Source organism: Lissotriton vulgaris, chromosome 2_1, assembly GCF_964263255.1.
Source record: "Lissotriton vulgaris chromosome 2_1, aLisVul1.2, whole genome shotgun sequence".
Classification (NCBI taxonomy): Eukaryota; Metazoa; Chordata; class Amphibia; order Caudata; family Salamandridae; genus Lissotriton; species Lissotriton vulgaris.
The window spans coordinates 1,826,591,121-1,826,735,299 of record NC_141687.1 but is presented as its reverse complement, the minus strand read 5'-3'; the positions used below and the strand labels follow the sequence as shown (position 1 = coordinate 1,826,735,299).

The following is a 144,179-nucleotide window of genomic DNA, read 5'->3' as shown; positions in this document are numbered from 1 at the left end:
GCATCCGCCACCTGGTGTGATGCACCAGAAGGATGCAGGAGGCCATCAGCCCCAGAAGCCGCAGCGTCACCCTGACCGAGACCTGGGATAAAGGCTGAAAGAGAGCCTGAATATCCCGGACCCGCTGTTCGGGAGGTAAACCCGAAACTGCGCCGAGTCGAGGACCGCTCCGATGAAGAGGAGCTTCTGAGAGGGGCACAGGTGTGACTTAGGCACGTTGATGGAAAACCCCAGCTGGTGCAGGAGGTCCGCCGTTGTCTGGAGGTGGCTGACGACTGTCTGGGGCGAGCCTGCCTTCAACAAGCAGTCGTCGAGGCAGGGAAAGGCTGAAACTTCCAACCTGCGCAGATGAGCTGCGACCACCGCCATATCTTTCATGAACACCCGTGGGGCGCTAGTAAGGCCGAAGTGGAGCACAGCAAACTGAAAGTGCTCATGCCTACCGTGAACCGCAGGTAGCGCCGGTGGGCCGGCAGGACGGGGATGTGGAAATAAGCGTCCTGCAAGTCCAACGCTACCATCCAGTCTCCAGGGTCCACGGCAGCTAGGACCTGAGCCAATATTAGCATTTTGAACTTCTCCTTCTGGAGGAAGCCGTTGACGTTCCGAAGGTCCAAGGTAGGGCGCAGGCCCCCTTTGCCCTTCTTGGGTACCAGAAAGTAGTGGGAATAACAACCACACCCTATTTCTGGCCCAGGAACGCGCTCGATGTCCCCCTTGGCCAAGAGGGCCGTAACTTCCTCTTGCAGAAGTTGCAAATGATCCGACCCGCGGTGGTACTGCGGAGGGGTAGTCTCGAAGGGGAGGGAGTAGCCCATTCGGAAGATTTGCAGCACCCACATGTCCGACATGACAGTGTGCCAGTGGAAGTGGTGATGGCGAACCCTGCCCCCCTCTGGCATCACATGGGCCTTAAAGCACGGACTAGGAGGGTTTTGAGGAGGATGCTGCAGGGGAAGGTGTGGACTGGCCACGCCGTTGTCCCCGACCGCCGCCACGGCGGTTTCCACGGCCGCCACCGCGCTGTGTATTAGTTTGCGGCGCGTGGCCAGCAGCATGTGTGGGAGCGCCCCTTCCTTGGCCACAAAAGGAGCGAAAGGCACCCATTTGCTGGCGTGGGGCTGAGAGGGCCAAGGACTTGGCCGTAGCCCTAGAGTCCTTAAAACGCTCAAGCGCATTGTCTGCCTTGTCGCCAAAGAGGCAACGGCCATCAAACGGCATGTCCATACGGGTAGCCTGGACATCAGCTGAAAAGTTGGCGGTCATCAAGCAGGTGTGGAGTCGAACTGCCACCGTTGTTGCCATCGCTCTGCAAAGTGAGTCCGTGGTATCCAGCCCACACCGGATGGAATAGCGTGCTGCATCTCAACACTCCACCAGGGCTTGGGCGAGTTTAGTCCGGGCCTCCTCCGGACATTGTGGCAGCACGTCCGCAACCGTGTCCCACAGAGTGTGGGTGTAGCGGCCCAAGAGGCATGCGGTATTGACTGACAATAATCCCAAACTCAGGGACAAGAATACTTCTTACCGAATTGTTCGTACCTCTTGGATTCCCGATCAGGGGGAGCCGCCGGGAATGCGGTCTGGGAAGTAGAGGCCTGGATAACCAGGCTCTCGGGGTGGGGTGTGTGGACAAGAAGCAAGGGTCGCCCGGAGCTGGGCAGTAGCGTCTGGCCACGTTCCTATCCACAGGCTGACCTGTAGCGGGCCTGGACCAAGTGCCCAAAGAAGTCACACAAGGACTCATTAAACGACAGCAGAGGCTAAGCCAAACTTGTCTGCGGTTTATGGACCTCAGTGAGGAGGTTAGTCCTCATGGCCGCGACGAGGAGCTCCAGGCTCAAGGCCTTGGCCACCCGCGTCAACACTACACTGTAGGCAGCCCCCTCCTCCGTAGCCACGGTTGAAGGGGGGACAAAATCAGTGTCTAGCGAAGTGTCCAGTCCACTGGCATCCCCAAGCTCACATGTCCAGTCCTGCTGAGACTGGCACTCTTGAGGGGCACGGCGAGGCTCAGGGTTTCTCCCTGTCAATCACCACTAACACAGGAAAGGCTGTACCTCCGGAATCTTCTCCGCAAGCCTAATTCTGCTATAGTTACCGCTCTGAGAACTGGACATTGGACATCAGCAGTGGAATTGGCTAGGTAAGCCCGGCTGTGAAAGTTCTTTTCCAATAATTGAATACCGGCTCCCATTTAAGGAAACCAATTGTTCCTTTCCTTTCCCCTTTCCTTACCTCCCCTATGTCCCTGACTCCTCTGTGCTGGTCCCACAGGAGCAGACTGCGGGGCACCTTAGGGACACACTTAGGGTAAGGGCTTTTGACCAATCTTCCATTGTTTTGACTCGGCTGAGTCTTGTAAATATTTTAGTGTGTGTGTTCTGTATATAGGGAAATGCACCTAGGTTCTAGAGGAGAATTATGCCGACACATCTCCCTATATGTTCTCCCTCTCTCTAGGTTGCACCACTTGAGGCAGGACCAGTTGGCCTGCCCATCACAGACCAATAAAATAAAGGTTGTGTAAGTGTTTATTCACTGTGTAGCACTTGACACCAAGGTCCTGAGGAATTGCTAGATTAGCATGAAACATGTCGACCTAAACAGAGGGTTGCAGATATCTTCGCCACTAACATTCGTAGCGTCTATCTCCCCTCCCACTATTTTAACCAAGGGAATTAGCCACGCTATTAAAATTCCTTGTGGACTAACTTACCTTTTTTAATCACCACCACTTTTCCACGACTACACAACTTTTCTGCCCTCTCACACGCATGTACCATATGGCTGGAACAAAAGATCTCAGCTAAAGAGCCCCTTCGCGGGTGCCCGTCATACATTGCAGGGCCAGTCTGACGAGGAGCAGGACCCATATGATGAAGCATGACACCTAGCTTGCTGGGTGTGTGAGGGTTCTAGTTCCCAAGAGGGAAATTTCCCTTTCTTCTTTTTCTCTTGGACTTCTCTATCTACACACCACACACACACACACTCCTTCTTCCTAGTCCTACTGGGGAACTTTGTGCTTCTTTTTGCTACTAGTGTCTTGGACGTGTACACTGGACCCCGTTAAAAATTGTCCTCCCGAAGTTCCTTTCTTTGTTAAAATATTGTGCACGGGATCCATCCCGCGGAACCTTAGAGGCTACCTACAGTATTACTTTACTGAGAGGACCACAGAGGCCCCTCTGCTGACAACCAGCCAACCTGGGCCCTTTAACCCAATATATCCATAAGTAAACTACTCCTCTCTCAATACATCAACTCAATATGGAGGATGTTCCAGGGTTGAGTTTTGATGAGGAAGCTATAGCCGAGGCATTGAGAGCAGCTCCTTCACTCTCTGGGGTAGGAACCGCGACAGCCTCAGGCAGTACTAATGAATATTGGACATCGCTCACTACCCTTAAAAAAGAATGGCTCCGGATTACCATCCACGGGGCCATGATGACTGAATCTCTAAGAGCTAAAATAGCCCCCCAGGGTTTAATTGTTAATATTGTACCAAGACTCTTCCTCAAAGATGCCCAATTCAAGGTAGATTGGTGCCAGGTCTCCTGGAAGTGCACCAAAGATCTGCTTTTCCTCATCACACAAACAGCTAAGAGGCTGGCAGATGCCCTTATAAAATTACTGCCATGGAAGTGGCTATTAGGGGAACGATGAACAAAACCCCATTTGCGACTAAATTAGCTGAAATTAACCAAGAACTCACAGATAATCAGGATTTCCTCCTTAAACAGAAGATGACCAAGCTACAAAAGGATATAGCTAAGTTTGAAAAGGAAAAAGTCTATCCCTACTTAAAGGATGGGTATACCAATAGTAGAAACAGCTACTCCTCTGACGAAAGTACGGACAATGGCAGCCGGAGGGGCTCCTCCGGCAGTGACTCTAGCGGTAGCTATCCAACTAAAAATAATCGTAACCAGCGGCGTGGTAATTGGAATCAAGGATACAACAATGGACCCTTATTCCATGGCCCGCCACAAATGATGCAACCCTGGCAATACCCCTTTTTCCAGCAGGGACCGCCCCAATTTTACCCTTTGAATCCCCCTTTTCACGACAGAGGCTGGGGCAGAGGAAGAGGGCGCAAGCGAGGGCCACAAAAGGGTGTACAGTGGCAAGATCAATCAGCCACAACACCGGTGGAAACCAGGAGCACGACCCGGGGGAAGGAGAGTTTTATTGTGAATCTCTCTGATAGGATACTTACCTCTACTGAGACTAACATTCTTGAAAAAGGTCTTGGCTATCTCCCTACCCCTACACCTGACAGCTTTAATGAAATGGTTGAGCTGAAACAATTATTCAGGAAGGTTCGCCTTCGTTCCTTCTTTCAAGACAGACCAGACACTGAAAAAACAGACACTGGCTTACGGAACCCCTCCACTTTCACCCCTACCGATAACATGGTTCCACCTGCAGTATTGGCTTTTGATGGAGCTGTCCTGAAGAGCCTTGAAAATAGACCCGAGACACGTTGTTTTAACAACCTAAGCACAATGGAAAGACAGGCTGTCCAATCCTTAGGAAATGACACCTCGATTGTCATCAAACAGACAGACAAAGGGGGCGCCACGGTCATTCAGAATAGCAAGGATTACAATGTGGAGTGTAAACGTCAACTGGCCAATCACTCACATTACCTTCCCCTTACTGTAGATCCAACGAAAAGACTCCCGACATCCATTACTAGCCTTATTATGGAGGGCGAGACTAATGAATGGATCACAAAGAATGAGGCTGCCTTCCTTCTAACAACTGAACCTGTAACACCTTACTTCTATACCCTCCCAAAAATTCATAAGGGTACGTCACCTGTCCCGGGGAGACCTATAGTTTCTGGAATTGGCTCTCTACTTGAACCACCCTCCAAATTTTGCGATGCTTTCTTGCAACCACTAGTCAAGAAAATTCCATCATTTCTCCAAGACACCAGAGATGTACTCCGTTTGATAGACAATATTGAAGGGAGGGAGGGTGTTGACCTTCTGCTAACATTAGATGTGGAAGCACTATACACTAATATTCCACAACAAGCCACACTTGAAGCTGTAGAAGCCACCCTCCTGCAAGAAGAGTGGTCCTCCCCTACTCCGATCTCCTTCATCATGGCATGCGCCAGCATAGCCCTCACCGAGAACTTTTTTCAATATGGGACTCCCTTATACCACCAAATCAAAGGGACTTCCATGGGTTCAACTTTTGCTCCTAGCCTAGCCTGTATCTACATGGCTACATTTGAGGAGAGAATAATCAGAGCACCACAGAACCCCTTCCTGGGCAATATAACACTCTGGCGTCGTTTCATTGACGACATCCTAATTTTCTGGAGGGGAGATCGTATGTCGTGTGAGGCCTTCTGTACTTGGATCAATGGACAAAATCCCTATCTCAAGTTTACAGGGACTATCTCTGAGACCTCCATCCCTTTCCTAGATCTAAGGATCAATCTAGAGGCTGATGGTCTTAACACCACGCTCTATCGCAAGAACACAGATAGAAACAGTTTACTTCTTTGCAATAGTTACCATCCGAAAGCCTTGAGGGACAATCTCCCGTTTGGACAATTTCTTAGAGTTAGGAATTGTACCACTAACACTGACTTTAGACAGGAAGCCTCGGCCCTACAGCACAAATTGAGAGACAGGGGTTATCCTACTAGATTGATAAAAAACTCCTACAAAAGGGCGGCAAACAACCCCAGAGAAACACTACTGGAGACTAGAGTGAAAGACCCCGAGGATGTGATCACCTGCGTGACCTCATTCACAAAGAACTCTGTCTTCATAAAGAAGACTATTAATAGACACTGGAACATTATTAACTCCGGGGGTTTGAGCTTTCCCCGCTCTAGATTTGCATTTAAACGCACGCCCAATTTAAAGGATGCACTGGTTCATACAAGACCTAAAAAACTGAATACAAATAATCAGAGCACCCTATGGGACCTCCCTCCAGTAGTTGTCCATTTCCCTTGCGGTGGATGAACAGTATGCCCCCAAACCAGTGTCACCAAAGAGATCCAGTTATCTAACACCTTTGCCTGGCGATTGCAAAAGCATACTAATTGCAACAGCGCCAAGTGTATTTACCTCCTCACCTGTCCCTGTGACCAACAGTACATTGGGATGACAATGAGACAAATAAAACTGCGCATTCAAGAACACAAAAGCAACATAAGATGCCTTAAAACGCATACTAGACTGTACCAACACTACACACAAATGGGACACACAGCTGACAGTATCCGCTGGCTGGTTCTAGAATGCCACCCAGGAATCACCAAAGAAGGCTTGTTCAGGATTGAACAAAGGTGGGTCCATCGCCTCAAACTGGATACACTGGGTCTTAACGACGCCGTACCTGGGTCATCTTTTTACAATTAGTCCATTCTAGTGACCTGCACTTACTATGTTTACTCTTACCCAGACCCCTGGCTCATCCTCTGGCCCGGCCTCGCCCCGGCCCTACCCATTCCCGATTCCGCCCATGTAACGTGACCAGATCAAGCTCGACTCCACCATAACGAGCCATCAACATACGGTTTACCTTGAGTCTTACTACGTTCGGGTATATGAAATTAATATGAGACCCCAGTCTATATATATCCCCGAACTCAGTTATATGACACCGGAATTACCGATCTCACGTTTAATTGGGATCTCACGATATTTTGGGATCAATCGGCTTTAAGGTTAATGCCATACCTCCAACCCACCCAATATGGCCGACAGACATGCCCACTTGTTCCCCTCAATCCTTACAGACCGTAGCAAGCTCTCCTCGCTAAACTATGCGCATGCGCGGGTTCTGAGTGCGTGACCACGCCCACCATGGCACTCGCCGGTGTTTGCAGACGCAGGGTACAAGTACGCTACACCCACGGCGACCTTGTTACCAGTCGCTCCAGATCCCGCACGGATTACACGTGGGGGTAGGTTTGCAGGCAGAGACCGCACGCCGTTTGGGTAAGTTTCTTTGGAATGGTGTCGGCTCACCAACGGGTTGAGCATCATGGAAATACTCGTGGCTTTCCGTGCAATTGCATGCTGTGGTCTTATGTGTTATCTGAGACAGGCTAACCTGGGGCACATGGGCTTATACAGGAGACGGGGACCTTACTTTGCCATTCCTTTTGGTGGATGTTACTTTGACAGGGGAACACGAGTGTTTCCTCCCCTCGCACTCTCACGTCTTCACTCCCTGTTGACTTTGCAGACTCGAGGGGCACGGCGAGGCTCAGGGTTTCTCCCTGTCAATCACCACTAACACAGGAAAGGCTGTACCTCCGGAATCTTCTCCGCAAGCCTAATTCTGCTACAGTTACCGCTCTGAGAACTGGACATTGGACATCAGCAGTGGAATTGGCTAGGTTAGCCCGGCTGTGAATGTTCTTTTCCAATAATTCAATACCGGCTCCCATTTAAGGAAACCAATTGTTCCTTTCCCCTTCCCTTACCTCCTCTAGGTCCCTGACTCCTCTGTGCAGGTCCTACTGGAGCAGACTGCGGGGCACCTTAGGGACACACTTAGGGTAAGCACTTTTGACCAATCTTCCATTGTTTTGACTCGGCTGAGTCTTGTAAATATTTTAGTGTGTGTGTTCTGTATATAGGGAAATGCACCTAGGTTCTAGAGGAAAATTATGCTGACACATCTCCCTATATGTTCTCCCTCTCTCTAGGTTGCACCACTTGAGGCAGGACCAGTTGGCCTGCCCATCACAGACCAATAAAATAAAGGTTGATAAGTTTTTATTCACTGTGTAGTACTTGACACCAAGGTCCCGAGGAATTGCTAGATTAGCATGAAACATGTCGACCTAAACAGCGGGTTGCAGATATCTTCGCCACTAACATTCGTAGCGTCTATCTCCCCTCCCACTATTTTAACCAAGGGAGTTAGCCATGCTATTAAAATTCCTTGTGGACTAACTTACCTTTTTTAATCACCACCACTTTTCCACGACTACACAACTTTTCTGCGCTCTCACACGCATGCACCATATGGCTGGAACAAAAGATCTTCGCTAAAGAGCCCCTTCGCGGGTGCCCGTCAGACATTGCAGCGCCAGTCTGACGAGGAGCAGGACCCATATGATGAAGCATGACACCTGGCTTGCTGGGTGTGTGAGGGTTCTAGTTCCCAAGAGGGAAATTTCCCTTTCTTCTTTCCCTCTTGGACTTCTCTATCTACACCTTACACACACACACTCCTTCTTTCTAGTCCTACTGGGGAACTTTGTTCTGCTTTTTGCTACTACTGGCACTCCTGAGCCAGAGGGTCCACAGACCCCTCCCAACCCCCCTCGTCACCCATCAGCTGATATTCAGGTTCAAAGGATGGGGCCAGTTCGTGGAAATAAAAATCTCCAAACGACGTCTAGAGCGGCGCCCAGCGGCACCACTCCGGCGCCGGACCCGAATCGAGGGTAGGATTGGGGATGGCATCGCCCGTAGGCGGCTCCGGGGGTGACACCCTAGGGGCTGGCATCGGCAAGGTTGTGAGGTCGACCGGCGACGACCTGGATCCGGAAGCCGATCCAGTGGGGGCCTGTGGCGCCAGGACCAAAGTCGACAGCAGCGTCGGGCCGAAGCACCCGGCAGTGTTCGAGCCGAAGCACCTGACCCGCTATGCCCCCCCAGCCGGGACCGCTGGGCCTGAAGGCGCCACGGAACCCGGCGGAAGAGGGAGGGACCTCATGGCCATGAGGTACCGCTTGACCTCCTCAGGTGTCGCATCGTGCCCAGAGACGGGAAGGTGTGGTGCAGGATGTGGCGCCCGCGACTCAGTCGGAGCCGCGTGGGTGGTATCACCCAAACCCCCGGCCGTGTCGCACGAGCGTCTGGGTGGGTCGGAAGAGCGATGACGCCTTTCCGACCTCTCATGCCTCTTACCTGAGGACCGTGATCCCGAAGACCGATGCCGACTCTCGGAGCTACAAGGGCACCAACCCCGCGACCGGTCCCTCAACCTCCTGTGGGACCGGGACCTCGAACGGCGCGGGCCGACTGCCGGAGCTCAAGTCGATTGTGGGACCACTCCCGCCTAGCCTTAGACGTCAGGGCCCGGCAGTCGGAGCAGGTTCGGTCGTCGTGGTCAAGGCCTAGACACTGGAGACACCGGCGATGGGGGTCTGTAACCGACATCAGTCGGCTGCACTTGGGACAGGGTTTGAACCCGGGCATCCCTACCGGCACCGTAGGAGTCGAACGACTCGAGAAAAACACATCAAAAGACCAAAAATTTTTTGTCAAAAAGTGTCTTAGGGGTAGAGCTTCTCCGGACTGCGCTAGCTGGCGCGGAAAAAAGAAGAACTGACGTCAGCGCGCGAGGGCGGCGTCTAAGTACTCCGGCGACGTCATTCCGGCGCTAACAACGCCGACGACGGATGCGGACGACGCCTACCTACGCGCAGGGGTATTGCTATGCAAGAGTTTCCGGATCCAGTCTGACGCCTGGGCATATTCTAAGGTAAGAATCTATCACTAACGTGTCTCTTTCAGATATGTTTATACTTTCTTCTTGAAAACCTGAAATAACTGAGTATGTGGATAGGGAGGACATTCCAGAAGTTGGAGCCTTGAAAGGTAGATGCCTTACCACCTTTAGGTGAAAGTTATTGGATTTGAGGGACTTCGAGCATGTCGAGATTTTTTTTTACTTATTAGCACTTTCATTTAGCAAGAACATGACGCATTGGATGACTGGGCATCTTACATAACAGTTTCTAAGAAACAAAAAACATATTTAACAATATATTGCCGTTAAGTAAGGTGTAATGCAAAACAGTTACAAATAATTAATGGCATACCAAAGAATCAAAAGTTCGTCAAATGAAGCCTCTATTTTGAAAACTACAGCAAAGAAAAAACCTTTCACAGTTGGAAGTGGTGCTGAATAGCAGACGTTCAGCTCTTTTTGAAAAGCAGTATAGGACGAAATTGTCACTGTCCAGGGGCACGGAGTACCACAACCTTGGTGCACATCCTAAGAAAGACTATCTACAGTATACTCTAACTCCTCATACTTCAATGAGAAGGTTGCCACTCGTGTTAGGTGCCAGATATGGGCAGTGTCTGGGAGAGGGGGTCCTAAGAGCAAGGCTTTTTGCATGATGAGTGCTAGTTTGAAGATGTTCCTCGCTTCCATTGAGATACACTCAGAGATAAATGGGCGAGCTGTGATCCAACATTCAAATGCTTGTGGCCAGCGTGTCCACTGCATGGAAGGCTGCTTTGAATAGAATTAGATGCAGTTTGGTATTTACAAGAAGTAGCATGTTTCCATAGTTCAGTCTGGACAGCACAAGAGATTGGACCACTTGCTTGAAATCGGAGTTGGGGATAAAAGGTTAGCTTACATTGAGGAGACCCAGTAGAAATCATGCCACTGTGACGATTGCGAAGATCTTATTTAAGTAAAGGTGAGACCTAGCAAACGTATAACTATTTTTGACAGTTCCGCGGGTCAACTAGGTAATACTCAAAAAATAAGAGAGGAGCTTATTTACCTTAAAAGTGTGGTGGGAACGGGTTTGGTGAACCGAGACGAATGTTTAGGTTTGGCACTTTAATCCCAACCACTACAATTATGCTAATGACACTCAAAACTTTGTAAAGTATGAATATTTACCTGAAATTGACAAATGAACCCTGGGAAAACATGTGCAAGCAACTCACCACTGGATGCTTTTTCAACCATTTCAAGACCAACATCTCAAAAATAGAGATTTGGGCATGAAGCTAGTGTAGGAATTACCATTCTTTGACCATTTTGCAACAGGGACTAGGACCTCACCACCGAACATACTCATTTGAAGTGAGGCATTTGTGGATAACCATGAACTCCAAATTATCCCTTAGGCCCAAAGTAATTCTGGTGACCAAATAAAGCTTCCACATTAAATGTCTTTGACAAATGTTTCCATACCTTGAGTTCTGACTTAAGTACAAGCTACCATTGCATTAGTGCTGTTCCACCTTCGTTATGCCAATGGAATCACTTGTAGAACACCCCACTAATACTATAAAAACCTAACAGAATGAAAAATATGGCCTCTTAGCAGCCACTTAACCAACCAAAGAGGACCAAAATCACACAATTGCCTTTATTCCAGGCTCCTAGAAGTATAATATTTAAAGCAATGTGTAGGGACTTTTCCAGGATTTCCTGATCAAAAATGGGTTTTAGGACTCAGATTGTTATAATGAGAGCTACTGATGTCCTGGGGCCTTACCTTGCTATTTAGCCCACACCATAGCATCAAGTATACTCCTTTAGCACTTGACGTTCAGGATAGCAGTCCAAGGTTTAGTAGAGGAGCTGGTGTGAGGATACAAACGTAATGAGACATCTAGTAGCATTCAGTAACTAATTGTCCAGCCAGTGACTCCACTTAAAAAAAATGTCTTTCAACACACTACTACACATAAATATCAGAGTGCAACAATATAGTGCACAGCCATCAAGGAAGTAATTATTGTGCATTGTATGCAAGGGCATCATTCAGTGTTGGTTTATGTCTGTGCCTAATTAAAGTATTGAGTAGATACAAACAGGGGACAAGAGGACACTGTCCGGTCATAGAAAAGTTGTTGGTAAGGATCTCATGACACCCGAGTGGTTCCCCCCCACTTACCCACCCCACTGTTTCTTGGGCTAGGTTTCTAGTAGGCCATCACATTTCTCAAAGTTATCCCCACAATGCCTCATCCTTGTATTGTACCTTCCATTGCAGTCATCAGTGGGCATCGCCCCTTCTAATGCTTGAGGTGGACACTGCATTGCTCCGAGTGGTTGTGTAGCCTAACAAGGTACACCTAGAAGAGTTGCACTGACTTGGCCCATTCTAGCAGACTCTTTTGCAGTCTATGGCTTGTGTGCAGGTACGACCTCTGGTTAGTGGAGTTGTAGCTATATGAATCTACCCAAATGCCACAGGGTGGCCCAATCCTAACTGGGCATGGTCTTAATCAAGCTAGGCAGGAAGAATGGGTGCCACAGAGACCAGTTTCCTCATTGGCCGGTCAATAGATGGCAAGTTTCCATATGCGATGAGCTACTCCTTTCTAGTTTTTTGTCTTTGAATTCTTGGACTTGTAGTCCGGTTTTATGAAGGCATAAAGACTACAGTGCCAGAATTCAATGGACAAAAACAGCTCTGGAGTATCTATGTTATGTTAATATTTATTTATTAAACGCTCATACGCCCGGAGGCTTCATGGCGCTGTCCAAGGGCACATAACATAGTAAAACTCAACAGTAAGCCTGATTGAAAAGCCATGTTTTAAGAGAGTGTCTAAAAGTGAGAAGATCGGAGCTCATTTTTAAAGAAAACGGTAGCGAATTCCAAAAGGTGGCTGCAAGATGGTCAAAGCAGCAGCCGCCAAGGCGTTTTTTATGCATGGACCTGCGAAGCATGGCAGGGCTGCAAGTCACGCCTTCTGTGGCAGGGTTTGTTACAGTAGTGCATAGATCAGCTACCTGGTATGGTTCCAAAGGCTCTCTCCTGAAGGTTCAGATGCTGGTTAGGAATGTTAAACAGTCACCCCAGTTTCAGATACAGATTTACCCTGCACGGGCAGGTCAGATCTTTAAACATGGGAAAGGCATGTAGAGCAGTCTTCTCAAGCTCACAGGCGAATTATGCCAATCAGGTTGTGCTCTGAAGGGGGTCATATGAGCCATTCATGTTCAATTTGTTCTGGCAATACATATCCAAGTGCACCAGCTTAACAAAGTAGGCAGAGAATCTTGGCAGTAGTTTTGTGTATATGACTAGGCCCTCTTGGAATTTAGAGTCAGGGAAAACCAGGTCCTTATTTGGGCAAATCGTACTCTGCATCATCATGCGTGTGAGGTTCTGAAAGAAGGGGTGGGGTTCATGCATACCTAGGGCATGCCCAGGCTATGTAGGTCTTAGCAAATTAACCATACATACAAATACCAACAATAGGGTTCATCATGGAGAAAGTGTCTGGCTCTTTGGGGATTCCTGGATTTAAGTGAGGCGTGATTAGGAATCACCCCAGTGTAAAGTAGATTTTTAAACTATATTCTAAAACAAATAAATATTTCCAACACCAACGTGCTCCACCCAACCCATCAAGACAAACTCATTCACAGGGGATAAGGAGGTATTTGGGACCCCCACCCCAACCAAAACAAGTTTACTTCTTCTTTGGCATATTAGCTTGGAGGAACACCACCCATAGGATGTGCATCAGAGTAAGAAAACAAAACAAACAGCAAGGATGCTACAAGGAACTGAGTTTCGGTCTTGAACTATAGCTCCAAAACTGGCCATCAAATAGATCCTAACAGACACATACATTGGTTCCTACAGACACACGTATAACTGCCAGCTGAGCCCCACTAGATCATCATGTAACTCTGCATAGACACATTAGTCCCAAAGGACACCCACATTGTTTAAAAAAAAACTCACTTTACCCCCAAAACAGCCTCATGTAGGATCCAATAGACGTTTGCTTAACCTTAAAAATTAAAAATAAACTTGCACTGTCCCAATCTCTCATATCTCACTAGGTATCCTAAAATAGCTCCTGTTAGACTCTTAATTAGCCCATAATAAGTAATCAAGTAGTCACAATAGACCTCCAGATAGCACCCGACAAACTTCAATAGTGCCCTATAGACTATAGTAAAGTTCTGAACGGATCCTCACACACTGCAGAGCCTCACATACCTCCCAAAAGACCCACACATACAACCAAGGGGACCCTCGCAAAACTCAGACCAGATCCTCACAGGGGCTGCAACAGGCCCTAACAGAGCTCCTGAACCTTTCATACCCCTTCAAGAGACCATCACATAACTTCCAACAGGCACTAAAAGAGCTCACAAAAAATCCTCACCCAACTTTTTGAGGCTATGATCTCACTTTGGGGTCAACCTCCGTCCCTTACTTGGTTACTCAAGCATTAACAGGCGATTCCCTTTGTTTTAAAGCTTTAGGGAATTCACTAATTAATTCCCTTAGCATGGTTTCACTGTCACATTCAGAACAATGTTTCACTCCAAACTGGAGTACACCATTCTATATTAAATATCTGTGCATATAATTGACAAATTTCCAGCGATGTCTCTCCATTCTGCTGCTTACCGCTGTTATGGTAATTAGGGTCCCTTTTCCCTCTGCCCTTTTATAAGATACCTTCCAAACTTCAGGGAATCTGGTAGCTGAGAATCAGCAACGATTTACTACCAAGTGATCCGAATTGGGAAATACCTTTACAACCTTTTGTGATCAACTTTTTTTTTATGATACCAACACCTTGCCATCATGAGCTATTGCACAGGTGGGAGCTTATCAACTTTGAACAAAAAAAAATTCTGTTGAGTGGCCGAGAGCTGTATCTGTCATGGCAAGGAGGGACCTTAACAGAAACCTCATTAATGTGAGTCAACACAAACCTGCAATATCTGTCATTAGATGGGCCCAGAGGGAAAGTTCTAAACATGGCACTAGATAACTTGACATCGAATTCTGACTTTGCCACCCTGACAAAATATACTAGTTTAGAACAGTGTATTCGAAATCTGGACTGCTTCCTCAACATAGTGGCTTTACTTTGGTGAGAGCGGTCCCTGCCTTTTACCATTGGAACCACTCAAACCTCAGTTGTGTAGTGAGCAAGATGAAAATGATGGAAGCCAAAGACATGGTTTTTAATAACAGCTGGTCCATTGCGACAAAGTTTCTACTCTTGGCTAACACTTTCTAAACACATTCTCTGCTTGTTCGTAAACAGAAGTATTTAGAATCAAACTGGTAATATGCGATTGGAAAATAGGCTTGGGACCCAACAATCAGTGGACTTTACAAAAGGGGGAGTCAGTCTTCTAGTTCACTCACTGAAATGAAGTTCCTGTGGCCTACATATCTTTGGGGTCTGGGAAGTTCTACTCTCTCCGGGATTCTGATCAGGTTGGAATTTTACCGCGGCACTAAATGGTGGAATCAGGATGCCTTGAGCTCTCCCAGGGCTCACTCCAACACCATTCACCGGTCATTCCCTGCATTAAGTCACCAGTCAGCCACAAAGGATCCACTGAAGTAGCTACTACGCAAACTGGTAATTCAAGCAAAATATAGAATTTCTGAGGTCCACCTAGAATCCAAGGGACAGGCACCCTTCAACACTAAGAGTGAGAGAGAATCGAGTAGTACTTTAAACAAGAACTACCACTCTTTTCTGATGGAAGGGTCTTCTTTAAGATTCAGCAGGACGGTCAATCACTTCTCACTAGCGCCAACTCAAACTCTCTCATCAGGAAATCCATTTATTCTTGCCTGGCCAATTAACTACATTGTCAGAGGTTATCAGCATATCTGAATTTGTCAAAGTCTATAGTGCTAGCCCTGCTAAATGTTTTCATGGACGGAAGGGAAGAAAGAGGCGGTCATTGGCTGGGGAACTGCAAATGGTCAATTCTCAGTCACTCAGTACTTTATGCGCTACAAAAGCGTTGGATGGAAGAGGCGCTGCATCACAGTGGGGATCCTGCTTTGCGTCAATCTCAGGAGCGCCTTCTACTATTAAGATGCAAATACAACCACCTGCCTTTGAACAGCACTCAATGTGCAAATAAAAACCATACTGGTGTCCTATGCTGGAATATGTCCTTGTTGCTTTCTTTAATTAAGCTGGTTTCAGAATACCCACTAATTGCAAGATTAGTGGACATAGGCCCAGGGAGAGCATAACCTGCCAAGGATCAAACCATTTGTTAAAGTAGGAGCCCACAACTAATGGACAATGATACTTCCTCCAAAGACTACACGTTTACAACTATATTGCCATTACAAGTTGATGAATAGTCCATGAAACTGAGCACTGTCTGACCTTCCACAGGTAGTATTCAGCTCAGTTTTTTTAAACCACATATTTAGTAGCAGCTTTTAAATTGAGTATAAATACTCCCAATCTTGCCAAAAGAGAGCATAGTATAGTAATACGTAAAATAAAATATAATGACCTAAAAACATGATTTTGCAATTTTAGGTCGGGATTAACAAAAAAATCATGTCCCCCGATTCCACGGATGTCAAGTGTACTACTTGCGTGGCCGCCCCAGTGACTTGCTCACCTTGTTGGAGGTCCTGATTTTTTTTATAGGTCGAGCCTAGTGCAGCACACATGCGCTGCTCTAGGAAAAAGACTTCTTGAATTCGCTCTGGGCTTTCCACAAGCACGTTTTTTCATTGGTCTATACGGGAGTCTTTCTAAAAAAGACATCACGCACTTGGTCAAAGTCGTCTGCATGTATCCGGCCACAGCCTATTCTCACGGTTATGAGCAGGGGCGTGCTGTGGGCCATCTGTTCGCTATCGTATTTCAAAGCCTTCGCGTCGCGTTCACTTTGTGGCCGCTGCCACGCGGCGGGCACTGTTTTCTGTAAACAGTGCTTGTTTAACACTGCACCCGCTTTTACTTTACTTCCACAACAGGGGCGCATACATTTATCAATGGTGCCCGTGGCTCGCAGCCCCTCATTCCGGCCCCTGGGCGCCACACTTAATGTTTCAGCATGGCGCTTGCTTTTACTTTCACAACACAAGAGCACACAGAGACAAAAAGGACACTTTAAATCTACCATTACAGGGCTTTGTCCCACCTGCAGCCTTCTCCTAAAAATCCCAGTCACTGCACTCCACCCTCAGCCCGGCCACCATCTTCAGCAGTACAGAGTGAGCTTTCGGTCCCAACATGATCAACAAACATCGCATCAGGTGACACTTGCAGTCTTCTAAAAAATAAGGTTCACTGTGCTCCGGCTGCCATCTTCAGCAGTACAGAGCGAGCTTTCTGTCCCAAGGCAATAAACAAATATCACTTCAGGTGACACCCGCAGCCTTCTAAAAATCCCGGAGACTGTGCTCCACCCTCAGCCCAGTCTCCATCTTTGGCAGTAGAGAGCTGAGCATTTTGTCCGAAGCCGCTAAAGAAGCATAGCTTCAGGTGACACCCTCAGCGTTCTAACAATCTCAGTGACTGCGCTCCACCCTCAGCCCGGCCGCCATCTTCGGCAGTAGAAAGTGAGCTTTCTGTCCTGGGCCGATAAAGAAACATCACTTCAGGTGACACCCATGCAAGGTCTGTGGTGCTAAGCCTCGTAGGAACCTGTGGGGCAAGGGGAGGGTGCACAGAGAGAAAGGGGGATTGTGTCCTGTAGATGGGAATGTTTGTGTGTATTGCGTAATGTTAGTGTTTGTTCGTGATGTGCATACAGTTGTGTGTCTGCGCGTGAGTCTTTGCATGTACCATTTATTGCCTTCTCTATGTGAGCGTGTATATTATTGCCCTCAGTCAGTGTGTATTAAAAGGTTATACAAGTGTGCCTCTGTCCGTTTGTGTGTGCACGCATCTATTCCCTACCTAGATTGCTTTTTCGATGTATGCGCAGGCCTTGGTTAACTTTACCTACCAGACCACCATAGCGCTTATGCTTTTGCCAATCTGCTACAATCCTCTGACCTCCCTGTGTTTGCCCATTGGTCCTCGCGTCCTGTAGTTCAAATTTAATGTGCCTGGGGTCAAACCGCGGAACTGCAGACTCACTATGGCTTTAATACTTACATTCACGCAAACCATTGGCTACATTTTGAATTCTTCCAAAGTGCTCTCTTGCCCTGCCCCTTCATCTATGTTTAATTATTTGTGTCCTGCGTACCAGCAGGGTTTGGTCGCAGTCTCGAAGGTTCTTTGTCTTTAACCCACATGCTTTTCTCATTTCGCAACCCACAGAAAAAAACATTGTATGGTCGTGGTGCACGGCATACCTATGTTGGCTTATGATGTTTTTACCTCCTCACGCAATTAATGCCTCTTAATCACCGAAATCCACCTTTACATGGTCGTGTTTCACCCTGTGTTTTTGAAGGATTCCTCTAAATTACCCTATTCACCCTGATTTCCCAGGCGTTTTTTCACCTTCAGGGGGGTCTGATCTTCACAAGGCAGGGTTTTGTTAACATTAATATTGCATTTTCCAAACCAGTTACCGAAATCCCCATTATTTCAAGGCTTCCGTCCATCCTGGTCATTTATTCTTCCCACTCACAAGGACCTGTGCATTTGTTCAATCCTCTCCAACTTCTGCACCCATCAATAGCCGAAACAAACTCCCTTTAAAAGGCCTTCAACTACACAACAGTAAACTTCTACAGGTGGGTACTTATATTTCATTTACAGAACACTTTGCAAATTATAACTTATGAACTCCTCATACACAGCAAAACTACTTACACCTCCCAAAGGCGAGACCTATTGGCTATGCCAATGCCTGTTTAATATAGCACTGAAATACCTGTATTGTTTCCAAGATTCCTCCAACATTTTCATACTATAGCAGTGTTTCGAGGCGTAAGAATATTTAATTCCATCTGGATATCAGACTTGTTCATTCTGTAAACTTGTCTCTCAAAAGTGGCCCTGGTGAGCAGACATGGCTTACTCCAGGACGTGGTAGACACTGGTGTCTCTAGAGGGTGGCCAGATGGGCCTTTGCCCCAGCTTTGTTTATCCTGAGTCCTCTTCCCCTACGCCCCACCATCACAGCGGTTGAATGTGCCAAGAAATGGTGCAACCAAACAGCCACTGCTCCTTACAGCACATATTAATTTGTCCAAATACCTTTTACTGCAAAGCAGCATTGTTTGAAACATTTAAATGTGACTTTCTATATATGTATATACATACACAAAGATATTAAACAGTCAGATTTTAACAATTTTTAAGCAAGTATTTATAATCTAGTCCGATATCTAGCTCATCAAGTTTGATTACTATTATATATAATCTTTGAGGTGCCCATCACCCTTACAATATTCTTTGCTATACTTCTCACTCAAAAGAGGAGAGACACAATCAGCTAGACCCCAAAATGATCTTAAGCTTTCACATTGATCGCATCAAAGTCCATAGGGTAGGTACACAGTTTTTTGTGCGGTTCCCTGGGCCAAAGAAAAGTAAGGCAGTACAGAAAACGACTTTGTCAAGGTGAATAGTCCTCTGCATTAAGATCAGCTATGCACTGGCCAAGAAGCAGCCTCCGGAAAGGCAGAGGGATCATTCCACCATGTCCAAGGCTGCCACTGCTGCATTTGCACACATGGTGCCTGCTCTTGACAGGTCAGGCAGCAACATGGGCATCGGTGCACATGTTCACAAAGTAGTACTGCCTTGTTAGTCAGGTCCAACGAGAAGGGCATTTCACCCAGTCGGTCCTGCAAGATGGTTTGATCAAAACCCACTCCACTGAACCTCCACCATGGGAGGTTCTGCTTTAGTATCCATTCTTACCACATTTCAACCACAGCACGGAGACTGCCCTGATCGCTGTCACAGATGACATCCACACCCTTCTCAACACGGAAGAATCAGAAGACTTGATCCTCCTCGACCTCTAAGTTACGTTCAACACAGTATCCCACCACACATTCATCAAAATACTGCACCAGACCGGAATCCATGAAGACACACTCAGATGGAATATAACATTCCACACAAACATGATATTCCACCTACCTCCCTTCACCTCAGAACCCAGGAGCACCATCTATGGCATGCCTCAAGGTTCATCCCTAAGCCCCACCCTCTTCAACACCTACATGACTCCTTTAGCCGACATCATCAGAACCCACAATCGCAACATCATATCCTAAGACGACAATGCCAAGCTCATCCTATCACTCTCAGCAGACCCCACCACCACTAAGAGCAACTTCATGAAGAAAGTTGCCAACTGGATGAAGGCCAACTGTCTGCAGCTCAACACCCACAAGTCCGAAGTGCAGATCTCTGGCAACCAAGCCAGAACGGCATCTGGTGGCTGCCATACTCTGACCCACTCGCACTCCGACAGACCACGCCCGCAACCTAGGCACCATCCGGGACAGCACACCCACCATGAAACGACAGATCAACGCAGTCTCCTCCACCTGCTTCCACACCCTCTGCAAGCTCGGTTGAGTCTTTAAAAGGCTCCATATCAGCACAAGAAAAACTGCCATGGGAGCCCTAATCACCAATCATCAATGCACTGTACACAGGAGCTACCACCGATCTCAGGAGAAGACTCCAGACAATACGGAAATCAGCAGCCATACTTCTCCTCAACCTGCCCAAATGGACCCACATCACTCCGCACCTCATGAACCTCCACTGGATCCCCATCCAGAAAAGATGCCAATTCAAGATCCTAACACACACCTACAAAGCCCTCCACGACCAAGGACGAACAAACATGAACCACAGCCTGAACTTCCACCGACCATTCAGAGAACTTCGCTCCTCCTGCGTATCCGCTACAGCCACAACAGAGGCCGTTCCTTCTCCTACCTCGCGGTTGTGATCTGGAACGGGCTTCTCCATCCTCCTACAAACATCACCCTCACTGGCAGACTTCAGGAAGAGACTTAAGACTTGGCTCTTTGAAGGAGCCCAGCAACACATCTCCTGGATACCCTCACGGGTGATAAGCTGCGCTTTACAAATACTGATTAAGGTGAGTAATCATCAGTTAGAAGTATCCAGCTGAACAATTTACTTACCTTTGTTAACGATCTTTCTGGTGGATACTCTACATAACCACAGATTCCTCACTGTCCTCCCACCCCCTCGGTCTGTCGAGAGGTCTCTTTTTACTATCAAAAAAGGTTCCAAATTGGAGATCTGCAAACTGGTACTTCCGAATGTTTTGTGCTGTGCCTCCAAAGACATGGAAAGTCAAGGAAGAAATTGGCAGTCCACAGATGTTGCGCTTATATGCCGCCCTGCCCTGTCATTTAAAGGGTGAAACAAAGTCAACTTGGAGCCACCAAGCACCTTCTAGCAGCATGCGGAAGCACTGCTCTTAACGCCTCCGGATCCAGTCGGGCATCTGGAGATATTCTAAAAGTGAGGAATCTGCAGTTAGAGTATCCACATGAAAAAGAAGCAATGGTTAGTTAGTTAGTTATTAGTCCTGGACGGTCTGTTACATAGGAACGGAGAGTGTAGGTACCTGGAGGTGAAACAAAGATATTCTGATTCCTGATGTGAAGTGAACAGGTCCCTTATTCATAAATGCCAACATTTTACAAGGGAAAGTGGGACATTTAAAAAATATCATCAGGAGAATATATTCCCTCCATTAACTTCTATTGAAGCAGAGGCAAATTCAGGTGGGTTACAGGCAAAATAATGGTATTTTTGGCTTTAAAAAAAAAATCGGGAGTCTCCCTTTTGAATTGGGTCTATTGGCGTGGATGCTTATCTGGGTCTTCCAACATAGGAAGTATTGTTTGATCTGATAATCTGACTCCCATTCATCAGCCTCATGATAAGATTTGCTGAGAAGATAAGCTAAGACTCCAACTATCTCTATATTTTGATTAGTGTTAAGTAAATGGTCTGCTGTGGCAACCATCTGCCACCTCTCTGCTTGGATTAACAGACATCCACCACTCTGTCAGGACTTCCATTGTTGTGCACCACATGTTTCTGGCTAATAATGCAAATGCTACTTACCAGTATGCATCTGTTCTTGGCATGTAGGGCTGCTGACATTCATATCTGTGCATAGATCGCCGCCTAGTGTTGGGTCCGGATGATTGCACATTGTTTTCCTGGAAGAGTCTTCGAAGTATCACGAGATAGGTGGCTCCTCCCCTGGACTACAGTGCGCATGGGCATCGACTCCATCCCCAGATTGTTTTTAGCCATTGTGGCCGAGATGGAGTGAACTTTGTGAGTGATGACCATGCTATGAGAATATATGTGAATACTGCAGCTGCTACAGGCGCCGGGGAGGAGGGCGGGCGATATGAATGTCAGCAGCCCTACATGCCAAGAACAGATGCATACTGATAAGTAGCATTTGCAGTTCGAGGCATGTGGGCTGCTGAATTCATATCTGCGCATAGAATACATAGCAGTCCCTCCATTAGCAGCGGCCGCCCGTGCCAGCTGCAGCAGTTTGGAAAAGTGTCTTAAGAACAGCCTGCCCTACAGCTGCCTGCTGCTTAGAGTGCACGTCTACACAGTAATGTTTTGTAAATGTATGTGTGGTAGACCATGTGGCTGCTCTACATATGTCCTCTAAGGGAATGTTTCCAAGGAAGGCCATAGAGGCCCCCAACTTTCTGGTGGAGTGGGCTCTTGGTGGAATTGTAAGAGTTCGTTTTGCTTTTGCATAACAGATTTGAATACATTTCACGATCCACCTAGCAATACCAGCCTTGGAAATAGCGTTACCTTTGTGGTGTGACGCAAAGGCAACGAAAAGCTGCTTAGTTTTTTTAAAATCCTTGGTCCTGTCAATGTAATACATCAGGGCCCTCTTGACGTCAAGGGTGTGGAGCATCCGCTCCGCCAGTGACTCAGGATTTTGAAAAAACACCGGCAACTCAATTGTTTGGTTTATGTGGAATTGAGACACTACCTTGGGTAGAAATTTAGGGTTAGTGCGGAGCACTACCCTGTTAGCATGAACCTGGAAGAATGGTTCCTGGATTGTGAGGGCCTGCAGCTCACTAACTCTCCGTAGCGATGTAATTGCTACTAGGAAAGCCACCTTCCAAGTCAAGAACTGAAGTTCGCAGGAATGTAGTGGCTCAAAGGGAGGACCCATCAGTCTAGTAAGAACCACATTGAGGTTCCACTCTGGAGCTGGAGGGGTCCGCGGTGGAATGACCCTTTTTAGTCCTTCCAGAAAAGCCTTGATAGCAGGCACCTTGAAACGTGAAAGGTGCTGTCTATTTTGGAGGTATGCGGCCATCACAGACAGGTGAATGCGGATGGAAGTATATGCCAAATTACACTGGTACAGATGAAACAGGTAACAGATTATGTTCTGAATGGAAGCATCTAGTGGATTGATGTTGTGGTTTGCACAATAAATGGCAAACCGCTTCCATTTGGCCGCATAACAGGCTCTAGTAGTGGGCTTTCTTGCCTCCCGAATGATGTCCATGCAATTCGGAGGAAGGTTAAGGTAGCCAAACTCTAGGACTTCAGGAACCAGATCGCCAGGTTGAGCTGTTGCGGATCTGGGTGCTGAATGTCGCCATGGCTCTGCGTCAGAAGGCTGGGTGTGAGACGAAGCCTTTGATGCGGTACCACGGACAGTTCCAGAAACGTGGTGTACCATGGTTGGCGAGCCCACGTTGGAGCAACCAGGATGAGGGTCATCGAGTGCTGCCTGAGCTTGCGTGCCACCAGCGGTATCAGGGGTGCTGGGGGAAAAGCGTACGCAAATTTGCCTGACCAGTTCATCCATAACGCATTGCCCTGCGATTGCGGGTGTGGGAACCTGGCGGCGAAGCTTTGGCATTTTGCGTTCTCCCTTGTGGCGAACAGCTCTATTTCTGGATGACCCCATGTCTGAAAGTACGGCTGGAGTACTGATGGATGTATCTCCCACTCGTGCATCTGGTGGCTGTGCCTGCTGAGCAGGTCCGCCATCTGGTTGTCCTTGCCTGGGAGGTGTTCTGCCATGAGGAAGATGTTCCTCTGAATGGCCCACTTCCACATGCTCTGAGCCAAATGAGACAGCTGTGGAGAGTGTGTCCCTCCCTGTTTCTGAATGTAGTACATGGCCGTCATGTTGTCCGTCCGGATCAACACGACCTTGTTGCACAGATGTATTTGAACGCCTTTAAGGCCATGAAGATTGCCATCAGTTCCAACATATTGATGTGCATCTTCTTCTGCTGTAGTGTCCATAGTCCCTGCACTGTGTAGTGGAGTACATGCGCTCCCCAACCTTGGAGTGAAGCGTCCGTCGTCAGGATAATCTGTGGCACAGGCTCCTGGAACGGTCGGCCCTTGCAAAGGTTTTGTGGATTCCACCAATGCAGAGAGTTGTATGCCCGACCGCTCACCAACACTAGGTCTTTTAATTGGCCATGAGCCTGAGTCCACTGACGTGCCAAGCACTCCTGAAGCGGACGCATATGTAGTCTCGCGTGCGGAACAATGGAGATGCAGGAGGCCATCATGCCGATCAACTGCATGAACACTCGTGCTGGAAGTGAGTGTTGAGGTCTGAAGTTCTGAATCAGCGATAGAATGCTGTTGATCCTCACTGAATTTGGCTGTGCTGTAGCCGCCAGAGTGTTTATGGTCGCGCCCAGATACTGCCGTATGTGAGCGGGCTGGAGATGGGACTTTGGGTAATTCAGTGAGAATCCCAGATCGTGCCGAAGGTGAATGGTTTGGGACACGTGGTCGGCGCACTGCTTGTGCGACTTTGCTTGAATGAGCCAGTCGTCCAGATAGGGGTAGACGTGGATGTTCTGACGTCTTAGATGTGCCGCCACTGTCGCCAGGCACTTTGTGAAGACCCTGGGCGCCGTGGTGACCCCAAAGGGCAGAACCTTGAACTGGTAGTGCTGGTTTTGAATGGTGAACCTTAGATACTTTCTGTGTGAAGGATGCAGGGGAATGTGAAAATATGCATTCTTGAGGTCCAGAGTTGCCAGGAAGTCCCCTTGCTGAAGCAGTGGGAGAACCTGTTGCAGAGTAAGCATATGAAAATGCTCTGACAGAATGTACGTGTTGAGAGGTCTGAGGTCTAGGATGGGTCTGAGAGATCCGTCCTTCTTTGGGATTAGAAAGTACAGGGAGTAAACCCCTGTTCCCCTTTCTTGCAGTGGAACAAGCTCTATTGCCCCTTTTTGCAGCATGACTTGAACTTCCTGCTGCAACAAGTGCAAGTGCTCGCCGGACATAGGACGGTTCTTTGGAGGTATGTTTGGTGGAATGGAAGTGAGTTCCAGACAATAACCGTACTGAATAAGGGATTTGACCCACCTGTCCGTGGTGATGGACCTCCACACGGGCAGGAACTGCTGGAGTCTCCCCCCGACCGGTGTTGTGTGGTCGGGGGGCAGTGACAAGGCGTCACTGTTTGCTGGCGGTGGAGGACCTGGAGCTGTTATTTCCACGTCCTCTGCCCTTGACGTTGTTGCCACGGTATCCACCCCTACCCTTGTTGGTATATGAGGATTGGGTGTTAGTTTTATAGAATTGTGTGGATTGTGACGCTTGACCCCTTGAGGTGCCTCCGTTATTGGAGCGGCGAAAGGAACCACCCCGAAACTGCTGGGACTGAAGGGCACCCATAGATTTAGCAGTGTCAGTGTCCTTTTTCATTTTTTCAAGTGTGGCATCCACTTCAGGTCCAAACAGGTGGTCTGGATTTACTGTTTGGTTAAGGATGGTAGTCTGAATGTCTGGTTTAAAGCCTGATATTCTGAGCCATGCATGCCGGCGCAGCAGAACGCTAGTATTTATTGCTCGCGAGGCGGTATCAGCCACATCTAGAGCACACTTGATGGAGGCATTGGTAATAAGTTTTCCCTCCTGAATCAGCATTTCAGCGCCCTCCTTATACTGATCTGGCAAGTGCTGTAGAAGTGTTTCTAGGGTGTCATAGTGTGCCCTATCGTAGCGTGCAAGTAGCGCCTGCGTGTTCGATATGCGCCACATATTGGCTGCCTGCGCAGCAATACGTTTCCCTGATGCCTCAAACACCTTTGATTCCTTGTCAGGGGGAGAAGCATCACCCGTGGTCTGTGAGTTGGCTCGTTTACGTGCGTTGGAGACAACCAAAGAGTCCAGTGGCAACTGTCCCTTGATGTACGTTGGGTCAGTGGGCGCTGCCTTGTATTTCTTGTCAATGCGAGGATTGATGACTCTTGCCCGGGTGGGCTCCTTGAAAACCTCTGGCGCATGCTTTAGCACACCCTTGAGCATTGGCAATGTCTTGACGGTCTTTTCAGCCACTGAGAAAGTGTCAAAAAGAAAATCGACATCCACTGGGTCAGCATGGAGGTCGACATCATGATTGGCTGCAGCTCTTTCAATTAAAGCGTTGAAGGCTGCAGAGTCCTCCGTTGGGGAAGTTTTTGCAGCAAAAAGCTGCGGCTCGTGTCCCGACTGAGGGTCCTCCGGGTCGCCCCCGGCAGACCATGGCTCATTTACATCCTCTGGGTCCGAGTATGCTGGATAATTATACTCGTCCTCCTCGTCTCCGTCACCCTCCCCAGCGTTAGAGTGAGTGGGTGAGAGCTCCAGACCCTGTGGAGATGCCGGCTCCATAGGGGCAGATGCACCCGCAGAGTCCAACTTCTTTTTAAGGGGAATGTGGAAATGCTCCAACGCAGGCTCCGGGGTGATTTTCCTCTTGAGGAGAGAGAGCTTGCCTGTGTTGGCGTCGATGATGACCTCTCGACGCTCCTCGTCTGCCAGTGGTTGGTGCCGTGGCTTTGGCACCACTAATGATGCCTTCGGCGTCGAAACCAGCTTTAAGGGCACCCCGGCCCCATGTTTCGGAGCGAAAGCCTTCGGCGCCGTTCTTGGCGGTAGCGTGAAGTGAATCGGCGTCTGCGCCTTTGCCGGCTTCTGTGGAGGCTTGTGCGGCACAGTGTCCTTCGGCTCGGTCGCCGCGGCCTCCTCCCGAATCCGCTGAAGGGACTCCGTGACCTTTTTGGTGAGGGATGGGGAGGGCCGGATCGGCTCGAGCGAGTCCTCCGAGTCCGGATTAGGGTCGGCGACCAAAGCAGCCGTCTTCGGAGCAGACGCGGCACCTCCCTTTGCTTTCTCGACTGGGATCGGTGCAGTCATAGACTTGGGGTCGTCCTGATGCTTCTTTGGGGCCTTCTTATGGTCATCGACCTTCTTGGCGTCGACGCGACTCTTTAGAGCGTCCACCAGCTTCGGCGCGGACGCCGCCACGTCGGGCATCTTCGCCTTAGGCTTCGACACCGTGGTCTTCGGATCGGCCATGTTGGCGTGGCTCTTGAGCTCGACGGCCATCTTGGATTTCTTCGGCGCCGAGGCCTCTGGCGCCTTTGATCCAACCAGTGCGACTTGCACTTTCGGTTTCGATCCCGATGGTGTTGACCCCGATGGCTTCACTTTCGGTTTCTGGACCAATGTCCGTGGCCGGGCCAGGAGGCGGGGCCGTGGGACGAGTATTGAGGTCTTGGGTAAGGGCCGAAGGCGATCCCTCGACCTGGGCCTTATGATGGGGTTTGACCCCGGAGTCAGTCTGAGGATGCTCCTCCTCCGAGCTATCCTCCACGGTGGCAATGGCCCCGTCGTCGTCCCCTACCTCCTCGACGACTTCCTCGAACTCTTCGTCTCCCGCGTCGTAGTCTTCCTCGCCCTCCGACGCCGGGTTAGAGTCCGAAACATTTAGGATGGTGTCGTCTTCAACATCCTCTTCAAAGATGTTTGCTGGTGGGGGTGCCGAACTCTGGGCCTGCAGTCTTGCGGCCCGGCGTAGCTTGAGAGTCTTCTTCGACCGGAACTTGGAGCAGGCCATACACTTGGCCTCGTCGTGGTCCGGCGACAAGCACTTGTTGCACACTGGGTGCACGTCGATGTGCGGGTACTTTGAGGCACACACTGGGCACCTCTTAAATGGACTTCGTTCCATGTTGAAGTAGTCTGGAGCGTCGTGTAGGCCCGTCCGCGCCGACAGCACGCGGAAGGGCAGCAGTTGATCGGAGCCGATGAATAACCAACCCGACCGATAACAATACCGACGCGAGATCCTAAAGACCTTTTGGTCTCAAGTAAAGAAACTTAAACAACTATCGATTCCGACAGAGGGAACCGAAACACATCCGAACCCAATGGCGGAAAAAAACAATCTGGGGATGGAGTCGATGCCCATGCGCACTGTAGTCCAGGGGAGGAGCCACCTATCTCGTGATACTTCGAAGACTCTTCCAGGACAACAATGTGCAATCATCCGGACCCAACACTAGGCGGCGATCTATGCACAGATATGAATTCAGCAGCCCACATGCCTCGAACTACAGAATACCAAGGTATGACAACGAGTTGGGATACCCGAGGAAGCAGCTCTTCTTTTGTGTAAATCGCTGACTTTCTGATAGCCTCTAAAATGGGATGGAGATGAGATTTGTAAGACATGGTGGACTAGGATATTGGTACTGCAATGGCAAACAAGTTTATGCTTTCCCTCAAACTCCCAGATTAATACCCAGCTTCTTAAAGACTAGTTAAAAAAAAAAGAAAAAAAAAAGAAAAAAAAAAGCAAAGTTAAGCGTACAAAGCTGGCAAAGTATTTTAAAAACCTGAAAAACATGGGACCTGTTCGGTTGTATTAAATGGTGCCGCTGCCGCACAGGGCCACATCCATGACACTCCAGCAGAATGTGCACAATGTAGTCCTCAGTCCTTGATGCTGGATTTCCCAAGGCTGTAATTGTGACAGTACAGAAATCCGTGCTGCTGGTTGCCTTCTGGGCTTACAGCTTCAGCCTATGCGGCGCTTTTGAAAATTAGGGCACCTGGAATACTCTTTGCTTTTATGAATATATGGAGTTTGTCAACAGTGTGTATGAACAACAAAGCGCATCACAGGCCTGAAAACAGCAACCCACATTTCGAGGGGCATGCAAAATTGAAACTCTGCACTACACAAAGGGTACACAGTTTGAGGATTCCAAGCTTCACCATACTAGTAAATACTTGTATCAAAAATAAAACATTTTAGTGCAGCTCTCACACAAACTGACTACGTCAAAGATTATTATTTTAACACTATCGCAAAATGGAAAGTTCACAAAGCTGGATGCAAAGTTACGAGTCAAAAACATTGCAGGTCTCGAGGCACTTCATATACTTTTTATGCATTTCTCTTGCATGTTTCTATTTAAAGGAGTACAGGGGGCAGAATACGGATCACAGCCTTTCCAATGAAGAGACGTGGCATCGCCAGCTGAGCAGTCAAAACGACCCCAACACAGCCTTGCTAATGAGTGAGACGAACCATCACAGTAGAGCTTGTACATACCACAGTCAGCACACTCACTGCAGTCTGCAAGGTTTATACCACAGAAACAATGCACACAAATTTCGTTGAGGGGGGCGGTCGTTTTACTTTGTCAAAACAATGTACAGAAAGGAAGATTGCAAAAGCCATACAACCCGCATGTAGAACTTCTTCCGCCCCTCACAAAACTACATTTATATTGTATTTATAAAAAAAGACACCAGTCCTGTAAAGTTTGATGAGGTTTACGTTTTGTGTTTTTGCTTTCCTTGCAATACAAAAAGTGAACAGTCACTCCGGCTCCCTGAGCTGAATTTTTTGTCGTGCTTTTGGATAAAAATTATTTTTTGACCATAAATCTCATCTTTTTCTGCCGGAATCGGGATTGGTCACCACTGTTTCATATGTTCCAAGTCAAATCTACTCACTCCAACCCAGTTTCATCCCAATTTGGGGAGATCTAGATTAGAGGTTCTGTTCAGACTGAGGAGGAGGCTGGTGAGGAGGTGGGGGGGGGATGCTGGCAAGGGGCGTGACAGGTTATTCTTTTTCAGGGGGTTAACGGGATTAGGCTAACATCCCTAGAGCAACCAATTAAAGACCTGGACACAACCAATCAAAGGCATGGACACGGCAGGAGCAACCAGATGGTGGGATTGTAACAGTATAATGGCAAAAATGCCCGACAGGCATTTCTGGTGGAGTCGCAGAAGAGTTACTCTATGCCTGTGCCTCTGTTCCAACCTCACCAGCCTCCCAGCGGGCTCCTCAATTTGTTTGCGGAGCATATCCTCCTCTCTCGTCAGTCTCTGGATCCAAAGGACTAAGGAATCATTTCTCTAGAGGACAACGGAGGAGTGAAGTCCCAATGGACTGATGTGAGATAGGGAAGGCATCACAGCAGGGACACGCAATCACCCATTCCAATCCACGCCGGCATCCCTTCTCCAGTACCATCACCACCCGCAAACTGATGGCCAATCACCTATGCAGCTACTCGAAGTCAGTCTGATTTATACCAGATTTAAGCTTAAATATCCATAGTCACAGTTAAAATAGGTTGTTCTGTGGAGGAGCTGTACCACCTCCATCCACATCAGCAACTGCTACTGTGGGGTTCAGTCTTCATAACAGCAGGAGACATCTGAAACCCTCAATGAAAGATGCATTTAGCTGGTAAGCGCAACCATAATATGACCCCAACTGGGCCAGAAGCAGCCCAGTCAGAACAGCTGTAGAAGGAGGGAAGCTCAGCAGGAGGCACATTGGTAAGTGCTGGGAGCAGAAGAAGGACCAGGAGGGGCTTGAGCTGATTGAACTATTGATCGGTCAATTCTTTGTACAAAAGGAATACTTAACCTCTTTCTGTCTCCCCGGCCAACAGAGGAAAGCAATGCTGGCGTTTCTCTTCTGTGCCAAGTGCCCGAGGAAAATGACTGTCCTAGATAACAGAAACAGACACCCAGGAAAGTCATTCTTGCTGCTGGAACCCTTATGGGACGGACTGCATACGCAAATATATTGTGCAGATCTTCATATTTCACTATCTCTGGATCGTCAAGGGTCCTTCTCGGATGACAAAAGTGCTGTTCGAAGAGATCTTTTTCTTCGAACTCAAAAAGTAAAAGAAAAATCAAATCTGTATTTGCGACAGGCATACTGTTTTGTCCGACAAGGAACCAGATACAATCTCCATTCCAGCCTTCATCCCTAAAGCACCACCTGAAGTCCTCAAGCAATTGTGGTTTCTCCCAAAAATAAAACAAAAATAAAAAAATCCTTTTTTTACTCTACCAGTGCCGTCTTCACTCAAATTAATTTGAGCCAATGTCTTCTTTGTACAGAAAAACACAATCCCGACAATGGGAAGCTATAGAAAGTCAGTCTTTGCCATCCACACATCCGAACCTACAGTAGGTGAAATACTCTGCAAGAATACTGGGAAAATATGGGGAGAGGGAGGGGAATGGTGGGAAGGTCAAACCATGACCTCAAGCCACACTATATTTATATGTTGAGTATTCACAATATTCACAAGTCCCATTTCTGAAGAGCGGACATAAAAAAATATCACAGAAAAAAATAATAGAATGTATGTTCTTTACAGTGCCACAGAAATGTCGGAAAAATAATTAAATTAATCTTCCCAGATCGAAGAATCCTACTGCTCAACCAAGGCCTCTGCGTAAACCAGCGGTATGCAGGCCGCCAGTTTCGCCCAGTCTAGGTGTGTACACCGAAGGAAAGGCCAAGATGACGAGGGACTTTCATGCGTGCTCCTCACTCGTTACTGAGCCGGCTTCTCCGCGTTTCAGTTGTGTCGGCAGGTGGCGAGGTAGGGCTGGTGATCAAGGAGGAGAGCAAGGCAGATCAGGAGGCGAGAAACAGTATCTTCAGCATCCCTCAGGTCAGTCCTCAGTAGATCACCTCGTAGACAGTGGCTTTCTTGTCACCGGACCCAGTGACGATATACTTGTCGTCAGCGGAGATATCACAGCTTAGCACAGAGGAAGACTCTTTTGACTGAAAAAGAAGAGAACAGTAAATCACAATGCTGTCCTGAACCTGAATTTATTGAAGGGTTGTTCAAGAACCACCTATGCCTATCTCAGATGTTGGGCTCCATCAGAGGAGAGTGCGTGTCACAAGCACCTTGACGGTAGCTTGTGTATACAATGGATGAAAGAAGGCTAGCAATCATGGACCACACTCCCAAGATCATATCAGTGTTTACCTCCCAGCACCGCTATGTACCTCCTCACATCAAAATGTTTAACAAATCCCACCAGGAGGAGAACCTCCTCAACACTCACCAAATGTGTTGGCTGTCAATTGAGTACTAAAAAGGACTTCAAGCTATCCACTTATAAAAGTGAGGGGAGACAGTAGTAGTGTCTCTAGCTTACCTGGAATATGCTGGCTCCGTACGGCGTCCTCCAGGCGTTCAACAGGTTATCCTTACCCGTGCTCACAAACCATTTACCTAGACAAAGAAACAGAGCATCAACCCAGATAGAGCAGCAAGAGCACAGGGAGGGGATATATATATATATATACATATATGTTCTAACAACACTGCTCTTCTAAGTCAACTTTAACATGTTTAAGGAAAGTATGTCTACGATTCTTTAACAAGTTAAGGCCTTGCAGTCTATGCAGACTAAGGAGCAGAAGACCTAAAGGCACAACCACCATTATTCCTCCTAAAGCCTGTGGAAGTATACTATGTGGGAGTCCCCAGGATCTACTCAGCAGCTAGACACTCCATCAGAAATCATGACTGAATAGACCACATCTCAAGAACACAAAAAGATCTCCCAGTATTGCAACTGATTCAACTGTTAAGTACCAATCCAATTTTCAATGCGGGAAGAAACCTCTTGGGGTAGGAGGGAGAATTATTGTGGACTATAGAAAATGGAGAAGACAACAGCTGCCCTTCAAAAGACACATAATACATCAGGCCCCGAGGATACAACTTACAGCACCAAACTCACCACAGTATGCAAACTTCAACGACAGGACACAGCTCTCATGTAGGTGCAGCTGGTACTTGTCAGGCTTGGCATGATGCAGCACCTCCACATTACTACTTTCCATGCCCACTGCCAACCACTCGCCCGTTGGACAGTATCCCAAGGAGAAAATCTAAGGAGAAAATAGTTTTATTTGAATGCAGCAAGCAGGAGGTTGCATTTTCTGAATGTAGGGGAAGTAATCAAGGAGAGTGTTTGTGGACTAGTGGACTACATGGTTAGTAATGGAGGAAGAGATGGGGCACCAGTGGATTATGGGGTCAATAAATTAAAAAGGAGGTGGTGAATAATAGACTATAGGGGAAGGAACTAGGTTTGTGACAGGTGTCGGGAAGGCAGGGAAAGAAATGATCAGGATGAGCAGACATAGGAACATACAAAAGACGAGGGACTGAAAAGGGACACCGGGGCTACAACAGAAGCAGCAGTGGATTAAGGCATGGCAACTCTCATTGACCATACATCGCCAGCAAACCATGCCTGAGTCCAGACTACAGACGAGTAAACAAGACCAGGTCTGTGAACAGTTATAAGGAGATCTTGTGCTCCTTAGACCTGTCCAGAGACCTTGTCTTGCTAGCTGACTGCGATAGTATTTTGAGGAGCTTGCTCCAGGTTACCAATCAGAAGGTGAACATAAACCTAACATTTAGTGCTTAGTCTGGGCAATAACTGGACATATGTTTGAAAAACTCAGTAGCACCAACTTGAGGGATTGTCTATAATGACACACATTGGACATACGTGCAGCTGGATGCAGCACAATTCTCAGTTTGCTCATCAAACCACTGTGTGCGAGCATCGAAACCTTTGCACATTCTTCGCACTTCTTGAGCCGACAGGATTGTTAACATGCAAGGTCATAGTAGACATTGAACTACATATTCAGCATTACAGGTAACTGTTGGCAAAATAATCCCCTTCTGCTGCAGCATATTTTCAATACTTTCTTCTCCAAGTAAAATACACAAACTCTGCAACTTCAGAAACCCTACTGCAAAGTTCAGCATCCGAGAATATGTGCTGCACACTCCAGCTCAATCTGAGAAGAAGCTTTTTGTACAATGCTCCTCTTGGCGGACACGGAAATCTGGATCATAGGCAGTTTACACATAAGGTATGCTCCACTAAATATTTGTTTTTTGAGACCACAGAGTGCTGCTAGAGTGGCACCTACTATCTTGTGGGGGCACGCACCCACCCCGCTGGTCACCGAAGGAGAAAGTGCGGTCTTTTAATCTCATGGCCCTTTCTCCTGAATCAATGGGTCTCACAATAGCAGCGATTGCAGCAACAAACCCACTAGGCCCTTACAGTCTTTTTGTGACTGTGTCCAATGGCTTCCTATGAACCTGTAATGCAAGCTCAGCCTTAGCCATGTTATTAGTTGCCATGATAAAAACATGTACTTCTTGTGGTGCTTGGGAACTTTATCTGCCTGGGCCTAAAGGAAAATGTTACTTTCTCTGTAAGCATCTGTCTGTAGCATGAAGTGCAGTCGAGGGCGGCAGGCGGCCCCCCCCAGATGCCCCACCCCCCAAAAGGTCAGAGGAGTGTCGCACCCCCACCTGCTGCCAAGGCATCAACATTGAAAAATAAATTGGTGAAAAATAAAATGGTAATAAAAAGAATGACCTTTTTATTTTTCACTGCTCCTAGCCCGATCAGTGTTTGGGGGCGGGCTGCTGCTGACGGGCGGGCTGCTGCTGACTGGCAGCAGGGGAGTATTGCTAACTACACCAGTTTACACTGCACAAGTCACTTTGGCTGTCCGTCTTGCAATGGCTAGCCTGACATGCACAATGTAAACCTCGTAAATGTAAATGTATTGCGACTTATATAGCGCACGTATCACCCGAAGGCATCAAGGCGCTTGCCTTGGGAACCCGTCCTGGCTTTTTCCCTGTGAGATAACCCCTACTGGGCATCCCCAAGGTGAAAGCCAGGCATCCCGCAGCGGGTGGGCCGCCGTAGTGGAGATTAAGCAAGCTATTGCCCAGAGTTGTAGCGTGGGACCCCATGATTAGAGTAGGCACCGAGGCGAGAATTATCGAGTCCGTGGACATTTTTGGGCTCAGGACCCTGCCGTGTCGGGAATTGAACCCTGGTCCCGGGCCAGACCTCTGCATCAGGGTCTGCCGCTCTAATCAGTGAGCCACACTCCTCCACACCAAGCTGTCTCAGACAGCTGGATGAAGAGCAGACACAGGCCTCCTGGAGTGCCGAGGTAGCCTTCTCCAGCCAACCCTGGTGCTGCTCTCTTGCTGCTATTCTGCAGCGTTAGAGCAGAAGCAGGGTTTGCAGAATGGAGTTGTCCGAGGCTCCACAAGGTGCTGTCTTGATGAGAAAGAAGATGAAGAAGAAAAAGATGGAGGAGAGCGGAACTCGGGTAAGAACATTAAAAAAAAAAATCTTTTTGGTCTACCCTGGGTTTGCCTCTTGGTCCCCTTAATGCCCCTCCAGAGTTGAGGGTCACCACCCGGCACTGGCTGTAGATTCACATGCTTTGCATACTCCTGTCATTTAGTGTTGGGCTCTGACATTGGCAGGTTGGTTTCCTCCAAAGAAGTCTTTCGAGTAACAAGAAAAGCAGAGACTCCGCCCTTTCTGGATAAATGGGCATGGGCACCAAATCCATGTTAGACTGTTTTTTTGCACAGTGGTATGTATGGAGCGGTGAGCGCATGTACCATGGTGAGCCATGTCAAACAGGTAACATAAGAAGAGATCTGTAACTAACATAGGTTTCCAGGGGAGGAGGACGTGTGCAGGTGAAGCTACAGTACTACAAGCTACAAACAAATGCTTATAGGGTAAGTAACATTTTCTGTTCGCACCATGTGCAACTGTAGAGGCACATGCTCTGCATAGACTACAAAGCAGTGCCCTCCATAAGCTGTGGCTACCTTGTGGATGAATGTAGATGTCTGAAAGAAAGTTTTTTTTAAATTGTCCAGCCAACCATAGACTGGTAGTAGGCCAAGATGTCCACACAATAGTGTTTGGTACACGTGTGTGGGTGGGATTGACAATCTGGCCCCTTTGCATATGTCAGTTAGTGGGTGTTACCCAAAAAAGCAATGTTTGCCCCTTTATTATGGGTAGAGTGTACCCTACTGGGTTGTGGTTTTTGACAGGCTCTGGTTTTGACTTTGTGATAGCAGGTTTGGATGCACTTGACTGTCCATCTGGCTATACCAGCCTAAGCGATGGGGTGGCCTTGGTGAAGTTTTGTAAAGGCTAAAAAAGAAGCTTGCTAGACTAGCGGAAGAGCTTCGGCACTATACGCAAGAGACCATTCAATGGCTAAAGTGGGCATGGTTCTTTTAGCTCCTGAGTCTGGCTGTAGAAAGAAGACTGGAAGATGTATGGTCTGATTGGAGTGGAAAAGAGATACCACCTTAGGGAGAAACTTAGGGCTGGTTCAGGGAACAACCCTATCCCTGACCTGAGTGAAGGTTCACGAAAGGTAAGCGCTTGCAGCTCACTGATGCACTTGAGTGATGTAATGGCTACTATTACATTGATGGCTACACATTCAAAAGGCTGAAAGGTATATCCCATGGTCAGTTTTATTTCCCTTCTAATGGTTTATATTAGTCTATCTGTAAATCAGAAATAATATATATTCAGAGGGACAAATGCACCCAAGAATTGAGGAGTTTTAAATAAAATAAAACAGCCTTAGTACGTGGCATCCTTTCTCAGTGCTTCCTCAAAGCGAATTTTAAACACATTCTTAGCAGTATACAGGTTTTTTCCTTTAGTTTAAGCAATCCTCATAATGTAAAATCACCTTTTACACTGATCAGATTTCTTGATCCGCAGAGTATACGTATTGAACATGAAGATGAATATAGCCACCAGAGATGGATGCTCATTATCAAATGTGCATAATGACTCAATGGGGAAATTACAGAGGAAGACAGTTGTACCTCAGTTTCACGCAAATGCCTTTAATTTTCGCTCCAGTATTTTCCTCAATTTATAGATAGGGAATCGTAGGGCGACTGCTGGTGCCTTTTGCAGTGCGCATGAAGCCTCTCACTTTGGTACCGTAAAGATTTCTTGGAGTGGAAGGAGTGACAGGACTTGTAAAAGGAGTCGATGTGGTCGCCAGAAAGTCACAAGATAAAAACTTTAGATGGTCTGACCACTGGAACTTGGATTGGCACCAGGGGCGGCTTTGTGAGAGATTCTGTTCACCAGCCCCTTGCTCTCTGCATTTTCCGGTGTTGAAGCTTAATGATGGCATGCGAACCTTGAAAGGAGCAGGGTCCTAGCATACAGGTACTGGAAATTTGGAGGTCTGTCCTTGGTAGATGTTTGAAGAATGCAACAGAAGTTACAGATGGGTTCTTTGTTAGTGTCTAATTCTAACAGTATGGACCCAACAAAACGTGAAACCCTCTTGGGGTACGTCCGAGCACTATGGCGAAGAAAAAAAAAATCTAACAGAGTTGCTACCAATGTGGATTGTCTACCAAGGAAGGAGTCACAGCATGTACTGTGATTCGAAAGACTTATTCAAAGAAAACCAATATGCTAAAATGCAAGCCCAATACTAGGTGACAGGAATACACAGTGCCTGTGTATCTAGAACCAGACATGCTACAAGCATGCAATTTCCTACAACTGATTGTGAATCTTAGCCACTGCAATAGTTCCATGTTCCTTTGTGCCCCTCTAACACTTCTCTGATGGAGGCATCGACCACCTAGGTATGAACAGATCGGTCTGGTCTCACGTGCGGGCATCAAAAAGTGTTTTTGTACAGGTAATGTGTTGCAGCAGGAACAACACTGTATTCATATCTTGGTCTCCAAAATTATACTGCTTTCTACACATAGTCAACAAGAAGGGCCTTTGGACTGGCACAACAGTAAACAGGTGCATAGTCAGGAAACCACATTCAAGACTACAGGAGTAGTAACTACTAAGCAACAATAGGAAGGTAGGTACCAACATCAGCAAGGCGCCAGACCTCAGGATAAGCTTCAGGGGTAGAAACGTAGTGAGAAAGGCAGAGTCTTACGGATACCATCAGGACTGGAGGGACAGTGACCAAGAACTAGCATTTTAGTACTAGTCTCAGAACCAGGAGCTAAAGAATGAGCGATGGACATCAGGAAAGACTTTGGAAATGGAGGACTTTAACATCTATTGCATTCAATGAGAATCAAAAGGTGTGTGGGGTTTTGAAAATAAATATTCCTGCGAAAACGGGCAGGAAAGAACAGTACTTTTTTTTTATGTAGATCAGGTGGGAAAGAGGGGAGGGCTAGCAAGAACATACTTATTGTTAAACAAAGCTAGCCATGGCTCAAGCAAGGCTGATACCTGAGAGGAGAAGTCATGCTGCTGCAGCTGCCGGCCCTCCCGCAGATCCCAAGACCGGACGGTGTTGTCCAGGCCGCCCGTCCACAGCTTCATGCCATCATGGGAGATGTCAATGCAGCTGGCTCCGTCTGTGTGCCCCTGGAACTGCCTAAGGACAGATAAGGAAAGCAACAAGGTATAAATCATGAACAAATCAAGAGAGACAGCTTCATCTTCTGCACAAAAGGCACGGAGACCCGGACTCTTCGAGTCCCTGAAAGAGGAAACCACAGGTCAGAGAAAAGCCCACTCTCCCAATATATTGTCCAAGTGAGGGAACCTAGCAGACAGGAAGAGAAGGTCCCTTATTTCAGTGTCCAAATGAGAAGGAATTCAAATAACCTCCATCCACTCTAAATAGCAGCCAAAGGAGAATGAACCCCACACCATCATGTACTGTGGATGTTGTCTGCTCTATGGGGTGCTACCAAATAAGGTTAAAAATACGCAAACTCCTTACGTTTCAGAAAAACATCACCACTCTGCTTCAAGTAGCAAGCCGTTCGCAAATAAAAGATTATTCATTCATGAAATGAAGAAAGTAAGCATTTATAAGGGCCATATGACTAACACACAAGCACCCCCCTTTCTTTTTTACTCCCCATTCTGCTCTCACCTGACCAGGGTCTGATTGTGCAGGTCCCACACAGCAATGTTTCCGTCGCTACAGCAGGAGAAGCAGACCTTGGCATCTGGGCTGATGGCAAGCGCATAGCAGGCAGGTGCTGAGGATGTCAGCTCAGCCTTTATACGTGGGGTTGGGGACGCAAGATCCCATATGGTCAGGGTGCTCGCCTCGCCGCCCACTATCAGCGTCCGGCCGTCTGGGAGCAGCTTGCAGGAGCGGATGTAGTTATCACGGTTCTGGAAGAAAGGAAGGTGAGGCAGAGTTAAAAGAACAAGTGAGGTTTCGAGGGGATAGGAGAACGGAATAGCACTGTTCTGTGTCAATAGGTATCGATATTTCACACAACATGAAGTACAAGAACAGAAGATGAAACATGGAAGGGGGTGTAGGTACAGAGAAATCAGGAATACCACAAACTGCTAGAGTACAATAGTTAGACCTGGAAAAAAAGCGGGATAAGAAAAAAAGATCTAACACACAAGATGTTTGTTGAAAAGCCTGTAGCGAACACTCCCCAAGGGGTAAACTACAAGTGGGTGTTCCTCACTAAAATGGAAATAGCATTCCCAGACAGCTCCTGCCACAGAGGAGAAAAAAGAGACTGGCAGAGTTGAACTGCATAAAGAAAGCAGGGAGACAGATGGAAAAAGGGATCTTTTCACTTTCTCACTCCAATTTCCCCATCTCACATGTCCCCAAAACGAAAAGCAACAACACAGCAATAGAGGTAGCTAATGGAAGGAGGACAAGGAATAAGACAGACTGATGTGGAGCTACAGCAAAGAAAACCAACCAGTGAATCTGGAATAACAGCAGGAAGTAGGAAATAGAAGAATCAGGAATAATGTCCCTTACCAGGCAGTCAAGCTGCGAGACTGGTGTCTTGCTGCCGGGCTGGCTAATGTCCCAGATTTTGACACACCCTTTGCCGCCAGTGTATACGTGCCGTGTGGGGTTACTGATTGTGACAGCACACACGACCTCCCCGTGGCTCAGTGTATTGATTTGCCGGGCATGGCGTGGTATGCTGGGGCCAGCCAAGGCATCGTGTGGGAAGGGCACGGGCTGCATCTGTCCATCAGCACTGACGTGGAATGAGTAGGCCCTGGAAAAGGGAAGGGAAGTGGTTAAGACAATCCAAAAGAATAAGCACATTTCATTCACCCTGAAGAACATGGATCTCACACCAGAACCCTCTCCGCTGTTCATTTAAACTTCCTCATTTTTGAGTGAATCTTAGACCAGGGGATGTTCGTAGCCACAGCCAATTCTTTATCATCCCCATGAAGGATGGACCAGCCCATGGGTGTCTCTCCCCGTTTCCTCAGCAGGGTTTACATTGGACGGAGTGCCAGGGTAGCCTACAAATCTGTCAGCTGACTGAATCTATTGAATTTGTAGTGATTTTACAGCACTACAAACAGAAGGGTGGTACACTATTGGACTACAGTAACTAAGATACAAGTTGGAGACAGTGTGGGCGTTACTGAAGTAGCAGTTGGCATGTGATGGTTGAGAGATGCGATACAGAGTCTGACACTGCAGAACATACAACAGTCATTATTAAGTATGGGATAATATAACACCAATCATATTCCATAAGGATACTGGAAGTCACTAACAAGTGCCTTTATAAAAAGTCACAGATCTTAAAGTTGACTTGTAATATCCATATCAGCAACGATAAGGTGCTTTATTCCTCTAATACATGTTCACACCACCATTCTTCCTACCACATTTGTCCACCATTGGTCCATTTCCTCTACTAGAAAAATATATTCCGATTTTTATAACAAAAGGCAATCTGTGAGGAAAACACACTAATACAACACATTGCAATTGATTGTTACACATAGCTCCCACAACTCAAGATAAGTCATTTTTAAAGGCAGCTCCATTTTAAAAAGAAGGCTTACAGCAAGATATTTTTGTGCAATGAGCTGAGCAGTACAGAACAGAGGCACACCAATATGTATGTCTTTATTAGCTTATGGTCAAATAGTTCAAAATGACAGCTGAAAACCTGGTCATCGTTTTCACTGTGAGCAGATTTAATTCTGTTTAGTTGCCTGCCTTTCACACAGTTTGCTTTTTCCGACAGCAGGCATACAAATGTTACAACTCAATTGCAGGCTAAGAAAGTAATTTTCCTATTACATGAGAGTAGTGAGGTCACCGGGTATGCATGGGCATCTATCCGTGTGTGCATGTGGATCTGTCTGTGTCTGGTCAGACAGAAGCTAGTTCAAAAGGTTGTCTCAAGACTTCTCTGCCTGTCAATTTTGAAGCGGTCAATGGCCATAAAGAAGGGTTCTTGCGACTGAAATCTATTCTAAGATTGTCTCATGGTCTTTATGAACACCGTCAAGTCTTCAAAGATAGTTTGTGTGGTGTCAAAAGGAGCGATTTCTAGCACAGTACTTTAGAGGGACAGAGCAAATATATGAAGAATAGCTTAAAGAGGGTTCCAACAGCACCACTATAGTTGGCCAACGTTTTGGTGTGGAGGGCAGTAGTTTGATTAGCAGGCTTTTCTGGCCCATCAATGTTTCAGCGGTTGCAATCAATAGTGGAGCGGGAGGGAACTGGGGGAAGACGGAAATCAAAAAAAGGCACTTATGTCAGTATGTTTTGCTGTAAACAACAGTTCATGTCAGTGTCTGCTGGATGCCAAGGCATAGAGCTGTGATGAGGTTGTGTTGGGCGAGGCCTAGGGCTAATGGGTTTGAGTGTATTCACTGATGTGGAGGTATACAGTAGTCAGATGGGGTGTTGGGAATTCAGCATTGGCTGGAGGCATATGATCCAAGGCATAGGAGGAACCGAAAATAAACTGCAAGAGAAGGACTGCGATGTTTTCTCAACAGTGTGTGGGGGCAACTTCACTGTAGGTGCCAGGGAGGTACGTTAGCTGAAACCAACAATTCCAGACAAGGTGTGGAGCCTGCGCAGGGGAATTTCATACCCAAGACCTAGTTCTCAAGGTGAATAAATGTGTCATTGGGCACAGTATTGCTGTGCAGGTTTTACAAATTCCTGATAGAAGTGGTGGAAGCAATACATTGCAAACCAGTGGTGCTGGTGAAACCAACCAACGAACCAGGATGAGTGCAATGAAAACCAAACAGTTCAGGAAGACAGGGAGGCAGCAACCACACAGGCTGAGAGGTGGTGGGAGTGAAGAAAAGTAGAATTGGAATTAGGAATCAGATATTGTTAATGAAGGCATCAATTGCTCTAATAAAATTTGAGAGGGCTGGGAGAGAGCGGGGTTGTGGTGTACCAGTGCAAGAGATTCTCACAACTCTGTGTAGGCTGTGTCCATCACTTGTGAATGTCCCTGTTCAGACTGAGTTGCTCCAGCCTTAACGACGGCTCTCCAACACAGCAAAACAATATTGCCAAGTAATACTGGTGACTCCCAGGAAAGGCTATTCTGGACCAGAGACAACTCTTTAGCAGCTCCAAGCAGGCTGTGAGAGTAACAGGAAAGGCAGGCACTGTCCATTAGAGTAATTCCCTTGTGCGAATTATTGTGTCACAGCACCAGATGTTAACCTTTTACCAAATATAGTATGAAGATGCTTACGGTTTTCCGCCTGGGATGGTGGTCAGGTTGGCGGGAAGTCCAGGTGCCCTCATGGATGGGTGCGTCTCAAACCCCACCTAAGAAAAACAGAAGAAAATCAAATGTACACTGGGCATCCAGAAAAAACAAGGATGGATCGCCTTCCATTAGAATTGGGCAGGGTTGAGGGCATGTGTTGAGGGCAGCTGGCATAGGGAGAGAAAACAACTTCTTATATACTCGTCCCCAAAATACCATAAAACACTGGGAACCCTAAATCCTTCAGAACAATTATTCACTAAAAAGTATTTTTAAGAAACTAAAGCATGCTGAAATATACTGTTGGACTCTCATGTGAAGTGTATTTTGAGAGAAATCAATATTTAAAAGACCAATGGCGCTAACAGGGAAGTGATGAGGATTTCATCAGTGGCCTTCAATTTAAACGTAGAAGACTAGGCCCCATTAGACAACATCAGTTTTTCCTTTTAGTAATTTTTCTGCATCACAACTTAGGATGATCCCACAGGCATGGGGACTACCTGATGAGCCTAACCTAGGTGGGTAGTGAATCTCTTGAGGCACCATGTCATCGGAGCTACAAAAAAATTGCCTATGGAACATACTGGTGCGTTAAGCTCCATGCCGCTCCTCCAGCACAATGCAACTCTGGGTTGATGGTTCATGCAGCCCTTTTGTTCCACCATCACATAGGAACTCCAAAAAATGTGGAAGATTTCCTGAGACATCAAACCTCTGTGGCTTTTTCTAATGCTCTCTTTTCAACAAACTTCAACTCTGAATCTTACCATTGACGTCCGGCCGTATGCGGCAGCCATCTGAGGTGGGATGTTGTGGAGACCAGCATAAGCCCCAGGACTTGCCAAAGCACCATTCATTTCGTGATGGCCCATGATGGCGAAAGGTGCCCCGTAGGAGCCAGCGATGGACAGCGGTGTTCTCAGAGCAGAAGCTGTTAGGTGAGGGTAGAAGGAGAGCAAGTTACATCAGGAAAGCTGGGCACACGCACATATGCACTCAAGTGAGATGTACTTAAATTCCACAAGCAATGCCCTCTCTAACACATTAACCACAAACAAACATCAATCAAGCTGCAGGCCTGGAGCAGTACCTATGGGGTCCATGCTGCCGGGTTTCCCAGGAATGGCCCGCAGCCCTGGTGTAGTACTTGTGCCAGGGGTTTGTACATCACTCCTTGGAGTAGGTGTGTTAGACTTCAGCCCCGGGGTGGAAGACTTATCATTCTGGAGGAAAAAGGAGAGATGGGTAGATCTGTTAAGCACGAGGAGAAAAAAGTTTCAGTGGAAAACAACAGTATTTCAAGGTTGACGTCTACATAAGTCACAGAAAACAGTATTATATATTCCACTCATGGAGCACAGAAATGTTTAGAGCAAGCACAGGCAACAACCATTTAAGCTTTCTTTGTACACTGAGCAGATAAAGCATAATACAGAATAATACAAACATCCTTCAGTCAGACAGTCAAGGCCCACAATAGGAGCAGTGGCACAAGCACCCACCACCACACAGAGCAAGTGTGACAGGCAGCAGAATTGAAAGCTTGCTTCCCTCACAGCCCAGCTAGACATGGACTGCTGCAGCACAAGCTTCTCTGACCAATGCACAAGTACAAAGAGGAGGCAGCGGTTCTAACCTTGTCACACAGAATAGTCAGTCCACCACCAGATACACGTTATAAAATGACTTTCAGTTTACTTGAGGCAAGAGCACTTCTTCAGACCTATGGTCAGCCAATGAGAGAAGGCAGGAGTGGGATGGGGTCGGTGAGACTTGAGTGATTGACACTAGACCCTGGGCGTTTAAGGGCTTAAAACTGAAGTGCCGAGGTCTGAGGCAATGAGTGACGCTACCCCTAGTCACCGAGGTGAAGGGCCTCAAGGACTAAGGTGAGGAGGAGTCTGCACATTTAGCGCATGTCGAGCTCCTGATGGACACCGCTCTTTAGGGGCAAAAGGTGAGGAGTGTGTGGCTCCTGAGCCCCAATGGACCGGCCACTACAGTGTCAGCTTATCTGACATCCTGTTAAGATGCAGTGTGAAATACAGTGCACAGTTAAATTGAATACCATTTCCCCAGTGTTTGTGGGTCTCAATTTTCTGTAAAAGACTGTGACCACGCCATCTACTGTGCATCATGTCCATTCCAGAAATCTCATTTCAGTATCTCTCAGTCCTACCCAAATGCTGAAATGAACATGGACCATCAGAAAGGTTTGAAAAGGTCATGATGAGGTCCAATAGAACCAGCGTTTCTCTCACAAACATGGAACAGCTGCAAAGACAAGTGCAGGTAGCACAACAAACCCACATATATTTAAGTGGGTGCTACGCCACATACATCCTTAGCTTTTTATAAAGCTCTTCAAAACGCATTTCTGTCATTGCCAGGAGATGCAACATACAGAGAGGTTACTACTGCCAAATGTAATGGGACTCAATTTATAGACTTCAGAAGAACGGAAATATTAGTAGAGAAGAGTAATGGTGTCGATTCTGATGGAAGTGTAGGGGTAAAGGCAGCGAGTGTTGCCGGGATCCGATCATACACATCACTTCATTTCACAGTAGCAAATGTTTTACTTGCTGACCCAATTTTCTGACTTCTGGAACACAAAATCCGACCAAACTCAACTATGATCAAGGACATCTCTACCACTACACATTCAGATAAATGGTCTCCTGAAGCGAACAATAACGAAAACCGCGACTGCTTCCTTTAAAGATAACTCTACAAAGTGAATCAGCAGCAGCCACCTACGTCACTTGGGCAAGGCCCACAGCAGCTATCGCAGCCTGGGATCCTATCAAACCAATCCCAGCAATGTTACCGTGAACCAGAATAGAGAACATATGGTGCGCCCCTGCTCACATGGCTCAAACACTGAAATCTGTGCCACAGGTGAGTAGCAGAGTTTGGCCACGCCAAGCCCCAGCACTGGGCAGCGTCTCTTCCCTCATGCACTAAAGCTACAAGGACTCTCGGTTATTACTCCATTGCGCGCCATGCAATGATGCACTTGCTTTACTCCCCTACCTTCATTGAGTGATTGGCAGAAAGCACTTCTGTAAATTTCAATGATCTATCTGAGCACCTATGCAGTAATGCCCTATTCCCCTTCATCAGTGCTGACCTCCTGTAATTAACGTGTACCCCACCATGACCGATTATAAGACCAGCAACGTCACTTTACAATCAGACACTGCACTGTAACTTGCTCACATAGTAAGGTTCCCTTGCTGCAATGTCACCCGCTCTGCTATGACTACAATCACTTTCCTACTCAGTGCCTCTCTCCACATCAGCTAATCTTGAGTCTCATCACCTCACCTCATAGCCATGCACAGCAGTATCACACACTACACTACCACTCACGCTTGACTCAAATATCAGATCAAATTCCCTCCATCACACCTTCCTCCATGCTTCAATACAGAACAGACCCTATGCTTCGTAAACAAACCCACCTCTGAGGCAGTCTCCTGTGGCCTATGAAACGTTCGTTCCATCTGCAAGAAATAAAAAAAATGTAAACAACTATTTGAACTTGCTCTCACCTTCTCGCGTCATTGCGATCTCAGAGACCTAAAGCGTTCACAAAGTTACAACTACTCCAAACGCTCGCCACATTGATCACACTTTTTACTTTACTGACACCACAGGCTTTTCAGTGTGAGCTGGTACAGGTCTTTAGATAAATTCCTCTACTCCCATATCCTGCCCCATACATGGGTATCACTCCACTGACACATTCCAATCACAAGCATTACCCACTCTAAACGTCACACTGTAGTTATTTGTGCCTCTTTCTCCGCACAAGGGTACTCTTAGGAAAAGGTATCAACTTCTTTCTGGTTGCGCACTCATCAATCGTCGCTCTAGCACCGGTGGGTACTCCCAAGAAGGTATTTTCTCTATGCCGTTCATGCCAGTCTGACTCATGCCCCTAATCACCAAGGGGTTGGTTCACTTAATTATACAAATGGATATGATTTTGCACTACTGAAAACCTTCAGGGATATCTTATTGTCTTCATACACACCCTTGAGCAGTGTTTCCTAATATGTGCTCTGCATACCACTAAGTGGGTCCATGACAGCTTACAAAATGAAATAGTAGTAGATTACTAAAGTATATGTACTTACGTAAAATTAAAAACAAATGTAAATGGAGGCTAAAATTAGGTCATAAGGGTTAGTTTGATTGGCAGAGTAAACAGAACCTAGTTTGGATAATTTGTGTTCTCAATTGAAGCACTGGTATGGGGAACAAAGAGCATACATTAGGAGCTGAAAAGCCAAAGTGATAGGCTCGAGGTTAGCATAACACTTCATCTATTTGAAATAGATGACATTTCAAAACACACTAAATGTCCTCTTAAATATTTTTTTTTGTATACTTGTTTGTGAATTAAATAGATTTAAAAATGTGTAGATTAGTTCGATCTACACTTGTCCAAAAGGTCAAATCATAAAAATTGCTTTGGATGGGATCCCCAGCTTCTAATAGTTATTCAGTGTGTGTGGAGAGGGAGAGCAGAAGCCTAAAGTCTAAGTACTGCTGCCTTAGAATCACCCAAATCTGTCACGTTAACATATCTCCCCTAAACACCAACCACAATCCATGCCCTGTACCATCATGTCTTTCCTTCCTTCTCACACATCAACCACTAAATTGAACGTTTCTGCTGGTGGCTTTGCAGAATATTTTCCTTTACAGCAACAAAATGAGAAACACTCACAACGCTGCTTACTGCCCATGTATGCATATTTAACCCTACCTCTCTGAATGTATCCTTCGCATTCTATGCCATTGCCTTTGCCCCTACATTTTCACCAGAATCGACACCATTACTCTATTCTAACAATCTTTTATGCTATCCACTTGAAAAATGAGCACCATAAATCATCAAACCACACCCCATCATTCTTATCTGCCTCTCCTCAAATTTCAACTAGGAACCTCACTTAAGTCTGTGACCTTTCAGTTTACATCATTCGGACTTTATTTTAAAAAATGAATAAACTTAAAAAAATAAAACCGAGCCGGCCTCTTCTTTCTGGTCAGCTGCTGCTCCGTATGACAGCTATAGGTGCTAAACGTCCCAGGTTCATGCATAACTAGCTACTCTACTAGAGATTCAAGTCGAGATACTGGGATTTTTAGTATTGATATTATAATGGGATAGACAAGTTGCAAAATGCAACAAAAAAAACCAACAAAAAAAACTGGAGCAGCTAGTAACGCATGGACATGGGAAATTTGCCAGTACTGTTCAGCCTCCTCCACAAAATTATTCGAACAAGTTTCCAAAATATGACAGCTTCTTATCCATTTGCAAATAAAATGACTACTATCTGGCTTTCACTAACTTTATTTCACGGACATGCCATACTTCAACATAACGAGTATCTCGTCTATTGTACCTTTCTTCCGTTTTTAGCACCACGACAACCAAACTATGCTGGCTACTCTCATGTCTCTGCAGGTACACTTTCTGCACGAACCTCTTCCTACCTATCCCAACTCAGCCCTCTCGATCGCGTGGTGGACCCTCCCTCTCGCTTGGTATTCCACTGGGATCGGTTTGGGCTCCTCTATTCCATTTTTACTCCGAGTTCCTCAGAGGCATGATCGACCCCTCCCTATTATATCACCTTCACAAATGTTTAGTATACTTCCTGAAACAGAACTCTTCAAAGACTAACGTTACCTACATACTCTCTACCCCCGCTCCAACTATGCTTTGTCGCTGCCTTATTTTTGCGAAAATACCATGAATCCCGTGGCATTTGTGAGAACTTCAGCAAACAGTTCAATTTCTCCAGGATGCTGCTACGTTCCAACTACTAAACCGATGTAGTCACCTTACGACCCGTTCCACACGTAAAATCAATACTTAATGACCAGGAGCAATTAGTAAATTGGATTTTTGTAAGAGTTTATTAGTCACTGTCCTTTTCTTTACTCGACAAACTCAATACTTTCACCCGCAGGCCCAACCTCCACTCGAACACCTATCGCTCCAGAGACGATCAAGGGGGAGGCCCTCGGCCACATACAGTGCCCAATATACTTAGCTAACGTTTGCCTTTTAAACTCTACTAGATAACGCCTCTCCCTCTCCGAGCTCCTTATCCGCTACCTCTCGCCCACATCAACTCAATCTCTGTACCATGCAAGCACCACCCTGTGCCTGCTAAACAAGCAGGCCATTTGAACTCCATGAGCCTGTTCTGAGGCATGGTATCCCTTCCCAGTTCTTGGCATATCTCTCTTCTGTTGATTAAAGAGGACTTGAATGCAAACGATGAAACTGGAAAACAAACTGCTCACCAATGTATCACTTATACAGCAATACCAACAAAGATGGCATGTACGATCAATGTTCTACCACACAATGCGCATTCAGATTAACCACTCGAAATGGCTTGCTGTTTCTAAGCTCTTATCTCCTAGTCGCCATATACATTACCTCCCTGGTTGAGGTAACCTAGCACTGGTAAATTGCTTCATGAGCAGGATTCTGGTAAGAAGTCTCTTAAGCTTAAACCCCTACCAAATGTCCCAAGGGGTGTTTGGATGGGGGTGGCACAATCAGGACATGCACCAGCTTGAGTATGCAAGTCACTCTGGGCGGAGGCATTAAATGACGCTTCAATCGGGGCCCGTGTCTGTATATTTAGAATTTTCCGTTCCCCTCCTTTCTCCATCTCCAGCTCATTCCAGACAATGAGGATAGGTCAACACATCTTGGCTTCAGAGCTACTAATTACATTAGCCTTTTAAAGACCCAAAAAGACTCCTACATTTTGGATTTCTGAGATGGTGAACAAACGGGGAGGCTCTCCCTCCAGTGACTAGGTGTGAGAGGCGAAGGGGACAATACATTTCCTGGGAGTTATTTGAAATCTCCAATTTAAATCTCAAGAGAGAGCACCTGGAACTTTTTTATGCCAGAAGTGATATTCATTACAGACTACTTTCCTTTTAGCTTGTGCCAGGAAGCTGGGTGACTACACCGAGTGTTCCACCAACACTGTGGTAGACTATGGGTGCCCTTTTCTTCCGGGAACGCTTCAAGACGTTTAATTCACATACTGTGCAACAAACCTCCTGCCTAAGCCTCCGGTCAACAAGATTATTATAAAAAAAATTTTTTAACAGATCCACCTTATCTACACTTTGCTCACTCCACAGTCCAATTCCTCACTGCTTTTTTGATATACTATAACAGTAGTATGGGCTGTGTATTAACCAAGCCTAAGAAAGGGCATACTTGTGGAAAGTGTTGACACTATATCACGAGGCAACACATTTTCTAAGTTGTGTTCAGCGTGTCTAGCAACTCACCCTTTCAGAGTTGCCCCATTCACAAAAAGCATAGCTTGAAGAACGGTTTTCACTCAAGAACAGAGCTAACTCCGATAAAAATAGTGTTGTCTTCCCACTCTACAGAGGAAATTTTGCTCCACCTTGTACTAAAAGAACCTTAACAAAAAGGCTAGTTCAGACCGCTCTCCAATCTTTTGTTATTCTGATACCAGCAACTGTGGCACAATAGGAATCCATCTGCACTGGGGATCTGTACTGAGGCAACAGATGGAAAACAAGAGACCCCATCAGAATCTACACAAGAGGCCACCAGAGTCTCAACTGTTGCATGGCAAGAGCAAGAAGCCTACAGTTTATTGTCTTGGAACACCTGCACTGGTGGGCGCTGGACATACCCCAGTCAGTGCTTAGAAGAGCGTAGGGACAGGCGTACCCTCCTCAATGAACAGAGGAAGAGATAAGACCATGCAACATGCACCACCCCCACTACCACCCCTTATAAACAAGGCACCAGGGAAAAGAGGGCTTCACCTACATGGGAAAGGTCCTTGGTTTTGGAGGAGGGAGTGCTGCTGGAGGAGGCCACCGATGCAGGGCTGCTTGGAGGTGCATCCTTCAGTCCTCGCAGTTTATCCAGACCGTTCTCAGGAGGAGAGTGTGGAGGGCTGAGGCGAGGCGTGGCAGGATCCTGAGAAGATGAAGAAAAATACTGAGTCTCCTAAACTGATCAAGAGCTTAGATGATCACTAACGCCACCCAAAACCAGAGTTTTCTAGCTTGGACAATTTCCTGTAAGGTAATGAATACTTACAAGGGCAATCAATTGAAACAAATCACTCATCCATACAAACCAGGGTACACAAACAACATTAAACCATCACTTATGTAGAAACATCCCTAGACCTCCAAAAAAGCATCTGAAAAGCCTAGGCCTATCACCAATCAATGTAAAATCAGCAGCCTCCGTACCAATTCTTGAGTGTTTTGAAATGTAATGACAACAAAATAGAAGCCATTTCTGCCAAGTAACCATAGTATGTGTTCTCCAGTGCAATACTTGGTTTCTTTGGTGCTTTTGTGTGTGATGAATGGTGTATGTATTTAGCAGGTTCCCAGTAGTTTGAATAGGGAGCCAACTCCAACTCTGTCTCTCTCTCAGCTATAAAACACAAAAGCCTACTAGTACTGGGGACTTTCCAGTCTTGCCCTTGTATACTACCTCCCAGATTGGCATGTTTCCAGCCAAGAGTTATGCCTCTTTATGCAAGCAACGTTCATATTTAGCACAGTCATAGCTCACTTCAACAAAACCCTTACAAACATAGAAAAGGTCTTATGAAGCCCACGGAATAGTGTGTAATTCTGCTACCCATATATGTCTCTGCTTCCACCGGATGCGCCCATCCTTTTTTGGTTTAAAACTGAACAGGAAACCGGATAAATCCATTTGATCTTGGAAGCCATTGAGCATAAATTGAGATGACTCACTCTTTGAGTAAACTCAATGATACCCCTCTGCAAAGCATGAGTGATAAAACCCCCCTAACTTAACCAGGTCCTTGACTAGGCATCCAAAGAGCAGGCCATATTCCATGAATAAGATGCCTGCCTAGATTTTACCTTTAGAGCAGCAAAAAGGACACATGTAAAACTGATATTGCTTGGTGTTTTGTTCTAGAACAACCTTCACTTTTCAGTGACATCCAGGGCTAACGTGCCCACAGTGCAGGGGTTGTGCTATACTATCTGAGCCAGCTACGAGTCCTCTCTGAAGAACCAGACTAAAGCATCTATGTAGAAGCCCCACATCGGTGTTACTGGCCAGGAGCCTGCCTATAGCTGGAGTTTAGGATTAGATCCTAAACTCCAGGACGAGCCAAGCCAGACAGCATCTTTAAGCTTGCATTAGCATTCTTAAAACTTCTTGGGGTCTAATGCCCTTTGTACTTTGATAAATTGCTATGAGTTGTCAGCCTAAACCTAGAACGATGCTACATCCACAGCTGCAAAGTGTTGAGCTAAGACGTGTTATACAAAGAGTATATTGTAACTTCCTGGGAAGCAGCAAGCAGTATTACAGGGTCATTGGAGATATATATATATATACATATTTCCACTTTGCTTCCAGGTATGCGGGCGGATTGAAGCGCTCTTATCTGCTTTCGTGGTGGTGCGTCCCAACCGACATGGCCAAAACAGACAGTATTCCGCACTTCCAGAATTGTAATCTTATAATTTGTTTGTAAAACATAAAGAATGCAACACCCAATGCGTTTCGATCCCCCTGGACCTTGATTACGGGATTACGGTCCAGGGGGACAGAAACACATTCTTTTACATTCTCTATGTTTAACTAACAAATTAAGCAGATTTCAGTTCGCCACACTGTGTTGCTCTCTATTTGCATTCTCTTGTGTGATTCTCCCCTGCCAAAATTGACTGCTCTCTCCCTCTTGCTACTTTTTTTCGCTCACTTCCCCAAGCCGACCTTATTTTATCCCACTCACCGTTGCTTTTCCATATCCACTCAACCCCGCAATTTTGTTTTAGATTTGATTTTTTTTTTTAAATGTACCAGGCACCAAATTGCCCCGCTGCCTTAGAAAAATAATGCTTTTGCACTAGTGAAATTACAGATCTTAAAACTTTTTTTTATTGCTGATCACTCTTGAACCGGTAAATACAAAAAAGCCACCAGGGTTATTTGTGCCACTGGATTCAAGCTAGCCTGGCTGAGGAGGGGTGATGCCCCGAAACTGGTCACAGATTGCTTGGTCCTGGTCCAGGGAGGACCTGGCTTGGCAGTTCAGTCTGGACTGTTCCGATGAGGCACAAGGTGAAGACTGATTTGCATATGCCTGGGTCTAAACTGGGGTGGCATTGTGAACAAAAGTACGATGGATTTAACCCAGATATATATCGACTGGGGGAGAATGTTTTATTTGCTTTGCATTCCGTCCATCAACTGTGTGTATTTTGCCTTCTTGCCCTAATTCCTCAGGGTATGCTCTGACGTGGGTCCCAGGCTCACTGTGCCACTGGATTCAAGCTAGCATGGCTGATGAGGGGTGATGCACCAAAACCGGTCCCAGGATGCTTGGCTCCGGTCCAGAAAGGACCTGGCTTGGCAGTTCGGTGTGGACTGTTACCATGAGGCAAAGGGTCAAGACTGATTTACATTGCATATGGCAAAGTCTAAACTGGGGTGGCATAGTGAGCAAAAGAACGATGGATTTAACCCAGATCTATTGACTGGGGGATACTGTTTTGTTTACTCTGCATTCCGTCCATCAACTGTGTCATTTAATAGGAGCACACTTGCTTGGTGACATGTGCGCACCTATGAAATAACAAGCCCTGTCATCACTTTATTTTTTATTTTTAATCTGGCCAATGCTTAACAGTGTAACGTGAAATTCATCATATTACACAAATGATTGTGGGGTACTTTAAATAGCACCAGGGCAAAGTCAAATAAAATTAAGTGTTTTCCACCACATAGACAAAGAACTGCAATGCACATTTCTTAAACAAGCTCCCACAATGTTCCCTGCAATTGGTATTTCCAACCGTGCCCACCACCCATGGAAGGGAAAGACTGCAACATTCCAGAAACTCCTTCCCTGAACCAGCATCTGCAAATCCTAAAACTGCCCGTCCATTGTTCTGAAAACAGCGTCACTAACCTTTAAACAGAATCAATCCCAACAACAGTATGGGCCTAAAAAAATCTGGCAACTCCTTCATGCCCCGCTTATCCCTCCATCCCGAGAAGATCACTTATGAAACCACCATGCACCAAACGCCCAAGAACACCCGTCATCAAAAATTGTCACCCTCCAAAATCGTCTCATCACGGACATCAAAATGAGCACTCAAGTTACTCAAAAACAGCATCTTTAATCTCCCTTAGCCCAGCATTTACCATAATTACCAGACCCAGCTACCCCAAAACAAGTTTGAAAATCCTTCAAAACCACCACACAACACCCAAAGAAATTACACATTTTCAAAACTAGCATCCCCCAACTTCAAATTAACCACCCGCAACCTCCGTCAAACTTGCAGAACCTGTTCACAGAAAACTTCCACCCTCAACGCAAGCACACACAACTTAACCAAAACCAGCACTGTAATTTCCCCGCAGAGCTAGTACCAAACATATCGTAGAAACAGAGCCCATCCCCTCCAAAAGGTGCACAAGTAGCTAGTAGTCACGTAGATCAAAATCAGTGCCACCCAGTCAAGGCAACAAGACAGATGTCAGTCCTAAATGGAGTACGAAATGGGAACCCCTACACGCAGATGATGAAACCATTTCCCCTACAAGATGGGCAAACACGAATTCTCAGGCAAAACCAACACTCTCCAATTCATCTGAGGTCAGGTTCTGGCTACTGCCTTAAAGTAACCTTTGTCCTTGCCCCCACCCACAAAATAAATTGCAAACGCCAATTCAGATGGAATTAACATCCATTAACCTATACAGAATAAGCACCTGCTTGGAAATAATTCAAGACAGAAAACACACTCGAACATGGAAAAACGCACACACTTCCAAATGAAAATAATAATATCACCTAATGCCAACTCCCTCAAAACAAGTTACAGCTAACAGCCATTGGACTACCAAAAGGTGCAGCTATGCCATACTAATAGAACACTGTGTGCTACACAAATGTTAATTCGCAGTAACTACAACAATACCAGCCCCCCCAAAGACCGATTAAATCAGCAATGTTAAACTCCCACAAAACAGACACCTACGTCAGATCAATGGAAACAGACAAATAACATAGGTCAGATATGAAAGGGACATGCGGCACAAAGAAAAGATGGAGACCAGGGAAGGACTGCACTGGTACAATGGACAGGGAAATGATAGGGTGAGAGAACCTGCAGATGATCTCAATGTCTAGTGTAGCAAAGCCTGAGCCTACCTCATTGGACACATCCACCACCAGATCATCGCTCTTCTCTCCATCACTGTCCTAACAAAGAGAAGCAAACATAATGAGAGGATATTGCAGCACTCAAATAAATAAATAAAACAGGACTCGACAATCCCACCCCTCCCCCTTTCTCATTGCACAGTGCAGAGAGATGGGGTGAGAAAAAGTCAAGAGAAGCAAAGGGACAGAGACACATGTGGTCAAAGGAAGAAAGATGCAGAGCTGGAGAAAATTATAAAAGGGGTTTTAAGAAGAGATCCCTGAACCCTCTCTCCTGGGGGTCTACCCTGGTAATTCTCTTCTTCACACGAAGTCTTAAGGCTCCAAACCAAGAGGTGTCCATCAGATGTCCCCCACATGGCCAATGCTAATCGATGCTCCCATCCAACAAAGGGGGGAGGGGGTGGGGTTTGATTTCCACCTACAAAAGAGCTTCTAGAGATTTAGAATCTACCCCCACCGCCCCAACCACAAAGGGACTGATCAGGGAATTGTTTTGCCCAAAGGACACAGCCAGAGATTACTACCCCCTCTGCAAAAATGGAAAGCCAAAACTTCTCACGTCCACAAAGAGGCAGTCAGATCTCCCACAGAGCTGGCATAAGTGCCCCCCACCCCCCTCCCCAAGGCAAAGAGCCAGAAAAATATTTCCCTCTATACTCAGTCACTGGCAAGGTATTCTCAATTAACATTCACACGAGAAGCCACCTACAGATTCGATCCTAAACCAACCGTCCCACCCAAAAAGGAAGATTGACAGGGGGGAGATGCATCAAGTTCTTCAGACCCTCTTACATATCGGCTGAGGTTGTCTTTATCTTCCGCCTTCCGTTTCTTGTTTTCCAGACTGTAGTCTACCGAGCTCCGGTGTTTCTCACTTGCTCTCAGGCTGTCGGATGGGGACACGGATTTATTCTTAAAAATGAAAGAAACAGAGTCACATGATGAAATACAAACACTACATGGATGCATCTCCTCTGATAACAAGAGCTAGGAAGAAGGCCAGGTGGAGGAGGGAGACTCCCCAATATGCACCACTGACTGGAGTAGTATATCCCAATCCGTACAAGAGGCAGAAGATAGGGGAAGGGTAAGCGCGTTTTGGCAACATAATGAACAAAGCCATGGGGCTTACCAAAGAAATGCCCAAGAGGATGGGAATTATTAAAGGCCTCCAAAATGACTCCACGAGTTAAGCATTTGAAGGAAACATGTAAAGTGAACCACAGGTCATGAGTTGAACCAATGGTTTGGCCAACTCGGTCCTTCATCCTTCAAAGGGCAATAAATATGTGTCATTAAAAAGGATAACTATTACAGCAGTCAAACAGATGTAGTAGTTTGATCTAAACAAAAATGCATCTTTGCCACAAGTCAACATGGGCGGCATTAGCATAAGAGCATCCAAGTCACAAAGATGGGTGGGATGTTATCCTCGCAACATGGCAGCATGGAAGGCACAGGACACATGCTGGGAGGTATTGCCAAAACCAATAGTCACCGTCTTTGAAAGCTATTTGCTTTCCCAATGGTTTTTAGAGATGCTGTGCACCACCGAGCAAAAACAGAAAAAAAAGTGCAATGAGGCAATGTGTATGCTTCATGATACTACTAGCACCCAAGTCATTCTGTAGACACATGCAAGTATGATGATGAACGCATGCATGTTACCATGCATGCCCACACCTGCTGAGTGACACAGGCATCATTTTATTTACTGATCCAATAGGACAGATGCCACTTAAACAGTAAATAATAATTACAAAAAAACATTTTTCATTGCACTAAATTGCATTTCTGCAAGCATATTGACCAGCAACAAAATGGGAGCTACTTAGCACGTCAAGAAATGTTAAAAAAAATTAAATACAAATCAATATATTTTGAAAGGAGGGGGAGGGCGAGGAAGGGGCAGGAGAAGGGAGATAAAAAATAAATATAAAGCCAGGTGGGGAGACCGTACAGTAGGGGAAAAGCAGCACATGAAGGAGAGAGCACCTAAAGTATGAAGGGGGTTTTATGGAGGACAAAAATGAGAGAGCGAGCAACACAGACTGTAGGGGGTAGGGTAGATATCTGGTAGAGGCAGAGGGAGAAGCACAGGCGGGAGAGAGCTGAAAAGCATGCGCACTCATGGAATGCTTACCAAAAAAAAGAAAAATGTGGTTCCCTAAAAGTGAGCAGTGGAAGCATACAAGTCAGCCAGTGAAAAGGATGCTAAAGAGGCTGCGCACCAGGGGAGGGAGAAGGGGAGGAAGGCACGCAATAGAATAAGCGAGCAAGAAAAAGAGCGACAATAAAGTAATTCAATAGTAAGGAATGAGTGGGCTCCAGGTCCACTAAGACTTTGGTGTAGTCCTAGAGAAGCTTTCACCTACTGTCAGGTGCGTGGATTGGTTGACGAGACCTTAAAAATGGGGTGAAAATCTAGCCCCATCCAAGGGAGGAGCATCCTGCCACACCCCGGAAATGAGGTGGAATCACATAACAGGGAACGTCAAACCTGTCCAGCACCCACGCACAAAACCTGGGAGACTTTAAGTTAGATTTTCAGTTGACTACACTCAACAGAAGGGTGTTCAGGTTATGGTGCTGGAAAACTGTTTTTTCAACCGCTGCCCTCATTATTGCTCCTCACACAGCAGAAATTATCGAATGACATTTGCAAATAAAAATTCTTACCATCATTTTCAAGTCGGACACACTAGCTCAGGATTAATCTGCTAGAAAGTAAGCAGGCCACACCTAGACGATTCATAATGAAGCTTAGAAATCCATCACATCATGTCTTTCTCTTAGAATGTATGTATTTATTGTATTTATTTAACGTAAACTTAGCTTGGAACAGACCACTATATATTACATTGGAGTTTGGGAGATGATGAAACAGATAGCATACTTAAAGTGGCGATTACAGAAATGCATTTCACACATTACATTTAGACACAGGGATTGTAAGTGATTTGTCCAGAATCACACTATGTAAATGTGTGTCTCTTGTAAAGCGCACTGCTACCCAGAGGTGTCCTGGCGCTGTAGACCGCTGGGGAACCTGTCCTGGCTTTCCCTGTGAGGTGTTCCCTCCTAGGTATCTCCAAGGTGAAACCAGGCCTCCCCAGCGTTTGTGGGGGGCTGTTGTGGAGATGAGGCAAGCTAATGCCCAGAGTTGCTGAGTGTGATCCCTGGTTAGAGTAGGCACCGCGGCGAGAATTATTGAGTCCGCTGACCCTGGTTCACGGCCCTGCCGCGTCGGGAATTGAACCCTGGTCCCGGGCCGTCCTCTGCTTCTGGGTCTGCTGCCTCTAACCAGTGAGCCACACCACTCCACTATGTTGAGCCAAGGCCAGAATTTAAACCTGGGTCCCCAGGTCCTGACACCTCCTCCCTTTATAAGACTGGGAAAACTGGTTAAGCTGGGCCCACAGAAGAAAATGCACCAACATCACTCCACAGGAGCGTGCCTACAAGCGGCACTCTGTGTGGGTCTGAAAAGATAGACTCAGCATTCCAGGCATCAAAGAACAAACTGGGCTGCACTACACCGTATCCGGCAAAATATTAAGATATCTCAGGAAACACCCTCAATCAAGCAAACCACCCTCAATCAAGCAAACCAGGCTGCAAGCAACAGCTCCTGTGGTTGCGTATGTCTAACGCGGCATGAGGCTGCAGTGTAAAGTCTCATCGGACACAGTGCAGAGAAAGGAAGGTTGAACATCCACTTATGGCCTGGGATGATATGTACTGGGGTGGGGATACTTTTACCCCGTATACAAAGCCCACCTTGAAGGAGCTTTGTATACGGCGTAAGCCCACCTTGAAGGAGCTTTGTATACGGCGTTGACCATCATCACTTCCAAAATACTGGAAACTCATCCCAGGAAGGATTAAAAAAAACAGACTAGAAGCACTGGAAGTAGCGTAGGTGATACAAACACATCAGAGGCACCTGCACTACAACTACAGTACAAACAGGTGATTCTTTCAACTGCATGTGCCCTAAAACCCCACAACCTACCCTTGCACAAATGCATTTGACTGCATGCGACATACACAGCCAGTATGGCTTGCAGACCTGCCACAACTTGCCTCCAACTCTCCACACAAACGCGTACACAAACGCGTACACACACAGACACACAGTGTTGACACATACCTTTGCAGCATGTAGATGGTGCTTAATCTCTCTACTAAACTAACCTGCAAGCTCCAGCCAGCACCGCACATCAGGATGCAAATATGGTGCTTACATCTCTGCACGTGTTTGTTCCTTACCCACACCCTCGAAGGCTTGCATGGCATGTCTCGCCCACACTTACCAACACTGCGGTACGCTTGGCCTCCTTATTCCTACAGGTCTGAATGCTGATTTCTGTGTATAGTGTTTGCAACTTCTCTGTACCCTAGAGGCTGGTCCAATGCCATATCCAATTTTATTCCTATCCCACCAAGGACTTTTCCAGACATGTCCTTTCATGCTCCATTCCAGATGTCTCTGGCCCATTCTGACCCACTCCATTAATCGTTCCAAGGGACCCACTCGCTCCCAGTCCTCTAATAACTCTACTTCACCTATGCCCACAAGAACTTGCCTCTGGTCAAATCTCCTAAATACCCCACTATGGCTTGGCCTATGTTTTCCATAGCCCAACCTCTGGCACCATCTTGCCACAGAATCAGCACAGCCACCTCAGGGTCACCTCCCTCGCCTATGGTCCTCTCTCACCTCCACCCTTTTATCAGTGAGGACTCTGCTCACCTTACCCTCTTATGGCATGGCTGCTCTCTACCCTGGACATCACCTGGGATGCCCCATCCTTTACCAGTCCACTTGGGGCACACTTCAGTTTGGCCTTTTAATGGCCTGCCGATCAAAACTTCAATCTGATTCTTATGGCCCAAGCCTCCGTCTCAAGGCCATGCTCAGAACATCGGATACTTTCGGCTATCTGCCGACTCCCTTCACCTGTAGTGACAACCAGCAATGCTGCACCTGAAGAATTAACAGCTATAAGCACAAGTAACTCGGCCGTCCATCCAGCACAGCACACTTGGACTTATCGAGCATTAAAATAAAGGGGAAAAACGACCAATTCGATCTGGTAAGATGCAACAATTTTTACAAAATATGCCAAAGAAGATAATTGAGATCAGACTACAAAAGCAATAAACCAGGAATTAAATTCCGGATTCATCTCCTTCAACAGAGAAATCAATTTAGAAAGGTCAACAAGCATCTACTGGGGACAACACTGGCCTCTGGCACCACCACGGTGCGAGAGAAGGTCACTCCTGAAGACTGGAAATTGAGGGGTACCTAGCCAACCCATAGAAGAAAATAGAAGTTTTAAGTATTGGAACCAGCAGCTAAAGCGCGTAAGCTTTGCTACAAAGCTTACACCATTTACAGAGCGGTTCACAGATGTTAGAAGGGTTTCTTTTACACAGCACGCTCGTGATTTATCGGATCCTCTCCACCAGTGACACTTTTTCAGCTCACTTTCAGTTTTGTTAAAACCGCAATAAAAATAAAATACTTTGCTTGCCTGAATATACATAAAAAAAAATGTAAGTGGGCATATCAGAAATCTTCTGATATGGTGTACTTTTTTCACAAACTACTGGAATGCGTAGTCAATTAAAGCATTTAATTTTAACAAGTAGTGAATGCCTGGCTGAAGTTCTATCGATGGTGAGGTCATAAGCATACAGGGCTAGACTAGTTTAGCTCTTTTGCAATCAGGTCCTCTTCAGGTCTCAAATTAACAAAGCCCCGTCCTTGCTGTTGCCTGCTTCTCAAGGCAGCACCCTCTGCCCAGTTTGTCTACCACCCCTCTTCTCTAGGAGCCCAATTCCAAAGTTGCCCTCATGGCCCAGCCTCCAAACTCCACACCTTCTCAAAACTTGTCTATATTCAATGGTCACCACATTACAAAGCCCTTTTACACCTCTCAGCAACCACTATAGCACCCTACTGCAAGGGCCCACACACGGTTCGCAAGTACGGTGCACACATTTTACACTGGTCTATACTCACAGGCTGCCAAGCACATAGGGGCCATCAGTATATTAAGCAGTGGAACACATAGTGAGATATGAATACTCATTTCCAAACAGATTTGTTTTAAATGTATTCTCATAATTCATGTATCAATGGGACACTGTCTGCTTCCCCACGCCTTGAATACAATCAAAACCTTCCTGCAGCGACCCTGAATTTAGGGGTGCACTTCAAGAAACTGAAGGTTTGTGCGCCACCAAGACCTCATTTGAATAGGATACGCAGGAAAATAGGGGGAGCAACCACAAGAGTCAAGTGGACACCTCTGTGCAAAAGCAGCAAAGCACTACAGGGGCTTCCTACTACAAGAAACAAAGACAGACAAGAGAAGAACTCACCAAAATGGACTCCCGCTCTTTACAGAAGAAGGGCCACATCCGCACCAGCGTTCCATCCACAGTGAGGGAAAGAAGAGAGGAAGCAAGTGAGATAAACACTCAATAGTAAACCAAAAGCAAGAAACTACAGGCTCAGAAGCCAGTTCCCAGGGCTTCTCTTCTCTGTGCTTTGAGTTCCTGTGCCAATCTGCTGGAGACAGGTAGCTAGCTCTGTGGAAATCCCCCAGTTCTGGAGGTAGCATAAGCCACATCACCGTGCCCACCCCCGAGTTGGGTGTTCCAGGGAAGCGACAAGGCCTCCTTTTTTATGCCAATTTTCAGTAGACCCGTTTTCTAAGATCATAGACAGTTTAAGCAGCAGGTGAATAATCTTAGCAAATAATCTGATGGTTGTGAATGTGGTAGGAAGTTATAGGAAAAACCTTGCATACAAAGGATTTCAATTTCCCTGAAATACTCCATCAAATGACCAAAGTGCTCCACCTCAAACTATGCAACCAGTGATGTGACCTACTGCAGCAGAGTCCCACCCGCTCAATGTGCAGTGTGATCTGTGCTCGCTTACCTCTCTGGTCCAGGCTGTGGTGATTCTTCTCATCCTTCACTGCCAGGTGGGCCTGGCTCCCGAGGGCCCCCAAAGCCAGCAGCCCTGCACTGCTACCCGTGAGTGGGGGCTGGAGGCCGGAGGGGTGCGGTGGAAGCTGCACCGGGTGGCCATGGGCGGCGTGGGAGAGGTGCTGGGCCTGGAGCTGCTGCTGCTGTAAGAAGAGAGCACAGTGACTGAGAAAAGCAGGCTCTGCTAAATAGACCAGTACAGAGGTCAGAGGAGGATGGGGACCATGGGTAAGGAGATACATTTGGATGGGGACATAGGACAAGTGGACAATTTAGCCTCCACATTGGAGATTTTACAGTTCGAACATTTTTTTCTGTTGCAAACTGGGACTATTAGAAAATGAAGTCAGTTGTACTAACATTTACATTCTGCAAGTATCAATAGCTCATTACACCAGCAAACGGCGCACAGGGATGGTTTAGGACATTACTATTCAAAAACCACACAGAGGTTTGCATTAGAAACCTTTCAAAAATAAAATATGTCCATCTATGTTTGATACTGGTTAGTAGGGAGGTGATCAGTCGGAGGAGGGACTGGGGCAGAGTGTGATGGAAAAAGTGGGTTATTTAGGGATTTCATTAAATTTGCATTTTTCTATTAAAATGAAAATTTAGGGAATTCTTGAAAAACAAGTAACTAAAGAACTACTGCCCACAGTCCATGTCCAGTGGGTTATCGCACTGAGCCTCAATGAACGCAAGGCATGGCCGACAGCCATGCTGCTGGGCGGTGTTTGGCTAAGCAGGGCAGCAGGCCATAACCGGTGGACAGGCCAGCGAAGACAGGACATGACCCAGAACCACCAATGTAATCAAAATGAAACATGAAAAAGGCCCCTCACATACCAAGAAAAAAAACCATCTTAAGGGTCATTATTAATGAAATCCTAAAAAGACAGATATTTCCCAGTTATGGAGAGTTAGATACGCAGCCTCACTTGCGATTAAAGATCACACGAAGTATGACTTCACCAACAGCATCATTTGCAAGATCTCACACGCAGCATACTTTTTTCTCCAAATCAATTAGCCATTATGGGAAGAAAAGCATTTTTACAACACAAGTTTCAATTTATTTTCTTTAAAAACATTTGTGGACCCCTTTGCAGTAGCATTCGTTAATGTAATGCATTAAGATGTGTACCTGCTGGTAGCGGTGGCCTCGTAGCTGCAGGTTAGGTCTGTGTGACCATTATTATTTCATAGTGCAACTGCCGTAACTCTTTCCCCACACGACACATTATACATTATACACACATATGTATGAGAACTATATTATATATATATATATATATATATATATATATATACATATACATATACATATACACACACATATACATACACATCATATATATTGACATACACAAACAAATATACCCACAAATATATATACGCACAAATATACAGACATAATTATAATATATATATGATTTTTCATCATGATGGGCGGAGCGATCTGCATTCACCTCAGCTGTTGCACCTTCAACAACTTTGTGGCACTTGACTTTCCTCCTGTATCACGCTGGGCGCTGAAGAGGCTACACAGCTGAAATGCATACGCCCGTTGTGCCTTATTTTGCAACAAATAAACCTTCAAGTTGTTCCCCTATCGTGACCTCTGCCTTCTTTTTTGGAGGATACTTTGGACATTTTTCACATGCCAGCCAGCGGCATATTACAGAGGCCCCTGCACGCAAGTGACCTGATCAACACTGGCTCCTGTTTTTGCCTCAGCGGAAACCTACCTTTCTTCAAGTTATTGAATGGATCTTGCCCACCATTGCAAACGGGTCATTTACTCTACGCTGGGAAAGACGAGTTGCCGGACTGACCCCCGTTAAGATGAACCCTGTAAGCGAAGGTTGTGCAGTTGGGGACTCGAGAAGGCTGTTTGTTCGTGTGGGCACGGCCGCTTTCGACACGGTCGACCACGACATTTTGGTCGACCGTGTCAGAAATGCTGGGATCTCGGGCCTGGCCCTGTCTTGGATTGTGTCCTTTCTCCAACTCCGGTCTCAATCTGTTCACCTATCCTCCTTTTCTGCTCCTTCCACCTCACTCTCCTGTGGTGTTCCCCAGGGTTCTGCGTTATCCCCTCTCCTTTTCAATCTTTACATGCAGCCTCTCTTGGTTTCCCTCCGTCACTTTTCTGTTACCACTTTTAATTATGCAGATGATCTGCAACTTATCTTTCCCATCGACTCTTCCCCTCTTTCCTGCTCTAATTTCCAATCCACCATGCTTTCCATCTACGAGTGGATGAACTTCAGTCAGCTGAAGCTCAATCCTAGTAAGACAGAGCTGGTCCTGATCGGTGGGCCTCCTCATCCCTGGACTCCCAACTTCTGGCCGCCTGTCCTCGGCCCTTCCCCTTGCCCAGTCGACTCCGTGAAGAGTTTAGGTGTGGTCATCTCCAGTGATCTCTCGATGCGACCGCACATTAATGCTGTCACCTCGGCCTGCTTCTTTCATCTCCGCAGGATCGGGAAGATCCGAAGGTACCTGTCTCCAGAGGCTCTTACACTTGTCATCTTGGCCCTGGTTACCTCACGTTTAGACTACGCCAATTGTCTTTACGTGGGGATTCCAGCTTACCACCTTCAACGCCTTCAACTGGTGCAAAATCAGGCTGCTAGATTAATCTTCCAGCAACCAAAACATCATCATGTCACCCCACTGTTAAAAACCTTGCACTGGCTTCCGGTGGCGCAACGATGCATTTTCAAGCTTGGTTGCACCGTCTTCAAATCTCTTTTCCTTTCTGCTCCTGTTTTTATTTCTTCCTGTCTCCTCTCCTACACTCCCTCCCGACACCTCAGATCCTCCGCCCACAATCTGCTGGTTATTCCAAGGTTTCGTCGTAAGAAGCACGGCGGTGCTCGTTTTTCTTTCCTTGCCCCTTTCACTTGGAATTCCCTCCCCCTCCCTATTCGGCTCACTCCTGACTACCCCACTTTTCGCAAATCTCTAAAAACTTATCTGTTCCGCCTTGCTCATGGTTAGCTGCTCACACCCCCCGTGCCACACTCCTGTTGTCTTTGAGCGCCAAGAAACCAATTGGTGTACGAGCGCGGTATTAAAATTTTTGTAACATAACATAACAACATAACATTATGAGCGATATGGTCCTGTGTCACTCTGCAGTTCGTGCAACCACTTGGCCACCCTATCTCGGCAGTTTGCTGCATGCTGGGATATGCAGCTCAATCTACTACTAAGGGACAGTGATTGGTGGAATTTTTTCATCATGATGGGCGGAGCGATCTGCATTTACCTCAGCTGTTGCACCATCAACAACTTTGTGGCACTTGACTTTCCTCCTGTATCACGCTGGGCGCTGAAGAGGCTACACAGCCGAAATGCATACGCCTGTTGTGCCTTATTTTGCAACAAATAAACCTTCAAGTTGTTCCCCTATCGTGCAATTGCGCACTCGGAGGCAGGTTTGCTTGAAAAGTTTTGTTTATTCCCAAATAACGCTACGCGTTTCGACACTAACTTGTGTTTTCATCACGACACAAGTTAGTGTCACCTGGTGAACAAGCCGGCTGTGCCGGCGAAATGTGTCCTTTTCAGCTGTACCATTAAAGAGTTTTGTGGCCAGCACACAGCATCGTGGACCCGTACTTTGTGAATGGGGAGAGGTGTTAATGTTATGGACCGAGTTTGGGCGGTCCTGTCCCACAACGCACCCGTTGGTTAGGAGTGCGGCGGCTGTTCCAAGACACGGAGGAGAAAAATTATATATATATATATATATATATATATATATAGAGTTCTGAAATATATGTGTGTATAGCTCTCATATATACTTGCGTGTGTGTCTATATCTCAACGGCATAGAAGGGGCCCAATATAATGTTTTCCAAGTAGTTGCAACTTCTTAGCTTACTCCTAAGCTTTCTCCAGAATTTCTAGGAGTAAGTCACACCTACTCATGGAAGAAAGTTTTGTATCTAAGGCACTAATTGCCGACAGGCTTATATCTGCAATTAATGTGTAGGGGTGCCATTACTTACTGATAGAATTGCAAAGGACTTTTTTATATAAACTATATAAAGTTAAGTTACTAAATGTGACTGCAGGCTTCGAATTCCATGCAATCATTAACGCAAAATAAAAAAAAACGCACACAAACCAAGCCAACACAAAAGTAAAACGTCACAGGAAATACATCTGCAACACAACAATCAAATAACGCCGCCACTTACCAAAAATCCACTATCCACAACCCGCTGACAGATCAAGTGTGCCTATATTATTTAAACATCTATTGCAGTGCATACACTGAAGGGGAGCATGCAAAACACGTCTATGGACCCCTCGGGCTGTCAGAGTGCTCACACAGCCGAGGCTTCTCCATTACCCTTCTGGTTCAATAGAACTATACTGTGCTCTTCATAAGAAGTCCACACATGGCGATCAACTCTTGCCATTCTTGGCCAGTTAAGAAGACACCTTTTCAGTATTGAGTGGGCAGCAGAGAACAAGCTAAACATTCTCACAGAATCATTTAGGAGGAAATTGAGTGCAATCAGAGAGATTAAGCGCACAACTTGGGATGTACTACAGGAAAAGTTGAATTTTTTGGACATTCAAAAGTAAACCAATTCTAATCTGGACGAGCCAGGACATGCATGCACAAGAGCAGGGTGTCTGAGCACTGGCAAGGCAGTTAAGGACAATCACATGCCAGCGCTCCTTTCAAAAAGAGTTTTAGGAGCTCGGTCCTGCACACTGCATCCCATGCAAAGACCTTGTAGGGGCCGATGCACATGGACATGGCTGACCGTAATCTAGCCTGTCCATCCAGTGTTCAATTGTGGCAAACACCTATAAAAATGTCAATAGCAATAATTATAATAAAAATAATATAAAAATGTACATAGGTGATGGGGACAAGACAACAGGGACAGGCCTAAGGCATTTCCTATACAAGAAAAGGCAGCACATAAAGCAATTCAAACTGCAATGCATACCCATGATCTTTTTAGGTGTGGCTTGGCAGCATATCTGTCTAGAAGATATATTGTTACCAATTATTTAAAATATACATAGAATGGGCCTTAGCTTAACTAAAAGGAGCTTCATTCCCTCACCTCACTCTAAAGTGCTAATTAGGCCAGGATTCCTCCTCGCAGGCAGCGGTTCCATTGGAACACACGAGTGACTAATTTATATCTAAAAACTACGCTCAATCATCATGTTATTTGTGACATTCTGTTCTGTATCACCTATATACATGCATACCACACAGAAAGTAACTTTAATGCTACTTTGTCCCCCATTTGTAATGCAAAGCATGTAAACAACATTTGTGAATGCCAGTGTTTATTGGTGCTAGCATATTAAAGCCAAATCTATTGGTTCACCAATGCTTGACTTTTTATTTTTAAAATGGAGGGTGGCGATTGCAAATGTGACACCTCCTACTGAAAGCTCCCTGCACACGCTAGGTCATTGGCTTGCATAGTAGCAATGCTGTAAAATGGTAACTCGCAAAATGGCGTTTGTGAAGACCTTTTGATTTTACTAAAATTATAGGCGTAAAATGATATTTACTTATAGAGGCTTTCAGCCAGCCATATTCATCTAGTGGGGGGGGGGGGGCTATAGTGTTCTTCACAATTTCCTACCGCTCGCTCCAGCCGCTAGATTACTTCGCTGTGACATTATACCCTTTCACAAGGAGCACACCCACACACAAGCAGTTCCCTTGAGTGCCAAGGATTACTATGGCAGTATATGATTTGAGACCCAAAAAAGTATTTTCACTCTTAGCAACTTTTTTCTTTTTGATTGACTAGAGCTATGCAGCATACCCAACAATAAAGGTTTACAAAAAATGACAACAAGTACTGACAAAGCCAAAATGCTAGCAGCCAACACCAGAGCTATTGGATTTGCAAATGCTTGCTCTCCAATTGGAGCCACTGAAAAGTGATATGGGAAGATTACATTTTAAATGTAGGTTTGGATAACTGATCCAAATGATAATGGCCCAGCATAATTTCATGTTTGGTACAAGAACTGTAGAATAGCGTTTCAGACTTCAATTCGCAATTAAAAATAATTATTATAAGTAAGCTTTTAATTGGGTTTTCCTGGCCAATATGTGGACTCCGACTTCATAAATTGACAAATTCAGACTTGATTTGATAACTGCTATTTGGGATCTGCATTCTGATAATGTGATCGCAGTCAGAAAAAGCAAATGGAATGAGCAGACCAAACAATTTGTGTTAGAAAAAAGGATAGACATGGTTGTTTGTAAATAACAGTGCAGAGTGTAATTAAAGAAGCGCAACTCAAGCTTATGAATGTCGTCTGTGCATCAATCCAGTAATTATGTATGCTTTACGCACACAACTGTAATTATTGCATGGGCAGAAGTGATATTACATCAACTCCCACTGCTATCACAGACTTATTGCAAAGTTTACATTCGTCAATCAAGGTGTATAGTGCCAAATGGAGGAAGTATGGACAAGAGACTCCTCCAGACCTACTGTCTGGCTAGACCGCACGGTTGCCTGAAAGTCCTATTGTTACCAATTATTATAAGACCGGCATCAGACTTGACTTTGAATCCATCCAGGAGTATTTCTTTCTCACTATATGTTTACATGCTACTGGTTGTGTTTTTCCATTTTCTAGAAAATGCTTCCAAATGGAATGCACGAGGGACTATTTTACATCTGAGAAGTATACTCCCTGCACACCGTTTGTCACATTCAAATCTTTATCTCCTGTATGTATGATTTCTTGGTTACTTTTCCCATGATCGGCAAAATTAATAGGGATGGGTTCAGTATGATAAATAGAAGGTGAGAAAGCAAGATATGTAAAAAGCATTTGAATGCCTACGTTTACATTTGTTGGCTCATTAAATTAAGACTTATTGATTTTGCTAATGCTTGTTGAAATAGGAAAACATTTACTAGCTGCACCTGGTACGAAGGTCGGAAAAAACCTTCAAAACGAATGTCTTAATTATTCAACTTAAAGGTAGACTTTCCTTTTTCAAGTTTATGTTTGGTGGTAGTGCCATAACACACTGGAAAGATTTTTAAGACACTGTATGAATCCAATGAAAGCAGACATTAGCACAAACTAGCATTTATAAAGTCCTGCATTAAGCAAACCGTGAAAAAGTAACTGGGTGGCCAACTTTGTTTGGATCCAAGATCCACACAACACAAGATTCCAACCTTCTTAGGCATTTGACGCCATCAGTCTCTTCACTGTTGAGAAACCCTCACGATTACAGCGCATTAAGTGTACGCTCACGAGTGGGGGTGGTCATACTTTGGGACTACCTGATCATTGCTGTTGTGAAGGATGCATGAGGTTTCCATGTTGCTTATTGACCAACATTTGCTAAAAAGTGAGATGTGCTTTGGTATCATACCTACAGCTTTCATATAATGAACACAAATTGTACTGTGGTTATGAGGCACATCTGGCTGAAAGTGTACTTAAAGAAGACCATGACTGGACAGCATTTAGACGTGCCCATTACCTTCCCTTTATCAGCATTCGACTTGAAAACTAGATTGGTCACCTTGTGGTATTGGGAGTTGTGGTCATGCTGTCTGTAGGAGGTTACAGGAATAATCCATGAAAGCACTGCAAAAATCACCAACGTGTTTAGTATAATCTCTATTAAATGTAATTCCAACGCAGGGGTTGTTTTTACAGAAACGTTTTCAAACTCTCGAACTAAATCATTCCAGGAGGTTTTTTTTTTAGCCAATGAGTAGAAAATGTGCCTTGCCTTGGGAGGTGACCTGTTTTTGAGCATCACCACTGATGTCCTTCTGAAGCCCTATTCATTGCTGCTGCAGAACGTCCTCAGAACAAGACACCTTGTACCTGCTGCTGCCTCTGCCCACAGGCCAGTGTGACAGACTTGATTCACTCCTTCCTTTTACTTTTCATGGGAGCGGGTGGGATGCAGAAATGTATTACAAGTAAGGTCCTTTACTTCAAGTAGGGCTGAACGAGGTTTGGTTATAGGAACTTCAAGCACACCGCAGCTAACCCTGCAAAGCAAGTTTCCCACACCCTGGAATTCCGCCATGTTTCGTAATTTAGTGCTCAGACAATTAAGTTATGTGCTAGAGGCAGGAGTATGAGCATTAACAACATCCTGGGAATCATGTCTGACCCGCCTCACCAGGTACGCCATGTGCACCTTCAATATCGGAGTACAAGTTACTCATTGCATTGTCTTTTGCACCACATGAAATTCTCCTCCTTCAAGACAAATGTGGCTTCAATCCGAATACAGGGAAAGGCCAGTGCTCCTTTGGAAAGCCGAATATTATTTCTGTAGTATTTGGAAGTACAGATGCCTGCCTTACTCTGCCCATGTGAAGGCCCACACAAACAAACCAATCAGATTCGCCATGACAGAGTGCTTCGTTGTTTATGCCCTTCAAAGGCGTACATGCACAGAGCTGTCACTGGGGTTGGTGCGGTTTGACAGCTTGGACTTACAGACGTGTAGTACATAAAGTTTAAAACCTCTACCACTGTGAAGGAGGGCCTCTCAGAGCTAGTAAGAAGTCATTTAGCATCAACAAGGAGCTATAGTGAGACATCCTTATTCTGGCGTCTTTACTTTTTAACACAGTTTTGTAATTCATTAGTTCATTTTTATATTTTTATGATGCACCGTAATTTGCAATATTTTAGTTTGTATTTTTTTTTACTTGTTTTTTTTTTTTAACTTCTGCATAGGGGATTATCTTTGGCTTCGGTAATTCCATTAGCAAAGTCTTGACACCAAAGCATGTGCACCTACGGACAGAGAAGCACCATTAAAATACGCTGGCGAGTTGAGATAGTTTGATCTCATTCTATCACTCAATTTCCTTCAGAAACACATCAACCACAGCAGTGGGGATAGTCTCTTGAAGCCAATAATGGTTAATATCAAGCTGTGTGAAAGGCATCTTCAGAAAAATATTTTTAACCGCTGGGACACAAAAGGCTCTCTATGAAGCAAAACCAACTCGAGGATGAGAACGGCGATGAAATGGGATCAAGGGCAGAGCAATGCACCTGTAAAGGTGTGGGGTATTCACGCTGCAGTGTTCAGCTGGGCTCCAGTAAAAGTCAAATTTGATCCTAGGTTGGGCAAGATTGTACCCAGTTCATTGACAATTTCCTATCACGTGTTGTTGGCGGACTGTTGGGTCAATGGCACGCTGGAGGAAGAATGCTTGGACCAAGGGCTCATCAGGCAGAGGCCACAAACGTTAAATAAAGGACGGAGTTCCAAACCTAGGCGGGCACTTAATATTTGTAATGTACTTTCTGTGACGCTGCCAGATGGGCATGTGAAGTATGAATACTTGATGAGTAGGACACATCCTCATTCTCGCTAAGGACTAGTTGCAACGATATTTATGAGCGGCAAGACAGATATAGCCTTAGGTCCGTAGCAAAAAAACTGAAGCCGAACCATACACTAATAAATTGGATGTCAATAGTTAGATGGGAAGAGCGACCAAAAGTAAAGTGACAAGAATGCAAGCCTTCTCCGTGCATGCTTCCAGGACCTGGCACAGTATCTCTATTAACATCAGACCAGCAATTCAGAACAAAGCTGCAGACACCTCTTCAAACAAGCACAGCCCCTGTGCTGACAGTATACACTTGACATTACCCCCAGTAATAGTATCTTCTCAGGAGCCATAAACTCAGTTGCTCGAGGCAGGTTTGCACTCTACAAATACCAACATATACATATACAGATTTGCATGGGATGAGAAAGATGTGCATCCTTTCAAATAGAATTTGAGATCCTCCTTAAAAGAAAAAAAATCCTTTTTCCATCTTGAAGAACTTTATAAACTGCCATTTGTTGGGGGAAAATAGGAGGCATCCTCACATTTTCCTTAAGACATCTTTCTTCCAATATTCTCATATGGGTTTAAGAGGAAGTGGCACCTACACCAATCTACACTAATTCAAAACCTTATCTGTGAATTTTCTAATGTATCCTATGCTAACAAGTAGGATCCATCGCTGTGCAGATGTTCCAGCACCAGTTTGCCAATAGCCACATCAGCATGCTTCAGCAGTAGCTTAACATAAACATAGCTCTATTGTTGGTATCTACCAACCTTCTCGTTGAGAGGAAATAGGCAGCTCACTTTCAGGGGTTTACATTTCCTTCTACCTCTGGAGCCTGAGAGAGCAGTACATCAATCAGCGTTTCATAGAGACACTTCCTGGTAAAATAGTCTCTCCAAAGCATCAATATGAATGTAAATGCATTATCAAAAGCCAGTGCACAATAACTTCTGTCAAGGGCTATCAACAATATCCATCCTATTTTTATTTTCCATCTTTTTGACCACCACCTGGATTTAAGGGCTGCTAAATTTGAACAGCTACAAAAAGCACAGGCAGATTATATTAGGGCGTGTGCGTGTGCGTACCGCTGAGACGCGTTTGTGTTTAAATATCTTGTGCTTAATAAATCCAAAGGAGGATTTACCCCCCCGTGAGTGCTGGCTTTTGGAGTATATATATATATATATATATATATATATATATATATATATATATATATATATATATATATATATATATATATATATATATATAGTTCCATTTGTTTAAAACAGAGGATCAGAAGACTTAAAGAACAAGCAGCAATGCATTGTTCAAGACAAACAAAAGCACACAGCAGCTGACCAAGGTTTCGCACATCGACTTTGTCTGTTTCAGGGATATTTGGTGGTGCAGCTACTCTCACCATCCGCTGCCGTGGATGTATATCTGAGCAATAGTATAGAGGAGTAGATCTTCTGTTCTTATTCTGACCCCCCTCCGCCTTGGAGTTTCCCCTAAGGGGTCTGGAACCAATATACTTCTTGACTTGCCAAAGTGATACTTTCCAGCTAACCGGGGGTCCCGAATTACCATTCCATTTGGAATTGAGTGTGAAGCTTTTTCAGGAATACATCATGGTCTACTGTGATCATTTTTATACATCAGCTTCCTAGGAGTGACCTCATCTAGGATTATCGCATGGGCCTGACTATTTAGTACATGCCCTGATGAAATTCCCTAGGCACGAATGGGAATGAAACGCGTTGGCTGTGCCGTTGTATGTGAAAATAAAGAATACATTTAGAATAAGAACAGAAGATCTACGCTTTTTTTGGACTCTCTCAGAACACTGACTTCATTGAGTGCGCCTCTCTACTCCTCTATACCATTGTTCAAGACAGCATGCGAAATTGTCCTTTATGACACAACCATCCTCCATGCTTCTTTCAGAGGTATTCCATTACAGATGACTTCATGGAAAACTCGAAATTAAGCAAGAAGACTGTATCTGCAAGAACAAAGACAGCACACTAAATACCAAGTGGGAACAGATGCCCGGATGAAGGGGAAACACCTAGAAGGGATGAACCACCAATGACTGCAGTCAGATGGTCAAAGAACTTAAGGGGGAAACCCAAACTGTAGGGTGAATATGACCCTTCAAGAGAGAAACTAAATGTCCATAAAAATGACAGATGGATAGAATCCTAATAGCAAAGTCAAAACAGTAGTTTGAGCCCAACAGTGAAAAAAGCCAAACAGATTTTCGAAAACCTAATCAATGGGAGTGTACGCATTACCAAATGTTGTACAGCTCACAAAGAAGTCCTGGGTCACATGCAACGGAGACCCTTCATGGGAATGAACCACAGCCCACTCTTCAAGAGAGGAAACGGCCTCACGCATAATCATGAAGGGACTTCTCAGAGGCTGAAAAGTGGCAGTGGTCTCCTTGGGGCATGGATCTACTTGAGAACACACATCATGGGGACAACTGCGAGACATCCCGGACAAAATCCTCTGCTCCACCAGTAACACCGTGGGTTGACTTACAGGAGACGTCCACCGGATCCGAACTCTAAAAAACAGGCAGCAAACAAAAAGGTGGGAGAGAAGAGAGCAGTGCTGGATTTGTTTACGCTAGTAGAGCTTAAAAAAAGTGGCTACTTTAAAAAATATTTGATAAGCCATTCAAAAGTCAACCAGTTGTGTAGGCTGGGCCAGTAGAGGAGTCCATGCACCGCTGCAAATAGAAGCCTCAGTAAAATCCAAATGGCACTACTGGTGATCAGTACAATGAGGAATCCTGAGCTTTGGAAGCACCATAGGATGAGACCAAGCATTGGGTCATAAATCCGGCACTTAGGGTTACCTTCTCACTTGCAGATTGACCATTTAAGCACCTCTGCCTCAAGTTGCCCATGTGCCCAACACCTGGTTGGTCCATAGCTTGGTGTTAGGGCATGAAAATGACCCAATGCCCACTCAGGACATCATTCATCAGAACAAGCCTCCCCTGACAACAAAAATCTAACCCACACCAGTTACTGAGTATGCAGAGCAAAAAAATCAGTCCGGACTGTCTGAAGAAATGTCCTTGCTTCTCTACAAATTCTGTACGAGAAATAACCCAAAAGTGACAATGTGCATGAACATCCAATTTTTGAGTTTTCTAGCTGAAAATGAGATCTCAAGCTACCGCAGGTCAGAACTTGCAACAACTAGAATTGGAGTGCGGGGATTCAACGGGTTAGCAGTTATTGGTAGCAAAGAAAACAAGCAAATGTAGTGATAAAACACCTGGCTGTCAAAGAGGAAGAGAGAAATATCTTAGTGAAAGTAAGGTCTGCAAAGCTGACCGATCCCATTAAGCAGAGGGAAAGGACTGAGGCCTTGGGAGCCTGGCAGTTGCATTGGTAAGATAGCAGGAGGGGATGCATTTCAGCCAGGCTTCCAGGTTTTAAGACCTACATCCATGTTGTACAAAGGTGCTCGGGTGCTCTCCTGTAACAGGAGTGATGCCCCATTAGTCTGGATGAAAGGAGATGGTAGAAGGAGTATAGTAAAATGCACAAGCAAAGGTTAAATAAATGGGGCGGGGGGGCAAGCAATGAGGTAAATTGCAACTTACCTATAATGCCTCTGAATAAGGAGCAGACTGAAAGTATAGGTTAAGTGTCTATGTGTTGCAAGGAATGCCGACCTTGACATGGGCCCGGTAAAAGGTGCTCTTTAGTCAATCACAGTTACAAATGTCTAAAAAGGTTTTTATTTTCAATACTTAATTTACGACATTTGCCATCTGTAAATCTTTCAGCTGGCAAAAGTCATCAAGAATGCATTCTAACTAAAAACATTTTTAAATGTTGTTTGTACCTGCATATACCCTGGTCTATAGGTGGCTCCTGTGGTTTTATATGAAACAGTCCCTGCAACTCATCTATACTCTACTATGAACCTTATCTGACCTACCAAAGAAGGAGAGCGTGCGGTTTTAACTGCTCGTGTCCCCTATATCTACAATAAAGGGAGAATTAAGGATAGCTGTATAGCCAATAGTCTCCATATAATATTTGCTCACACATTACCGGTTACACCCTAAAATAGATCAGACAAATTTTTTCCTGTCATCTGCCATTCCTCATAAGCCCATCCCTACCACATATGGGCTTTTCAGCGAGTGTAAGCGCATTTACCTCATTTATAAATAAGGTATCAAACTGTACATTACCCAAAACATTTCGATACTAATTAACAGATTTGAGATTTATGGGTCTAAATCGGACTGAAAATATTTAGGGCAACTTTAAAATTTCAAACGACATAAAATCACAGCTTTTTACACAAAAGGTAATGTATGTTTCAGGTAAACCAAAGAGGTACACGCCGGAATAGGCTCTTCTGGCCAACAACGAGAGACATGTCCCACCAAGGTGTTCTACAAAAAGAGACCGGGAACCAAACGACACTTGGGCACACAGTACCTGTGGTGCATGTGTGCGGATTCTCGGTGTGTTATTTCATCAAACCCTTGCTTCAGATCCTGCCTTAAACGTAGGTTTATCTTCAGCTTTATGTATGCAGTGTACCTGGTTTTGTGCCTATTTTTTGTATAAAATGTACTAGGGGTTGTGGGACAGCGAGTAGCTTGGGAGTCCTCTGTGCAAATGATTTGGGCAATAGGGCAACAGTAAAGGCCTCAAGAATCTTTACATTCTGGGGGTATCCTTGCTGGACTGCTTAAATTTCCCTTCACAGGCTCCAGTACTTTAGCCTTGATTTAGTAATCTTCAATTTATCCAGCGGCTGAAACCAAATGGCAAAACTATCCCACTCCACCTGGACTTTTTCTGAGGCCCTAGCACTTATAGTCCTAAAACCTTAAACCAGTCCTTTTAGGTCCTGGTTAAGTTTCCATGTTACATCTTGAAAATGTCTCAGATCCACAGGAGAAAAGACGCTAGTTTTATACCCAAAGCATCAGAAATAAACAGGATTCGGTTCAATAGAACGGTGGACACAGTGAGAGCCCTGGTGCTCTGTGCCCAGATTGGCAAAGAGCTGCAATGGAGTGACCAAGTATCTGGAACAAATGGCAAACTGTGCACTATTCAAATACCAAAAACATCACAATAATCTTACCAAGTGGAAGTTGTTTGAAAGGGACTAAACTTTCAAACCAATACTTGTGAAAATCGCTCCCAATCTTGATCTGCAGCTCCCTGTAAACATTTAAAGGCAACCAGCGTACAGGCTCATTACCACAGATGGACAGTGAACAAACAAGCCAAGACTATGCAGATGGGATCTCTAGAGCTGTGGAAGTTCCAGTGCCGCCCACACTTGAATCAGAGCATGAACAAAATGAGCCCAGCCTCACCACAGCATTGCCTCAAAGACTAGGATAGATTGCATACACTAAAGAGTTGCAGAGGTGAAGCCCCACACAATGAAGGTATGGAATGCTTAACACACAATCCTTCCCAGAAAGATCCAAGAAAGTTCCATTCCTGTAGACAGATTCACATTACTGCACATGTGTGGTTCATTAGCAATTTCTTTTTTTAATAAACTTGGCACTCATTTCTCAGATTTGGCATAAGCACTACATTTCCACTGGTCTAGTCTCACTGTAGTCTTGAACAGTCAAAACGCAGACACAGAGCAACAGTCAGGTTGTCTGGCAGGCACAATACACAATCATGTAACACAGTCCAGTGCCGCAGAGGCCAGTCCGAGCTCGGGCGGCTGAGAACAGGGCAGCAGCACTCAAATCTGCCATCGCTCTGTAGGGTTATGGTAGAATTCGATCGACTGGAAGCAACAGCGTCCCCGGTATTCTCAAATGCTGTTCTGGTTGCCCTCCGAGCTCGGCGCAGCCTGTGCTTCAATGAAATGGCGGATATTAGAGGGTACAGAGATGGCGAGAGGTAGATTGGGAAGGCCACGTACCCCGATGACTGCATTTAGTTCCGTCATTGTGACTTGTCTGGCTCGCTCCACCGCCTGTGCCACCTGCTGTTGGTGCTGAAAGAATGGAGAAGACCTGTATGAGTGCAATGGATTAACAAAGAAACAACATCTTCTATCACAGTTCACCCACCCAACCGCATCCCACACACTTGGTGCTTATTTATGCATCACCACATGCAGCAACACTTATCCACACATCATCACAACTGCATAATACAGCAGTCATCCTGGCAGTTCCTGCACCCTCTCGTTCCAACACTCAAGGTTCACGTCAAAATACACCCTTGAGATCAACTCCAGAGATAATTAAGGATTAGACCTTCGGAAACCTCACATCTACCTGTTTAAGACCCATCACAACTTGACGTCTGACCAAACATTCAAAAGAATACCAGCTCAATTTGAAAGATTACTTGCACCAATCCCAAAAGACCAACTTCTCACAACTAGTATGCATTGACCAATATCTTCCCACACATACAATAAAAAGGTACGATCATCATTATTCCCACATATAAAAGACATTGTGAATAGAAAGGCCAGAGTACACAACATTTTGGCCCATCATGCATGACAACCACATAAATATCCCAGTGCAGACAACCACAAAACTACCATCTTCCCACACTCAATACAACCAACAAATGGCCAACATGCTCACATCTGCACAGACAGCAGATCCGGACCACCAACTTCCAAGCAAATAGTAAAGTCAGTCTCAATAACCACCAAGCAAACTGGTGTTAACACAAAAATAGGCCCAGGACAAAGGAATGAACCTGGACAGATAAGTCAGAATTTCGTGTTGGATGCTGTACGTGACCCTCAGTCTGGTCCAATTGCTTTTCACCTTTTCTTAGAGAGGAGACTCAAAGAAGCAGGGCTTCCTAAAGTTCTTCCCTTTCCAGTTACGCAACAAAAATAAGTCTACAAGTGCAGCTTGCTCACCTCTTGGGATAGGAATGGCATGATCTGTGCCAGAATGGTGTTCATCCTTTTAGCAATTTCGGTCTGAAAAAGAAAAACAGGTAAAGGTCAGAGTGTGTGGCGACTGTCAGAATCCCTTCTGTGGGTTTAGAAATGCAGCTTTTAACTTGACTCAGATTACTGGGGCCAAGGGAAGGGGAATAAATCCAACCAATCCCCAAGAAAAGAAATAATATGCTTAAAGGAGGATTGCTTTAAGTACCTGGCACCAACAACCAGGTGTCTGCATAATCAAAAGCCTCAAAGTCAGAATGAGAAGTAAATGATCATCCAGGGTAAGAAATTCCTCCACAACATTCCCTACATACAATTCCTCACTTCATAATCCTGGCCTTCTAAATTGCACCAGAAGGCATCTTCATTGCCATAGTGAGGACGATTCTTGTGGGCAGGTGTTGCGGGAGGGGATGCATATCGTATACTAATACAGAGCGGTCTTCATTTTGCAACATCTCACACAAAGGTCACACTAAGGAACCACTCAGAGCCTATGTCTGAGTGCATTTATCGGGACATTTTTTCCTTATATTGATGGGTGCCTTCCCACAAGTTTGTGATTTCTGGTCATCGGTGTCATTGTATTTATCAGTGAAATGACGATAAGCTTCCTAGATGTACTGCTGAGTGATGGGAAGGGTAAAGACCCATGTGCTGGCAGATGTCACCATTTAAATTACATGTATAGGTTGTGCTTTCGCACATGGTCCGGCCAGAATTTCTAGCGTTACTTAACAGCAGAGTTTGAAAGTGCCATAAATGCAAAGTCAGTTTTCTCAACATGTTGCAAGTTCTAGTTTAGCTGCCACCCTCCTACCATTGTAGCTGTGTAGAAAGTGGTTAGCAGAGGGATGGGCAGTAGAAGGTGTAGTGAGATGTAGAATGCAAAGGAAAATGCCAGACCTCCGACAGTCAAAGCCTCCACAAGAGCTCAGTAGGAGCATCAAAACAGTGAGGAAAGAGCTTTGTGACAAGTAATGGACCCAGTGAGCAGACTTCCATGCGAGGCAGTCGAATGATCCATCAAACTTAATCAGGCTCCAAATTCTGGGGATTGCACAATGTATACATCTTCCCACATTTCTAAACACTTCACGAAGTTCTCTGGAAACCTTTCAGTAACAAATATAACGAGAGAAACAACACCTTGTGCAAGGTCAAGGAGCTCTGCAGATACAGAAAATGCACAAGAGACAGCATACAGTGAGCAATCAGGGCATAGAGATGGGACTCCCCAAACACAGACTCCATGGATAGATGTGGTTCACAGATAACCCCGTACAAAGCGCCGAGGGTCACCCGATGCGTATTTGGACCCAGAGTATCAAGCTCTAAAAGCAGGAGCTGAATCTCAGCCCTCGGTGCCTCGCTGACAGACAGCTACTGCTTCAGGGTGAGAGAGACAAAGTCCTCAGCCGGGCCTGTCCTCACTCCGATCTACGAGTAACACAGCCACTTCCAGTTATCAAACACTGCTACAAGTGCCAACCAGTGGCATTAAGTGTGCCATTATCAGCGCTGGATGGAAGAGACCATTTCCAGGAACTGAAGTAGCAGACCATGATGAGCAGCACATTCAGCCAGGGAAATGGTTACAGCAAGAACCACATCCATCCAGAGGAATAACAGATTACTATGGAGCACAGCTCAGGCACACGAAAAAGAACAGGTGAATGAAGTAACTCGTGCACTGCTAGGCTTTTCATCCTTTAATCCAGACTTGTGGTATGTTCAAATAATGGATCTCTCGCAAAAGACACGGTTGTATGCGATTTCACAGAAAAATAATTTCATGGAATACCATTGCTGAGAAACCATTTCACCTACACTGTTCAATGGAATTTTTTGATTGAATGGCCGTCACATTTACGTAGAAACAAATTCATAAAATGTCTTTTTGGTCAAAATTGGCTTTTGAATGCCTTTTTCTTTGTAAATACACTGGCTGCAGGTCTTTCTTTCAGAAACAGTTTGTCAGCGATATTTATTTCAGTACTTTACTTCAGGGGACATTTCATATTTATAGCTTTTACACTGTCAAACATTTACTTGGGATGCTTTTAATTCACTGACGCATCACCACCCGTAAACTCCATCCATCGCTGACCCCCTCATAGCCCCTAAACACCATCAATCCCTGCCCAGCTGAAAACGCTCACCACCACACCTAAACTATACTCATCCCTGAAGTCTAAAAACCCTTACTACCCCAAAGATCCACCATAACTAATCCATAAACACATTCACTACCCCTACCTCCACCTATTCCTCAACCCTAAAAACCCCTTACTGAGCCCAAACATCACCTAGTCCCTACGCCTTAAAACACCTCGGCACACCCAAACCCCGCCCATCCCTGAATCATAAAAAACCCTCACCGCCCTTAAACACAAGCCATCCAGGACCAATAGGAACGCATCACCCTCAACTACTCATCGGTGAACCCTAAAAAAAACATTTCTTCATCTAAACTCAACTCATTCCTACATTTGTGCTGCTGAAGCGAGCACAACTCCACCCATCTCTGAACCCTAAACACCCCTTTTTACACCCAAACTCCCTAAACATTAACCCACCCCTAAACCCCAAAACCCAATAGTAATCCTAAACTCCACCCACGCTTGATTATAATTTTGGATTTTTCCTTAAAACTATTATTCATTTAATAAGCTTCCTTTAATTTACGATTTTGTTGGATTTCCTTAAAATTGGTTTTCCATGATTTGGTTTCCTCCAATGAGGTTTTTCAGTTCGTTTTCCATGAATTTACACACATCAAAAAGACATAACACATCCAAGAATGTGCATTAAAGGCAGAAGGTGTGACTGAAAGACTATAAAAGGAGAGAGTAGAAAAGAAAGGCAGGAGTGAGAAACGAGAGGAACAAAAAAAGAGATCAGAAGTGAAAGACTACAAGAAAGAGCAAGAGAACAAAAAACAAATGCAGAATTGTTAAGAACATAATGAAGGAGCAACAAAAAAAAAAAAAAAAGAGACAAAGCAAGCGAATTAAAGAAGATGGAAACACAGGAGAGCACATGAAAGGAGAGATTTAACACCTTAGCAGCTATGGAACGTCCAGCTCCAGTGCTGAACGTTCCATTGCGCAGGTCCAGTTGGAACGTCCAACGGCAGCACTCCCGAGTAGTGGTGCCGTTGGACTGGCGCAGCACTTATGAGGTTAAAACAGGAAAGGAAAAAAAATGTAAACAAAACCAGAAGGAATCACAGCGTCATGTTATCCAGAAATACATTTTCTGTGACATTGAATTGTGGCACGTTTTATAAGCACTAAAAGTCTGATTAGAGAATAGCGAGACGTTCCTTGCTGCAGGAGGCTTAATTTGGTTTCCATCTGTTCAATGCTGCACACTTTAACTTGTCTCTTGACAAAACGTCCCTTTACAACGAAAATGTTTTAAGGCATGGGCAAATTAGTCTGACCCCCAAGATAGCGCGATATTTATTTCAATTTTTTATGTATTTATATACACAAAGAGACGACAACAATTTGCTCTCAAAATCCTTTTATTGGCTCTGCTATGAACCAATGAAAGGAGGGCGAACAACAAGTTCGCATGTGGCAGAGGTGTTCAGATCCTCTGATGGCTGCCTTTAAAATGCACAGGGCTCTCCTCCTGTCTGGACACGACCCCGTCCTCCCCCTACCCTTGGTTTCCCTAAACCTGCTGCCCCAGAACACCAATAGGTCGTGGCTAAAGAGCGCATGCGCTGCCTCTTCGAGGCATTTTGCTTACACAGGGTGGTTTGCTGCAGTTTATGAAGGCATGCCTGCGTCATGTCCACTTCTTCTGTTTGGCCCTACCCTGGAGCATGGACGTGGTACTTGTGTCCATCCATTGCTCCAGTTTTGGGGCTATTTACTTCTTTGTATTCAGGCACTCCATGCGAGTGCTTGTGTTTTCACTCAGTCTCCCATATACCGATGCCACCAGGGCAGACCCAATTTTACAGACTTAGCCCCTTTGCCGACCGAGGGCTGTTCCCTCTGGTGTCCTAGCACACCAGCTTTACAGGCTACACACTCGTTCCCAAGCATCCCAGCCCTACAACTCCCCGACGACCACCTCTACTTTCCCCTGAAGCCCGGGTTTGCTCAAATTGGGCACCTGCTCTGTTGCTAGTGTTCACAGCAGGGTGTTAGTGCATTAAACTTGAAGCTGTCACCCACCTCAAACACCATGTCTTCGTCAAACTGTGCAGTCATTGCTTTCCGCCATTCCAATTCACTCTACTTTGGGAAATGTAGTCATTTTGAGTCCGAAAGCGGAGTATCTGCAACCAGGCGCGCTATCCAGCCGAAACGACATCTCTCTGGACCAGACGCCTGTCGGCAGCAGAGCATCTATGGGTGGGACACTTGCAGGAGCAAACCGCTCATTAGAAGATAATCACCTCAGTCCTTTTGTTAGTGTGTCGTCATCATAGGCGTTTCCCTTTCCTTCCACAGACTGGTCTCTTCTCCACTATTGGGGTGGAGGGGGGAGGCAGATCCTTTAATGTTCAGTAATAAAAGCATTTCTGCTCCTTCTCCCCGTGTACTCTCCAGTAGCGGATTCCTTTCACTATTATTAAAGCTGCAAATTGTCACCGCCCACGCAGTTTTCCTTTCTACAGTAGGTGGAAACTTGGTGATGTAACACAGTCCTCTGTCATGCTCAATACACTCGCCGTTAGCACTGCATTGTAACAAGGGCAGTGGCAGGGGGGCCCCAATGCAAGTAGCAACAAAATGTGCACCCATCACCTGCTTTAGCAGTAAAAACAGCGATAATCAGTGCAATGTGTCCCTCATACTCCTGGGCTTTGGCGCCACTGCACAGGTTTGGATTTTGCAGTTTTATGTAGCGCAAACTTGACCAGAAGGTACCAGAGTGCTTTACATGAGCACCAGTTACATTACACAAGGACACATTCATTTTTAGGTCTCCACTTTAGTCTCAGCGAGACAGTGCATGCGCTGTCTCTTTAACCCCTTCCATGCTGTGCCAATTCAGCTCGTGTGCTAGGCTTTTAAAGAATCAATGGCTTTATGACGCCCCCCAGCCGTCATGATATGTGCACAAGAGCACCGTGATGCATGACGGATGGGGGCCGTCATCAGCATGGATGGGGTTAAGATATTTTGTTTACGCAGTGGGCTTTCAGCTCGCCCACAGCTTTATCACTTGTTTGCTTCAGCGTCGCTTTCATTTTCTTAATTCCAGTTTGTGAAGGCATGCCTATAATGCTGCTGTACAACAATGCTAATAGACATTGACAAAACCAATAGTCCTCAAACTGCTGAGACCTATCTGCTTTGTCAAAGCTTGTTTTTTGGTGTTGCTTTATGTAGCATGGGCTTTGAATGTATAAGAGCGCTTCACACAGTGCTTAATGTGTAAAAACAAGTAAATGGCAGGGCCCTGTCAGGAATCTACATCTGCTTGCAGCACGCATTGCTGCTGCCAGCAATGCCATTTACAGTTTCAACACAGCTACTAACCCTAGCACTCCTACAAGGGTGACAATTAGGACTGTTCCAGGTCCCAAAGCTATAAGAATGGCTTTGGCAGTAGGTATTAATAATTTTTTGTGTATATTGAATTAATAACCAACTGTTGTGTTTGGCTCTAAATTAGAAAGCAGTGCCACCATGTGGCAGCCTGGCATAAATTCCGGAGTTGGCAATTAAGTGCTAGTGCCAAGCACCACAAACCACCACCTCAAATTAAGCACAGGCTTCACATGAAACAAGCATTTTTTTATGCTAATGAGATTAAATATGTGCCCAGAATCACAGAACGTTGAGCCGACATTGTTGCTCAAACCTGAATCCCCAGATGCAAAGTCGGTAGCTCTGGCTGTAACACCACATCCTCTCACCCCGCTCCTGTGCCTTCTTCTTTCACCCGTAATAAGCACCACCCTATAACAGTAATGACATCTCTCACCTTACAGTATTCCTAGTTTTTTGCCCTGAGCTGTGCCCAGGGCAGCACTTTCTGCCATCCACTACGTCCACGGCTGCCCTGAGGGCACAGTTCGAGGTAAGACCCTCCCACTCTCTAGTCACTAGTATATCCGAACCTCCATCTGCCACGGCAGACCTGTGCACCATAGGAATACTGGCTGTCCAATGCCAGAGAGCAGTTTTCAAATTTAGATATGCACTCTCTAGCATTAGACACCCCTGTTCCGAGGCGCGGTGCTGCTGAAGACTACCAGGTCACAGAAAGTTACTTGTCAAGGTCTCCAGTAGTGACCAAGCAGTATTTTTAAGACCAGCACGTTTTACCTGCAGCAAAAATACCGCAAAATTTGGTGGTCACAAATTTTGGTTTCTTTTGGGTGTAAAATGTGCCATCCCCGGCTACAAAATCCTATGAGGTCTGACAAAGTGGGATGGGGCCCACAGGGAAAGTAGCCTTTCACTTCATCTAACTCACTTCTATCTAATTCTATATCTTAGCCTCTCTCCTCTCAGCCTACCTCCGAGCCCCTCTTGCTTTGCCCAGTAGCATCGTAAGGATTTTGTAGGCCCTGGAAATACCTATTTCAGCTGTGTGTGTGAACCCTGTTTCTGAAAGTTGATCATAAGGCTGGCTTCAATTCGCAGAAAATGTGCAGTAAAATTATGTGCAGAAGCCCCAAAATAGGTTTTACCCAAGGCCCCAGAAATCCTGAAGACAACACTGTTCTACCACTATTTCCGTAAACAGTTATACAAAGGAGACTCCGAAATCATCTGCCAATCCTATCCTCATTGATACCACAAAATAGTTCTGAGACCAGTTTCCTCCTGGCACTGTGCCTTCAATGGGCCAAAGGCATGGCTTTGCAGGGCCCAGAGTGCACATTAAACAAGATGTCATGACAGGCATGCAAGGGACCATACCTAGGACCCGGTGAAGGACTACAAAGTCTTGCATCAAAACCCCGCTCATTTTGAATTAAACTTCCCCCTAAACTACAGATACGTTTCCCCTTTAAGGAGTCATGGCCTGTTGTACTTTCTCGTCACCTACTGAGTGCATAGTACTCAAATGTTTCCAAGTTCCTACGTTTTGTTCAGTTACTGTGCTTAAAAAAACATCTACTTTTTGATACAATTTCAATGTGGCTGTTTTTCTGTGTAATTTGACTGTCTGCTGTGGTTGAATCACGAACATTTTAACTTTGCGTATTTTATCCAGGCCAGCCTTTAAACAGCAGGACAGAAGTGGTCTATGAAACACAAAGATTTGAACCCAAAGTATGAGAACTGGAGCAAAATATTTCACAGCTCAAATGGGTAATACATGCGACTACTGACAGCCCCTACTTTTTACAGCAGAACAAGTAGTCCCTGAACAAAACCCATGTGTGTCAACTCTTCACCCATTTCCAACTTCTACTATTTGATACGAGAGCTTGTTAAACTTTCTCCAGAAAACATTAGGACTCAATGAAAAGCCCGTGACCAGGCTGAGAAACCAAGCAGAGCAAACACCTTCTCTTCTATAAGACTAGGTAGGGAGATTTTGTCATTTAAGCAATTTCTGTTCTGTTGACAAGAGGGTGTTGTAGACTTGCTAAAAGATTTCACCTCCAAAGGGGTACCAGTCATCGAGATTCTACATCCAAACTACTAGCCTACTCCCACACCTGAAGCCTCCCATGCAATACACACATAAAGGGAAAACCAAAATGCAAAAGAAGGCTGCCTAGTGGTTCGGCAAATAAAGCCTGGCATAACTGCTGGTCGGGCTGAAAGAAAAAGAACAAAACTTCTTGCACTTAGGTCCACTTCATCTACTTACAGTCAATAAAAACAATAGTTCCAGGAAGACTGTGTGCAATGGAAGGACAGAATAATTTCAAAATGGAGTCCCAAATGAGTCTGGTCTAGTTTGTTTCATGCCCTAACACGTGCAAATAATACTCATAATAAACATCATAGTGGCATATTTAAAAGGATTCTTAATGATACATACTTGGGAAACAGCCTCTACAACGAAGCCGTTTCCACGAAAACCTTAACCACGCATGCATTACAACGCATGCGTGGTTACCACGAAAGCCTTTACCACGCATACCTTTACTACGAGGTACGTAGTAAAGGCATGTGTGGTAAAGGCTAACATTAAAAAGGGGGCTTGGGGGTCTCCCCCCCCCAAAAAAAGAAACTCACCTAAAGTCAGTCAGCGTCGTTTAAGAGGAAACGGAAAGAAACTTCCGCTTCCTCTTAAAGACGTACGACGTCACCACGAACAAAGAGAGGAAAAGGTTCTACGTTGAAATAGCATTCCGTTGTAACGCATGCGTGGTAAAGGCATGCGTTGCAACGGAATTCGTTGTAATAACATACAACCACATACTTAATGGAGGCAACTGGGATGGTTTTGCTATGAATAGGTGCACAGACAATGCTAGGGAGAACAATGGTTACAGGATATTAATCCTTTGTAAACAGTTTAGGGAACCCTCAACAATTAGGCGTTTTTGTATACAGTGCAATTATGACCGTGAGATTTATAAAAAATCTATAAAAGCCCCTTGTGTATTGCAATGGAACTACTTCCAAGAAGTGGGGTGATACACCACAGAGCCAATACCAAGAGGTGAAAGATGAATGAATGAATATCAAATTTATAGAGCGCTAACTTTGCCCAAGGGCGTCAAGGCGCGAACAGCAGAACAACATGCAGGCAGGCAGAAGCACACTTAGAACTTCATCTAAGGGAAAAACCAGGTCTTTAACACCTTTTGAAAAAAAGTGTATGAATGTTGTCCAGCAATTTCGTTTGGAAGAGCGTTCCATAATTTAGCAGCAGCAACTGAGAAGGATCTCCTGCCCCATCTCATCCTTTTAAACCTAAGAACCGTAAGAAGATGCTTACTTGCTGACCTAAGATTCCTAGTAGGGACATAGTGACCCAATGCCATCAGGACCCAGGCCATCATAAGCATTATGAGAGAGGCATAGGGTTTTGAACATAATCCTACGATCAATCGGGAGCCAGAGCAGAGAAAGAAGAGAAGCCGAGACTGAATGGTGTTTGGGCAAATCAGTCACCAGCCTGGCAGCAACATTTTGCACCAGCTGCAGGCGCCGCATCTGTCCCTTGTTAATGCCCAAATGGAGGGCATTACAATAATATAATCTGGACAGTATTACAGCAACGACAACTTGTTTGCCTGCCGCAATGCATACTACTTTGCAATGATCCAGGATGTCATTAACAGTGTCTAAAAGCAATGGCCTAAGGTGGCGGACATGAGCAATCCAGTGGCTCAAGGTGCAGACCTGTGGGCCTTTCAAGTATATTGTAAATAATATAATGCATGTACAAATGCATTACTATTCCAGATCTAAAAATGGCATGATAGCAGAAGAGCACATGCATGTTAGTAGTGGTTTGTGACTGTAGGGTTTTGAAGCGGTTAGTGGAATCTAGAGCTATTTAACAACTAAGCAATGAGGATGCAAAGACACTACTGAGTGCACTGAAAATGTGTCCGTACAAAACACACAGAGACCTTCACTGGTAAAACAGATTAGGGCTGTCCAGACACCATCTGTAGATGGCTGCCACCGAAGGCCAATGGTCTGAATCCTACTGTAGCGGATGAGGCTTTCAAACCAACAATTTATTTAAGGAGGGGAAGAGAAAGACAAAGTGAAGCATGACGGCAGGGAGCAAGAGGCAGTCAGCGTAGCATTCGCCCAGAACAAATTGTAATGGGCGAGAGAGGGATACAGGAGGAATACTCTGCTCTGGTTGCAGGGACTAAATATTGTGCATGTGAAGAAAAGGGATGGTCTGCCTCTATTGCCTGCTATTCTAGCCAAACCCCCACAAGTACCCTATACATTTCTTTAGGTCCGAGTTTTTTAAAGCAGCCTTAGCTCTACTGCTTTAATCACACTTCAACCACAGGAGAACACCACGTCAGACACGCAAGCAGGATAGCGGCAGGACAATCTCGGCAGGAAAGAAAGTCTCAAGGTGTGGTACATAATTTCAAGATGGGAAGGAGTCAGGCATTCATAGAAGGCAGATGTGGCCATTCAACAAGAGCAACGTTCCCAGAAGTAATTATATGCTGTATGGACTCAAGGGCATATACCGCTCAGAGGGAACACCGCACAAGCTGGCTGTGCTTCCCAGTGCAAACTACAGAGGAATGGGTCCAGGGAACATGTATCAATCGATCAATCAGGGGTTTATAGACCGCGCTACTCACCCATGAGGGTCTCAAGGTGCTGGGGAGGGGGGATAAGAGGGGAGCAGCTCTGGATCAGTCGAAGAGCCAGGTCTTCCTGAATGTGTGCAGGGCCGGGGAGCATCTGATGTTCACCGGGAGCTCGTTCCAGGTCTGGCCGCGATGTAGGAGAAGGCTCTCCCACCTGCTCTGTTTCTGCAGATGTGGGGACCTCTGCCTGGGCGAGGTCGGCAGAGCGGAGGTTCCTCTTGGGTACGTGGATGGACAAGCTCTTGTTGAGGTATTTGGGTCTGGAGTTGTTGAGGGATTTGTAGGCGTGGGTGAGGAGTTTGAAGGTGGTGCTCTTCCCATCGAGGAACCAGTGGAGGTCTCGTAGGTGTTGGGTCATGTGTTCATGGTGCGGTGTCCCGAGGAAGAGTCTGGCTGCGGCGTTCTTGATGGGTTGTAGTTGTGTAGAAGGGTTCTGTTGATTCCGGCATATAGGGCGTTGCCGTAGTCCGGTCTGCTGGTTGTAGGTGACAATCTTCCTGCAGTCAGGGGGTTGGGGGGAGGGGGTTGCAGGGGTCCATTTGAAGGTCTTACAGAGGATGCGCAGGCAGTTGAAACTGGTTAAGGTGTCGGAGTTGATCTGGCGGTTCATGGCGAGGGGGGAGTCGAGATTTCGTGCGTGGTCTGCAGGTGTGGGTGGATTCCAGAGGGCGGTGGGCCACCAGGTGTGTTCCCAGGCGGAGGTGCAGGGTCAGAGGACGAGGACCTCGGTCTTCTCTGAGTGGAGCTTAAAGAAGCTGTTTTTTCACCCAGGCTGCCACGTTCTTCATTCCTTCCTAGAAACTGAGCCTGGTGTCTTCGGGATTTTTCATGAGTGAGAGGATGAGCCGGGTGTCGTCAGCGGGTATGATGCAGAGCCCCTACTGTCTGGGAATGGCCTTTCACAATTTAAAAATGTTGCCGTTCATGTTTTTGTTGTGGCGCACTCCTGGCTATGCACAGATTCTCCTGCGACAAATATTTCTCTGCTGTGCATCTAGTTTTTTGTATTGGCCACACAGTTTCCAATATGCGCTAATAACTTCCAGCTATTGCACACAGGTACTGTAGGAGATCCGGACATCTTTATTATTTAATTGGCTTTTTACAGAAAGTACTACAGGTCGGATAACAATTTAGGCAATATATATTTTCTTGAGGGATTCAGGTAGGGAGAGTCTCCCCTCTTGCGTCTTTCAAGATACCTCGTGGAGAAAGGTTGCAACACAACCCAAACTGTTGTGCAAGACATCTATCCATGCTTGGGATGCCCTAATCCTGCAATAAGCAAACTACTGCATCAAAATACAGTCTGCAGAACCACCACTCCCAAAGGCCCGCCCTTACCAACCCCGGGCAGAGAGATGAAAAAGGAATCAAAGATGGAGGCTCTCACCTGCTTGTGCATTTCGATGTTCAACCCATAGGACATCTCGTAATACTGTAAAGGAGAGAAAACAAAGGTCACGAGTGCAGCAAGAGATGACACAAATTATGACTTAAGGGCAGAAAGGGTGGGGCCAAGTTGGGGCAGACTGGAGTAGCACCTACTCAAGATAACTCTGGGCCTTTAAGCATGGACATCTAGTCGGGGTGGGATGTGGGGAGAATGTTGGTGGGAGGGGGGTATGAAAGTGCACTGCAAGTATGGTATTAACATGGAAATTCCTGATGTGCCACAGGAAAGCATCAGCATAGGATAAAGTGTAGTAAAAGGCAGGACAGTCAGCGTGACAAACCATTTAACACAAACCAATCCCCTCCCCACTTCCCGTACAGGAAGGTATGTGCATACCTCTACCCCTACATGATACCCTCTGGGTCGAAAAGCAAGTGGTGCCACTTAGTACCCGTCTAATTTTGGTGAACTGATGCCAGTAAATTTAAACACCACCTACCATCACATAGTGACGCTGCATTTCTGTCTTCTCGTTCGCGAGCTTATCGTACTCTACTTTAAGACTGAAAGAGAACAAAAGAGGAGGGTTTCAATGATCTTGTGTGAAGCACCACTTTCAAACAATCCCACTTTACAACCTTTTATGCTGCTATCACACAAGGAGTCAGAACAGAGCGGGCCCTGGATAAATAACTAAGTGGGCACACTGCAGTTCAAGTCTACTATAAAAAGGAACCTACAACTTTTTAGATCTCAAATCAAAGAATTTTCAATCAATTAGAAAATATAGTTTGACAGTAGCTTCAAAGTGTATTTGTTAATGATAAAAATACAAAAACCCACAAGGTACTAAGCGGGCAATCTAGTTTTCGTTTCATATTGCATCATCGGAGACCAAAACCACGTTAGTCTTACCAGGTCAGAGATTAATTTGGCAAAACAGGTTCTGAACTCAGGTTAAATATTTTTTTATTTACATCTTGCATTAAATCGTTTTTGGCCCTTAAACTTTTCCTCGGGATGTGAAAGATTCACTTGCCCCTAGTAAACAGCAAACCACCTAGGAGCTAGAAGTGCGCCCCCTGGAGGATCGGTACCTTGAAGACTTAAAACACAATGATTCATGGGCAGACAATTAACAACACATTCATGTACCTTTGCCACTGTTTGAGAACAAAAACTGGAGACAGAGCTACCCAAAGCGGTTCCATGCTAGATGAATGAAAACAGTCAATAAATGGCCCTTGCAAGAGTCCAGCATGGTTTGTAAAATGTATGCCATCACACTGGAGCAGGATACAACCAGTAAACAATGTGTACACTTATTACAGATTTGAAAAATATTTTGGGACAGCCAGCATAATGTACGTCACTGCCCATTGAAGAGCTGGTCTGAAATTCGCATCGCAGTCATCCTTCCATGCACCTTTTAACCAGGCCACCATATCTGTTGGAAATGCCAAGTTAATCCTGGACTCCAGTCAGGATACAATAAAGAGACAACATGTAATTGCCTGAAGATCTACCGCCATGACTGCTGAGCACAGCTTCCATGCTGCCCATCAGGGCTGGGCTTAGAAATACAGCCAGCTGTTTACAGAGTAGCAGGGCAGGCACTGGTGTAGTAAACACACCAGGCTTATGATATCTAGTGGTGTAGGTGTACAGCAGGCACAGGCGAGTCTCCTTCAAGTGAGGACCTTATTGTAACTCCTCCATCCACTGTTGAGGTTATCGACTCACTAGTTTTAGAACATGGGATTTCCTTGAACCACATACCACTCCACTCAACCCTTCAAGGGTCATCTCCACTGACTAATATGTTGCAAAGTAATGTATACATTTAATGTCGTTTTTTAGTGTACCTTCAAAAAGGTGGACATCGTTCATTTAGTTTTTAATAACAGAAGTTGGTTTTACTAAATCTATAATAAACAAAATAGTAAACAAGAGACACAAAAACCCAAAAGAAGAACTAACGGAAGAAGCAAGAGCATTTTTTTTTTCATTTGAGAAACACAAGCTAGTGTTTGATACCCTGCCTGCCAAGGAGAGAGGCCGAGTTGATCCAGCATTTCACTCTTCTGGCCAAGTATGAGTAAGAGGCGATTTATCTTAATAAGCCCCTCAGTTACACACTGAGCAGTTCAGGGCGGTGTGGGGGGGGGGGGGGGGGGGGGGCTGGGGGGGAGGAGGGCTGGCGATTTGAGGCCATATAAGCAGGTAGGGAGAAACATCTTTTTTCGAGTTGTTTCTTCGTTGACCATCAAGCCATCCATAAGAGTATTTCAAATATATTTAGGCAATTCAGGACATTTTTAAAAAGTGTACAACTCACTCTTCTTTGTGTGTGGGAAAGATTTTCTCAGGTCCAAGTAGCGTGCCACTTCCTTATAGAAAAAGAGAGCCGTGCTTATTTCTCAAGACAGTTTCCACTCGATGAAACCCAAGCACGTCTAATCTATTTCCAAGAAAATAAGTAAGCCTACGTTAATCCAATCAGCCCATTTCTTCCTGATAAGTGATTAAGTACGTACCTTTGGCCCATCCACTCTACCAATTTTATGCACTGAAAAATGTCCATATCCACCCAGTATGTAAACTTCCCTGTAACTAATACCCTTTCTTCTCCATAGCCCAATTGTGCCGGTCCATCCACCTCAATGCAGGTAAAAACTACCAGGCCACCCGGTCTGCTGCTACAGACAACATGAAGTCAGCCCTTATCTCTGCATGTAAAACCACTGCCTCGCTCTAACATGCCCACTGGAATACAGCAATGTTCTGCCGGGCTCATTCAATGAGCTCATTTTGGGAAAGAAGAGGAAAGCACACGGCTTTGAACTGCATGGGGATTCACATGAATCCTCTGTTTTAAGGGACCAGAGTTGACCGCTTTGAGTACTGGTCAAGGAGTAGGGGGTTCTTTAATAGGACAGTACGAGGGAGAGACTTAGAGGTTCAGGCTTCCATAAAAGCATGGTGATGAAGTTAAGAGGAGACAGCTTTATCCACCCACATCCTCACGAGGAAGAGGGTGATGGAAGTGAAAGGACCATTGCTCATATCCGGAGAGGAGGGTGTCCAGGCCACTAATACTCAAACCAGCAGAAGAACTGTGAAAGTACATAGGTTATCAGTTTTCACAATGGAGTAGCACTTTTCTTCATTAGAGGACGGGGAATGAGAGGACATCAATGCTCATGAGTGAAGAGACGCGCACAGTGGCCACTGTGATCCCAGAGTACCAAGAAGGTAACCAAAGTGCCCCAAACTTCACCCCCACACTGGTGGAAAGGAACAATTCCTAATCGCAAATTGCGTGTAGAGGTGGTATTGACAAGTACTGACACTAGCTCCTCTTTTCCAGGTGTAGCCAGACTTTCAGTTCAAGGTCCGACACTTGTAAACCGCAATCCTTCCCAATTATGAAAATGTAGATACAGGCGAACTGAGGAAAAGGTGATGGGTGGACTGCTTTAAATCTCAACCACACAATTATTTAGGGCTGCATTGCATACCATAATTTTTTGCCCACCCAACCACTTCAGTCAAGAACCGGCCATATGCACATCAGACTTTGTCCTGCTCCAATATGAATAGTCCAACTCCAACCGAAAAGGTAGGTCCCCTCTGAATGGGACCACAAGAAACTGACCAGGTTTTGGGCCAATTAGTGCTCATCAGTGTGGTAGAGGACTTGACATTTACTCTCTGAACTTCGCTGAAAGTCCATGTGGATAGTTCTAAGGATCAGTTGGAAAGGTAGTCAACTCTGAAATACCGATGTGGCCCTGTAGAAGCCCAAATTCAGGTTAGGTGCTAAGCATCGGGGAGGATATAGATATATATATATTTCTTCCTGTCCTAACTGGAGATGCCATTTTTTAGGAACAAAAAGAAGACTCAATGAGAAGTAAAGAGCACTAGTCAAATCTTTCACTTCCAATCTTCTTGTCGGACCTAAGAAGCTCTCACACCTAGGGATACATTTAAGTCCCTAGCATTCAAGGTGGTTTTCCGTTACAGCCTTGCTTAAAGCAGCCTTCACTAGGGTGGCTTCCAAAGTAAAGGACCCCGACAAGCAACTTCCCAGATTGCCCAGCCCCAAGAAACTCCTGAAAGACTCTGCTTGGTAGTCCCTGCACAAAAAGCCACACCAAGACAGGGCAGTCACCACTCTGATGTAATGTGGTGTCTCCCCTACAAACATTCTTCAGAAGAAATCCACCGCAGAAAAGAATACTGAAGCACAACAAAGCAGGGGGCTCACTCCTATACAAGTCAAAGCCTTTAGGGCATATGAAGAATCCGGTTATACACATCAGAGCCTATGCAACCAGTACCTACAAGGCCCGTCCACGGCTCTCCCCAAAATATAAAGAGTTTTAGACGGTCCATAAACATTACAATAAAAGAAAAGAAAATCAGGGGGCGTAGACGGGCAGCAGTGCTCCAGCAACAGAGTGCGCCTATGAACAGTCTCACAAGCAGAAGAGGCCCGTCAAAAAACCATATGGAAGGTAGAAGGATGTGCTGCATTATTAATAAATGGTTGACGGGCATCTGAGGGCGACCATCAGCACTTTTCATGGAAACAGAGCATTACTACCACCAGTGATTTTTTTATTTTTACAACAGCTTCTTTACTCTTACAAGAGCGGTGAGGGCATCAGTAGTCCCACAGGGTCAGAGAGGGTATCTGAACACACAGAATAGCATGCATTTAGGGGGGGTTGGGGGTTGGGGGGGGGGGGGGGGGAATACTCACTTGCCCAGAACACAAACAATGGCTAGTAACCAAAGTCACAGCAGAAATCCTACCTCTGCATGAGCCTTCAGTGGAGCAAAGCGGCCCGGTGGCCTAGAGCATTAGTACGAAAGATGGATGCAGGTCAGATGCAGGAGAACTGAAGAGTACAATGGAGGTGACCAATGTGAACATGGAATTCAGAGGTAGAGTGACAGTAGGAGTTACCTGTGGTACTGGGCCTGTAGGAACTGGAACTCGTCCTTGATTCGGTCGCAAGATTCTGCAACAGTGAATTTAAATCCCGGCTGACCCGGCTGATGTGGAGCCTGCAATAAAAAAGGGGAATAGAATAAGAAGGAGGGAGTTCCAAAAGAAAAAAAAAAAGCACAATTTCTTCCGGGCTGGGCGAGCACACCCAAATTGATAAACGTCTTAAGAATATGTACTTTCATGGCAAATATGCTTCGATTACACATTTCGGACATGCGACTCCATCTTGGGATTCGGCCACTTCATCGGAAACTACAGCTTGTCAAGCACAGTTTAAAATCTGCCCTGCAGTGGCGGCTCCTCTGCTACAGCAGAGGAGAGTCCCTCCCTCCCCCACCCCTGCCAGCAGCCGCAAAACTCAAAAGTAAAACAGCATAGGTTTATTATAGTTTTATTTTTTGCACGAACGAGTCTTGGGGCAGACGATGACAGGCCGGAGGGGGAGTGGTGGGCAACACTGCTCTCAGTGCACATGTAGGTTTGGCCGGCCAAACCCACATGCACACTAAAGCATCCTCAAACCCAGCTGCGTTGCCGGGTTGGAGAAAGCAAAGCACAGAAATTCACAGCTCTTAGGGCAACCCTGACACTGCTTTCAAACGAGGCCAGTGTCCGGATTGGCCGCAGAGAAGCCTGTGCAGTAGCAGAAGCGCAGCGATGCGGCGAGAGGCAGGTAGGTATTTTTTTCCGTCTTCCCTCCGCCCGCCACTCTGCCCCAATGCAAGCCGCCACTGCACAGATGTGCATTTCAGTTGAGGCTTACACTATTTACTTGAAAAGCATCTCTTGCCATGCATCACTACAGATTCCCCTTCAGACACTCATCTCTCTCTCTCACCACAACCTGCTTGTCTCTAAAGAGCTTTGGAGTACGAGGAATGAAATCAGTTATAAGCAACAAGTGTGGTAATGGGGTAGAGAGGCTACAGGCCCCTCTCTGCGGCTCATTAACCCATACATACCATTCTTATCCTTCAAGACACCTTTCTAATCACTCAAAGAGTCCCAATGGACTTTGGAACTTCCCCCGACATAGAAAAGGCCGAACATAGCTCCACCTAATAAGGTTGAGTCATACCGTCATCTACACACGCATGACTATACAATCAAAGTAGGTCATGGCAAACAAGACCGTTTGTAGGTCTGGGGTCTGACAGAGTCGAATTTGTTGCTCGTGATACAACACAGAATGGGTTCTGGGGCCGCTCCATTGGTTTTCCTCAGCAAGCTACTTTTAGCCAATGGTTTGAGACTTAAGTCACATCTTGGCTCAACCCACAGGAGATATTCATCTTTTACCTAATGCGATTGCCTGTCTGTATGGATCTTTCCATCCACTTGCAACTTGCACTGAACTGCATGAGGTGTTACTAGACAACTAGAGCCATTTTGGGCCACCATTACGAGTTCGTCGGAGCGGCACTCTCACACGGAACGGCGTTCTGCCTAATCACCAATGGCCTAGTGTTTTCATATCCTAGAGCACCACACTCAAATGTATTTGCCATAACGAACAGCAAATAACCTTGATCTAGGTTCAGACTTAAATTGCAGCCGGGCCTCGTACCCCAGTCCGCCCTGCCAGAACTTCTTTTCTGTCAAAGGGAGGAGGCGTGAGCAGAGGGTATTGCAATGCCCACCCTCCTCTGCTAGGACACTTCTACCTCTTCTCTACCAGCCGCACACAAACTCCCTCCTACTTAATGCATAGAGTAATTGAGAAATCTATGGGGGGAGGAGGGGGGCAGTAAAAGAGGTTCACACTGTTACTCCACTCTTGGGAGTTTAAATTCTACAGTACTAGCAACTACAGGTGCAGAGCTTGCACCCCACCAGTAGTGTGCAACTCGTGAGAGCCCACGTCCACCGTTCCTGACTTTTTTCCTATGCGCTTCTTTAATGTGCCAATACTGCGTGTTAGTACATTAAACAAAGACCATCGGCGTTGCCAACTCTTCTTTTCATAGCTACAGACAAGAGATCCCCCTCCATTATCCTCTGTTCTGCTCTTCTCACATCCCCTGGCAACACAATTTTCTATCTCCCAGCCTTTGTGCTACCTCCATGCGCTGCTCCCTAGTTTTCAGGGGAGTGTACCTTCTCTTAAAAACCCATCCCTCTGTCATCTAACATAGCAGCCATTTTGGAATGTTTTCTCCCCTATAAATGAGCTTTATTTTTTAATGAAAATGCAACGGGTAAAAAAAGTCTTTACAAACGTTGTCTCCAAACGCGATTTTTTCTACCTAACCTGTGTTTTGACGTTAAAAGAACATTAATTTTTTTTAATTAATAAGTCGACTTTATCTTTTGCTTTACTTCAATATGCTAAACAAAATGATTGGCTCATGCTAGACAGGTTCATGGCTTAAAACTGTCATATTAGGCTAACTCTATACATCGCCCAACTTGGCTACTTTATTCGAGAATTCCTACATTAAGATGGATGTCCTCCATAGTAAATCAAGGAACCTGACTAACACTGGCAGGGAGTAGACCTGTCCTACAACTAAACTGGGACAGTACTGGTTACAGAGCTCGAATCTCCTTGTCACTACATTCTATGCTGGGTGTTAAAGTTATTCAAAAAGTTGAGCAGTTGTCCAGGGACTTGCCTCCGCTTAGGTTTAAGCACTTGACACCCTCAATCCTCCCGGCTTTCAAGTCAAGGTCTTCCTCCACGTTTATTTTTGATCCCCATCCATCTTTGGAAGGTGGGCGTGCCCAATTTACAAAGACATTTTATTTTTTTACTTCTCTTGCATGGGGTGCCCAGTTGCTGGGGCAGATACGCGCTATATAAACCATTTATCATAACTTATTTTGCATGGAGCCTAGAATATTGTTGATGGTGGGTCCTTCATTGGTTCCTTTTCAATTATATTTTGAGACACACCATGGCAAGTATCACTTGTTCTTAGTAAATGGAAAAGGCAGTTGCATGTATGGCACAGGTATGGCTTACATACACCGCTAGCCACTGATGAGGTAGTCAGTCTCACCAAGAACTGCAGAAACTGAATTTTTGTGAGTCTTTCTCCATGAAGGGAAGACCGTGGTAGTGCACTGGCCATTATCTCCCTAGTGATTCACCCGACTGTGGCGGATTTGAAGAAACAAAAACTGCCTTGGTGTGGTTGATTGAAACAGAAGTCCACTGAAGCAAAATCTCGGTTTTGCCATTACCAGTGGCATGAGGGAGTGGCGAGAATAAGGGGTGCTCAGGTAAATTCAGTCACAGCAAGCAAATGTGTCTGCAGATTTTGTCCGAGGCTGCAGTATTCAAGACTGAAGTTCCCCGTTACACAAAACTACAAAAACAGCTATTTCCGGCTTGCTTTCTATCACCAAGTTCCTGTAGCAATCAAAGCTAAATGGAACTTGCACTAGGAGCAGCTTTTTGGTTGTGCATTTACTGCTCTTTGAGCAAGTAGCCACTTCGACTGCAAACAAAGACCAGGTCAGAATGGGTTGTTCAACGCATGCCCAGAGAGGATATTCCACTGCTTTGCCGTGCAAGGAAGTATCAAATAAAGAGGCTGTCTTGTTGCCAAGACTCTTCCCTACACTGCCTGCAAAGGAGCTCATTTGAAAAGGATCCATCAGCTTTATGGCGGGATATAATGCATACAACGATAACTCTCTCCCAAGAAGCTGCTATCCACTTACTAAGTTCTAGACCACCATATTTCCTTGTTTGAAAATACATTCTGAGGTATGCCATCATCATTATTATTATTATTATTAAAGGCTTTTATAGCGCGCTCCATTACTAAAAAAATAGTATCCTGGCGCGTTGAAGGCAGAGCAGTATGGGAGAGGACAAATATCTAGAAACAGAAATAGAAAAGAGAAAAATTTAGACTATAATATTAAAAAGGTAAGTTTTTAGTCCTTTCTTAAAAGCACTGAGAGTCGATGCAGTTTTTAAGTGGAGGGGAAGAGCGTTCCAGGATTTTGCTGCTCTTACTGAGATTGATTGGCCGCCAAGTCTGCAATATTTAAATTTGGGAACGGACATTTGGCACAGGTTGGCCGATCGCAGAGGGCGATTAGGGACATACAAGCAGAACCTTTTCCTCAAGTAGACGGGCCAGTTTGATGAGTAGCTCGGTAGGCCAACACTAGAATTTTAAACAAAATCCTGTGGGCAACTGGAAGCCAGTGGAGAGCACATAGCAGGGGACGAGCACTGGAACGCCTAGGAACATTAAACAGGAGTCTGGCAGCGGCGTTCTGAATGACCTGAAGGCGGTGAATCAGGTATGCCGGCAATCCACAGAACAGTCCATTCGAGTAATCCAGCCTAGAGAGAACTAAGGCACGAATGACAGTCTCTTTAGCTTCTTTCGGTAGGAAAGGAAAGAACCTACGTAAAGTTTTTAGGGTAGCAAAACATACCCCGTGAGTTTCTTTATGTGGTCCTCAAACTTAAGGTTCTTACCGAACCAAACTCCTAAGTTTTTCACTGGGCCAGATGTGGCTTTTGGTGGGGGTAGGTCAGCAGGCCAAAGACGCTCACTAAAATCCTCAGGAAAAGAGCCGTACAGCAGGATCTCGGATTTACTTTCATTGCATTTTAGCTGGGCATGTGCTAACCATTGAAAAACAGAGGACAAACAAAGTTGGGCCGCCGACGTATCTAAATTATCTTTAGACCAGGTAAACAAAAGCTGTGTGTCGTCGGCGTACGCCATAATTTTAGCCCCCAACTGTTCAGCAAGGTAAATCAAAGAGGTAAGGTAAATATTAAAAAGTAAAGGGCTTAAAATGGACCCCTGGGGAACACCTGTAGAAAGTAGTTTAGGGGTGGAGGCAAATGGAGGCAGCCAAATTTGTTGTGTGCGGTTATTTAAAAATGAAGTCAGCCAGTCAAATGCAGGGCCAATAACACCAATATCGGCTAGTCTGGCGAGTAAAAGGGAGTGAGGCACCGTATCGAAGGCAGCAGAGAGGTCTAGTAAGATCAGAGCCGCTCTGCCACCTTCGTCAAGACACTCCCGAATAGCCTCCGAGATTTCGACTAAGGCCGTCTCGGTACTATAGGCGGCCCGGAAACCAGACTGAGCTGGATGTAGGGCCTCTGTTGATTCAACACATTTATCCAGCTGCTTGAAGACAGTCTTTTCGCAGATTTTTGCAAGAGCTGGGAGCAGAGATATAGGCCGGAAATTAGACGACGTGGCCGGATCTAGTCCATTTTTTTTTAGCAATGGGAGCAATTTTGCTTGCTTCCAGCAAGCGGGGACAGTAGCCGTAAGAAGCGAAAGGTTGATGAGCTGGGTGACCTCATTTCCCACTGTTTCCGCTAAACCCGCAAATACTCTAGCCGGGCAAGGGTCAGAAGGAGATCCTGATTTTAAAGCAGCAACAATAGAAATGATGTCAGAATTTAGTTGGGGGTGAATTTAGCCAGTTGCTCTGTGCGTGGAGGCATTGAAGGAAGCAGAGTAGTTAGAGACGATGTGGGGCCATTACAAACATTTTGCAGATCCTCCTGGATTTTAACAATTTTTTCAATAAAAAAACTCAGATAGTTCTTCACACCATTCCTTCGATGCAGGTAACAAAGGTTGTGACGCACAGGGAGATACAAAACTTTTTACAATCGTAAAGATTTCCTTACTATTGTTGTTCGCTTTATTAATACGTCCTGCATAGTAGCTACGTTTGACAGATCTGATGGCTGCATAATACTTTTTTTGCGCAGCACGCAGATCCTTTTTTGCCTCGGGAAGATAGGCTTGTCTCCACAACCTCTCTAGCTTTTTACAGCCTGATTTGAGGTCGCGGAGGGCATGAGAAAACCAGGGTTTGGAGGGGGTAGAACGGAGTCTGCCGACCCGGCTGCTATTGATTGATGCAGCAGTCGCGCATTCCACCCATGAATTAAATGCGCTGGCTGCAGCCTCAATATCAGGAGGAAGCAAAGGGCGAGAAGCAGCAAGGCCATCAGAAAGGGTATTTAGGTTAATCTTCTGTGTATGGGCGGTTTGGGGATGGATCACAGCAGAAGTCAGTAGAGGCCAAGAGAATCTGATAAGCTTATGGTCCGACCAGATTACTGGCTCAGGATGGGCCATAATGATGTCAAAATTTGAGCATACCAGATCCAAGATATGCCCTCCTAGATGGGTTGGAGCAGCCACCCATTGTCTTAGCTGGGCCATAGAGAGAGCTTCTGCAAGGCGAGCCGCCTCTGGCAGGTCCGAACTGTCAACATGAATATTGAAGTCCCCTAGAAGGAGATACCGGGAGTGACGTAAAATCCGAGGGACTATTAACTCTTCTAAGACCTGCACAAAATTACCAACGTGGCCTGGAGGGCGGTAAACCAGCGGATCCATCATCTATGGATCCGCTGTGGTAACCCCTTATACACCTGGAGGATTCCCATTATACGTTGGCCTCCAGCCAGCATGAAGTGCAGGCTCATTGCCAGACCATGCAGCTGTCCAGCATTTAGCTAGCCCTTGAGAACAGCACTTGTGAATGGCTGCGAAGGCCTTGGAGTGCCCTTTGTCCACCTTGGGTCCCGCCAGTAACTGCATTTTAGTATCCAACCAGATTCTTACCAGTAGCACGAGTTACTACCCTGAGGCCCAGAGTAATTTGCACAACATCGCCATTGTGAGCTGCACCCGAGGTATAAAGTCCCAGGCCCTAGGAATTTATTCATTGTAAACTGGAACCCAATCTGCAGTGCAAAACCATAACCAAGTTTATTTAGGATCACAACTTGGGTCAGATCAGAATTAGAAAGACACTATGGACAGTCTCTCATTTTAACTGTTCTACAATTTTACGGTGTTTATTACAGTCTTTTGTTGAAGAAACATCCCTGACTTGCTATTCATCCTGATTGGGACTGCAATGCTGGCCTGAGCCATATTTTGACTCAACCTAAACACCACCCCTTAATTCGTTAGGAAGAAGAGATGAAACCTAATACCGCAGAAAGCTAAAAAGGATCTAAAGTCCTAGCTTTAAATCAGGGACCCAACATGCTGACTAGGAGGAGACACTTGCGGTGTGAATAAATCGTAAATCATACGTTCTTATATAGCGCCTTTCACCGTAAGGTCTCAAGGCGCTTGCTTTGGGAACCCGTCCTGGCTTTCCCTGCGAGATAACCCCTACTGGGCATCCCCAAGGTGAAAGCCAGGCATCCCATCGCGGTGGGGCCGTAGTGGAGATTAAGCAAGCTATTGCCCAGAGTTGCAGTGTGTGAACCCATGATTCGAGTAGGCACCGAGGCGAGAATTATCGAGTCTGTGGACATTTTGAGCTCAAGACCCTGCCGCGTCGGGGATTGAACCCTGGTCCCGGGTCTGACCTCTGCGTCCGGGTCTGCCTCCTCTAACCGGTGAGCCCCACTACTCCACTGTTGATACTGATGGGTGGTCACAATCTCAAGAATCAAGGGACAGAACAGCCAGCTCCCCATCACACGTCTCTAAAGGAAACTACCAACCCTTACGATCCCAGGGAGAGTTCCACAGTGGAGAGGAAAGCACCACTACTGTCTGGTAATCCAGGGCAGAGCTGGCCGACCAGGAGCGCCAGGGCTTGTGGCTTTGACATGGACAAATCAGAGATGCAAACGACAAAGATATTCTTGTTGTAATCGACCATTTGAGATTTGCTACCTAGTTAAATAAACAGCTGTAAAGGGTGACCTATCCAACTAGCTAACATTATCTACTAGAGAAACTAAGTGCCCTCCATCTGAAATTTCTAACAACAATTCTCCATTTTACTCATTTGGTCTTCTGCTTTTCACCGTCCTTACAACCCTGACCCTCTCCACTGTCTCCATACAACTCCCATAGTGTACACAAGAGCAAGAGCACAGGCCAAGATAAACAAACGATGTGCGGTGCGAGGCGGCATATATTTCACCATCGTAACCGCAACTGTGGTGACTGGAAGAAGGTGCACGAGGTCGTTTCTGGCAGCCAATGTAAAGTGTTTTGAGATGTTTACAGACACTCTGAGCTAGCATTTCCAAGTAATGTTCCGACTACTTAATATTTCTGCCTAAACGTACAATTTGAGCATCTTCACAGCAGAACACAGTGCAGGCTGCATGTTGCAATAACATCTTATACAAACAAATCCTACAACGAACTGTGCCTAAAATAAGAAAAGAAGTTTAGTACCGGAACAACACCCCCACCCGTAGGTGCTTCCAGTCCGGTAATTTCCCACTCATTTATACCTGGGAGTATAAACAAAACCTAATGGTAGCACATTGAAGTTCCTGACAAGTAAGGTACCCGTCCCCATGCATAATGAGGAACGCTTGATTTTAGGTAACCACTTCGGGACCATTTAGAGACTACTGCGACCATCCTACAGGTTGCCAAGTCAGTTGTAAGAGGCTACATCGAATAGGAGTGGCTGTAACATTAACACTGGTGAGCTTGAACTTCTTTCCCCCAGTGATAGCTGCTCACTATTTAGCACAAATGTGCACAGACAGGACAGGGAATTCTTCCACTGATCTGCAGATTTTCGTTTAACGCGGAGAACAACATTAGAAGTGATCCCCTCCACAGAAGCTGAAAACCCCCCTTCTCATATGCACATCTGTACAAAGTTTCCTAGTCAAGGCTGCACTGGGACTGCCTCTCCACGCCTTCCTCGCTAAATGTCCAACAAGTCACCGGCTATTTATCAAACAAAGCACTGCACATCTCCTTCCAGCTCCCCATCAACAGGTGACCATCCACTGGAAGCAAGCCTTCCCTCCCCCTGGACACCACAGGACTGACCGCCAGAGAGGGAACTCCCTTCGAAGGGCAGCAGAAGATACTGTAGGCCGGAGAGCAGTCGCAGCAGGAGCTTCTTGGAGCATGGAAAGAAATCATGCTAGTGTGGGGAGAAAAGCAGTTTGCAGAAAAGAGTATCCCCAGAATAGTCTGGATCACGTGCACTACCGCCTGGAAATTTCTGGCGGGTTAAGCACCAGTCTCTCTTACACTCTGTTTTCACATACACTCGTTGAACCGCTGCAAATAGGTGTTCAATAGAGCTTCTATCACTGAGGATGGATGGGTAAGTTGGCCAGGTTAAGACTTGAACATGCGAGCTGTGCCTCAACCACAGATTCCTACAGCAAGCACACTGACCCATCAAATAATGTGGTATTCTTATGATGCAAGCAATAGCTAAATTGAAATCGCAGTCTCTATGATATAGGGTTTACGAACTGTTTTTGTTTAAACATACCAAGAACTGGTTTCTATTTCTTAAACAGGTTGGGTCACTGGTGTGTGTGAGGCACAGGTAAAGCAGCTGTTAATACTTTCAGAACGACTTATGATGGTCTTATAACTGGGATATGTATTAATTATGTTCCTAAAAAGTATAGGACCCATTTGCAAACCTTTAGAAGAGATAATCTGTCGTCAAATAGGTATACACACCATGGGCCATCAATCCTTGAAGTGTGAAACATCCTCTAAAAAGGTATAGTTCACATAATACAAGGAGTCATGGAGCTAAACTGCATTACCGTCATTTAAATGCTGCTTGGGACATGTGCAAGTCCGTCGACGACAGAGGGTGTATTGAGTTTCCTTTTCACTTGCAGTCTATGCGACTGTGGTGCGTCATGTCTGCAGTCTGCATACACTAGATAGGTGGTTATCATGAGAACTGTGGGAAGGACAGCTTGGCCTTTCATATTTATACGTGTGAAATGTTGGGCTACGAAACACACAGCTCAGCCAAATTCTAAACCAAAGAGGGTTAGACACTTCCCCAATATGGGGGTAGATTTCAAGACCTGGTGGGTATTGTTGAAGAGCAAGTGACACATTCAATATCCCCTGCACGACCACAGTTTCAGCAGCAACCCACAGTGAACTGGCAAGCAGTGGCGGAGAGGACAACTAGGCACACGACAAGAGGGCAGAGCGTGGCAGCGGACCAGCACTGCAGAAAAGGGTAGTCGGTGGGGTCCGGCCGCCGGGTCCACAAAGAACTCAGGGAGGAGATGATGCAAGCAGAAATACCCTACATCCTCATGTGGGGACACCTACCATTCTCAGCTTTGAATGGACAACTGTCATTAGCACAGCCGAGTGCAAGGAAGTGGGGAATCTGAAAAACAAGCAACTGGGAGCATGACGCAGTACAAAAAAGACAGACGATGAGAACGTTGCAGGCTCTGTGGGTAGCCTTGAGCTAGAGAAGCCATGATTCAGGAAGAAATAGATAAGAGAGGACGCAAAGGCCAGAGCAGGGTAACACCGGGACTAGAACTTCATCTCGCGACATTTGGCCGGAAAGATAAGTCCGTCTCAAAAAGCCCCTTTCCAATCAAAGGATCTTGTCCTACAGTTCCCAGAGAACAATAATGGGACAGGATGTCTGGACAAGCAACAGAGAAAGCTGGGAAGGTACGAATATGACTCAGTGCCTGAGGAGTACACTACAAATACATTTTCATTGGAACACACCCTCAGAAAGGTGATTAACACGACATAGCTGCTGTCCCCGAGCCCACAAGCCCCAATTCAAGAACAGAAGCAGCCTTGCAGGACAGCCCGGGACAGACAAACTTCTCCTGCAGGATATAGGGAGCGGGCTACTCAGACAGTTTCACGAGGGCTGCACTGCAGACAGACCGTGGGTAGGAGAGCTTGAGGGACTGGGCCATGGTCCACTTCCGAAAGGTGAATTACAAAGGGGTGGTGGGATCTTTATGAAGGAGGAATTCTTTTTCTCGAATTGCACCTTATCCACCCTCTAAACCTGCGGATGGATTCTCACACAGAACTTAGTGTGCATCTGCAAGAGTCCATCCTCAGGACATCTGAACGAAAAGGCATTTCTGAAAGGTTCCATAGGTTTTATTGGACAGGTAAGAACCGAAGCTCAAGGACTGAACTTTTGTGCAGCTCACAAGAGGTTGCAATGAAATTGTTCAATTGTAGGAGTCCGGAAAGACTCTTAAAGAACCATAGCATGTCAGGCTTCTTGAGCAGGAGATAGCGATGGATGATTGGGGACAGTATTCCGGGCTCCATAAGGTGTGCACCAAATCACTTTACTTTTTTGCTTACCAGCACAATACATGAGATGCAAGTTACTCTGCTGTAAACATAAGATATGGTTTGTTGTTGAGAAATAAATTCTGTAAAATAAATAAGACCCCTTACAAGCCAATAACAAACTATCATGTTTTTGGTCGTCGAAGAAAGGGGAGAGCAATAAGGAAACGTCCTCCGCCTTTAGCAAACATTACCTGGTCATAGCGGGTCTGTCTGGATCAGCACAGGCTTCTTTTTGAGTTACAAGCCTCAAGACTGTAGGACTAAACACTGTCTTTAGCTCCACTGGACCATGCTGATAGACTATGTGTGCAATCTCCATCGAATCAGTGGGATTTATGTACCAACAGTTATCTACAGGAGCTCTTTATGTTCGGTTCAATTCCACTATGAGAGAGACATCACTTCCACTATGAGAGAGACATCACTAAGTGACGAGGAACACCTCCACAGCTGACCCTCGCCTGCCCTAGTTGATTCACAGGCATTCTGCAGGGGCTAAACAAGTCTTGCCCATGGAACCAGGAATATGCATGGTGTCATTTTGCCCACAGCTCTTTAGATGTCTTCACAAACTAACGTGCAGCTAATATTTTCACAGCCAAGGTTTCCGCTTTTTATTCAGCACATGCATGGGTTTAGAAGGAAAAGCAAAATTGCCAAATATCATGGGCGACGAATTACAGCACATGGGGAGGACCAAACGTGCAGGTCCAGGGACACTTAAAAAATGTTCTGCTGTCAGTGTTATTATATGCCAAGCTCGGTCAGAAGATAACGGAATAGGTCAGTTTAAGCAAAAATCAGTGGTATGGGGTGCAGGGTGGACATTGGAAGCATCTCCAGGCAGGAAAAAAAAGCAAGTCTGAACAGACTGGGCAATGCCGCTTCCATTCGTGTAGGGACGACCTAGAAGCATCCATGGTAAGACCGCAAGTGTTCCCTATTGATCAGGACACTGGGGACTTGGTCTTAAGGAAAGGAAGAGCATCCAGAGCGGGTCAGGCGGAGGTCAACAAGATCTGGTTTATATTACGAGTTTTGCTGATGGGACTAAAGTATATAAAGAGGACCCCACGGTTAAGGTTCACAAGCTCTTCATTGGAGTTTCAGGGACAGGCAGCTCCGCGACCTCTCAACAGCCTGGAAGGATCTCTAGCGTGGCTCGATGGCACTCTTAACGTACCCAGGCACTAGACTGGTTGCAGCCCAAGCTGATCCCACCTCAAGACTTTAGTGTCCCCAGAGGGGGTGAAACAGGACCTAAGAGGGAGGAGTGTCACTTCAACAAAAAGTGGTCCCTCAGAGCTGCAGGGAGAGTTGGCTTCACAGGTATGCTACAATGTTCGAGAAAGCCTGCCGCCCTCCACCACCTCGGATGCGTGGTCTTCAATCCACGCTGTAGGACTTCTTTGCCATCCTTGGGCTGTCTGGATGCCTCTTCCTTCAGGAAAGCACCTCCAGGTAACAGGCAGATCTTGTACCCTTGTTGAGACTTTGGATTGGGGGAGGGGGTGTTGAGGAAGGGGACACAGCGTGCAGCTCAGGATGCACCGACAGTACATGCAATTCTAGTTAGTGTAGATGTTTACATTGCTGAAGTGAAGCTACAGCTCATTTTCTCTGTTTGTGGTCTCTGGACAGTGTCACGCTGCTAAACAGGCAGTTCGCAGAGTTCAGATATTTGGGTGCCAGCCAATCAGGCTGAAAGGCAACTTTGGATGACTGTTTCCCACTAATGGAAGAGGCAAAGTCAGCCTGGGTTGAATCATGTGCATTTCAAACCCAGGTCATACAGCGCTTTAACTTCTTCGAAGGAGTTTCATTCTTGTTGCTGCTGAGCAGGTTTGGGTGAGCACCCGTAGGTGAGCTCACCTGGGCAGGAATGTTTGTTTAGTCCTGGCCACCACACAACAAACGAGCAGGAGGAGGATAGAGACAGCAGAATTACAGAGTGTGTTCTAGCCAAAGTTGGGAGCGGCGGCAGCATTGCACGGTGAGGCGAATGCCAAGAGGGGAGGCGGCGTGCCCTGCTGAGGAAAGGTGGCCTGCTCTCAGGGACACAGACACCATTTTACCACACACACAGGCCTATTCCACTGGGCAGACCTAGGCCTAAGTTACAAGAGGCCTACACACACCGTGAGAGTGAAGTAGGCCTCTGTCACAGAGAGCTTCTGCCATTGGCGGCTCCTCCACTAATGTGGAGGAGCATCGCCCCATCGCTCTTAGAGCAGTGAAAAAGGAAAAATAAAATGATAACTGAACATGATCATCGTTTTATTTTTGGTTGCTGTGGGGCTGGGTTAGGGTGGGCGGGACTGGTGGCTCTGGGAGAAGTGGGCTATGCACACTAAGTGCGCATGACTGCTTGGCCGGCCAGGCAGCCCTGCGCACTTTGCATCTTCTCCACCAGGCTGCAATGGACAGCCTGGTAGGGAATATGCACAGGGTCCCTCCCTTTACCGGTCTGAGCGCAGTGGACAATGCTGGCTATGGGGAGCCAGTGTGACCTGGTGCTTCCTGCAGCTCCTTCCGGACTGGAGTCAGGAAGAGAAGAGAAGCGGAGCGGAGGAGAGATGTGGCTGGTGGAAAAGGGAAGTACATTTTTTAACACCCCACCCCCCCCCCCCCCATTCACTACTCGTCAGCCGCTATTGCACTTGGCATGGGGTGAAAGAGGGAGCAGTAGAACACACCACTCTGTGGGGGTGCAGTTAAGATGCATCTCCCAAAATTGTCAATTTACAGCACACACTGTCCACTCAGTAACGGGTGTGAGGATGGATGTACTAATTCAATACTAATCCTCTATGGGACCCGGAGTAGCGAGCTACTTGCCGAAAAAAGCGCTTTGACGCCTCGCCAGGGTAGTAAGCGCTATATAAATGCAATTACAATACAACACAATGCTAGTCCCAGCCCCTCCAAAAGTAGCTGGTTAGAAAGGCGCTTGGTAGGGATGTGGTCATTTAGAAAAGGTGACAACCAGAGAGCCACAAAATTATAACAAATAAAAAAGAAACCAGGAAGCTTTCAGGGGAAATAACATAATTGGTGGGATTGGGACCCCGATACAAATATGGTGGACTTTCATCCTCACGTGGTCTGGTCATTTATGGATAACGGTGGCTTGAAGTGTCACAGAGAACCAAAAGAGGTTACCAACAGGAACCAACACTGTGGAAAACGAATCCCCCACCAGAAAGGGGAACAGCACAAGGATGGTACTGGCAAATTAACTCACAAAAATGTGACGGGCCTGCCGCCCACAAGGCATCAGATGCAGCGGGGAAGGAAGCGGCATATGGTGGAAAGCAGCAGGGCACAGCTCAGACAGTTTAGTCATGGAATGGGGGGTCCTTTGTACGAGGCGTGTGGAATTTTTTTGCCTCACTTTGTTTTGTCAAGCACTTGGACATCCAGATAAATCTGTGGGTGTCATAATTCAGGTAGATAGAAGTGAATGCTGATTGCTCCATCATTAGCGCTTGTTCAGCCTGTGTGCAGCCCCATGCACAGGGGGTATAAGTCACCTCTTATTCTTCGGAGGTACAAAGTACATACTTGTAAATGCTGACACCTAGATCACAAGCCATGGTGCACAAGGGGATTTTGTCACGGAGCCGGAGGCTGAGAAGGGGCATGGGGTTGTATGAATCAGGTGGTAGAGACATGCGGTGAAGAAACCCTGGGAGGAATGGGTTTACCCTAAGCATCATCTTAGTTACGACAGCCCCTCTCTAGCATCTACAGCCAGTAGGGGGAAACCTGTCATGCGGACCCAGAAAACACAGAAAGAAGGCATGTAAACATGCCATTAGAAATGGAAATTGGTGAAAAAGATCGCAGGAACGCATCTACAAGGCTTTTGAACAGCACTGAAGACAGACAGGAGGCAGGCATCACCTTCTGGGCAGCGAACTCTGCAGTCAACTCCACGGTGCGACCTCCTGACTCGCATCACTACTTTTACAGGAGGAGCAGCAGCGGGTCCATGCTTCACAGGAGCATGGCGTCCACCCGCTTCTCTTTGGAAAGAGATAGAGCAAGGGGCAACAAGCAGGCACAACACAACTATGCAGAGCTCTTATCCTATCGGTGCATTAGGCCCCTGTAAGGGGGAAGGCGTAGGTGGCAGACTGACAGTGGGTCACACAGGCAGCGGCACGACTCGCACTCCCTTGCTAGGTCCATGCCCCCGCGCCAGGCCCTGGTGGTACCCAGAAATGCTACGAGGAACACCGTGATAGTACACGCCTTGCTCTGAGGCACACAGCGCGCACCCTTCCTCTTCCTACCCGAAGCCCAGTCTCTCAGCACAACACCTGCTGCAGCGACGCTGCAACTCTTGCGTCACCAGGCCCCAGGGTGCTGGGAGGGAGCACGCCGATTAGCAAACTGCGCAGTTTTCTCTTCCGGGTTAGGTTTGGCTTCGCCTGCTGAACTGGCTGCGTAGCAGGAAAGCGATGCTTTGTGCTGGACTCACTCAGAACGCCTTCCAATTAATTTACTGTCAGCCAGAGGGTGTACAGGAACACTGGTTTCATGTTGCCCAAATTAAGTTCTAGATGACTAGGTAGGTAGTGGGTGGGCCGCTTTCTGGAGAGGGAAGAAAATGACAGCGACTGATTAGAAGCAGATGAGCTTCCTTGCCTTTGGCTGCTCGTGGTTGCGGTCTTGTAATTCATGTCTTGAATTCTGGAGGAGTGGGCCGAGGGTGCGCACTGACTGTTTATTTTATTCATTCCACTTATAAAGCGGTCTTAGGCCCAAGGTAGGCGAGAGGGCGATATTTTTGGTTACATTTGTAAAACCAGGTTAACTTGACCCATTGACAATCTGTGTAGGATAACATGTTCTTTCGCGCCCGGGGTAGGAGTGATACTGTCCTTTTGAGGTATCCCATCCTACGTGCAGGAATACCCAGTCCCTCCACCCCATGGCATCTGCAGTGTGTGCCATCTGTTCATCTTTACGCACCAGAAAGCAGGCGCAGACCCTCGTGCCACTGTGGGGCCGCAAAGGACAAAATGAACAGCCTCGCTACCAGAAGTGCATTCGTGGTCAACACCCGAGGGCTTCATCAAACTGAGGTCTACTGATGCCCGTGCGAGATACCGACCCGGGTCACCATCCTGCCGCAACGAAGGAGAGCTACCAGATGTGAGATGCTCACCTGACAAAGAGATCCTGTGAATGAAGGGGAGGTGGGGTGCATCAATCCCTGCCCCGTTATTAGTCCCTACCTCTCGTTTTGAATCCCCATCTCAGGCACATTGTTTTACCTCTACTTTGAATTCAGCCAGATGGCTCTAGCAGAAGGTAATTCACCTCAAGACTAGAGGGCACACAGGTCCCACCCCATGCCAGCCCACAATCCGTGGAATGAAGGTATGCTGGCAAATGCCTGGTACTCTGCAGGGACTGCGCGTGCAGAAGGAGCTGCCCCATTCATCTGCAGGGAGAAAAACTTCCGGATGCAGTTTAAGCTGAGGAAGGGACAGACATGTCGACCGAAAAGCTTTTTTTTTCCTCTATGGGTCTCCAAGAACCTAAAATACACTAAATCATGAAAAAGAAGCAAACTCTTACTAAACAATGAAAGATTCTAAACCACTGGCAGGAACACTGCTTACTGTGACTGAGGAGCTAGTGAGGCCAAAGAGGGTTCTGTGATACTTTTAACCCATCTCCCATTATGACCTGGTGAATGCATGGTAAATTCGTACACTCAATGACCCCATAGGGACACCCCCCCACCCCCCTCCCCAAAAATGATATCTCATCGGTGCAGAGGGAGCACTGGCAAGAACACAGACAGTTCACCCGAGAGAGAATTTTTGACAACAAAAAGACGTGCCAGCTGGAAACGGTGAACAGGCCAGTGCTCGGCCTAAAAATGAGGATGCTACTAATAATGCCAGGGAAAAAAACAGCTAAAAACCACAGTCGGTGCAAGCCAAGTTGAGGCCTTCATTGACTCACCCCAGAAAAGAACAGAAATAACTTGGGGGGGCACAGCGTAATTAAAAAAAATGCATGCCACAATACAGCAGTGCCATTATCTGAGCCTACTGTGAAAGGCAGGCCAAAGGGACAGCGCAGACCCCCGCTGCCAAGAAGGTTTTCACGTAATCCAAAACACTCTACTCCTTGCAAGCACGTGCCTCAGCAGCCATTTTAGATCACAAATTGATACCTCAGAAGTGGGATGTGGGCCAGTGCAAGGGAAGGAAATGCACAACTGTGCGGTTATCTAGTAAGTTGTACAGAACACTGGGGCCATGGTATTAGAAAAGATTTCACTACAGAGCTAGACGTATCTGGGGTAACTGAAGACCAAGACCTCACTCGCCAGGAGCCTGGTTCAGTCCAGGGTGATGACCAAATTCCACTCGAGATAGATTTCAAGTCTGGCACAAAGTTTACACTGATCCGGTGCACTTTCCAGCACACTTCCCTCCGGGTATTAGTTGAAGGAATGTGTGTGGGGTGGGGTGTGGGGGGGAGAAGAGAAGGGAGTGGAGTGTCTGCAAAGAGGTAAAATGTGTGGTGTTTCTGTATAAGTAAACTGCTCCCAGACGTTATCCCTTTTACTAATCTACAAAACTCCGGATCAGGAGGTAAGAGTATACCTGCTTTGCAAAAAGCAAGATGTGGTCACGTTTATTCTCTTCACTTGGATCCCCATGTGACCTCCTTTCCAGTTGACAAACCGCATGTGGAATGTAAGAGTGGGAGCTGTGTGTAGCGGGGACGATGACCTAGTCAAGTGTGGGACATAGCAGGCCACCATGCGGCCAGATGTGGGAGAGCGCTCATCTGAAGAGCCATCGCCGGGACCTGGCCTGTGGGGACCTACTCACTCACCTCTGGGCCTTTCGATGCACCAGAGGGTCAACTGCAGCGTAGATGCTTCAAAGATCTGCCGTGCAATGACTGTGCGCATCGCGTCATTAATTATACATGGAGTGGGCCGGACTTTTCTGTAAAAGGGGCTCAGTTGGTCCCCATCTAATTCCAGCCTTTGACAGGAAAGTGTCAGAGGGGCCGACAACTACATGATGGAAACGCGCTGTATACGTGCATTTCACGGCCCATGGCCTAGCGTAGGCCTGAGAGCTCAGCACAGGCTGGGCCACTCCACCCGCTGAACCTGGCCACGGACACCACCTCAGCAAGGAGGCTTCTTCCACGACTGGGCCCCGCGGCCAGAGAGGACAGCACGCGCACCTTAGAAGTAGAGCTGTTCCACCAAGCCATCCTTACCCATGGATCTGTACAGCTGTACATATAAATCCCTGCATATAATATATATTTAGCGGGTGACTGGGCCCTGCCATTAGTTTACTCTTAGCAGGGAAGTTAAAACTGTAAAGACACACGAGGGAACATCTACGGGGGGGTGGGGCGATGGCATTTACAACCCCCTGCAGTGCGGGCTGTTCTATCTCAAGGACTCTTGAGGTTTCACTCTCTAGGGAGGACCACCCCCCTTTTGTGGAAGGCGGAAACCTCACCACAAGTCGGTGCCCTGCCTTTCTCAACGGCTTGAGATCGACTCCACGGCCACGCACAGAGGTCAACACTCTTCAAGGCTGGTGCCCTCCCGGTCTCGAGCTGGTGACCGCTCCCTACCTCCGTGGGCGATAACACCCCTCCCACGCGATGAAGCAAAGCTTATGGCCGACCCTCTAGTCTGAGCTGATGGCCCTCTTAAGCGAATGACGGCTCCCCCAAAATGGATACCCCTCTACATTGAATGCCTCTTCTCTCTCCGATAGTTCGTTGCACCCCTGAGTGGGCCATAATACCCCTCGTTCACAGGATCTTGTCCCCTTCCAAAGTTTAGACTCCCTCCTTCTAGTATGTAGATCACAATTCTACAGAAAGACTCTAAATTACAATGCCATATTACACTCCTCCACCACCCACCCCCGGTTCGATGCCCCTTTACGTTCAATGACCCGCTCTCTCCAATCGATCGACGACCCCTTATGTAAATGGGGTCCATTCTTTCTTAGTGGGGTACCCCCTCCCTCTCAGATGTTAATGCCCACTGTCATAGTTACACTTGTACTCCTCAGTGCGATTGCCCCTCCAAAGATTGGTGCCCATTCCTCGTTTATTAACCGATCCTCGGCCCCTTTGGGTGTAGGCATCCGCTGTGGTGTGTTGTACCCCCCTCCCCCCTACTGACGCTCCCTGCGCACACAGTTACACACACAGGGTACAACGTGCCTCTTACCGGGTGTCGGCCCTGCGGATACATCCTGGAGCAGCCTTTGGTGGGTGGAGGCGGGGGAGGACCCCCGGTGTTTAAAACACAAACAACTCTCTAGTAATCCTTGAATCAACAGCGACGAGGGCGGCGAGGCAGCGCCAACAAAGGCCTCCGACGAGCAACGCGGCGTCAACAAGCCAGGGCAAGAGAGGCGAGGGGGGCCCCTGTGGGGGTGTCACTCCACCAAGAGGGGCACCGTCTCCTTCAATCCACACGAGTCACCTCCATGCATACGGTGGGGGTTGTCACTCCTGGATGTGGGGGCTTCACTCCTCCATGTTTTCGTTGCTCTCCTTCCCCCCGGCGGGGGGGTTCTCCTGGGGTGACCCCCGTTACCCTGCCATCAGGGCTCCTGCATTCCTCGGGGAGCCGGGATCCTGGAATCATTTTCCATCCTGTGGGGGGAGGACAAGAGAAAGGTCTCACCCTTTCATACCTCCAAGGGACGGGGCGCTTAATTCCTGGGGGATCCCGCCCTCACGCACTTCCACCAGGAGCAGGTGCACCCCCGTGCAATGGTGGGCCCCAGGTGAGGGTATTAATCCAAGAACAGGCTCGCCTTTCGGGTTGTTCCACCAGTGATAAGGCAGATCCTCCAGGGAAAAGGGGGTACACTCCTTCAGCGGTGAGAGACGGGCTCCGGAACCAAAACCCGAGATGAAACACCCTGAGAATCCAATCAGCCAGGGGAAGGGGTCCTCGTCGTCGAAGAGGGTCCGCCCGGCCTCGTGCTACGCTGCCCTCCGGAGTCCTGGGCTATAGCGCTCCGCTGCCACGGTCCGAGCGCCTCCAAATACGGAGCTATCTGAGTATCTCCCCCCCCCTACTGCCCGCCCCGCCCGCTCTGTAGGCAAACGACCAACCAGCGAGAGCAGACGGGAAGGCTGTCTGATCACCGGCCAATCAGCAACCAAGGGGCCCCACGTGGGGCTGACCTCCGGGCGGTCAGAGCAGGGATACGCGTGACGTCACAATGCCAGGTTGTGTTCTAAAGTCTTCAAAAAAAAAAAAGATTTCCTGAATCATCACGTGCTGTAAATTAAAGGAGCAGGAACAGGAGCAGAAAGAACAGAGCAGAAACAGCAGCAGAGTAGGCTATACCACCAGAGCACAAAACAATAAACTTGAAACAGCCGCAGAGGAGCAGCAACGAACAGCAGCAAAGCCCAGACAGAACAGAAAGCCTTAACTGCAGCAGACCTGCAAAAAAAACAGAAACGCCAGCTGAGGAGCACGAACCGCAGCACGATAGTAGAATGTAGCATAGAGGCCAGAACATCAGAGATGAAAACAAAATGACCAGGACTAACACAGAACCCCCAACAACAAGCATTGGCAAAGCAGACAGGTCTGACTTGTGAAGGAAAGTGCTTTTTGTGTCATTACTGGGTTCAGGCACTCAATAAGTCATCGTACTTGCACTGTCACTCATCTTTGCACTTATGCATCCATTCACTTACTCATTCCTGCATTCACCCTCTGACACAACCTTGATAAAACACACACAAACCTAACAACATGGAAAAAATTAAAAGAATACAAGTAGAAAAAAAGAAAACATGCTGCACTCTATGTACAGCATGACTATGCTTTAAAAAAATGATAATATATATAGCAGCAGGTGTCTCTCTTTCAGTGATATAGTAAATAGTCTATCGTTGTTTTACAGTTCATGGTCACTATGGTTTAAAACTGTGTTGGCCATCTTGAGACAGGAAAGCAATTTTAAACTATGGTCGGACAACAGCATTACCTCCTCGTCCGTCTTCCTCGCCACAGTAATAAATAGTGAACTATACTGTGGCGATGAAGACTAGGACTCAGAGTAATAAAGATTACCGGTAAGTAACCGGGGCATTCCATAATGGTCTCCCGGTTTAGAGTAAGTGGCCAAGTGGATGCGATGCACTGCAGATGAAATGAGCAACAAGCAACCGAGCCACCCGCAAAGCCCAAAAAACTGTACTATTCTCTTAAGATACATTAAAATAAAAACAGGAGAACCAAATAAATGAAAGGTGTACTATAAAAGGAGAACAATTTAAACTAAAGAACTGGCCAAGCAGCCCTTACACTAAAGGTCAACCATTTTAGGTGGATGCACACATGTGATCAAAAATGCCATCATTCACAGGACAAGAGAGCCAATGACTGATGAGAATGGAGCCATTACTCCATGCAGTATGCGGTCCTGAAGGATAGCAGAGTGTAAATGGCGCTAAGAGAAACTAATGACAGAACACCACGGACACAAAGTCCCCAATGCCTCTCTCTATAAGGATAGATATTTATTAACATAGATGTATGTATTATTTAAATATCTGCTTTATTACAAGATTGTGGCAGATGGCTAAGAAGAAGCTAGAATTATTACAGTGCAGTTCTCCCCCCCTCCATCCCCCCACGCACCACCACACACAGGGTTTGTCAGAGGTGGTAACCAATACCAAAGTCCTTTCCTCAAGGGTAATCTGCAACATTTCAAGTAAAAAATAAATATCTGTAGACTTGACTACAGAAAAATAAGAAACCACCCCTTTTAAGTGCGAGTGTCGGCCAATGTCTAACACCCACACTACCTCCCCAGTGCGTGTGTCGGCCTCTGGCCGACACTGGGGAGGTAAATTAAAGCTCCCCTGGTGCAGAGCACATGAGGGGTTCCTTTATTATTTTTTTGAACATCAGGCTGCTCAGAAGGAGCTTCCCGAGCAGCCTGAATGATTTTTATATTTGGTTCAATGATGATCGGTGCACAGGACCCGCTTACATCATTGCAATAAAAGTGAAAGTAAAACGAGCCAATGGGTTGGTTTTACTTTCACTAAATCAGTGCTCGGGGGCATATCTAGCTCCCCAAGCACTGACTGATTCTCATGGGAGAGGTATTGTATTGTTGGAAAGGCGAGAATCCCCATTCTGCCCTGTGGATAATTACTTCTGATTTGCCCCTCCAGGGGGGCAGAAAACCCACTAGACGCCAGAATTGTTTTTTAAAAATAGGAGTGGGGGGCTGCCCGGCATGGGCATGGCCATACCCCCACTCTAAGTACCAATGAAATGGGGCAATAATCTTTGTGCCCCACCTGGTGGCAGATGGGGTAATTACCCCAATCTGCCCCACCTTCCAGAAAGCCCACTAGACATCAGGGATTTAAAAAAATTAAAATATAGACGTGGGGTGCCCAGCTTTGTCAAAGCCATGCCCCCACCCCAAAATGATGGGACAAAAGACTTTCTATGCCCCTGAGGGGCAGATTGGGTAATTACCCCAGATCTGCCCCGAGGGAGGCAGAAAGCCCACTCAATACCAGGGAAAGTTATGTTTTCCTAAAAATAAATATATATATATATTTTTTAAAATTTTTGAAAACCTTTATTCGTGCAAATGGTGACATACAAATACGGGCCTACAACCCGGAGGCTGGCCACGGAGCAAATTGGAAGACACCAATAGTGATAAAAAGTACGGAATGGTCACGCAATACTACCCACTGATGCAAGTCTATAATGCTAACAAAGCGTAACCCCCGGTAAAGGATAACTGAAGGTTAATTTTATATATATAAAGTAGAGGATCGGTTGTATAAGAAGCGTCTTGGTACACATGACGGGGAACAGAATCAACTTCATTATGGTAGGGAATACGTAAGTCAGTTATCAGAGTAGTCCAAAGCGGTTAGGCCATCGATACCCTTGCTATTCTTTTCAGTCTGTGTCCACCCGCAACCACATGTGCCCAATAACAAGCAAAACATCACTCTCATGATAATCAAATCATCAATGAGACGGAAAAAGGTGCAATCACCATACAACCAAACCCGGAGAGTAAAAGAAACGAAAAAAAAATTAGAAAAAAAGGGAAAGGAAAGGGGGAATCTACGTTATTGTACCCGCCCCACGGCGATAATGGCGATCCACAATCCAGACAATAAACATTATTAGGGGTGGGGAGGCTAAGTCAGGAGAAGCAAGTAAAGAACCCCACCGAAGTACAATACCATATGGGAATACCTAAACTTCCCCCCCCCCCCCCCTCATCCCCCCCGGGTACTCATCTCGCGGGGATCACGCACAGCAACGGAGACCCAAGAAAAGAACAGATAAGAGCCATAGAAACAAGGACTATCTAATAGACCCCCTTCCACCCGCCCCACCCTGCACCCCTGCAGAAGGCTATGGCCTACCCCTCCCAGCAGCGTGCCTGTCGCCCTAATCGTGAACCCGAAATATAGAGTGAGATAATGCAGGGAAAGCAGAAGAAAACAAATAAAAAGGAAAAAAGGGAAAGTCAAGGGGAGAGGATACCATGGAACAAGGCGCACGGCCCCCACCCCCCGCCCATGCAAACATTCTAGTGTAGCCCAAAACGAAATGAGAACGTTCTCAAGTAATCATACATATGAAGGGTCAGACAAGGTATCCCAATTTGTGGCAGTCCATAAATCCATGCATCGAGCAGAAGTCCTCCGGGTGAAAAAACCCACGGGTTCACCCCAGTCCTTTCTTAGCTATCGCCGTGATGTATGGGAAGGTAGCAAGCATGAAACAAAGCAACGAGAAGAAGTCATGGAGCCACCGCTGGATGGTCAATGGAAGCAACCCACTGGATCTCCACCGCCGAAGGCAATGAATAAGCTGTTCCCGGCAGTCATGTAAATCAGTTGCACTGATAGTCAGCAGTTCTTCCCGCCTGCGATCCAAGCCATCACCGCCCCCGCCAAAGTAAAGGGAACAAAAAGTAGCCACCTCAGATCCATCTGCGTCCCTGGGGGACGGCTCGGAAGCAATGGCGATCTCCACGTCGACATGCACACAAAAGTCATGAATCAGGGTCGCCTGCCAAACCCTCAGTGCACGCAGGACGTCGCCAATCGTGGGCTCACACTCCCCGGTGCAGGTCCAATCACGGCACAGGGATACAGTATCATCATCACTGGGTGTCCCACAGCTTACAGCACCAGCCGCCATTTTGTGGATACTACGCAGTCTTTTCGTGGCCGACTCATGGGGGGGGCTCCCAAGTGGGGCCCCCGCGGGATCTCCCTCAATCGTCCACATAGCAGCCACAGCGCAAAGATGAGGGCCACCAAAGAAGAGGGACCCTCCGGCGCAAGCACTCCGCCGGAGCCACTCTCCACCACCGAGCGATGGAAGTCAGGATGGCCGAGCGAGGCAACAAGGGGGGGAGCCACCAGCACGGCTTCCCCCACACACAACTTGCCGCACCTCACCTCTGGACCACCGGAAGGTAGACCCTGGCGCTTTAAGTTGCCTCCGGCTTTTTCGCACAACGGCCTCCTCCGGCCGGCATCCGCCCTCCACCTGAGGCCGCCGCCGACTCGTCTCCGCCGGCCACTCGCTAAAGGCAAGGCCCCGGTCTCCACTCCACAGAGGCCGCACTTCCCAGGAGGACGCCGCTGCAGGCCCACTGATCTCCGGAGCCACCAGGATGGGAGGTAAGTGTCAGCAGACCTTCATCTGCTAAATATTGTCTTTTCTGGGCAGGATGGGCGACAGGATAGAGTAGTTTGGGCAGGGAGGCTGGCGGAGCCGAGCTACTGTGCGACCATCTCAATGTCGAGCTAGGCTCCTCCCCCTAAAAATAAATATATGGGTGGGGCTGCACATTATGGGCATGACTATGCCCCCACCCCCACGTAAACAGGGCAACACTCTTTCTGCCCCCTCACCCCGTGGGGGCAGAGGGCCCACTTCATGGCACAAATATATACTTTTAATACAATTATGTGGTTGGTCTGGCCCATCATAACATCAGGCCCCACCATCAACCCTAAAACGACAGCAGTGTTTTTGCTCCCCTGAGTACTAAAAAATCCCACCCCAATGGCAAGTGAGAGGACATTTGACTCTTTTGGGTGTTGTTTTTACATATGGGCCAGGAGTGAAGCGAGTGTGGCTAACGCCAAATATTGTACCACTTACAACAGCGAAGGCGTCCATTTTAGGCTTAAGTAGGCTATCACCTGGAAAAACCTACCAGACCCAGACAGTTCTGAAAACTAGACATGCAGGTAAGTCCAAGGTGGTGTGCTTCGCATGCATGTATCTTGTCAGGATAGCCAGCCTTCTTGATCGCACATTTCTTACCCACAATGCCCTGCAAATCTCAGACTTTGATTAAAACACACATCTTCTTCGCATTTGTGTGAAGAAAACTTCTAGAATCTGCTGGGAGCCACACATTTCCTACCACATAGCATTCCCCCATGTCTCCCGATAAAAATGATACCTCGCATGTGTGGGTGGGCCAAGAGATCTTGACACACAAGGCCCTAAAGTGCTACGTGGAGAGATCAGTAATAGGGGTAGCTGCGGGACTTGGGTCAGTTCTTGGCCGCCACCCATGGAAACTTACCAACCACAGACATTTTTTTAAAGTAGAACACCAGAGGATTCCAGGTTGGTGTGCCTTGCGTGAATCCCACAAGATTTTCCTACCCACCATGCCTTGCAAATATCAAACTTTGCCTAAAATTATGCATTTTCCTTACATTTCTGTGCTTGAAACCTCTGGAATCCCTAGGGATCTACAACATTCCTACCATCCATCATTGCCCCAATTGTGCCAATAAAAACGCTGCCCCCTTGCATGGGGACTCCCGTTGACCTTGGTTTGATCTGTTCCAGTTGCAGGCACTAGGTCCAGTCACTCAAGCGCCACAGCATTTTTATCAGCACAAGTCTGGGTGTTAAAAATTGTGTGGATTTCCACGGACCCAAGGACTTTCCATTACAGAAATGTGAGAAAAATGTGTTTTTTTAAGTCAAAGTTTGAGGTTTGTAAAGGATTCTGGGTAAAACAACATGGTGAGATCCAATAAATGTCACCTCATCCAGGTTTTCTCTAGGTGTCTAGTTTTAAAAAAGGTGCAGGTTTGCTAAGTTTCCCTAGGAGCCGGGTGAGCTAGGGCCCAAAATCCACAGCTACCAACTTTGCAAAAAACGGGTCTGCTTTGAGAGGACAAATGTGATGTATCCATGTTGAGTTTTGAACTGTTTTCTGTCTCAGGCACTAGGCCGATTCACACAAGTGAGGTACCATGTTTATCAGAAGACACATGGGAGCATAGAATTGTACAATACTTGTTATTACTAATTGGATTTCTTTGCCTTTGTGCCTTCCAAATGTAAGCCAGTGTGTAAGAAAGAAGATATTTGGAAAAATACCCTCTCTATCATATGCTCGTAGGAGTTCCAACAAATTAATGTTTTGAGATGTACATATAACCATATTTTGTGCCCATTTCAGAAATACATAGGTTACGTTTATAGCTATTTTTCACTTCACATATTTCACCATATGAATTGGTGTATACTCCGTACACACTGAAAAACCATTTTATGGTGCTACTTAGTTGACTCGGGGTACCTCTGGTTCTTGAAGAACCTACACACCCTATATATCCCCACAACCATAATTTCATATTGGTTTCTACCACAAACTTTAAGTAGGTTGAAAGCACAAAAAGTAGGAAAAATGGGCTACCTCTTTAAAAAATGTCCAAACTGTGGCTAAAAAAAAAATAGGCTTTTGATTGAGCGCTGCATGCTCCGGAAAGCTGGGAAGATGGCGACTGTTTCACAGCAAACCGTTCGTTGGTGCCCTTTTTATGAAAAAAAAACACTTTTATTCACAGCACTTTTTTATTTCTATTTTTCGCCCAAAATGCAACATTAGCTATATATTGGCTATGTTCTCTTTCCCCTCTGTGGGAATCCACAACCCTGGGCATCTTTGGAATCCCCAGGATGTTGGGAAAAAAAAGACGCACATTTCGAACGGATACTTTATGTGGATAAATAGTTATGGAGGCCTAAGCATGAACTACCCCAAATAACCAAAACAGGGCTCAGCCCTTGTAAGGAAATCGCCCAGTAGTTAAGGATTCAAATGCCTAATGGCTTTAACATATGCTTTTCTCAATCAATATGCCAGGCCTACCGCCTTTATCCTTACATTTTATAGCAAAGAATCTGGCCTATATCCTTTAACATTGGCTTGTTTCCATAACCAACTCAAAACTACTGTACTGAGCATAAGCTGTCAACAAGGTAACTATAAGGCATAGAGCCATAAAATACAAATGTATATATGTCCATTACCCCTTACCTAACTCCAGCCTATTCAAGTGCCCATAAACTGGCAGTAAACATTTATTTAATTACAAATTTACAAATAAGTGAAAAAAAATACAGCTTGCAAAACAATGTACAACCCCTCTATACCTCTATACAGGTTGTAAAAAGAAAATCACAGCAAAACTCTCAATGTTTGTCAGTCGGTTGGCACCAACAAAACCCTTGCATACTATGGCACTGTGCAAGATTACATGTAACAATATACCTGTCTGCAGCCTGTAACACAATGTGATAACAACCAACTGTTAAAAGCAGACTGGATTTAACAAATGTTTTTCACAATAAATAAGCTGGACCAATTCCCTTTGTCATAACATTTCATAATAAGCAAACAAGACCAAAGGCATCAGACTTAAGATTTCCCAGTGCACCAAGCAGGTCTATATATCTTGTCATCATATCTAATTCAAGCCTTCATTATTGAGCATAGACTTGTACACAAGGCAACGAGCAGACACATGCACAAATAACATTTGAAAGGTACACAAAATTGCAGATGGCTAAGCAGAATATTATATTCCCTAAGAGGGCCTAACAAGGAATCTCACAAATCCTTTTATATGTATGGTTTGTCAAATGGGGTAGATAACACCAAAACCATTGCCTACCACGATAATCTGTGAGATTCTCTCTAACAAAATGCCTATCTGTCGGCCTTAATATAGAGTAATAACAATCTACACTTAAATGCCTATTGACATTAAGATATGCTTTTCATAATAAATATGTTAGCACTACTGCCTTTATCATAGCATTTCATAATAAACAGATCAGGCCTATAGCTATGGCCTTTAGTTTGCCACCATAACCAACTCAGTCCTGATGTATCGAATCTAAGCTTTGCCACAAGCCAAAAAGTGTCATTCAAGCAACCTTCTTATTGGAAGTACACAAATTCCGCACAATCAAATCCTGTATTCAAGGGAACCAACGTGTGTGGTACCCCTCTCGGAGTAGAATTCTGAAAGCTCTTCGTTGATCACAGAAGGTCAGGCAACAGCTGTACTGTCAAGCCAAACCTAAAAACCCTTGTATATCAATGTAGCGATGGGCACCCCATATGTGTCTGAAATACAAAACTGCACTCTGAAATCTAAAGTTAATGTTGGAAGGGGAGGGTGCTAAGACTGCAGTACATTCCTCCTGACTTCCATTCCATCTGTGATGTTGCCACAAAAAAGCAGGCACTGTAAATTATCAAGTTACCCAAAATTGATACTTGTATAGCGCACTACTCACCCGCAAGGGTCTCAAGGCGCTTGTACGAATACCGCTGTGGAACCCATCCTGGCTTTCCCTGTGAGGCGTCCACTCCTGGGCACCCCCAAGGTGGAGGCCAGGCATCCTTTGCGTTGTGGGGGCCATTGTGGAGATTAAGCAAGCTATTGCCCAGAGTTGCAGAGTGGGACTCCATGATTGGAATAGGCACCAGAGTGAGAATTATCAGGTCCGTGGAATTTAGAGCCCAAGACCCACCGAGGCGGGGAATTGAACCCTGCTCCCGAGCTAGACCTCTGCATCAGGGTATGCCGCTGTAATCATTGAGCCACACTTCTCCACTACCCAAGACACTTTGACAACATTACAATGCCTTGTGTGTGCCCCAAAAGTTGAAACTCAGCCAGCCATACTGCTGCTGGCTCAGACAGCTGGATAAATAAACAAAATTATAATCTCTGCGTGAGGGAAAGAACTTTTTTTCTGTGGAAGCACACAACTTTTGCCAAATCAAAACGTACTTCTGGCTACCTGCTTCTGGGTGGAACTGAAGTACCTCTTTGAAGTACTCTTGAAAGCTCTTTTTTCAGTTGATCGCATTACGTCTGGCGACAGTTGCACTATCAAGCTGGACCTAAAAACAACGCAACAGAGAGCACAGCTGCCAAGTGACCCATGTTACACATTACGTCTGCCACCAGGCCTAGTTTGTTAGCCAAACCTGCCACCTGCAAACAAACATACTTTTGTCTGAAAAGCAGAACTGGCGGAAGGTTTCCTGCATTACTTGGACCCACTTGGCAGTTAATCGTTGGAGCAGAGTCAACAAAATAGCAGGGGAACAACAACAGAGCAAAACAGGAGAGAATACAGAAGAGGAAGTAAAATTAGAAAGAGCAAAGGAGCATAAACAGCAACAAGGGGAGTAAAGAATTTACAGAACATAAGACAAGAAAAAGGAAGGGTATAGAAACTGAAAGCAGAAGAGCGGCAAAATCCTGGTAAGCAGGCAGGAGGCGGAGTAATGGAAAGTTTCTAAGGTGCAATTGCCAAACAGAAAAACAGAGTGGTAGCTGCACATGACATGTTCTATCAGACACTGTTGACATTTGTGAAGTTACAAGAGCTGAACAGGGGCCATGAGACCTGGTTTGTAAGCTACAGGGCAAAGAAAGATTAGTGGGCCCAGCATTAATAGATGAGGTATTTTATCTTTGGTGTCTTGGGGTCTCCTTTCTTCTGGCCCCACACTTATCATTAAGAGTACCTCATTAGCATGTGACTCTCAGGTTATTGAGGCAGTGATGTCTAAAACTTAGGGTGGTACTATCAGCTAGAAACACAGAATTCTACATACACAGTATTATCACTCAATAACACTACTAATTCAGTTAGTGCTTACACTTTCAAAAGAAAAAGAACTTTATTACTCCACTTAGATAAATTATACACACAAAATATTGACAAATGCCATGGACACCAGATGCTTGTACATTTCCCCTGACCAGAGATCTGTTTGAAAGGTCTTTATGTTGTTAACATTACCACACATTTTCTTCTGGGCCTTCCGATCACTCTTGCTCAATTTTACATATTGTAGAGCCAGGCACCACATCCAAGCACTGTGTGGCAGGCACCATGCAGCGGCTGGCACATGGATGTTTGGGGAGGCACCACATGTGCCCCCCTGGCCATTTAGCAGTGGCCCATAGTGGACGGGCCCTGCTTGGCTTTCTTTCAAGCTGCCATTCCGTAGCAGTGGTACCGCCATGAACAGTTAGTCAGAAAGGGAGATTGTGATCCTAACGGTGATGCCTGAGCAGGCACCGCCTCCATTCAGGATCACGATTCAGACCGCCGCCCTATCGGGATCAGTAGATTTTGTCGGAGGCGGCAGACCATCCCCCGAAAGTCAAGGGTCCGACTGCCTACATCGTAATGCAGCCCTCAGCCCCAAGGGGCCGCAACCGATGGCCTGCCGGTGGCGGTCCTGACACTTTGTAGTTTATATTGGCTTCCGATAATGGGCAGGGTGAAATAAAACTGCTCTATGAAAATATCAAATAAACCCACCCAAAATGGCCTTTGGGATTTCCATTTTACATGCCAATAACATTTAGGGTCCCTTATCAGCTTTTGCTGGCCCCTTAAATTTAAAAAGACAATGTTAGTTATTAGGCTGATGCAGGTTAAAGGGGCTAGATAGTGGAATGACTTCTCGCTGGACTTAACAAAGACTTCCGGGACAGAGAGTTTTCGGAAAAGTCTACAAACTATGTTTTTCTAGTCTTATTGGCGCTTGGGATTTGTGCCAACACTTAAATACCAGCTGGTTTTGGCACCTTGCAAACTGATTTGACTTGAACGCTCCCTAAGCATGCACAGGCATGAGCTCGTAAAAGGAGCATTCTGATTGGCTGTCAAGCTCCTAACATACCATATAGAGCGCTAATTGTTATTGCACTCTGATTGCCCTTTGACACCAATAAGGTAACAAACATTTATTCTAAAAGTTGTCTGTAGAATGTCGGCAAAGGACCACCTGGGCACAGACTATGTCGTCTTCCCAAATGGAGCACTGGTCCTGAGACAAAGTAGAAGTCTGCTCCATCTATCCATGGGACCAGGATAATAGATCAAAGGGTCGGTGAGTATTCCTTTGGGCACTATTTGCAAACCAGTCACCACGTCAAAACATCAGTGCGGCGACCCAGTGTGCTGATAGCGATGGGTCTGCTGCTATTACCTCACCCTGCGTTTGTTGTCCAAAACCTATGTGTTTAGAATTATCATGAAAGAGCTCAAAGGGCCAATGCTTGTACACTCACTACACACCTCTTAAGAAGGGTACACTGGTTTAGATGACTCTAGTAGTAATAGAGCCCTTTGTGAACATTTGTGTCAGCTGAAGGAAACCCTATTCCCACCACAACCTGTGAGGGGCTCTCTGGCAGCACCATGGTTTGTGAATATCGAAATCAGCACCACAGTGAAATATTGTAAGCCTGCCTCACTAAAACAGTTTCAAAGGGTTAACATCTGCAATCCCTGGAGACTAGATCTAACTGTAACCCCCTCCTCCCATCAGTTGCCGGGTTCAGTGCTAAGCCAGCTGAAGCTCAGGAATTCATTTTTGAGGTTCTGCTTTGTTCCATTGGAGTCTACGAACACATCCCTGTACTGTAAATAAAAGTCTGGACATTGACACGTAGGAATTGAGGAACAAATTCCACAAACTGTTCAAGCAATCATTAATTTTATAGACCGCTTTAATAGGCTCTCGCACACACACCCACACGTGTTTATGATACTTACTCATATCTTCTTTCTTATCTTTTGAAGTTTTTCTTTCTTATTTATGTAATTGTGTCTTATAACTATAAAGCTATTTTTTTATTTTGACGTCAATTGTTTCAACTTTGCAGTGTGCCAATGTCCAAATGTTCATGTCCATGCATGCGTTTTGAACTCAGTGACACGCTGACTTCCTATCAACTGATAAAGGCACTAACAGGGGATATTCAAACGTGTGCCATTTAATCTACTTCTACTTAGAACCTTGCATTGTAATTGGTAGATAAAGATACATTCAACCCACTGTGGATGCTCATGAGCAAAATGCTGATGCAAACCTTTTGGTGTGCATATCAATCAGTGGTCTTGTCATCTTAACACTAATTGTTATCCTGTAACCTCTTGTAAAAGACATTGTTGACTCGAGCTTTACAGCTGACTGGAGTCTAGTGTTGTTCATTTAGTCTACAAGTGGAATTTGCTACATTGTCACAACTGTCCAACCACTTCCGGAGAGCACTTACTTTGTGATCAATGTACTAAAAGCGGATCCAAAGACATTAAGGACATTTGTAATGTTCTTGGCAGGAAACACACCTGCACTGCAGCACACTGGGAAACTAAGGCCCTGTAAGAAACTGCAAGCCCTTCCTTTGTTTCTATTCATCATTTGTTATATGAACCTTGAATAGCACTTTCTCCAAAGGGCACTGCAATGAATTAATGAGATGGTACAACAAAAGTCTGAAGACTAAAAAGGACATGAACGAAAACAGAAGAAAGAAAAGAACATCCCAGAAGAAAAACAAACACTTCAACATGACAGAGCCTCTACATCTCTTCTCCATATATATATTCTCAAAGACATACTAATCAATAGCTTGGCTGGCCAAATCTATCATCAACCACTTCTTGGAGAAGGTATTATTCGAATGCAAGCTCAAAATCTTAGATATCAACCCTTTCAAACAATGTGCAGTGAGCCAAATGATCCTCCCCACTATTAGTCAGTTTGCAAAGCTCTCTTCTTATGCTGACTAATTGAAAGGTCTGCCATTACTCAATGATCAGCCTTCATTGATACAAAACAACAGTATGTCTGACAGCTAAACAGGATTTCACCTTCATGGTAATAAAGAACTTTAATTGACCCAATTGTGGGTTAATTAGAATGTCAGAATGTCAACAACATAATTATCCTCTTTAAACATTTTGCATCCTAAATACTATCAGAGACAAGCTGAACAGAATGAGGCAACAAGTTGATGCTCAATTGCAAGATCAGCAAGCTAGCTTCCGCAATGACAGAGCCTTTACAGACCAGATTGCAACACTGCGTATCATCATTGAGCAGTCAGTGGAATAGAACTCCCTCCTCTACATCAACTTCATTGACTATAAGGCATTTGAAAGTGTGGACAGAAAGACCCTTTCGAAACTTCTCCACCACCTCGGTATGCCAGATAAACTCTTAAGAATCATCAGGAAGTCTTACAAGGGAATGACCTGCAAGATAGTCCATGGAGGACAACTCCCAAAGTCTTCCAACTGAGGACCAGAGTACATTGGGTTGTTTTCTATCGCCTTTTCTCCTCCTGCTGGCCACAGATTGGATCATGGAAACATCCACAGCAAGGAGAAGAAATGGGGTCCAGTAGATACCTTGGACGCAGCTTGATGACCTGGACATTACAGACATCCTGACCCTACTCTCCCATACCCATCTGCAAATGCAAGAGAAGACCGACAAGGTGACAGCCACATCAGCAAAGCTTGGCCTCAGCATTTACAGTGGAAAAACCAAGATCCTAAACCACAACCACCACAACTGCAGTCGCTCTTGCAGACGATGCACTGGAAGTGGTTGAGGCCTTTACCTGATTGGGCAATGGCACAGACAAGCATTGTGGCACAGACGACGACGTTAAGGCAAGAATTGGCAAAGCAAGGGCTGCCTTTATTCAGCGAAAGAAGATCAGGCACTCCAAGGACCTGACGCTGCAAACCAAGTTCAGGCTTTTTAACACCAACATAAAATCGGTCCTTCTGTACGGAACAGAAACTTGGAGGACAACAGTGACCACCACCAACAAAGTCAATAAGTTCATCAATACCTGCTTCAGGAAAATCCTCCAAATTTGCTGAGTAAACATCATCAGCAACAATGACTATGGCAGCATACTTTCCAAACTCCCTGAGCATTAAATGACGCTGGGGATATTTCACACCCTCCGCAAGCCAGCATCAAAATATCACCAGATAAGCCCTCACTTGGCACCCCGAGGGAAAATGAAACGACAACACCAAGAAACACCTCGCGTCGAGACCTTGAGGCTGACTGCAAGGATATGGGTTACACCTAGAGTCAGACAGACAGAAAAGCCGAGGACAGAGATGGCTGGAGAGTCCTGGTTGATGGCCTATACTTCAGGAGAGGTAGTAGATATAAGTAAGTAAATATAAACTACCACAATATTGTGTAGCTAAACATGAATAGATAAGTATAGCTGTTCTGTTCTTAATTCTTCATCAACATACCCTGACCACATGGAGCAGCCAGAAAAATAAAATACTCCCCACTTTGAGATATATCACAAATGGCAGTGAATACTGAATGAGGAGAGCAAGCCCAGCAGTTGTTCAGGGAATTTCTCCCTATCAGAAAATTATTTCCATCCATACGTTTCTCCTTCTTTCTCCTGTGTGCTATTTCTGTATTGTCTCTATTTCTTTCCATACTTCCTTATGACCTTGTATTCATCCCTCCAGCCCTTTCTACATCCATCAATCCTTCCTTCCTTCCATCCTTCAATCTGTCTTGTTATCCAGTTATCCTTCTCTCAGCCATCCATACAGCCATCTGTTTATTCTTTCTTCCATGCCTCCATGTTCTCTCCATCAATCAATCTTTGCATCCATATCTATCCGTCCTCTTTTCTTTAAATCATCTATTAATCTCATCATTCACTCTTCTCTGCATCCATTTCCTCCTTCTTTCTATATTCAACCATCCTCTCTTCTCCACGTCCATCCCTTACTCTCCTCTCCATCCATCCATCTCTGCATTCATCCGTCATCCTCTCCATCCATCTTACACCCATGCATCCATCCCTCCATCAGTCCATCATTCTCTCGCCCCTCTCTCCTGGTCATGCTCTTTTGGACTGTTTGTTTCCTCATCCGCTGCTCCATCATACTAACATCTCCGAGCAGTATTTATGAGCTTCTGTTTGAAGTTAGCAGTCTATGTTCAAAATCAAGGGAGTTATAAACAAACACTTTAATGTTTATACTATGCTATATGAACTGCCCAATGGCAACCCCCCCTCAGGCTGCCAAACATGGAGCGTATAATCTGTGTAAAATATTTTTGTAGGAAGATATTTAAAACTTGAGTTTCTGGTAGTACACCATCAAGACTACAGCTAACTCAAATGGAGTTGCAGCACTACTATGTCTAGACCTGCCTTCTGCCTTTTCAGCACACTTTACTACTACAGAGAGTCACTAACATGGGACCACATGGCACTGTGCTGCACTGGATTACTTTCTCCCACTCGGAGAGATCCCTTGTCTAATCACTTCACCTTTCATTCCGTTACCTCTCTTCTCAGGCGAAGTCCTGTGAGGCTCCACAAACCCTTTAGGGCTCACACCTTTCATCTTTAATTTGTAGTTTAGCCCTCTACCTGACCTCACATCTTCTTTCAACCTCACCACAAATCTTTCTAAAGTTGAAAATCCATCACCTCTTTATTCATGTACCAAAGGCCAGTGCCTCTACCTGTCTAAACACTGTGTTCTAACTAATTTCCTCAGACTGAAAACAATGAAAACTGTGATAATGGCTTGTAGGAAATGGACCACCCATCCACCATCTTGCCAAAAGTGCTCAGTCTACCTCAAAGCCAATCAAACTATGTAAGGAATATGGAGTGATTAAGGACTCTAGTTTCTCCCTGATGGCAAATTTAATCAAGTTACAAATGGGTCATTTTACATAATATGATGCCTATGTTGAATGTTCCCTTGCCAAGGTTTTTCTTAACAAGTAGAAGACAACACTGCTCTACTACACTGCTTTCTAGGCAATGCCAGCTCTAAGTACCTTGAAGCTCCTCTCCAACTGTTCCACAATCTACAGAGAATTTAGAACGCAGCTATAAGAAAAATGGCCTGAGGCAGGGGTGTGGAATTTAATAAAATATCTACTTGTCCATTGGGCAGGTTCCTGCATAAATCCACTTGTCCCTTTGGTGCCATGTAGTGCGGTGACAAATTTTGCCAGCAATCTCATTATATAAGAGCCCTGATATAGCCTCTCTGATTATGGCAGGGCTTATACCATAGTATAGTTTGAATACTTGCAATCCCATTATGTTGCTACGTTTCTGAAGAGCTACATACTGGTGCTGAAGGTAGTGGTAAGCAATAGTTCCAGGGTTAGAATGCCCGTTTGAGTCTGTGCAAACCCACTAACTTGCATGTTTTAAGGGTTTTCAACAACTCTTCTTTAATCATTTCCCATACTGATGTTGGTAATTTCCTGGTGACAATGGCTGGCTGTAAACCTTCTTTCAGAGTTGGGGAAAAAAGTGGTTGAAGGGAAAGTGAACTTGCAAACACTCAGATTTTCACATGAGCAAATCTACACAGGCATATTTGCTTGTGCTAAAATGCAGTTCACAAATATTGTCTAGGAGTACTATTTCTTGTCCTACTTCTGTAAATTCTTGGGAATTCACGAAAGCCATGTAGCTGCACTTAATGCAAGGACATATACCATGGGTGCACTTTTGAGACTTTCTTCATTAATTGGGCCCCTAATTTGGTCTGGCATTGACCATGACTTTTTTTATTAATATTCTTTCTCTATCTCTCTGTATCAGCTGGCTTCACTGTGAGTGAAAGCATTCTGCTCTTTCAAAAGGAGCATATTGGCACACAAGGTAGTTTTGTTCAGTGCCAGTAACTACTGTGGCAGTGTGTGCTTTTTGAGACCAAAAATATTTTTTTCTTTTGCCAATTTTTCTTATAATGGTGAGGGATCGGCAGCTCCTACGCCAATAAGGTTTTATAAAAACTATGCCAAAACAAGTCACACATTGACAAAACTAAAAAGCTGACCACCAATTTCAGACCTACTGGCTTTACCAATGCTTGTTTATTTTTCCCCCCATAATCTTATTGAAACTGGTTACACTGTTTTTCCGTTATAAATATTTTGGGAAATACTACAATGCATCAACACATGTTACTAAATGATGTTGCAAAGAAAAGGTACCTGAAATGTTACTGTATTTTAGCTAAATGTTTTTTTCCTGCTTTCATTTTTTTATGAACATTTTATTTTGAAAGAAAAGAATCCTCAATTTTGCTTTCAAGATTCTGCACATATTTACATTAAATCAGAGAGCATTCTGGGAGCATTAAAAATAGCCTCATATTGCTAAAGTTTGAAAACATGTGTACAAATGTTTATACTGGAACCACTGTCAGTATTGCAATCAGAGCTTACAACATTTACCTAGAGCGCTCACCCTAATAATAAAGGCTTTCAATTATTGAACAGTAAATACAAGTTTGAATAGCATTAACACATGGACACAATTATTACCTTAACTGCAGACAGTGCCTTTCCCTGATCCATGATGTGGTACTGAAAACTGACACTGTTAAACACATAAAAGGGGAGAGGGACAAATCATTTATACTCCAATACCCCAAACCCCCTAAATGGACTATGATCACATACACAATGGGTATAAAGAGTTCATCAACATAAGCAAAGGAAAATTTAGAAAAAACTGCCCTCACTCACATACCGAAGTGTGTGACATGCTTCATCATAGGGCCTGCTACAAACGCCCAGGCGGACCATTAGGGAGGGGGAGAAAATAATAATAAATTTCCACGTTACAAGACGTACAACATAATACGTAAATACGTACAACGAGTAACATACATAAGTGATACCGTGTGTAGAGGAACCTAGGACTTCCCACTCCCTGGGAACAGAAATCACACACCAATTGTAATTCCCAGGGAGTGATCTACCTCCTGACCTGTCCCTGCCAAAAAGTGTACGTAGGGATGACCAGTAGAAAAGTGCGGATAAGGATCACAGAACACCGCAGCACCATAAGATGTGGCAAAACCAACACGAAACTCACGTCACACTTCGTTGAGCAAGGACACAGCATCGAAGACATCAGATGGACTGTGATTGAGAAGATAAAACCCAGTAGACATCACCTGGAAGACCAAAGAGTACTACTACAACGAGAACAACGTTGGGTCTACCGCTTGAAAAGCCACATAGTGGGTTTAAATGATGAGATCCCGTGGCAAACATTAGGGAGACAACTATGAAGAAAATCGTCTCCATAATGGCGTCAATACCTTCTCCTGTCCCAGACTTTCCCACTACTCTTGTATAGTTTCCAGTGAAGCACGTACACTTGGGTGGTACAGGATGATACACTATCACACCAGTTCTATAAAGACATTATCCTGACGAATGTCAGGGTTCCAGGGTTCGTTTACCGTGAAGGGGACAGGGAGGCATGCACTTGGGTACTCTGTCAGTCTGAATTCCCCACACGACCGGGTTTGTTCCACTCTATTAACTAAATGTATCAAAATGTATACATTAATAACTACACAACACCAGCTACTGTGGGGTTAGTGAGCATCACACCATCCCTCATTATTGGGACCCAGGGTGCTGCCAGAGTTTTGTAAGATTGTGATGGGGGACAAGTGCTATTTTTCTTTTCTTTTCTTCCCAAAAGAACGATTGTTATCTTTGTTCCTTATCTGAGGTTTCTATATACGACATAACACTCGTCAATGTAGTTACGTCTTTTGTCTCAAATTTGCTGACAGAACTTCCGCCCTATTGGCACTGTGCACGAGAGCTAATCTATGGCCGTTTTTGCATTCACGTTAGGTAAACCCATCAATTCTCCACGAGGGTCTACTAATTCCTGCGAGGTTCTTCTTACAAATTCCCTGAGGGTTTTGTAACATTCTCTTGCTTGTGCTGACTCTACACCATAATCGTTAACAGACCCCCTTTGTGGTCAATGGAAGAGCAAGTAAGAGATGTATACATTAAAAAATATTTTCGTGAAAATACTATTGTTCCGCTTATAATGCGGACTTCATGTACTTGAGGTCTAATTTCTGGACTGTCACGATTAGGTACACAACGGGAGTAAATACGGGCTATATGCAACTCCAACTCCCGAAGGTCTCTGCTGTCTACTACGTCGACGTCGCGACGTCGCCATGGCGATGACGTCATCTCTCAGCGACGTTGCCTATTGGATAAACAGAGTTAGGAACACCGCGTCTTCCAACTACGCGGTGGTTTTACGCCTGAGTAGGTGTTTGCGGGTCTAGCCGGACTGAGCGGTAAGACTACCGGACGGGATGTCTTCTGTCACGGCGTCTTACTAAAACTTTGAAACGCCATTACATGAGAGCATATAATCATTGTGAGTCACCAGGCTCTCCCTGTCTTTTTACATCGTGCAGATTGTGTTCATGGGCAGAACCCCCCGGGTGGCCATCAGTTCGAGTTTTTGAATCCTATAAACTCGAAGAGTCTACCTGACGAATCGAATTATCTCAAATGGGATTTTTAATCTTTGTTTTTCTTTGAATAAGTTTCACGACCTGCTCTAACTATTGGGAGCTTATGGATAGGTTGGTAGTGGATGCACGGAGTACCAGGTTGGGATATGGTTGTGTGAATGTGTCACTAGTTCTTGCGAAGTATTATACCTCGTAAATTTAATATCGAAGTATATGCTGTGAGTGGCTGAATATGACCACCTCATTTCAATTAACATTCCAATAAGTGTGTGAGGAACCCAGTTATAAATCTCAGTATTGTGGAGATTAACCTGAGCATATCACTAATGCTCAGGATGAAAGAGAGATTTCCTTAGATTAAATCTTGTGTTGGGAGGGATGAGCACTCACTCTCACCTAATTATTCTCTTTACTCCTTTCCAGTGAATGTGTTCCCATGATAATTTGGGGACATTTCCTCCACTGATTTAGAGACATACCCAGCAGAGTACGGATCCCCGTGACCTACATCTAGCTGGGCAACCCAAGGATCTGATTTAGACATGGGTAACCGGTGGATTTGACTGCGACAGTCCTGAAGAAGACCAGGGTGACCTTCGGGGCACAAATCAATGGTCGAAACATGTTGACTCGAGTAGTGGTAGGAGGGAAGTCTTGAGAAACCTCATTTTCTCAACAAGACATTTTCCCATCCTTTCTTTTCTTTTAATCCTGATAAGGGTACCATAATTGGTTCTAATAAAGTATTTCTTTCTTTTGGCACCCCTAATCAGTTTTAACACACGTCCTTACTGCACTAATTTGTGTCGCACATCTGATCCACGAGGTGTTCCTCTACACACGGTATCACTTATGTATGTTACTCGGTGTACGTCTTTACGTATTATGTTGTACGTCTTGTAACGTGGAAATTTATTAGTATTTTTTCCCCCTCCCTAATGCTCCGCCCTGGACGTGGCTACACCAGGGCGTTTGTAGCAGGCCCTATGATGAAGCATGTCACATACTTCGGTATGTGAGTGAGGGCAGTTTTTTCTAAATTGGGAATTTTCCTTTGCTTATGTTGATGAACTCTTTATACCCATTGTGTATGTGATCACTGAAAACTGACAGCGAAAGGGTTTGTCCTGCAGGGGTTGGGCCTACTTATCCCAAGGACAAAATACACAGGAAAACTTGTTGCCCTTGACCCCAAACAATATGTCCTGAGGGGCAGGCTATAGGAATTCCGCATCCCTGCCGGCCTGACAATGTTTGGCTGATGGCATTCAATTTGTCTGATTAGCGGTAGACATAAAATCTGCTATGGTGATGGTTCCTTTCAGTGTACTAAAGGATTGGTGGACAGCCAACATAGTATTTGACGGCTGGTCATCAAACTTTTAACATTTTTTGTTTTTCATTAAAAGAATCTCTCAATGTGAGAGTTTGTTTTTGAAAAACAAAAAAGTAGGACCCTCACACCCTGGGAATTTTGACCAAGGGTGTGGGGGGTTGTTTTAGTTTTTAGGTCTCGCCTAGGCAGCGCGCTGCTCTAGGAGATAACCTTTTGGATGCGGTCAGCTCTTTTCAAGCACTCATGCTTGTGGCGGCATCCACCTTGCGGGAGCGAGCAGCGGTGTGCAGGGGCCATCTGTTTTCAATTACCGTGGCCATGCGCACGTCTGCTCGCACCCGCAAGGTGGATACCGCCACAAGCACGAGTGCTTGTTACTCAAATGTGGGCGAGCATAACACTTTCAAGTTGGTGATATTTACAAACTTTTCCAAAGGACTTCATGAAGTTTTAGAGAAATGTACATGTCTAGAATTCATGTGAACGTGAGCAGCTTTCACACTTGTATGGTCATGCGATCCCTCCAAAGGAGGCAATGGCTGTTGCGCTGTTTTCTAACTCCTAGAAGCAGTCGAGTGCTCCACAAGGGAAGATAACAGACTCATAAAACATCGAGCACTTTTGTGCTCAAGGCTTCTGCATTGACCAGTCACCTCCAGAAGGAGGCGCAAAGTTTGAAACGCAGTTATTCACCCCTGCTGGGGCCACCCCTGGGGGAGACACTTTAAGGCTACTGGTGCCCAGAGAAACCACATCACACGTCTCCCTACACCGATCTATGATGGTGCATGCACCCCCTGAATGGCTTCTGTGATCAGTTTTGCTTGATTCGGTACCAGGATGGTTGTGGCATCTCCTGTGGGCACACCCTGGCTCCAGGCGCACCCACTCCTACTGCACAACCACCTCTTTAAAGTGCAGCCGGTTCACAAGCAGAAGGGGCCGCCTGTGGCTGTTCTCTGGTGCGATCACCAGTGGGGGCTTCCGGGGCCCTGCCCTCAAGCCGGACCCCCAGCTGTCCAGAGTATTGTGTAGACCTGCTCTGTACCCTATAATCACTACCACACACAGGCACATGCAGGAGCTAAAGGTCGTTGAGGCGCCATTGACAAGACTGAAAATAATTCTACCAAACTGTTTAGGAGAGTGTTTTATTAATGGGTATTTCTGACTCCTCTGCGGTATTCACCTACAGGACAATCATTGCGCACGGCTGTCTGACCCCAGAGAGTCTCTGTTCGCCCTAGCGCTCCACGTGTCTCCATGGACTCGATTTTACGCACGGTCTTTCTTAGCGCTTTGAACCCGGTTGTCTATGATCTGCGCCATAGAAAACAATCACGGCTTGCAATCGTCAAGAATAGCTTGTTTCTATCTACAAATGTCTGTATTTTAAGTAAACACAGTGCAATAAAGTATACCCTTTCCCATGCATCTGTTTGTTGTAACTGGGAGGTCAGCGCCATTTATTTATGATAAACCTCTTCTCATCCAAGACAAAAGCGCACTGAAGTGGCCAAGTGATTCATGCTGGCACTATAAAAAGAAGGATGGGAAACAAACACCCAGTTCTGGCATTAAAATGCCCTATTCTCTTCTTTCCCCTAGCGAAGTCCCTCTCAGACTGTCTCCCAGGACCCCGGTGCTGAAGGCAACTTTGTGCCTCGGAGAGAGTTCAACACAGCAAAGAGACACTCCATTTATCAACAATGCACCCTGCTTTGATCCAGAGGCGAATGAAGCTTTAGATGAATGAGTAAGACACAGAAATCGAAAAGACGAGGGCTAATGTTCTGTTGAGTGCTCGTATGCAAGCGTGAATGGGTGCACCGAGCGCATTGTGTAAACACGCTGCCTTGAGGCACTGTGCGTCCAAGGCGTGCGGGTCCTCTACCTGCACAGGGATGCTTTTTTGAAGAAAGGAAGTCTCAAAATACTGTCACTGCAAGGAACTGGAACAGATCCAGTCTATGCGTCGATGTTTTCTACCACAGGTACAATGGTGTGCATTATACAAATATTCATATAATAATAATAATTATTATTTTGTATTTGTGTAGCGCACATATCACCCCAGGGGGGTCTCAAAGCGCTTGTACACATATCACTGTGGAACCCATCCTGGCTTTCCCTGTGAAGTGCCCACTCCTGGGCACCCCCAAGGTGAAGCCAGGCATCCCAGCGCTGTTGGGGCCGTCATGGAGATTAACACCTTAAGAGCGTCGAACGTTCAGCGCCCAGTGCTGAACGTTCGACGAACGAATTCTGGCCAGTCGGCCAACAGTCGTGCGCAGCACTGGGGAGGTAGTGCTCGCGACGACCGTTGGCCGACGGCAGCACTTAAGGTGTTAAGCAAGCTATTGCCCAGAGTTGCAGAGTGGGACCCATGATTAGAGTAGGCACCGAGGCGAGAATTATCGAGTCCGCGGACACTGAGCCCAAGTTCCTGCCGCGTCTGGAATTGAACCCTGGTCCCGGGCCTGACCTCTGCTTCAGGGTCTGCCACTTCTAACCAGTGAGCCACACTCACATATACATCATATACACATATAATCATATACAATGATTTAGAGAAAGCGCTGCCAATGTTTGTCACAAGGCAGTGAGTGGCCAAAGCTGCTGACTTTGGAACTGAGTAACCAGATTCAACTCTCGGAATCGTTTCAACATCCTGTGATCCTGGGCAACTCACTTAATCTTCCCGAGCCTAAAAAAAACGAACACGACCAGACCTTGTGTATTGCAACTGGTGCTTGTGTACACTAATACCTCGCTCTACATACAACAGCAATATATATATTACTTACTGGCGGTCGCCAGTAGGTATATATTGTTAGGATTTTTTTGAATAGGGATCTCTGAAAATTCTATGTGGAATAACTTTGGCGTTGATGGACGGAATTGGCTGAAATTTTCAGGAAACTGGCACATTTTGTTTCTGAGCGTCCCCTGAAAGTTTGGGGGGGTTTTGTCAAGCGGGGTCCGAGAAAAAAGGGGGTCCCAAAACGTGTTTTTAACATTGAGTTTTCCATAGGGCGGTTGGACTCACTTTTAGCTCGAACGGCTGAATGGATTTCCACAAAACTTGGCAAAATTGTAGGGACTGGTAGCCCGATGTGCCTTTGCTATGTCTCAAGATATATGCTCCAGTGGTTTTTACGAAAATTAACTTTGAAAAATATATATTGGGCTACATTGGGCTATATATATGTTAGAGCCCAAATGTAGCCCAAAGATGGCCACCAGAGACAAAAAAAACAAATGTAGCCCAAATATCAGCCAGATGTAGCCCAACTATAGCCCTGTGACAGAATGTCCCAGAGTGTTCCAAAGAACAACTAGAGCGCTAACAGTCTTACTTATGACAAAAGTATGGCACACCTGAAGTCATCTTGATTGGAATAAAGTGTTAACACTTAAAACATTTAATTTGCAAAGGAACAAAATGAGGGGTTTCATTTTGCCATAGAAATGGTATATATTACCTACTGGCGGTCGCCAGTAGGTATATATAGTTAGGATTTTTTTGAATAGGGATTTCTGAAAATTCTATGTTGAATAACTTTGGCGTTGATGGACAGAATTGGCTGAAATTTTAAGGGAAATGGCACATTTTGTTTCTGAGCGTCCCCTGAAAGTTTGGGGGGGTTTCGTCAAGCGGGGGCCGAGAAAAAAGGGGGGTCCCAAAACGTGTTTTAACATTGAGTTTTCCATAGGGCGGTTGGACTCACTTTTAGCTCGAACGGCTGAATGGATTTCCACAAAACTTGGCAAAATTGTAGGGACTGGTAGCCCGATGTGCCTTTGCTATGTCTTAAGATATATGCTCCAGTGGTTTTTACGAAAATTAACTTTGAAAAATATATATTGGGCTACATTGGGCTATATATATATTAGAGCCCAAATGTAGCCCAATGTAGCCCAAAGATGGCCACCAGAGACAAGAAAAAAACAAATGTAGCCCAAATATCAGCCAGATGTAGCCCAACTATAGCCCAGTGACAGAATGTCCCAGAGTGTTCCAAAGAACAACTAGAGCGCTAACAGTCTTACTTATGACAAAAGTATGGCACACCTGAAGTCATCTTGATTGGAATAAAGTGTTAACACTTAAAACATTTAATTTGCAAAGGAACAAAATGAGGGGTTTCATTTTGCCATAGAAATGTTATATATTACCTACTGGCGGTCGCCAGTAGGTATATATAGTTAGGATTTTTTTTAATAGGGATTTCTGAAAATTCTATGTTGAATAACTTTGGCGTTGATGGACGGAATTGGCTGAAATTTTAAGGGAAATGGCACATTTTGTTTCTGAGCGTCCCCTGAAAGTTTGGGGGGGTTTCGTCAAGCGGGGGCCGAGAAAAAAGGGGGGTCCCAAAACGTGTTTTAACATTGAGTTTTCCATAGGGCGGTTGGACTCACTTTTAGCTCGAACGGCTGAATGGATTTCCACAAAACTTGGCAAAATTGTAGGGACTGGTAGCCCAATGTGCCTTTGCTATGTCTCAAGATATATGCTCCAGTGGTTTTTACGAAAATTAACTTTGAAAAATATATATTGGGCTACATTGGGCTATATATATGTTAGAACCCAAATGTAGCCCAATGTAGCCCACAGATGGCCACCAGAGACAAAAAAAAACAAATGTAGCCCAAATATCAGCCAGATGTAGCCCAACTATAGCCCAGTGACAGAATGTCCCAGAGTGTTCTAAAGAACAACTAGAGCGCTAACAGTCTTACTTATGACAAAAGTATGGCACACCTGAAGTCATCTTGATTGGAATAAAGTGTTAACACTTAAAACATTTAATTTGCAAATGAACAAATTGAAGGGTTTTATTTTGCCATAGAAATGTTATATATATATATATATATATATATATATATATATATATATATATATATATATATATATATATATATATATATATATATATGAAACAGAACTCGTTCCGGCACAGGCCTGTGCCACCAATTATTCAAATCAATCGGCCAGAAAGAACGAAGAGCTGAACCCAACTTCAGTGCTAACAACGGGGTGCTTTATTAAAGTATGTTGCTGAGCCTGTCCGCCATAATATATATATATATATTACCTACTGGCGGTCGCCAGTAGGTATATATAGTTAGGATTTTTTGAATAGGGATTTCTGAAAATTCTATGTTGAATAACTTTGGCGTTGATGGACGGAATTGGCTGAAATTTTCAGGAAAATGGCACATTTTGTTTCTGAGGGTCCCCTGAAAGTTTGGGGGGGTTTCGTCAAGCGGGGGCCGAGAAAAAAGGGGGTCCCAAAACGTGTTTTTAACATTGAGTTTTCCATTGGACTCACTTTTAGCTCGAACGGCTGAATGGATTTCTATTAAACTTGGCAAAATTGTAGAGACTGTTTTCCCGATGTGCCTTTGCTAGGTCTCAAGATATGTGCTCCAGTGGATTTTGAGAAATTAAAGTTCAAAAAAATATATATATCTGTGACAGCGTCTCGGTTAGTGCCCCGGTTCGCGTACCAGACGCGTAACGGAACTTTGCGAGGAGAAGCGGATTGGCTCTCCGGTGAGACTCAACATTCTAAACAGTCCGGAGCGGCCGCCATCTTGTCTCTCGGTAGGATCGAGAGACAAGAGGTGGAAATAAACGAAGGGGGAAATGAATGAAAGGGGCAAGGTAGACCCCTCCTGACCCCCTAGGATTTATGTGGGGGCTATTAAAGGGCCCCGTGGGGCAAAAAAATAAAAAACATTTTTTTTCGATTTTTCGCGGTGGAAGCGCTACCCGGTACGCGAACTGGGTAGCTCACCGGTAGCGTAACGGGAGTCCGCCATCTTGTGTTTCGGATGAATTTAGTCTCAAGATGGAGGATAAAAAATGTTGGGAATGGGTGTAAGGGGGCACGGGAGACATATCCTGACCCCCTAGGTTTTCTGAGGGTGGCTGAGGAGGCCCATATATGTAAAAAATAAAAAAATTCGCACGGTTAGCGCACGGTCCGCGCACCGGTTAGCGTTCCGGAAAGCGTAACAAGGGGAAAACCAAGGGAAATAGTAAAATAATATTTTAGAGTGCTTTGAGGTAGGGTAGCTCTGAATAGAGCTGTTGTGTTGTGTGGGTGATGTAAGTACCAACATGTAGGTACCAATGTAGAGTCTAAAATTCAATGTACACCGTCTCCTCTGTAGATATTTTGTATGTTCTAAAATGGGTTATTTAAATGTAAATGTGTGGAAAAGCACTTCATGCTTTAAAGCAATTGTATTTTTGAACTGATTGTTCTTTCCTCTTAGTCCTCTTTGTTTTTCTTCCCCACACTCTTCTTCAGCATGATAGTTGATAAATTTGTTCCCTCCAAAAATTTATATACATAAAAAAACTATATTAAATACATATAAAATATATTTTTCCTTAAAAAGAAGAATACATTTTACAGCTTTTGATATTTGCTATTTAAAAACCATTGAAATTCACTGAAAAAACCATAGGTTATAGACCATATATAGTTAGGAATTAGCATTTACAAAACCTTGAAAATTCACTGAAAAAACTATAGGTTATAGACCATATATAGTTAGGAATTAGCATTTACAAAACCTTATTTTACTCACACAAAACCATTGAAATTCGCATATATAGTTAGTTGCACTAACTATATATCGCACACCCGCAATCCACTGCTGATCATGTCACATATTACATCATTCATGACATGGTCAGTGACATCACTGATGACATCACTGATGACCTCTCAAATGACATCACTGATGACATCACTGATGACAACATCCAGTGACTGTATGTTTCTGTAAAGTTAAAATATGTCTTACATATTGAAGAATGAGTGGATGTATAAGTGTCTGGATGAAGGATTTAGTAGGTGCATGACTGACTGAATGAGTGAGTGATTAAATGTGTCTCACTGAGTGCATGGGTTAGTGACTAAACTGTCTTAATTTGTGCATCATTATGTCTGTTGTTCTGTAAACTGCTGCATGTGTTGATCAGTAGCTATATGAGTAACTATATGGGTTATTGATTGGTTGCCCAAGTATTTGTATGGGAGACTGAGTGTGTGTGTGGGTGGCTGGGAGGTGTATGACTCTGTGCATAGATGTGTGAGCAGTTGATTCACTAGATGTATGGGTTCAAAAGTGCATGTGGAAACAGCTGTATGGGCGGTTGACTGTGTGCATGAGTGTATTGGTGAGTGAATGGATATCTCAGTGCTACATGTCAAAGTAAGTACATAAGTAAAACACACTACATGTGAAAGTTGACATATAAATAACTGTGCATAAGAGCCAGTGAATGTGTGAGTGGCTGTATGGATCATTGTGAACTTGTATCAGGGATTGTATAAGAGAGTAAATATGTGTTAGTATATGTTTGAATAAGTACGGTGTGTATAACTGTATAGTTGAGGAAATGGAGGTGTGATTGATTCTTTGCATGACTGACTAGGTGTGTGAGTAACTCCATGGATGAGTGACAGTCTGTGAGTGTCTGTTTACACTGACTGTATCTAAGGTTATATTAGAGTCTGAAGAGGTTCATCGTATTATCACATGAATGATGTCATCAGTGATGTGATCAGTAATGTCAAATGAGATGTCATCAGTGATGTCATTTGAGATGTCATCAGTGGTGTCATCAGTGATGTCATTTGAGATGTCATCAGTGATGTCACTGACCATGTCATGAATGATGTAATATGTGACATGATCAGCAGTGGATTGCGGGTGCGCGATATATAGTTAGTGCAACTAACTATATATGCTAATTTCAATGGTTTTGTGTGAGTAAAATAAGGTTTTATAAATGCTAATTCCTAACTATATATGGTCTATAACCTATGGTTTTTTCAGTGAATTTTCAAGGTTTTGTAAATGCTAATTCCTAACTATATATGGTCTATAACCTATGGTTTTTTCAGTGAAAATATATATATATATATACCAGCACCTAGAGACAATCCAGTTTCCAAAACGCACGTGCTTACTGACACTTTCTCTTGGCTGCGCTGAAGCACGTAACAGATATGTCAATCCTGGCTGCTCCACTTTGGCACATACCTGGGTTCTAATCATTGCGAACATTGAAAACGCTTGCAAACAGCATATATTGAAATATTAAGCGCTATATGTAACTGAACAATTCTGTACAGGCTGGAAGCAACTAGAGGCTGCACTTCCTCACATGACACTATCCACAGGCTTCATTAAATAAAACAAGCGATGTCGGGTACGTAATCTGCCTGTTACTCTGGGGGGTTGGGGATGCCTGCCTTTAGTGGGTCACAGGTGGGTGCCAGAGTGGAAACACGTGGTGCATTCACTTCTTTCTCTTCCTCATTGCTTCACCTAATATATCAGTCTATTCTTATGTCACCCTCTTCTGCTCTCACTTATTATCTGAACTTCCATCCTCTCTAACTCTTCGTTCTATCTCTCTTCTCTAAATATCTATTCTTACTTTAGTCACTAATTTATTTATTTTTCACGATTGCAGCTTACTCTTCAATTCAAACATTTGCCCAAACATGCTCTAACAATGTAGTTAATTTTTCCACCCTCTTCTATTACTCTCTGCTTCTTCACCTACTTTCCTCTTCTTCCCTTTACACTACAAAGCGAAACTGGGTATTTCTCTAATCTATAATTGATTATGCCTTTCCTCTCCGCCCATCTTGTATCTAATTCATTTTCTTCCTCTTTCTAAATGTTTGGAAAGCTTTGTTTGTCTGTGTTTTATTCGCTGGCTCTTTCGTTTCTATCCCTGAGCTCTCTGCCATTCTGTCTCTTCCGCTCTCCAGTTCTCTCTCTTCTCATCTGTCTGTCATTCTATAACTTCTTCCTTTCCTCTATACATGCAAAAATATAAATGTAAATATATACAGAGTTGCCAGTAGCATTTCTTTAGATATGGCTAAGTCAGACTTTCCATTAAAAATTCATT

At 45.6% G+C, this 144,179-nt stretch overlaps 1 protein-coding gene across 8 annotated transcripts; it reads right to left on the bottom strand.

Moving 5' to 3' along the window:
* Window positions 1-28,917: 28,917 nt before the first annotated feature.
* Window positions 28,918-114,420, bottom strand: TLE3 (TLE family member 3, transcriptional corepressor). Of its 8 annotated transcripts, none has more exons than XM_086957933.1 (21): window positions 113,578-114,420; window positions 94,219-94,319; window positions 89,740-89,803; window positions 89,238-89,282; window positions 77,569-77,631; window positions 76,600-76,674; window positions 61,241-61,433; window positions 60,676-60,692; window positions 55,072-55,191; window positions 54,265-54,315; window positions 49,860-50,012; window positions 45,457-45,498; window positions 43,080-43,212; window positions 42,757-42,920; window positions 41,969-42,045; window positions 39,235-39,484; window positions 38,368-38,615; window positions 37,713-37,860; window positions 32,334-32,484; window positions 31,743-31,819; window positions 28,918-31,359 (listed from the first exon to the last, which is right to left on the bottom strand). In XM_086957933.1, exons 1-21 carry the CDS (start codon window positions 113,599-113,601, stop codon window positions 31,252-31,254), a joined length of 2,304 nt encoding a protein of 767 aa, XP_086814059.1. In that variant the 5' UTR covers window positions 113,602-114,420; the 3' UTR covers window positions 28,918-31,251. The 8 variants fall into 8 exon arrangements, with proteins under 8 accessions (XP_086814059.1, XP_086814056.1, XP_086814057.1 ...); XM_086957930.1 differs by having other exon boundaries at window positions 60,676-60,735; window positions 61,242-61,433; window positions 113,578-113,741; XM_086957931.1 differs by having other exon boundaries at window positions 60,676-60,732; window positions 61,242-61,433; window positions 113,578-113,741.
* Between the last annotated feature and the right edge of the window lie 29,759 nt (window positions 114,421-144,179).

Bases quoted from the DNA above. Each gene is read 5' to 3' on its own strand.
- TLE3 (XM_086957930.1), bottom strand. From the start codon at position 113,601: ATGTATCCGCAGGGCCGACACCCG. The intron at 77,632-89,237 runs GTGAGAGCCTCC...TTTCTTTTTCAG, and splicing joins ACATCGAAATGCACAAGCAG to ACCGAAATTGCTAAAAGGAT. The intron at 31,360-31,742 runs GTAAGCTAGAGA...CTTCTTTTTCAG, and splicing joins ACGGAGCCAGCATATTCCAG to TCAAAAGAGTCTTCCTCTGT.